The sequence below is a fragment of the Vanellus vanellus genome (assembly GCF_965231255.1).
Source record: "Vanellus vanellus genome assembly, chromosome: 27".
NCBI lineage: Eukaryota > Metazoa > Chordata > Aves > Charadriiformes > Charadriidae > Vanellus > Vanellus vanellus.
In genome coordinates, this window is record NC_138932.1 from 398,257 (window position 1) to 534,827 (window position 136,571).

At 55.2% G+C, this 136,571-nt stretch overlaps 10 protein-coding genes across 13 annotated transcripts; 6 read left to right on the forward strand and 4 right to left on the reverse strand.

The window, feature by feature from the left end:
• Positions 1–10,078: 10,078 nt before the first annotated feature.
• Positions 10,079–15,167, forward strand: LOC309682057 (natural killer cell receptor 2B4-like; the record flags this gene model as incomplete). Its single annotated transcript, XM_082496075.1, has 9 exons — positions 10,079–10,163; positions 12,455–12,775; positions 12,848–13,126; positions 13,399–13,515; positions 14,037–14,101; positions 14,213–14,281; positions 14,437–14,502; positions 14,632–14,691; positions 14,794–15,167. The coding sequence occupies 9 exons, from the start codon at positions 10,079–10,081 to the stop codon at positions 14,869–14,871; spliced, it is 1,140 nt and encodes a 379-aa protein (XP_082352201.1). The 3' UTR covers positions 14,872–15,167.
• A 3,455-nt stretch (positions 15,168–18,622) lies between these two features.
• LOC309682024 (CD48 antigen-like) lies at positions 18,623–20,963 on the forward strand. Its single transcript, XM_082496038.1, has 4 exons — positions 18,623–18,873; positions 19,417–19,731; positions 19,813–20,076; positions 20,363–20,963. The coding sequence occupies exons 1-4, from the start codon at positions 18,828–18,830 to the stop codon at positions 20,455–20,457; spliced, it is 720 nt and encodes a 239-aa protein (XP_082352164.1). The 5' UTR covers positions 18,623–18,827; the 3' UTR covers positions 20,458–20,963.
• Positions 20,670–30,721, forward strand: LOC309682025 (signaling lymphocytic activation molecule-like). Its single transcript, XM_082496039.1, has 8 exons — positions 20,670–20,749; positions 23,302–23,569; positions 26,500–26,826; positions 27,184–27,465; positions 28,555–28,665; positions 29,333–29,412; positions 30,358–30,519; positions 30,642–30,721. The coding sequence occupies exons 2-8, from the start codon at positions 23,518–23,520 to the stop codon at positions 30,696–30,698; spliced, it is 1,071 nt and encodes a 356-aa protein (XP_082352165.1). The 5' UTR covers positions 20,670–20,749; positions 23,302–23,517; the 3' UTR covers positions 30,699–30,721.
• Positions 30,722–33,446: 2,725 nt separating this feature from the next.
• On the forward strand, positions 33,447–39,871 carry LOC309682047 (SLAM family member 7-like). Its single transcript, XM_082496065.1, has 7 exons — positions 33,447–33,533; positions 36,166–36,456; positions 36,552–36,815; positions 37,960–37,986; positions 38,685–38,789; positions 38,964–39,008; positions 39,252–39,871. Exons 1-7 carry the CDS (start codon positions 33,455–33,457, stop codon positions 39,308–39,310), a joined length of 870 nt encoding a protein of 289 aa, XP_082352191.1. The 5' UTR covers positions 33,447–33,454; the 3' UTR covers positions 39,311–39,871.
• A 3,396-nt stretch (positions 39,872–43,267) lies between these two features.
• On the forward strand, positions 43,268–46,643 carry LOC309682115 (uncharacterized protein). Of its 2 annotated transcripts, XM_082496137.1 has the most exons (7): positions 43,268–43,305; positions 44,203–44,376; positions 44,987–45,088; positions 45,637–45,675; positions 45,782–45,843; positions 46,018–46,113; positions 46,249–46,643. In XM_082496137.1, exons 1-7 carry the CDS (start codon positions 43,287–43,289, stop codon positions 46,306–46,308), a joined length of 552 nt encoding a protein of 183 aa, XP_082352263.1. In that variant the 5' UTR covers positions 43,268–43,286; the 3' UTR covers positions 46,309–46,643. The 2 variants fall into 2 exon arrangements, with proteins under 2 accessions (XP_082352263.1, XP_082352262.1); XM_082496136.1 differs by having other exon boundaries at positions 46,018–46,643.
• A 4,209-nt stretch (positions 46,644–50,852) lies between these two features.
• Positions 50,853–56,699, reverse strand: VANGL2 (VANGL planar cell polarity protein 2; the record flags this gene model as incomplete). The annotated part of the gene is made up of 7 exons (XM_082495949.1): positions 50,853–51,113; positions 51,437–51,668; positions 52,339–52,474; positions 52,668–52,804; positions 54,222–54,829; positions 56,409–56,529; positions 56,629–56,699. The coding sequence occupies 7 exons, from the start codon at positions 56,697–56,699 to the stop codon at positions 50,853–50,855; spliced, it is 1,566 nt and encodes a 521-aa protein (XP_082352075.1).
• An 18,174-nt stretch (positions 56,700–74,873) lies between these two features.
• Positions 74,874–75,278, reverse strand: NHLH1 (nescient helix-loop-helix 1; the record flags this gene model as incomplete). Its single annotated transcript, XM_082496031.1, has 1 exon — positions 74,874–75,278. One exon carries the CDS (start codon positions 75,276–75,278, stop codon positions 74,874–74,876), a length of 405 nt encoding a protein of 134 aa, XP_082352157.1.
• Positions 75,279–92,391: 17,113 nt separating this feature from the next.
• On the reverse strand, positions 92,392–106,033 carry NCSTN (nicastrin; the record flags this gene model as incomplete). Its single annotated transcript, XM_082496076.1, has 17 exons — positions 92,392–93,341; positions 94,828–95,040; positions 95,367–95,518; positions 95,656–95,743; positions 96,257–96,352; positions 96,630–96,732; positions 97,949–98,118; positions 98,264–98,341; positions 98,518–98,622; positions 100,051–100,203; positions 101,307–101,416; positions 101,881–102,031; positions 102,207–102,352; positions 103,426–103,544; positions 104,069–104,192; positions 105,561–105,665; positions 105,901–106,033. The coding sequence occupies 17 exons, from the start codon at positions 106,031–106,033 to the stop codon at positions 93,219–93,221; spliced, it is 2,169 nt and encodes a 722-aa protein (XP_082352202.1). The 3' UTR covers positions 92,392–93,218.
• A 145-nt stretch (positions 106,034–106,178) lies between these two features.
• COPA (COPI coat complex subunit alpha) lies at positions 106,179–127,776 on the forward strand. Of its 3 annotated transcripts, XM_082496145.1 has the most exons (33): positions 106,179–106,263; positions 106,430–106,543; positions 107,050–107,123; positions 107,434–107,514; positions 107,813–107,889; positions 108,355–108,464; positions 112,428–112,537; positions 112,975–113,074; positions 113,586–113,721; positions 114,465–114,547; positions 114,870–115,020; positions 115,640–115,706; positions 115,813–115,888; positions 117,969–118,051; positions 119,029–119,168; positions 120,087–120,172; positions 120,584–120,722; positions 121,091–121,253; positions 121,365–121,511; positions 121,801–121,990; positions 122,125–122,220; positions 122,592–122,680; positions 122,922–123,045; positions 123,325–123,414; positions 123,506–123,615; positions 123,814–123,891; positions 124,104–124,172; positions 124,398–124,534; positions 125,166–125,352; positions 125,438–125,548; positions 125,757–125,918; positions 126,019–126,213; positions 127,047–127,776. In XM_082496145.1, the coding sequence occupies exons 1-33, from the start codon at positions 106,224–106,226 to the stop codon at positions 127,104–127,106; spliced, it is 3,675 nt and encodes a 1,224-aa protein (XP_082352271.1). In that variant the 5' UTR covers positions 106,179–106,223; the 3' UTR covers positions 127,107–127,776. The 3 variants fall into 3 exon arrangements, with proteins under 3 accessions (XP_082352271.1, XP_082352272.1, XP_082352273.1); XM_082496146.1 differs by lacking the exons at positions 106,179–106,263; positions 106,430–106,543; positions 107,050–107,123; positions 107,813–107,889 and having other exon boundaries at positions 107,491–107,514; XM_082496147.1 differs by lacking the exons at positions 106,179–106,263; positions 106,430–106,543; positions 107,050–107,123; positions 107,434–107,514; positions 107,813–107,889 and having other exon boundaries at positions 108,084–108,464; positions 112,292–112,537.
• Positions 127,777–128,274: 498 nt separating this feature from the next.
• On the reverse strand, positions 128,275–130,238 carry S100A11 (S100 calcium binding protein A11). The gene is made up of 3 exons (XM_082496040.1): positions 130,085–130,238; positions 128,775–128,912; positions 128,275–128,564 (listed from the first exon to the last, which is right to left on the reverse strand). The coding sequence occupies exons 1-3, from the start codon at positions 130,085–130,087 to the stop codon at positions 128,412–128,414; spliced, it is 294 nt and encodes a 97-aa protein (XP_082352166.1). The 5' UTR covers positions 130,088–130,238; the 3' UTR covers positions 128,275–128,411.
• Positions 130,239–136,571: the final 6,333 nt, after the last annotated feature.

Consider the following 136,571-nt stretch of genomic DNA (forward strand, 5'->3'; position numbering starts at 1 on the left):
TCCCCAGGTGCTGTCTAACCGGGGATTTGACCGAAATGCCGCCTGCCAGCATCACCACCTCCACCCCGGCTCCGAGCATCTGCCTCCGTCCACCCCACCTGCCACGAGCAGCCATCGCAGCGCTGCTGTCGCCCTTTTAATATTTATTTATTCCCCCCCTCCACCCCCATCACACTAATTTCTGGCGCGTGCTTACATCTTCTAACGAGAGGGTTTTTTTATTTGTCGTGTTTGTTTGTTTGCCTCCCGGGCTCGGCTCTCGGACAGAGGTGCTAATAAAGCAGACATCTGTCACCGGGGATTAGATTGCGTTCTTGTTAACACGCTGTTTCCTTTAAATAAATAATTGTCCCCCAAACCAGCATTCAATTATTAAAGCAAACTCCGGCATAGGCCTGGCATGCCGGTGATGGGCGAGTGGGGCTCCCACAGGGATGTGCCAGGGTGGCCTTTGCGGTGATGCTGGAGCGTCCCCAGGGGAACACATCCCCATCCCATCGCTATCCCATCCCATCCCATCCCATCCCATCCCATCCCATCCCATCCCATCCCATCCCATCCCATCCCCATTCCCATTCCCATCCCCATCCCATCCCCATCCCCATCCCCATCCCCATCCCCTCCATGGGGACAAATCCAGTTCTCCCAGCATGTATAACCCTGCAGCATCCCAGTCTCCCATTAACCCCCCGGCTCTCGCATGGGAATTTTCCTTCACCCCCCCCAAATTCACCATCCTCCAGGAGCAATTTAGTTGCCTCCGTCAGAGGGAGGCACTTCCCCATCCCACCGCCCCACCAGGTCGAGCTGTGCTTAACCTATTTTAATCATCTCCGCTCCCTGGAATAAGAAGCAGAGCAAAGCGATTCCTCGAAAGCAGCCGCGATTCCTGGTGGAGGGGGGAGAGGGATGGCTAAACCGGAGCAGTCCCCCTCCCTGGGCTCCTCACTTGGTGCTTCGCCTCTGCATCGGAGTTGCGGCTGTCCCATGCTGTGGGACCCCGGGATCGCCGGGGGATCCCGGGACTGCCACGGGACCTTGGGATCACCGAGGACCCCGGGATTGCTGCCTGACCATGGAATTGCTGTCTGACCCCAGGATTGCTGCGGGACCCCGGGATTCTTGCCTGACCTTGGGATCGCTGTGGAACCCTGGGATCACTGCCCAACCCTGGGATCGTTGCGGGACCCTGGGATCACTGCTTGACCCCGGGGTCACTGCCGGACCCTGGTATTGCTGTTGGACCCTAGGATCCCTGGAGGACCTAGGTTTGCTGCAGGACCCTGGGATCTCTGCCTGACCCCGGAATTGCTGCTGGACCCCAAGACCCTGCGGGACCCCAGGATTGCTGCAGGACCCTAGGACTCGTGCCCGAACCCGGGATCCCTGCTTGACCTGGGGATCACTGCTTGATCCCGGGATCTCTGCCCGACCCCGGGATCACTGCTAGACCCCAGGATCGCTGCTGGACCTGGGATCTCTGCTTGACCCTGGGATATCTGCTTGACCCCAGGATCTCTGCTTGACCCTGGGGTCACTCTTTGACCCTGGGATCACTGTGGGAACCCAGGATCGATGCCCAACCCTGGGATCACTCCTAGACCCCAGGATCTCTGTCTGACCCCAGGATTGCTGTGGGACCCCGGTATCGCCAAGGGACCCCAGGATTGCTGCGGGACCCTGGGATCGCTGCTGGACGCGGGATCCCTGCTTGACCCTTGGATCACTGCGGGACCCCAGGATCAACGCCCAACCCTGGGATCTCTGCGGGATGCGGGATCCCTGCTTGACCCTGGGATCACTGCCAGATGGTGCCTGGGCTGGAAGGAGGGTGCTGAGCACCCCAAAGTGGGGACAGTCCAGCGCATCAGGCAGCCCAGGATCGGTCCCACCCGGTACCCAGCAGCTGTCGGATGGGGCAGCACCAGGGATACGCTCAGGATGAAACGTCATGGCGGAGCGAAACCCTCGGGTGTCCTGGCAGGGCTCTCCTTCCTAATCGTCCTTATTTGCCCAGGCCTAATTCATAAATCAGCAGGCGCGAGTAATTTCCCCAGGAGAGCGTTTAGACGGGAGAGCGAATGAGTAATTTACTGGGAACATTAAGACGGCACCAGATAACTTATTTATGAGAACTTTTTGACAGATCTGCCACTCAATAATTTATGCCGTGCAGCATTTAGTCAGGGTCACCAGTAAATAATTCACTTATTATAAACTATAGAAGGTTTTATGAGATGCTGAATTATTATCTTGCACCGGATTTGGGGCCATAAATACAAAACCGATGATGTCCCGGTCACGGAGGTGTCCCTGGATCGGGTGTGCCGAGACCCGATGCAGCAGCACGCTCAGTGCAGGGGCTGTGCCGGGATGTGTTTTGGTCCTACCAAGTGCTGGGGGGCTGCTGCCCCCCCCCCCCCTCCCCCGGGCTGCAGTGGCCTCTGGAAGGAAGAGGCGTTGCCACTTTCATTGTGCAACAGATGAGGAAATCGGGTTTCACTTCGCAACCTTGAGGGGCTTTTATTACGGCAATCTGGGCTCTCCCCAGCTGGGGAAACTGAGGCAGGAGAGCCACTGCTGCCAGAGCCCCGAACACGGGCTCATCACTGCCACAGGGACGGTCCCTGTGGAACGGCGATGGTGGAGGGGCTCACACCCCACTCTGCCCCACTGTGACCTCATTCCCCGCCTGGGTGGCTTTGTCCCTGGTCACGACATGGACGGCGGCCACCAGCATCAGCAGTGGCCCGAAGACAGCAACCACGAGATACCCCTTCACCGCGCAGTAGCGGTCCTGCACCCCGCATGTCTCTGGCCCCCCATCGCCCCTGGGGGGCTGCCCCCCACCTTTGCCCTCCGTCACAGCATCTCCAGCACAGTGCTTGGTCATTCCCCAGGGTCCCACGGTCGCTTCCCAGTGTCCTCCCATGTCACCGGTCCCATCCACCGTCTCGGGTGAGCCACCTGTGGGCACAGGGCATGTCATGAACCACAGGGCTGGCAGCTATTTTGGGGACAGGAGACCGGCCCCCACCTTGGGGGGGGAGGATCTGGGGACCACCGAGGCTGGGGGCAGCTGGTGCAGCGGGTGAGTGCAGGCACCGAAAGAGGAAGGGGAATTTTGCCACCCACCACATGCCCATCCTGGGCTCCTCCTCACGGTTAAGGGGGGGGATGCCGTGGGAATGGGCGGGCTCAGGACCGGGGGAGCTCACGCAGTGACGACCCACCCCCATGGGGACATGCCTGGGGTGGACCGAACCCAAGCCAGGTCCCCGCGACCTTCCTCCCTCCGTCCTTTGGACTCACCGCGAACAAGCAAGAAGTAGGAAAAGGTCTTTGGGTTGATGGGGTCAGACAGGGTGTCCACGACCACCTTGTACCTCCCGCTGTCCTCCAGCTTCAGTGGTCTGATCTCCAGCGACAGGTTGGTGGGGTGGATGAGCAGCCGGCCGTGGAAGTCGGGCAGGTAATCGACAGCAAACAGCTTCTCCCTGGGCTTGGCCTCGGCGATGTGGGTCCCTCGGGACCTCCAGGTGACACGCGCGATGTCCCCAGATGTGGCATACGGGGCCGGGAAGGACAGGGACTGTCCCTTCAGCCCCTTCAGCACCTCCACACCGCAGCAGAGATGCAGACCTGCAAAGCACCGGGTGCTACGAGTTGGTTGTGCGGGGGAACCACAGCGGTGGTGATCATGAGGGTGGTCTCCATCTCCCCCCCCCCCCCCCCAAAAAAAAAGCACCCCGAAGCATCCCTAGGGATGGATGCTGGTGCAGCCAGGATGCTCCAGCCCTGCCCGTGGCAAACTGCCCATCCCAGCCCCACGAGCATCCGTACCCCCAGCTGCAGCTGCCAGCATACAGCAGAGAAACTTGGCCCCGGCTCTGGCCATGTCTCCTCCTCGTGTGGGGCTGGCTGTGGGGCGCTGAGCGGACACTGTGGTCTCCAGCCCGTGGGGCTAAGCCTCACGGGGGCGGAAAAATCCCCGGGGCTGGCGGCAGCGCTGTCAGAGAGGGATTGCAAAAGGCTTACCACCAGGAAGGACACGGGTGCGCATGGGACGAGGGAAGCGGTGACTTGGCGGGTGGGACGGGTTTCACAGAGGAAGCGGTGGCAGCTGGTGTGTGCCAGGATGTGCCAGGGCCAGATTCGGCACCGGGATGAGCAGGAGAGGAAGAGGCATCTCCCACTTTACCGGTATCTTGTGGGGACCATGACTAACCCGGCAGAGGCAATGGGACTGGTGGCAGAAGGGAGACAGAGGTTTCAGACACTCCTCGCGGCGTGTGACTGGCCAGGGGACATGGGCAGAGCTGGGGCTGGGGTCCTTCCCCTGTGCATCCCGGGTTTTATTCCATTGGAGATATCCCACTGGGAGCTGGGACATGGCCCCCAGCCCAGGGGGATTTTAACTGGGGCTGGGGGGAGGCTCAGGTGCTGCGTACAATGCTCTTGGTGACAACCCCCTTTCCCCCAGATGCCATCCCTGCACGACCCATCCACCATCCCCGTCCCACTCAAAAGCGATGGTTTCCATCCAGTTACCGCTTCCCCCGAGGGATTTGGGAGTCAGGGCTCAGCTCCTGCGGGATGGGTGCTGGGGGGGGCATCAGGGACCCCAGCCAAGGCCAGGCCTGAGCCCCCCCCAAGGGACAAACCCAGCCCGGCTGCCACCGACCGCGGTCGCATGCTGCCACCTCTCGGGCAGAGCAGCTCTCCAGCCTGGGAGAGCATTTGGGTTAAAAAACATGTGGATTTTCCTCCCTCCGTGGTTCAGAAGGCGAGCACAAGCGGGATGCTGCGGGGATGGGCTGCCGCCCCCTTAAAACAGAAAAGCATCAAAAAAGCTGCCTGAGAAGGGACACACACACTGTGGGGGTCCCCATGGGGACCCCGAAGGCAGCATCCGTGTGAAAGCCTCGTTGCGGGATGGCTGCCTGCATCCCGCTCCCGTCCTGCAGCATCCCTTGACCCCACGCAGCCGGCCACGTTCCCTGACACCGGAGCAATACTGGAGCTGGGAAAGCAGCCATGTGTCCCCCGAGCCATCGCACTGCCAGGCGCGTGGCTCTGCCTGCACAGAAACATCCCCCCCCCTTTCCTTCCCCAAGCCCTCCATCGCCCTCCTCGCCTGTGCATCTCATGGGCCAAATTTAGCTGGAAGGGGAATGAGAAACCGCGGATGATGCGCTGAATAAAAACACCCTCTGCAATGCGGTGCTTCAAGCATGCAGCATCTTCCCTTCCTCCTCAATGTGGTCCGGGAAACGTGGTAAATGTTTCCCTTTTGTTCCCTTCCTTTTCCCCCCCTCCCCTTTCTCGCGCTCCCTGGGCAAAGCTCCTCCAGCCCAGGGAAGGTCCCCGTGATGTAAATTGTTCCCTACATGTCGAACGGAGCCACAGACAAAAGCTCTAATTAATCGGCTCAGCCCCGGCTCTGGAGTGGAGGTTTTCAACCTTGCAAAATGCTGCTTTTCCCTTTGTAGCCTTAATTAGTTTTTTTTTTTCGCTCCTCTGCCTTTGAGGGGGAGGAAAGGGGCCATGAGAGCCGGCATGTCCCACGTCACTGCTGGGGCACCGCAAGGGGAGGGAAAACAGCCGGAGCTCCTCCAGCCAGCCCTGTCTGGGCTTGTGGGGTCAGGCCATGCCTCAGTTTCCCCCACTGGTGGGGTTGAAGCTGTTGCACCCTGGTCACCGCCGGGAGATGGAGCAGGAACCCATCAGCTTGTGCATCCTTGGGCGCGCACACCCAGACACGCCGGCAGTTTTCGGGCTTGCAGGAAACCCGATCCGGCTGGTGGAGAGGCTGAGCTGATCCCATCCCTCTCAGCTCCCCGTTCTGCAGACTTTTTCCAAGACTTTTGCTGGGAATCTGCCCCTTTCCCACCCCTTTGCCTGGTTCCCAGCAGAACCAGCCAATGGCCCGTGCTCGGAGGGGGGGGGGGCTGTATCGCAGCAGGGACCCTGGGTTCCCAACTCATCCTGTGCATCACCCAGTTCCCAGCCACGGTTTGTTTCTCTGCTGGTGGCAGTGGGGCCGGGGAATGGCTCGGGGCCACCACGGAGGCAATGAGCTTACCATAAGGTGATTAGCGGCGCGGATCGGAGGGCAGAAGCAGACGGTAGGGCGATCGGATTAGGGGCCGCCAGCCCCGGATCCTCTTGCTCTCTTCCAGCGGCACCGGGGCTGCCTGCGACCCACCGGATGATGCCACCAGGAAGGGGATGGTGCGGGCACAGGGGACCCATGGCCTCAGTGTGGCTGTGCCGGGCTCCGGCATCCCTGATATGGCAGGAAAAGCCAAGAGTGGTGCTGGATGGTGGTAAAACCACTCTCAGGCTGAGCTCGTTAATACCTACGAGCGATTTAACGAGGTGGTACCTGTCGGTCGGGGCTAGATAAGGGACTGACAAACCACTGCTGCACCCAGATAACGTGGAGCTCCTTCCATGCAGCACCACATCCTCGGCTTATCTAAACACGGCAGATCTGGAGTGAAGATATTTAGAAGAGGGAATAAACCTCCAGCACGGCGAGCTGCTTCGTTGAGGAAAGGGTTAAGGCAAGGCTGGGGTGATGCTCTGCAGCCCCCCGCATCCCGATCCCCTTGTGAGGGCTCCATTCTGATCCCACTGGGATGGCTCCATCCTGGAGCGAGGGGTCTGGCAGGACTCTGGGCAGGGGACCATGTCCCCTCTTTGCTCAAAATCCAAGGGAGGATCCCCTTTCCCTCCGGGGGTCTGTTCTGGGGCAGGGGGAAGCTTTGCCCTGGGTTGTTGGAGGGGACCTTCATCTTTTGGGGTAAAAAAACAGTACGGCCCATTTGATCACCTCCACAGAAGAGCCCAGAACTTGTTCAAGAACCTGAAATACAGAACACTTGGTGGGGGGTAAAGTAGATTTTTCTTTAATCCATGCTCAGGCGGGTTAACAACTCACCACAGCTAAAATCATCTCGTTTGTGGGGCATTTTGAGGCCTGAAATGATGCAAAAATGGAACGGGAGCTGGTGGCTGCTTTGCAGGCTCCCCCCTTGGGGGGGGTCCTACCCGGTGCCCGAAGAGCTGGGACCGCTGTGGGAAGGGGGTCGCTGCTGCCGGACGAGGACTTGCGTGACTGCCGTGGCTGTGACCAGGCTGCGCAGCACCAGCAGGCAGAGCATCCCCTTCACGCTGCAGTAGGACCATGGGACACCTGCAAATAGAGATAGAAGCTGGGGATGGGGTGAGGGGACACATCCCCTGTCCCCCCTCCCAGGAGGTCACCGAGACTGGGTTACCAGTTACCAGGCTCAGAGCACGTGTGGGACTGATCCTGCCACGTCCCCACCGCTGCTGGCACCGCTGCGCAGCCGCGCAGCACCTTGCACGCTGCCTGTGCGCTGCTCTGCTCCCCCCCAAACCACGCAGACACATCTCCCGCTTATGGCTTTAAGTCCTGAACCCCATTATGGAGCTGGAGGGGGCAGAAAATCCCCCACCCCAGCAAAAACTGTTCGTCCCACAAACCTGCGGCCGCAGTGCGACAGGCTGCTGCGACGTCGGTGCTGGCCGCGGCCCAGCTCGCCAGGTTGCTAGCGTTGCAGTGGCAGACGGTGGGGTCGGTGTCCTCGCACACATGCAGCTGCAGCCGGGGACGGTGCTCCAGGGCTCCCGCGGGACCCCCGGTGCAGGACCAGTCGTAGGAGACGGCACCAGCGCCGGGCACGGTGCAGAGCAGTGAGAGGTTGCACCGTCCCTGCTCCTGGTGCAGGACGCGTGTCTCCAGGAGCGGCTGGCGGACAGGCTCTGCGGGGACGGAGCCGGTGAGAAGGGACGGGGGGGACAGGGTGACAGGGCGATGGGGACCCGGCTACTCACCCCACACCGACACGCGGAAGCACAGGGTGGTAACAGTCCCTGATGGGTCCTCAAACTCTGCCCTGTAGACCCCACTGTCTGTCGGGTGAACCGGGCTGATCGACAGGGAGAGGGTGTCCCACTGGAAAAAGGCTCTCCCAGAAAAAGGACCCTTGGCGAGTGGGTCAGATTCATTCTTCCCGGCCGTCAGGATGCGCTGAACATATCCTGCATCCAGACTCACTCTCCAGTCGATCTTTATCCACTCCTTCGGGGGTCTCTCCAGCAGCAGCTGCAGCTCTCCGTTGGCAGACACAGCTTGTTCCCGGCACGCCAGCGATTCTAAAGCAGAGAAGGGTGAGCGAGGGACCGTGGCCTCAGGAGATGCTCCATGGCCAGGGAGGAGGCATGGCTGCTGGAGCCCCCCCCTGCCCCAGACTCGCAGCTCCCAGCATGGTCCCCCCCGCAGACAAGCTCAGCCCGGTTCCTCACCGCCACCCCCTCCCTGGGTCTTTGCACCATCCCGGGGTGGACGCGTGTCTGTCCGCACTCGTTTATCTGACCGCACGTTGACGATGCTCACGCAATACCCTCTGCCCTGCCGCGAGTCGGGGTGGTTGCAGACCCTCTTGTCATCCCATCTGGTTGCTCATTTCTGCCCCCACTCCCTCCTTGCCTGCACATCCTGGGGAACAGCAGGAATTTTGCTTGCAGGAGATGGCTCCATGGCGAGGAAGGGACACGGTCACCGCCACCGCAGTAGGGGTCCTGTACCCAGCACGGTCCCCGCTCCGTCCATCCTGGGGGACCTGAAGCTTGAAGCCTCCAGCATCGCGCGCCTTCAGCCCTCCCCCAGGTGTCCCCCCCGGGGCCGCCGGTTTGGGAAACCGTTTTCAGTTCCTCCTTCTCTCCCATCCTCCACTTAACCTCAGCTGGGGAGGAAGAGATACTCCCAACTATGCACTGGGTGGGTTATTTTTTTCCCAATATATGTATTTGTTATCTCAGGGTAATATAAAGGGTATCTCAACTTCCAAAGACGAGGAAGCTCCCATGAAGCTCTTGCTCACCGCCCTCCCCTGTGCCTCCTACAGCAAGTCGAATCCTCACAAGCAAAGAACTCTTTTTCTAGATACGCTGCCTTTTCTTTAAAAAATTGACAATTTTTCACAATAATTCCTTCTAAATGGCCCAGTTTAAGTGACACGCATAACACTGAGGCTTTCTGACCCTCAAAAAGAGCCTTTTGCTTTCAGCTTTGGTTTGTGGGGGTTGGTTTGTTTTTTTTTTTTCTCACCTGACAACCCCAGAGACTGCTCTGTTCCTGCGACGAGCCGTTTTCTTGCTAGTTCGCACGAGAAGAAGAAAAACAAAACCCAACCCACAGCCAAGCGACAAGCCAAGGTGTGCTTTTTAAAAGCAGTTTCCCAAGGAACCTGCCAGCCCCACGCGACTGCCCTGCGCAGAGGCTGGACACAACTCATTGCAGCTCCCACGGCAGAGCCGGCTGCCGCCCCCTCCCCGCGCTTACCTTGGGCTCAGCAGAGGAAGAAGAGGGAGATAAGGAGAAGACGGGCGACGTGCTCCATGGCTGTCCCAAGGAAAGGCGGGAATTGGGGTGGGAGATCAGCTCTGGCTCTGCATCCGCTGCCCCCCGCATTCCCTGGGTGCCCCCCCGGCTGGGCTGCACCACTCCCCAGCTCCCTCACCCTGAGGCACGGTCTTTGGGCTGGGCAGTTCTCCCCAGTGGGCCAAATCCTGCTGCTGGGGGCCGTCCCCAGCCTGCGGTCGGGGCGCTGGACATGTCTGCACGTCACAAACCGCTGCCGTGCAGCACCTGGCATGCTTGTCTTCCTGCAGAGAGCGCAAAAGGAAAGCAAAACCCCCCAAAAAACTGCCCCCCCACCCCCACCCTGAGTAATTAAAATTAGTTTCCTTTGCGGTTTGCAGCCACTCAGCCCCACAGCCGAGCTCACCGGGGGCAGCTGGCAGCGTGTCCATCCCCACCGGGCTCTGCCCCACGGGGGACCCCGGTGGCCATGCACCCCGGCGCAGGCTTGGGCTGGGGGGGGGGCAGCGGGGGCGAAAGCGGCAGTGCCGAGGAGAACACACAGGGGCGGAGGGTGCGAAGGAACCGCAGGCGGGAGAGGAAGTTGCTGCTGGACACAATTGCCGGCTTTGAGGGGTTTCGCACCTCTTCGGCTGCAGGGAGCTCGCTCGAGTGCTGCCGCAGATGCACCAGCATGGGGGAGCCCAGTACCCGCTGGCGCTGCTGGCACCGCCGTTCCTGGTGCTGCTGGCCACGGCCAGTGGCCAAGGTGAGGAGGGGACGCGGTGCCAGGATGGGGTCTCGCTTGGCCTCACGGTACAGAGCAGGGGTTGGCGGTGGGGGAGCACTGCAGGCAGCATTCGCGGGCAGGGCGGGAGGGATGCGGGGACAGGGGAAGGTTGGCACGAAGGAATCCGCAGCGCTTGGTCCGGAGAAGCTGCGGGGTCATACCCCTGCATTTAGGTTGGAATGGACCTTAAAGCCCATCTCGTTCCACCCCCCTGCCCTGGGCAGGGACATCTCCCACTAGACCAGGTCGCTCCAAGGCCCGTCCAACCCAGTCGCGGGCAGGGAGCTGGGCTGGGGGTCCTTGGGGCAATGGAGTGGGGCTGCGTGAGGTTTTTTTTGGCTTTTCTGCAATATTCTGTGTCCACTCCTGCCCAGAGCAGGTAGAACCAGAGCGGCTCTCACGCAGCGCCAATTCCCCTCTGCGGGCAGTGTTGCTGCCTGCAGCACACCAGGGCATGTCCAAAAGAAATCAGTTCCCTGCCGGAGCAGTGCCCGTGCCTCATGGTCAGCCCTGACCTTTCCTGCATCCAGAAATGCAGCATTTTAAGGTCGGGTCTCTCCAGTGAACAAACACAGCACCTTTCCCTGACTATTTCAATGGAGCTGGTGGTGGCTGAGGGTCTTCTTCCTAAAAACAGCTACTTCTGCATGAGGGGAGCAGAGAAATGTCTGCATTTGGGGTCCAGCTTGGTGCCTGGAGCGTCTCCCGGCTGCATCGCTGTATCCCCCCTGGTTCCACCCTTCCCTGCTCTTGGGAAGGCGAGCATCACCTCCACCTTCCCTCTCTCGCCACCCTAAGATGTGTCTCCCGGCTCCGTTGCCCACCCTGATGGTGCGGGACTGGGGGGTAGGGACACCCTCACTGCTCAGGGGGTGTCGCTCGCTCGAAGCAGCGGAGCCTGCAGCAACCCACGGGGCTCAGCTGAGCTGCAAAAACCTCCCTGCAGGCAGCGGCACGGTGAACCTGCGGCGCGCTGCGCTGGCCTGGTCCCAGCGCTGGGGGCCGGCTGCAGGCAGCCAGCGGGTTACGCTCGCACCTCCCGGCTTGCGGGATGCATTTTTTCTTTGCATGGTTTTCGCCTTGACTCTGCACACCCTCCCTCCAGGGCAGCGCCTGGAGCCCACAATGAGAGCATTATGGTGCTGTCACATCTTCCTTGCAGCACTAGGCGTCCACTAAGCAGCACTGAGCGATAATCCCTATTTCTTGCAGGCTGTTTGGTACCCGGGGGTGGGGTGGGAAAGGGGCATTTTGAAGTGAGCTGCAGGTCCCAGGTGGGAGCCAGCAGGGCTGGGAACCTAAATAGTGCCTGCTCCCAAGCCAGCTCCTTTGATTCCCCGATGGGAGGATGCTGCCGCCTTCGCTTGTGCCGCTTTCTCCCATTCCTAGATCCGCTAGGTGGTGGGATGTCCCCTCTGCACCCCAGGGTCGGGCCAGGGCATCCTCGCAAAGACGAAATTTAAGCTGGAGCTGCAAATCTGGTGGCTCCACAGGTGTCCTCTGAGCGCAGCTTGGTGTTCCCACTGGCTGTGCAGAGCCAAAATCCTGCCGGGAGTGTTGCGGGATGGGTGGGTGGGCTAAGCCGAGCTCCCGGAGACCAACGCTTGCCTTGACGGCACGCGGGCTTGACTCACCTTGATGCGCAAGCCAGGCTTTGCAAGATGAGGGATGCATGGGGCTGTGCAGAATCCACCCCCGGCGCTGCCACGACCACACGCAGCGCTGTGAGGAAACCATGAGCTTGTGTGCACGCTCGGCCCCAGCGGCCGCGGTTGTTTGTTTTTTTAAGGGGCTTTTTTTTTTATCTTGCTTCTGCCAGAGCTCTTGACATCCGGGGCTGCGCTGAAATAGAGGGAGGCAAGTGCAGAAAGTCACACACATACACAAAAAAAAGGGTCCAGTGAGCAAAATTCCTGCTGTTCCCCAGGATGTGCAGGCAAGGAGGGAGTGGGGGCAGAAATGAGCAACCAGATGGGATGACAAGAGGGTCTGCAACCACCCCGACTCGCGGCAGGGCAGAGGGTATTGCGTGAGCATCGTCAACGTGCGGTCAGATAAACGAGTGCGGACAGACACGCGTCCACCCCGGGATGGTGCAAAGACCCAGGGAGGGGGTGGCGGTGAGGAACCGGGCTGAGCTTGTCTGCGGGGGGGACCATGCTGGGAGCTGCGAGTCTGGGGCAGGGGGGGGCTCCAGCAGCCATGCCTCCTCCCTGGCCATGGAGCATCTCCTGAGGCCACGGTCCCTCGCTCACCCTTCTCTGCTTTAGAATCGCTGGCGTGCCGGGAACAAGCTGTGTCTGCCAACGGAGAGCTGCAGCTGCTGCTGGAGAGACCCCCGAAGGGGTGGATAAAGATCGACTGGAGAGTGAGTCTGGATGCAGGATATGTTCAGCGCATCCTGACGGCTGGGAAGAATGAATCTGACCCACTCGCCAAGGGTCCTTTTTCTGGGAGAGCCTTTTTCCAGTGGGACACCCTCTCCCTGTCGATCAGCCCGGTTCACCCGACAGACAGTGGGGTCTACAGGGCAGAGTTTGAGGACCCATCAGGGACTGTTACCACCCTGTGCTTCCGCGTGTCGGTGTGGGGTGAGTAGCCGGGTCCCCATCGCCCTGTCACCCTGTCCCCCCCGTCCCTTCTCACCGGCTCCGTCCCCGCAGAGCCTGTCCGCCAGCCGCTCCTGGAGACACGCGTCCTGCACCAGGAGCAGGGACGGTGCAACCTCTCACTGCTCTGCACCGTGCCCGGCGCTGGTGCCGTCTCCTACGACTGGTCCTGCACCGGGGGTCCCGCGGGAGCCCTGGAGCACCATCCCCGGCTGCAGCTGCAGGTGCGCAGGGACTCTGACCCCACTGTCTGCCACTGCAACGCCAGCAACCTGGCGAGCTGGGCCGCGGCCAGCACCGACGTCGCAGCAGCCTGTCGCGCTGCGGCCGCAGGTAATTTGCCCTCTGCTCCGTAAAAGCAGGATTTAGGGGGTGCACAAGCCGCACCGCTTCCAGTCCTCTCTCAGGGCCCTTCTTGGGCCAGCAATACTGCAGAGGATGTCATGCTGACGCCAACATGTGTCCAGCTTCCCCTGCTGGGAATGGAAGCGTTATAGCCGAGCGCGGGTGATGTAACTGCGGGTGGTGATGGAGACGGTGTTAGAAATGGCCGACGCCTCTGCCCTTTGCTGAAGGTCTCCCATTTTCCTCTCCTTACTCCCCAGGACTTTTCGGCACCGTTCCATTGTGGGCAGTGGCCATGGGGCTGGCACTGGTCGTCTTCGCAGCCCTGGTGGCCGCCTGCTACTGGTGTTGGAAGCGAAGGAAGGACCCCCTGGGAGGTTTGTCCCCGGGGCTGGCGCGGTGGCTTGCGGGACGGGCAGCAGTGGGGTTTTTGGCTGTGCAACACTGCCCTCCTCTTGATCGCTGTCGTGCTCCTAACGCTCTCCCTGCTGCCCATAGGCTTCTCCCTCCTCCTGGGGCTGATGCGGGAGAAGCCACCGGGCACTGTCACCCCCCGGCCAGGCGCTGCACAGGGCGCAAAGTCTTTGGCTGTCCCTGCTCATGCAGGGTGGTCCCTGTGGATGAGCTAGATGAAGCATCCCAGCAGCCCGAGCAGGAGTGCCCAAACAGGGAGGACTCGTCCCATGGGGTTTAGAGGGCTGTTTGGGTTTGGATATTGATTTTATTCGGAGCTGAAGCATCCCTCCCCTGCCCCTGCCAGGTGCCAACGAAGCCAAACCTCCTGATTGCCAGGGGACCTCTTTCTCCCTCTGCTTTGCTTTGTTCAAGGGCTGAAACCCCGCAGTCTGGGGGCTCTAACACATCAACCATCTTACACTGACCCCTCAAACTCCCCCAGCAAACATCGAGCAGATGCTGACCGTCTACGAGGAGGTGGGCAAAGCCCAAACTGGCCAAGACCCTGTGAGTGCTGGGGTTGTCCCTGGTTGTGTCCCCTTCCTGTGCTGCCTGGAAGGACAGGACCTCTGGAAATGTCTGGGTTGCATCCTTTAACCAGCCTGGGGTTGCTTTCAGCCCCAGAATGGGACCAGTGAGGCCACTGTGGGAGGAAACACCATCTACACCGTCATCACCAAAACGCAGGTAAGCTCAGTCCTGTGCCAGTGGAGACTGGAGCTGCCCCATGGGCTTTGCTGTGCAGCCCCTGGGCTGAATGCATCCATGGCAGCTTCCAAGACCACCCCTTTTGCCCAAAATTTGGGTTTTTTTTGTGCACCTCAACTTTTTGGCCCTGGCAGGGACCCAGCTGCCCTCAGGAACCTGAAAGCTGCACCATCTACTCCACGATCCAGCCCAGCAGGAAGGTGAAGTCACCCTGCCGTGGTGCCGCAGCGGCACAGAGACCCCGGTCCCCTCGGTTGGTCAACCAGGTGCCGGGTTCACCTTCCTAGCTCGCGCGTTGCCTAATGGCAGGTTCTCGCTCTGCTCCACAGGCGTCTTCTCTCAAGAAGAAGAGGCTGGACCCAGCTTTGGTTTCCACTGCCTATGTAGAGGTAATGGGCACCGGACTGGTGGGGAGATGAGCCCTGGGTATCTCCAAAGCTCATCAGCATTTTGGGACCATGGTGTGCTAAACCTCACCTATCTCCTCTCAGGCTACGGGAGGTTCTAGATGCTGGTGCCCCCCGTCACAGGACTCGCCCCAGGCTCCTGCTGGCCACCACCTCTCCTAGTGCCCTGGCTGCCTCAGCAAGACCTTCCCTTCCCTATGGGCCTGTCCTGGTTTGGGCTGGGATGGAGTTAATTTTCTTTCTAGTGGGCTGCTGCATTTCAGAATTGGTGCGAAAGGAATGTTGATAATGCATATTGTCTTAGTTGTTGCTGGGTGGTGGTTATATTAGTCAAGGACTTTTTTTTCAGCTTCCCACAGAAACTGGGAAAGAGCACAGACAGAACAAGTTGGCCAAGGGCATGTTCCATGCCATAGACATCATGGTCACTATAGACATGAGGGTTGGACAGGGATCCATGGTCACTGCTTGGGACAGACTGGGCAGCCAATCTCTGGGTGAGGAAAGCAACTTGTGTTGTATTACTTCGTTTTGTATATTCTTTTACCATTATAATAATTATTATTGCTATTTCCCTTTCCTGTTGTTGTTCTATTAAACTGTCTTTATCTGAACCCATGAGTTTGGTGGGTTTTTTTTTCCCTTTCTCCTCCTTTTCTCCCCACCCTTCTGGGGCAGAGCGGGAGAAGTGAGTGAGCTGCTGTGTGGTCCCAGTTGCCGGCTGGGGTTAAACCACAACTCTCAAAGTTCTCCCGGACCACCCAGAGACCTCCAGCACCCACCAGATCCCCCACCCGGCGAAGCCAGGGACTCGCTCGGGATGGCAATGGTCAGACATGGGTTTTTGCAAAGATGCAAAACCCAGCTGCGCCTTTGGAAGCTTCCCTGTGAGGGAAGGAGGAGAGATTTGGTGATGGAAACCTGTGGAGAAACCAGATGGTGATGGAAACCAGAGGAGATGGATGTGAAATTGGACAGGCAGGATCGTCAGGGGAGAGGATATGTGTGTGGGGTGTGTGCATTTTAGTGCCAATGTGTGATCATGTGGGTTTTTTTTTTTAGGTCTTGGCAGGTTCAATACACCTCAGGAATTTATTTTTAGGTGCGAATATAAGCTGAACCGCGTGAGGCAATTGTGGTGCTTGTTTAATTAGCCTAATTGGCTATATATATACCTTGGGCACAGGGAGGGAGCAGGAATTACCTTGTTTGTGGCACCTCTGAAGAAAACGGGGTCTCAAGCAGAGATGCATTTTGCAAAGTTTCGGTGGCGTGTGTCGGGTTGGGGGAAAGGCGTCTGTGGGCATTGCTTTCAAGCAGGACAGTCCCTGCCCTGGCTGCCCCATGACGAGTGGAGACCAGGGACGCCACCAAGTCCCTTCCCACCTAAGTGATCCCACGTGCCTACAGCACGAGTGGCCATGGGAGAAGGAGGTGGAGCAAAAGGGTCTCCGGCTTCAAAGATCTTCCCAAAGGCAAGATCAAGGTGGTGTTTTTTTTTTTTCTTTTCTTTGGGATTAAAATGAAAAGTGGCACTTTGATGGCAGCATGGGGAGCGGCAGCGGCTCCGCAACCCTCCCGTCCCGCCCAAGTCCCCGGATCAAAATAGCTTTGTAGCTTCTCCCCATGAAAGGAGCATTAATTGGGATCATTAAGTGGGAGCTGAGGTGGGAGGCTGGCGTGGGGAGGGAGGGAGTGTCTGGCTGCCACCGTGAGGGAATTTAGGGGGTTGGGCTGGCGCGGGTGGGGGCTCAGGCACAATGTGCTGGCGCTGCTGCTGGAGCCGGACTGGTTTATGCCATCCTGAGCCCCATCCTCTGCTTTTCCCAATGCACAGGTGTGAGTGGACTGTTTCTTGTGCTGCAACAGCATCCCCCTCCGCATGGGGCAGTTGGTATTGATCACAGAATAGAATTGTAGAACCTTTCTGGTTGGAAGAGACCTTTAACATCAATGTCCAACCGTTAACCCAGCACTGCCATGTTCCCACTAACCCGTGTCCCTCAGCACCATGTCTACACGTCTTTTAGATCCCTCCAGGGATGGGGACTCCACCACGTCCCTGGGCAGCCTGGTCCAATGCTAAATAACCCTTTTGGTGAAGAAATTTGTCCTAATCTCCATCCTAAACATCCCCTGGTGCAACCTGAGGCTGTTTCCCCTTGTCCTATCGCCTGTTACTTGGGAGAAGAGCTGGACCCCCCCGGCTACACCCTCTTTTCAGGTGATGATGGAGAGGCAGCAGCCTGTGGCCGGCTGAATTCAGTGGGAAAACTTCAGGTAGGATGGAGGGGATGGGAATGCTGTGGCGCAGGTACTGGGGACGCGGTGGTAGTCCCTGCTGGGCTGTGGCCTCTGCCCGGGAGCGGGGGCTAAAGCAGGAGCCACATCTCAGCCCCTCTGCAGCCTGAAATGCTGGGTCCCCGTGTTCCCAATGCGCAGAAACATCTGAAGACAACAGCGCGGAGCCTGGAGGCTGCCGCATCCATCAGCACGTTGGCTCCTGCCAAAGACTTGCTCCATCACGGCATTGTAATTTATGCTAATGACCTGCTTTTGCATATCAGAGATAATTTGCAGTGCTGGCTGCAAGTGCTGAGGCAGCACTTTGCTCCCTGCCGGGGAAGTTTTCTTTCCCATCTCCACCAGATTGTATCAGCACGGTGGAATCAGGCACGGGGAGAAGCCGGCGGGTGCTCGGCACCGCGGTGCCACCGGATCAGTGCCAGCGATCCGGCCACAGCGTCATTGCATGGCTGTGGGCATGCTCGGACCATCATCTCTCTGAGTGGACATGGGATCTCCTCCCCGATGGATGGGAACCTCTCGGGGATGAAATTAAACTGGGTCAGGGCTCAGCAGGCGCCGCTGTTGCCCTTTGTTCCCGGCTGGGGTCGGCCCCGGCACTCCTCGCTCATGGCCGGGGCGGCGCGTGGGAAGACGCTGGCGGCCGTTTGCCCCCGACGTGGGGGCTGCGCCGGCTTCGCTCCCCCGTGCATCCTGAACAAAGGTCCTGAAATGTCATCTTTCAGGAAGGAATCCTTCGTTTTAAGCATCTGCCCTGGTTGGTGGCTGGCATGGTTGGGGCCGCAGCACGTGCTTTAGCATCAGCAAGTCATCCTGAGCATGTCCCTCCTGTGAAGCAGGGTCACAGGGACACCCCAAAAGCCGGTGCCAGTGGTCTCTGCTCAAGTTGAGGCTGCGGATGGGGATGGATGGCGATGCTCAGGGACAGGAGCGTCTCTCTGCCGGGGACAAGCGGGGAGAGCCGGGGCGGTTCAGCCCAGAGAGGAGAGGGCTGAGAGGGGATCTCATCAACGCTGAGTGATGGCGAGAGGGCGGGTGGCGAGAGGACGGGGCTGGGCTCTTCCCAGCAGTGCCCAGTGACAGGACGAGGGGTGATGGGTGCAAACTGGGACACGGGAGGGTCCGTCTGAACACGGGGAGGAACATCTTTATCATGAGGGTGGCAGAGCACTGGCACAGGCTGCCCAGAGAGGCGGTGGAGTCTCCTTCTCCGGAGATCTTCAGACCCCGCCTGGATGCTGTCCTGTGCCTCCTGCTCTGGGTGCCCCCACTCTGGCTGGGAGGTGGAGGAGATGAGCTCCAGAGGTCCCCGCTGGTCTGTGATGGCACGTTGTTGAGGACACAGACCTGGCCGTGCAGGCAGAGAAATGGGAACCCTGTGGGTTGGTTACAGCAGCTGTAAAGGAGACATATGATCCCTGGAATTTGCGTTTCATTTACCATCGGAATGGTGATGGGGTGACTCTGATGGGGGGGCTGGTGGCCCACGGGGTGCTGTGCGCGGTGTCCCCAGGGAAACTCGGGGCTGCCACCTGGTCTCGCCGGCCGCCCATGGGCCAACGTCACAAATGCTGGGCTGGTGATTCTTTCTTGAGTGCAGAAGCAGAACAGGAACTGTGGTGGGTTCGTGCCATCTTCCGGCTGCATGGTCGCCCCGTCACCCCGTCAGCCCCTTTCCTGCAGAGCTCCCCCAGCTCCGGGTTTAGGGACGGTGGCGGGGGGCTGCAGGCTCGGGGAGGGGGTCCTTGAAGAGCAGCTGTCCGGCGAGGGAGACTTCCACCCTGGGGTTTGGGTGCGGATGCGGAGAGAAGATGGCGGCTGTGATTACTCTGCTCTTCCTCCTCTTCATCAAGCAAGGTACGGCGGTGGGTTCCCCCAGGGGGAGGGTGCTGGGTTGGGGGGACGACGGCTTTGGGAATGGTGGGGGGACCTTGGGGAGGTGCACATGGGTAAAGCCTCCCCATCCCCGCGCTCTTGCCTGGCTTCTCCCATCCGGCTGCTGTCCCCGAGGTGTTACCCACCATCTCCCTTCCCGCAGGAGCCCCCAGCATCGCTGCCACCGAGCTGGGGGTGAGGGGCTGCTCTGGGTGAGCCTGGACGGGGGGGTGGGAGAAGACCCCAAAAATGAAAGCAAAAGGGGAAAAAAGAAAAAAAAACTTCACCAAGTCATGTGCGTGGGGTGGGGAGGCAGAAATCCGGCCGGTAGCTGTAGGGTTTGTCCCTGCAACACGCCTCCAAGGCCAACGGAGCGCAAAGGCGTTAGGAATTAGTGAGCAAATGGGTGATTTGCATTTTCCATGTGTCTGCGAGGAATGGAGGTCCCCAAGCAAGGACGAGTCCTGGGGAGGGGTGCGCTCTGGCTGGCTGGTCAAGCAGCACCAGTCTCTGTTTTCTCGGCAGCCTGGGCACAACATGGGCCATCGGAGGTGGTCGGGGCTGTTCATGGGGTGGCGTATCTCAGCCCCAGCCCACAAAATAACATCTCCTACCACCAATTCCACTGGCGGCGCAACAACTCTGTGAAAATTGCCAGCTGGGAGAACGGGATGATGGTCCAGTCCCCCAACAGCAACTACAAGGGACGCCTGGAGCTCTTCCCCAATGCCACCTTAAAAATCAGCCGCCTGCAGAAAAACGACAGCAGCATGTACCAGGTGTACCTGGAGGACGAGATGGGCAAGGAGCGCATTGAAAGCGTCCTCCTGAAGGTTTACGGTGAGCTGGGAGGATGGGAGGGGTTGTCCCAGCGCCCCGCGGTGGGACAGGGAGGCTCTGACACCCCGCTGCCTCTTGCAGATCTGGTCCCGAAACCCATTGTGAGCGCCAAAGTGATCAGGGATGACCCGGAGTTGTGCAAAGCCACCCTGCACTGCTTGGTGGGGCTCGAAGGGGTGACCTACGAGTGGTTTCACCCCAGCAAGCTCCCGCTGGAGGGTGTGGGTACCTCTGAGCAGCTTGTCTCCTTCAACCCCTCGTTAGAAACCTACGTCTGCAAAGTCAGCAACCCTGTGTCTTCAAACACCGCCTCGCTGACCTACAGGCACCCCTGCTCCTGGACAGGTACTGCCCGCGGTGTGCACTGGAGATGGCAAAAACTCGAGTGGGATGGGCCGCGAGGTGGTGGTGGCTTTGGAGGGTCCCCGGAGCAGTGGTGGTGACCCTGAGGACAGTGGGTCCCTGCAAGGCTGGAGGTGGCCCATGGGTCAGGAGTGGTGGGTTCCATATACCCCCTGCGCCGCGGGCTGATGGGTGGCAGGAACCCACCTGGGGAGGGGGGAGGGGGTCCCCTGCCAGGGCTGGGCAGTCCACAGCATCCCCCACACCCCAGGTCTCCCTCTGCCTCCAGGTGAGTCCTCTGCTGCTGCACCCTGCACCACCATCAGCGTGCTGATAGCCCTGGGACACCTCCTCCTCCTCCTCTTCCTCCTCACTGTGGCTTGAAGACGCTCTGTGGTTGACATCTCTACTCATCTCATTACCCCCCTGCCGGCAGGACCAGTCCCTGGATGAGACCCCCAAACTGGCTGATCACAAAAAGATGCCGTTGGGCTCTACCCTCTGTAAAACCCAAGAGGCACCACTTTCCAGAGCCATCACTTTCCAGAGCCATCTTTAAGCAAAGACTCCTAAGGCCGGATGCATCAAAGGGTCAACAGGGACCTCACCAGCTCATTTGAAAAACCAGTAATGAGCAGGAGTCGTTCCAGCTCCCGGCTCTAATGAGCATCTCGGGGTAATTCCTGCTGGGTGGGCTGATGGGTTTAACACCAATGTTGTTTTGTTTTGTTTTTTTTTTACAGAAAATTCCCCCACTTGAAAATATTTGCATGGGTTTTGGTCCATTCCCATGTGGAGGTTTGGGGCTCTTCTGGCCCAAATTCAGGGTGACTGCTGAGCACCATCAGCATCATAAACCCTCCTGCGATGAATAAATACAGAGCCCAGTACCGTGTCTCAGTCATCTTTCCAGCCAGGAGACTTCAGTCTGAGCTGGTGGGGAAAGTTAAAGGCATTTAGGATCATTATTTTCTGTTAAAGAAGGTTTTTCTCTATGTTTTTTTGCCCCCCTGGTGCTTCCTGGAAGGATTTTTTTTCTTGATGGTTTTGCTTGTTAAATAACTTTTCCCATTCCTCCTGGTCAGTGCCAGCCTAGCCCAGCCTGGGGCACCCTGCTGTGGTAGGGCCCCATGGCTGATATTGGGGTTTTATGGTTTTCCTGGACCAGATTGTGGTCAATGGCCTTCTCCGTGCCAGCACAGCCTGTGCACAAGAGCGGGACATCTCTCTATGGCAAAGGGAGGTTTGGGGACCATCCTACCGCCCTCCCTGGGGGAGCTGAGCCGGTGGAGCCCATCCAGTGGAGACCTCTCACCAGCTCTTCAGGTGGGATTTGTGCCAGGGCATCTCACTCCTCTGCAAAATACTCCAAGGCGATGTCTTCACACCTCCATCATCTGGCCAAGTGCTTGGTCCAGCTGCATCTGGTAGGAACCACCACCACGTTTCAGCTGAGCCGAAGATCCTTGTGTGTGTGTGCGATGAGAAAAGCAGCAGTGTCCCCTCATGCTGCTCTTACTCATCCTTTCTTTTTTATGCCTCTGCTGAGCTCTTCCCTTCTGTGAATTGCTGGTTATTGGGAAATGGCTTCTTTGGGTTTTTGTTCTTGGTTTTTTTTTTTTTTTTTCCCTCAGCCAGAAGCTTTCCGAGAAGGAAGGAGCAGCCTAGCAGGACACTGAGGTGGTTTAGTGTGCTTTTAGGCATTTATCATTAGAAATAATTTATTGGCAATGAAACTCATGGAGGTCTTGGAGCTTGGCTCCACTGAAAAGCGGTAGGGTGCAAGTTCACCTTTTATTTCCTTGCGGAAATACTAGAATTTCCTAGTGGTAATCCACTCACGTTTGGTTTAAAACAGAGGAGGAATTCCTGCTTCACGCTGTCACCTCGGCTCTCCTCTGAATCACAGAATTGCAGAATGCTGGGGGTTGGAAGGCCCCTCTGGAGCTCCCCCAGCCCCACCCCCTGCCAGAGCAGGGGCACCTCCAGCAGTGGCACAGGACACGTCCAGGCGGGTTTGGAATGGCTCCAGAGGGGGAGACTCCCCCACCTCTCTGGGCAGCCTGTGCCAGTGCTCTGCCACCCGCACAGGAGAGAAGTCCCTCCTCAGGTTGAGATGGAACTTCCTATGTTCAAGTTTGTGCCCATTCCCTCTTGTCCTGTCACTGGGCACCACTGAACCAAGACTGTTCCCATCCCCCTGGCACCCTCCCATTGAGTATTTATAAGCATTGATAAGATCCCCCCTCAGTCTTCTCTTTTCCAGACTAAAAAGCCCCAAATCCCTCAGCCTTTCCTCGTAAGAAAGATGCTCCAGTCCCCTCATCATCTCCATAGCCCTTTGCTGGACCGTCTTGAGCATTTCCCTGTCCTTCTTGAACCGGGGAGCCCAGAAACCAGAACCAGAACCCAGAAAAAGCAACAAAAACTTGAAGAAAGCAATAGGAAAAAATCCCCACCACTTCTCCCATTTTAAAGCTGCGCGGGCTGAGCACTGGAGGAGGTGAATAATTCATTAGACTAAAAACACAAAAACAACTGAGCTTTTCTCACCCCCTTTCCAGCAGCGGAACAAGTGAGTGGTGTTTTCCCCACGCTCCCCATCCCCAGCTCTCCACTGAGTGCGGGAAGCTGCAGTCCCCGCTCCATCCCCATCTGGGGGGACCATCCAAATCCCCATCTGGGGGGACCATCCCCATCCCTGAGCATGCTGTGGGGATGGCATTGAACAGGAGCAAATCCAAGTACAGATCACTTCCCTGAGCGCTCAGCCCAAGAACAAGGATTGGGCTTTCCCTGGGTGGGTTTTTAAAGACCACCCACACTCCTCTTCCCTGTAGATCCCACACAGCCCAAAGTAGGGCTATAGGTTAATTCCAGAATATTTGGGTGTTTCCCGCACCTGCTCGGCATCATGGCTGTGGCTGTGAGCACCGCTACACTCCGGGCAGGCTTTGTGCTGGTTCCCGGCCCCATGGTGCTGGGATGGAGCGGTGGCGGTTGGGATGATGCCGCATCAGGGGAGCAGCCGCCCACCTCTGCCCACTCTGCGGTAGCAGGGTTGGCCAGCTCTGTACAGCCCCGGGAAGCTCTTACTGTAAGTGAAATGATTATTTTTTTTTTTTTCACTGGTCGTTTCCTCTTCTTTCAGGGTCGGGTTAAGGACCCGTGGCGGGATGATGCAGTTCTGGTACAAACTCGGAACTGATGCTCTGGTTCCTTCTGCAGGTCTCTTGGGCTGTCTCCGGCGAAGCATTCAGCAGCAAGGCTCAGTGCTTTGAATACTCTCCACTCAAGAAAAAAAAAAAAAAAAGAATCATTCAGCCAAAAAAACAGGAAACACATGGCCCAGGGCAGAGCCTCTGATTTGAGTACACCTGTTCTTATAATGAGCCTGGCGGCAGATACTGATTCCACTGCAACAGAGGCTCCGTGAACCGAGGTATGGGCTGCAGCACATCTCTCTGGCTGCTGATCTCTCTCAGCTGTGTTTGGGGTATGTATGTTTTCCTCTCCGCGAAATGCTCGGTTTGGCTCGTTTGGGGATTTTTGTCAGCTATTAAGACCTTTAGAAACCACGAGTTGCGTGCTGGGCGGACGGGCAGATTGAGTATAAATATTCATAGAGAAGATAAATGGTTCGCAACTCCGAGCTGGATGCGCGGTGCATCCCTAATACTCTCTGACTAGTCAGGCTGAGGGAAGGAGAGAATAAAAGATGATGAATGAACAAAGATGGTGACGGGTAAAGTGTAGCTGCAATAGTGAAGCACTCTACCATGTGTTTTAATGGGGTATTAATAGCACTGAGCAAATAATTTAGTACCAGACAGGAATTGGGGGACTTGACATGAAGGTCCTTGGCAGATGGTCTCACTATCTGTGATACCAAGTGCCTCAGACCAGGAGGTGCCGGCGGGCTGGGGGACGGTGCCCAAGCACTGAAATGAGTGTAAGGTGGGTGGAAAGGGACCGGCAGCGGGATGATGCCTGTGCTCTGGGTGCCCGGAGAGCCCTGGCCAGCGCCAGATGGTGTCCTGGGGATGATGGTGTCCTGGACAAGTCGCAATCCTCCCCAGACCAGGGAGTGAGGGCCATCCGGACTACCCCCAGGGCTGCTGGGTCCTGTCGTCCCAACCCATCAGCAGTTACGGGAGGATGTTGCAAAATCGGGTTTGGTGATGTTGAGCCTGCGCTGAAGCGCCCAGGGAGTCATGGGCCCCGAGCAGAGCTGTGACTAATCCTGACCCTCTCCTCGGTGCTGGCCTGACGTTCATACCCCTTCCCTTGGGGATGCTCCGTGTCCCTGCAGCCCCATGAACCCTCTGCCACTGTGTCTGTGTAATTACTGGGTGTAAAACGAAGGGTTCGGCCAGGAAATCAGAGACCTTGACAGAGCTGGGGTTTCTCGTTGGCTCTGCTGGCTCCCTGTTACTAGAATACCTGCTTTTAAAATCCCCCCGGTGTTTTCTGCCTGGCCAGCGCACCAAAAGTCCCACGAGCCCAAAAGCTGATGTTTAGGGCTGCTTTCAGACCCAACGTTGGGCCAGCATGGCTCATTTGCCTTCCTCCAACCCCTCTGCCTGGGAATCGTGTGGTTCCAGACACCTTTACATCCCTCCTCCTGCAGCCTCGCTCCACCCGAGTCCTCCCCACGGAAGGAGATGCCCCTCACTGGGGCAGAGGGTTTTTCTAACGTGATGTAAAAAGGGCTTTCCCATTTGGTAATTAACGAGGAGCCTGACCACTGCGCGTTCAAAAATACACGTTGCTGAGAAAACACGGCAACCGCCTGCGTGCTGGGCTTTACAGTAAACGTCTCAGCAAAAAATGTAGGAGGCTCCGGGTTGGAAGGACAGTGGGGTTTCTGTGGGATGATGGCCATGTCCGCACAGCTCCTTCGACTTTAGGGAGATGTAGTCCACAGGGACAGCTCAGAAATGGCTATGTTTTGTGCCACAGAAGGGGAAAAAAAATAAGCAATGGCACTCACTTGGGATGGCGGCGGGGAGAACATTCGCCCTGTGGTTTTTACTGGAACTGTATGCGCCACAGAAGAGGTGGGTACTGGGCCTATCTGGGCCTCCCTGGACCTGTTCTTCCGGGGTAGCTCCCCCTCTTTTTGTTTTTTTTTTTTTTTTTTTTCCCCTCTGGGACAAAGCTTCGCCCCGGTGGAAAGAAGTTGGTAGGAAACACGGGGGTGAAACGGTGGGGTTCCTACCGCGCTCCCACTGCCAGCAATTGGCAGCAGCAGTGAGCTGGTGCCTTTTCCCCACACTGTTTTTTCCTACAAAAACAAACTTCTTTGCCCAAGGGTTGCAGGCAAATATGAATCACTGCCTTGTAACCGAAAACAGGAAAAGGTTTTGGGGGAGAAGATCCTCCTGCAGGCTCTCCAGGAACTCCAGGTGTTTGAGATGCTTTGGGATGCGTGGGAGATGATTTCTTAAGAGCACTTTTCCGTGGCCACCAAGAAACGCACCTGGGACCACCTCGACCAGGAGAAGGACAACCTGGGATTTACAGCTGAGCTCACCTCCAGGATGCTGCACTTCCTGCAATTTCTACAAGAAAAGCCCCACTGAAGGTTTCTGGAGCTGTGGCACTCAAGGGGGGTGGGTGCCATGACATGCACCCAACTGCAGGCTTTGGCCAAGAGCCACCGAGCATTGGCTTCCCTCTGGACTGCCCTGATGTCACTCCAGGCTGGTCCAACCACTGCCAGGACCCTTCTCCCAGGACCAGGATCTCCACCAGACTGGGGCTGTGGGAACCTTCCCCTGCTTGAGGCAGCTCTGCTCCATGGGGCGATGTTCCACCACTCCGGCTGGCTGTCCTTGTGCCAATGGAAAGCCCTTAAATCAGGATTTGGGCATCGCACACAGCAGTGCCCAATGCGGGAGAACGTTGAGGCTGATGCAAATGAAGACTTTCTCGCCTTGTTCCGGGAAGGCGAGAGTGGGGAGAAAGAGCAGAGGAAGATGTTTCTCCTCCGGCTCCTGGGCTGAGCCCTCAACACGCATCCTTTGGGGTGGAGGATGTGGGGTCGAGGGCTGGGGGTCACTCCTTCGGTTCTGGGGATGGTGCTGTGGGGCGGGTGTGGGGCAGAGCTCGCACTGAATTACAGCTCACCAAAGTACAGAATGAATCTTCTTCCCACCTGCCAGCAATCGTTGGTGCAGGATGTGGTGGATAACCCAGAGCTTGAAAACGCGGTTAGATAATCTGTTCAATTTTTGACCGATTTGACTTGCGCAGCCCAAGCTGTCCCCAATCTGCGGATCACCGGGGTGGGTCCAATAATGTCACCGGCTACCGCAGCTCCACGGGCATCTGCAGAGCCGGGATGGGAGGGGGATGACAGTGGCTCAAAGCCCCCCCGTGCCCCTCTGCTTTCCTCAGCCTTTCTCTCCACTCTCCCACCAGGCATGGGCCGCGGAGCGAGGGAGACGGTGCTGGGCACCATGGGGAAGGCGACAATATTGCGGATCCCCCCCGAACTCCAGAACCTCACCCTGCGCTTCAGGGAGGCCGTCTGGAAGCGGGACACGGAGGACCCCCAGAGGAAGCTCGTCCTGCTCAAGTACTTGGACGGCAACTACACCAACTACATGCAGGAACGAACACGCTTCCGCAAGTTGGACTTCTCCCTGGAGATCCTGAACACAAGCCGGGAGGACAGGCAACTCCACGAGTACATAGTCAGCAAAGGGTCAGAAGAGAAAGTCTGGCAGATACAGCTGGAGGTGTATGGTGAGACACGCTGCTTTGGGAGGACCCTGCTGGATGCTCCCAGCCTCTTGCAGTGCTGGGAGCAGGCCTGGGAGGTGGGTGGTGGACGAGGAGGGTGGGAGATGCCCACCTTCATGTCAAGGTGGCTGCAGTGAGTCCAGGACGCTCCTGCAGCCCCATCTGGGTACCCCTTTGGGGTTCATGCAGACCATGTCCCCCTCTAATGTGTTTGTGGTGAGTCTGGGGCCAGACTGGCTCCTCTCCATCTCCTGGGGAATTTGGAGAGGCCAGGAGGATTTCGCAGGTGGGGGCCAAGGCGGCGTTTGCATCTTCTCCTGGACACAAACCTTTGCCCCTTCCCTCCCTCCCTTTCTCCAGAGCCGGTGTCTGATCCCAGTGTCCAGATCCTCAGCTGGGCACTGGCCAACGGCAGCTGCACCATCACCCTCAACTGCACAGCGGAGCGAGGGGACAACGTCTCCTACAGCTGGGGCAGCTGGGACACCCGCACCTCGGGGCTCTGCTCCCGCAATGGCAGCCTCCTGCACCTCTCCTACCCCCTGCAGAACACCAGCATCACCTGCGCCTGTACAGCCAGCAACCCCGTCAGCAGCCGGGTCATCCCCTTCAACTCCTCTGAGTGCAGCTACAAGCAAGAGGGTAAGTCCCTCATTGCTGACCCGGCTCTCTCCAGCCTCCCGCTCTTGCTTTGCAGGGGACTTTTTCACGCTGCTTTAGGCAACATCGAAAGGAACTTTTTTGCAAGAAAAGTGGCCACTGCGTCACTTTTTGCCCGGTCCTTCCTGTAAACGCCGTCCACGGAGCCACGGGTCTCACCTGCCTCCCCGACCACCCCAGCCACTGCGCACTGGTATCACAGAATGGTCATGGTACCCTGAGCTCATTTTAAATGTGTGCAACTTGTACACCGAGTGGTTCGGGGAGGATAAAAACCTTGGTGACAACTTCCCCTTCGGAGTCTCTTGGGGCAAAAGTCACGCTCTCTTTCACCGGGGTTTTCTAACACTCCCTCGTGACGTGGGGGACTTTCGCCCGGGCTGGGCGGTGTGGTGGCCGCCCCTTTCCCCGGGGACCCGGCGGTGAAGTCACATCACCTCCGGGGCTCTCGAAGTGACCTGTGCTGGGAAAATATCCCTATGGAAAAAAAAGGTCAGGATTCTCGCTTAAGAAAGGGAGATGCTGAAACAAGATGCTCAAGGGAGGGCGTTTTGGCCTTGTTTCTCCCCCCCTTGCCCCAAAGCCCCTTGCACCGTGGGACACCACCGCCTGGTGTCCCAGGGAGTGGTTCAGGGCCACCCCGGGTGCCTCCTCATGGTGGGAGCCCAGCTGGAGGCTGGAGCTTCATGCAGAGCTCTGTCCCAGGGCCATTTTCTCACACACCTGCGATGCGAGGGCGTTGTACAAAGGGGCTGCAAGGGGCTTCCTCTCCCCCCGCCCCCCCAGGCCTCCATAAAGCCACCAGAGAAGTTTTGAGGGCTTTATCTGGCCCCGATCTGGCCCCCAGCAGGGTTTTTTTTTGCAGACTGTTGCAGTCTGGAGGCGATTAGAGAGCTCTGCTGAAGAGAAGCGTTTCCTGCCTCTGGTTTCCTGTTCTGCCGACATTATCAGCCCAAAATTAGGCGATGAGATGAAGAAAGATTTCAGCAACCTGTTCTGCTCAGCTCTGGGTGACTCTGGGCCCCCAGGCCTGGTGGCTGACCCCCTCTCCTCTCTGCCCCCCCATCCCAGGCAGCAGCGGGCTGAGGACGGAGCATCTTGTGCTGATGGTGGTGGTACCCACCACCGCAGTGATGATTCTCGCCGGCGTCTTCGTGGCTGCCCATTTGCCCATGTCCAGCGGTGAGTGCCGTGAGGGAAGGGTGTTTGGTGGTCTGAGGGTAGGGTGAACCTTGCAGGGAGACAGAAGCTGCCCCCAAGTCAGCCCAAATGAATGGGGCTGATTCCTGTGAGCACTTTGTCTTGGGAGTACCCTCCTGGCCCTTGGGAAGGAGCAAAATTTGTTTCCCTTGAAGCACAAAGTAAAAAGCAGGAAGGAAACCAGCTTAAAAAAAAAAAAAAAAAAAAAAGAGAGGAAAAAAAAAAAGAGAAATGTACCTGCATGTGATCTCCAGTGCTTTACCCGTATGACATATGACGGGCTTCTGAGATCACATTGCATTGTCTCAAAGGGAGCTGAATGATCCCAGCCCAAATCAGAGAGAGCATCATCTCTCCGAGTGCCTCACCCAGGCTGGGCCCCTCCTCCTCCTTCACCTTCCCTGTGTGTGGTAACAAATTTGCAAAGCTGACCTGTGGCGGCCAGAAATCCTCCGACCACATCTGGGCAGCTGCCGTGATAGGGTTGCAGCCGGGTCCAGCCAGCGGGAGCCATGCCGGGGACGGATCCAGCATGGGCTCACCCTTGCCATGCCTTGGGGTACAGGAGCATAATGCAGATTGCAAAGTGCTGGGGTCGCCAGCCTGGTCCCTGCTCCCCTCGCAGGTGACTTTTCTTATCCCCCTGCAGCCAGCCAGGAGCAGGAGCGCCCGCCGCTCGCCGAGGACAGCGAGGTGCACACCATCTACTCCCAAGTGCAGCGGGTGGAGGTGAGTCATGACTGGCGCGACCTCAGCCGGACTCGGTGCGTTGGGGGAAAAAATGCTCCTTTAAGGATGGAAAGGCTCCAGGGAGACCTTAGAGTACCTTCCAGTCCCTAAAGGGGACCTACAGGAGAGCTGAAGAAGGACTTTTTACAAGGGCATGGAGTGATAGTACGAGGGGGAATGTCTTCAAACTGGAAAATGGTAGATTTAGATCAGATATTAGGCAGAAATTTTTTCCCTGTGAGGGCGGTGAGCCCCTGGCGCAGGTTGCCCCGAGAAGCTGCGGCTGCCCCATCCCTGGAGTTGTTCAAGGCCAGGTTGGACTGGGCTCGGAGCAACCTGGGCTGGTGGGAGGTTTCCCTGCCCAGGGCAGGGGGTGGAACGAGATGAGCTTTAAGGTCCCTTCCAACCCAAACCCTTCTGTGATTCTACGAGTGCTCCTGTAGTGATGGGACCTCAAAGCGCTGGGGAGCGCAGGCATGACCCTGCTGGGTTTTCTTGTTTGGGAATGTCAGATGGCGACAACCTGGCTTCGGGCAGCAGCACCCAAAGCCCTGGGGCATTGCTGGGTGCCTCCTGGCTGGTCTGCGGCACCCTCTGTGATGGGCTTTGGCCACTGGGTGTCAACACAGCCCCGCGGCTGGCGAGGGAGAGGGTGAAATTGTGGCTGGGGAGGGGAATGGGGCTCCCCAGAGTCATTCATCCCTGCCATTCCAGAAGTCAGCCTGACCACCATTCATTTGGGAATTGCTGGGAATAAGGTCGAGCGCTGCAGCTTCCCGAGCCCCCGGCATCCCTCAGTGGCTTTGGGGACAGACTGTGGGGTTCCCCCCCCCCTCCCCAAGTCCTGCTCAGCACAAACTGGGGGTGGAAACGGTGGATCCATGTAGGGTAGAGGGAGGGAAAGCCCTCCCTCCTGCCGCTGCTCATCCTTCCCTCTCCATGCAGAAGCAAAAAGGGACCCCCCCTGCCGAAAACTCTTCCTGCACCATCATCTACGCTGCAGCCACCGGCCTGCCCCCGGACACAGTCCCTGGCAGAGCCCCCCGGCCCCCACGCAGCCCCCCGACAGAGCCGCCTGCCCTGCAGGGCCACCCATCCCTCCCACAGGTAAGGCGGGCTGGCCCCCTCCCTAGGCATGACCCCAGCTAGGCATTGCTGTGAGGCAACCCATGGATGCCCCCCTGGCTCAGCCACCTCACCAACCCCTTCACTCCCATTTTTTGCTGCAGAGCCCCGAAAAGGAGCCCACGACGGTTTATGCCAGCGTGATGATGCCCATGGCCTGAGCATCTCCCAGCGGCAGCTCAGCCCAGTCTCCGCCTCTGCTCGCCAGGCACTGACATCCGCGTTCCCAGCTGGAAGAAACCCCGCTAATCCCTGGGGAATCGGGGCAAAACCCTCCGGCATGCACTGATCCCCGCTGCAGCCGAGCTGGGGCTGCAACAAAGGCTGCGGAGGTGAGGGAGCAAAGAGCGGGGCTGAAGCAAGGCAAGGAATCTCCCCAGACTGTGGCTAAGGGCAACCAGGAAGATGCTGAAGCACCAGGAGAGGATGGAGGGGGCTCTGGGTACCACCCCACAAGCCAGGCATGGGTGAGCAAAAGAGAATTGGTGCCTCGGTGGGGAAGGGCTCAGCCCGTTAGCACCATGGTGCAGCACCGGGAAGAGTGGCCAGAGTAAATTTGCACCCCAACATCATCCCTGAACTGTGGGTTTTCACCCCACGGCCTCATCTGGCAGCCCCGGATTCACTAGAGGGAGCACCTGGCTCATGGCAGCCGGTGACACCAGTGGCGGAAAAATCAGAAGAGAGAGGTTTTTTTTCTTTTCTGACCTCTGCCTCCGTGACCGGTTACGAAACACACGCTGGGTTTGGCAGAAGCGATGAAGAAGGTTTTGCAAAACCCATCGGGGCTGAGCCCTGCCTGGCACCCACCCAGCCCCGGCCGCACATGCCCACGTCGGGGGAAGCAGCCGTGTCCCACCGCACTTTTCCATGCCCATCTTTTTCCACCGATGACTACAGGAACAGGCGAGGATCTCCCCGGTGGACTATTTAAAGCTGAATTTCTGGCTGAGAGGGGGAGGCAGCCCCTGCCTGTGGGCCGGCCACCCTCTGCCCGCAGCAGCTCTCGACTTCCCCGCAGGGATACACAGCGCGGGGATGCTGGAGGTGGCCTGGAAGAGTGACCAGGGCTGTAAAAATCTTTCCAACACCCACACCCCACCCCAACACTTAATTCAAACTATTTTATAATCCCAACATAACTCAGCCCATACAGCAGATCTGATCTCGTGTGCTGCTGCGAAGGGAAAGGAAAATAAATTTATAGTGAAGCCTTTTGGGAAGGTTTGCTGGGGAAGCGTGTCAGAGGCTGGATCAGGCTTTGTGGGGGGGACACACGGGGGAGAGGGGGAGAGAAATCACTGTTTTTTCACGTCTGTAGGTTCCTTCTTTCATTACTACAGAATATCAGCTGAGCTGCTTCCTTGGAAAAGTCTGCCCACAAAAGCAACCACTTCCCCCAGGAGCAAGGGCAGGTCCAGGGAAGGGCAAGGTCATGCTTGCCCCTCGTGTCTCTAAAATGGTGTAAAATCCCCAAATTCTGTGCCAGGCGCTGGGTGCAAGATGGAGCCCAGTGCTACCTGTGCTGGTCCTTGCTGAACGATGGGACACGCTGTGATGTGCCGCCCTGGCGTGCACCCAACCATCGCAGCCCACCCCGTGGCTGTGAGGGGAAATCAGATGGGGAGAAATAGTAAAATATGGGGGAAAAGTAAAAATGCTGATATTGACATTGTGGAGGAGCATTGAGCTGTGATGCCACAGCTGTCCCCTGCTCCCAGGGGATGGTCAGCGGAGGCAAAGGGGGTTCCGGGCTGACTCATCCCCTGGTGTTTCCTGTGCCTCTCATCCTGCCCATCCTACAATGGTTTTGCAGAAGAGATGGGCTGTTTTTACCAGTTCAGTGATGATGTTATTGCTTTGTTATTGAGCAACGATGCCAGTCATAAAAGCAGAGAATCACAGGCTGATTTGGGTTGGAAGGGACTTTGAAGACCATCTCATCCCACCCCTTGCCCCAGGCAGGGACACCTCCCCCCAGCCCAGGTTACCCCAAGCCCCGTCCAACCCGGCCTTGAACACCTCCAGGGATGGGGCAGCCACAGCTTCTCGGGGCAACCTGCACCAGGGGCTCACAACCCTCACAGCCAACAATTTCTTCCCAATAACTCATCTCAATGTCCCCTCTGTCAGTGTCAAACTGTTCCCCCTCATCCCATGGCTCCCCTCCCTGATCCAGAGTCCCTCCCCGATCCAGAGTCCCTCCCCAGCTCTCCTGGAGCCCCTTTAGGCACTGGAAGGCTGCTGTCCCAGTCCTAATGTGTCCCATTGAGGGCAGTGCTGGATGGTGACAGCAGCCCCCGCTCCCTCGGTGGGGCAGAGGAACCAGGGCTATTTTAAGGGTTGACAAGCTCAGCTGGTCCAGAGTGCTTCCTCTGCCTGAATTTCAGTATGACACTGGTGTCATGCTATTTCCCAGAACAATCTGAATTAGGGAAGTGGCTGCTTTCCCTGCAGTTCTCGTTCAACTGTCCCGTCTGGGGGAAATGGAGGGCTTGGAGCTCAGCATCTTTTGCAAAGGATGCCCCAGTGACATTGGTCCATGGGCATCAATGTGCTCCTGGGCGCCGACCCACGATGGTCTCCTCGATACCCCCCTCTAAGTGCTGGTTCCCATAGTGGAGCTGGGACAAGTGTCACACATGGCCACGATGATGCTTTTTGTCCCAGCTGCCACATGCATCTTTGCTTGAATATGGGGTTTTTCAGCACACGTTTTCGTTACTCACCTGGGATTTTTTCTTCCTCGTCACGCCCCTTCTGGAGCCAACTCCAGTGTCATTGCTTGATGTCACGGTGATGGTACTGGCCATTGGATGAAGCACAGTTATCTCCACCCATCCGACTGTGGGAGGAAAAGATATGTGTCTGGAGGCACTTGTCCCTTGCTTTCGTCACCATGACCTGCAGTGACAAGATGCTCCTCTCTGTGCGCCGTGGGTTGATGGATGTGTTTTGGCACCTGCTGCTCACCCTCCTCCTCCTCCACCAAGCGAGTAAGTGCAAGGTGCTCATTGGTGGTGGAAGGGAAGGAGCTCTCGGTGGGGTCGGGGTGGTTTTGGGGACACCCAGGAGAGCTGGGACAGGGTTGGCATGTGCGGGACCAGTGGTGCAGGTGCAGCACTGCGGGGATGGACTTTGTCCCAGGGATGTTGGGCAAAAAAGGGTGAAAAACATCCAGCACGACTCAGTGCTGCTCTCTCGCATGATCCCCCTCTGCTAAGAAGTGAACGCATCAGGTCTCAGCCCCAGCCGGGTTTCTGTCCAGCTGCTGCCAGATGTGCGCTGGCTACTGAGTTTGCCGCTCTGTGCCAGGTTCAGAGTCTGCTCCCCCAGTGTTTTCTCTGAGTTTTCCATGCTCCAGCTGTTTTGTCGCAGGGTATTTAGGGCTGTTTGGAACCGGAGATGTTTTCTGCCTCTTTTCAGGCAAGAGGAAATGAGCAGAGACGCTGCCTCTGCCCCGACCTCTTTCCCCACAGCCTCCAGGAGGGTTTCACTGCCGGATGAGCCCTCCAGCGTCCTTATCTGCTGTTTTAGCAGAACTGCCTTCTTTGAATTTATCTCCCCAACCAGTTCTTCCTTCCATGTGGTTGGAGATGCCCCAGAGGCATCTCAGACAGTGGGGACCAGAAATGCAGAGCTCTGTCCGGGGTGAGGTGGCAATCTCCGGGTCTCCGGGTTGCCCAGCTGAGCCAGGGTCAATTCCCTTTCAAGAAACTGGGGAGAAAACCTCTGTCCCCAACCCAGACTGGACAGCAGTAATTTTTAAAATGGGAGTAGATGGAATAAGAGGGGAACTGCCTTCCTCGTTCTCAGAGGAGGGGAGAAGCAAGCAGCTGCACATTTTGGGGAAGAAGCCTCCTTCTTCAGCGGTTTCTCGCCCGCTGGTCTGGTGATGGAAGGAAAGCTGCTGGACCTTTCTGAGTCATTGCAAACTTCTTGCATTTTCATTTTGCGCCTCGAAGCTCTGTTCCTTTTGCACATTTTTTCCCCTTTTCCCTTCCCCTTTGAAGGTGGGAAGCAGTGTGGGTGTCCTGTAGCTGCGGGGGCACCTGGTGCCCTCCCGCTTCATGAGTCCTTGGGGGATGTGAAAGCATGTGTCCTCCTGAGGGACCTCAGCCCAGCGCCTCAGAGACAATTTGTTTATTTAAAATATAAAAGGAACCTCTAATTCCTGCAACCACCCTGCGATGGAGCGGTTCCTCAGTGCTCTCCGCATCTAGCATCGGTGATCTGGTGTGCATCCTTGTCCCCAGGGATGCCCCAGAGGGTTTAAATGAGCCGGCAATGTGCACCGGCAGCCCAGTGAGCCCCCAGCATCCCGGGCTGCATCCCCAGCAGCATGGCCAGCAGGGCGAGGGGGGGATTGTGCCCCTCTGCTGCGCTCTGCTCTGCTCTGGGGAGACCTCCCTGCAGTGCTGCCTCCAGCTCGGGGGGTCCCAACAGCAGAAGGCCACGGAACTGTTGGAGCGGGGCCAGAGGAGGCCCCGGAGATGCTGCGAGGGCTGGAGCCCCTCTGCTGGGAGGACAGGCTGGGAGAGGTGGGGGGGTTCAGCCTGGAGAACAGAAGGCTCTGCGGAGACCTCAGAGCCCCTTCCAGTGCCTAAAGGAGGCTTATAAGAAAGATGGGGACAAAATTTTTAGCAGGGCCTGTTGTGACATGACAATGGGGAATGGTTTTAAACTAAAAGAGGGAAGATGTAGACTAGATATAAGGAAGAAATTTGTTATGTTGAGGGTGGTGAGACCCTGGTCCACATTGCCCAGAGATCTGGGAGATGCCCCATCCATGGAGACATTCCAGGTTGGGTAGGACAGGGCTCTGAGCAACCTGATCTAGTTGAAGATGTCTCTTTCCATGGCACGAGGGTGGACTAGATGGTCTTTAAAGGTCCCTTCCAACCCAAACCAGTCTATGATTCTATGACTTGTGTTCAGTTTTGGGCCCCTCACTACAAGAAGGACATTGAGGTGTTGGAGCGTGTCCAGAGAAGGGCTACAAAGCTGGTGAAGGGTCTGGAGGACAAACCTTATGAGGAACGACTGAGGGATCTGGGGTTGTTTAGCCTGGAGAAGAGGAGGCTGAGGGGAGACCTTATCACCCTCTACAACTACCTGAAAGGAGGTTTTAGAGAGATGGGAGCTGACCTCTTCTCCCTGGCGACAACTGATAGGACAAGAGGAAACGGGTTCAAGTTATGTCAGGGCAGGTTTACATTGGATATTAGGAAGCATTTTTTCACTGAAAGGGTTATTAAACAGTGGAATAAGCTGCCCAGAGAGGTGGTGGATTCACCATCCCTGGAGGTGTTTAAGAAAAGGGTAGATGAGGTGCTTAGGGACATGGTTTAGAAGTGGTGGTGTTTTTATCAGGGTAGGTTAATGGTTGGACTTGATGATCTTAAAGGTCCCTTCCAACCTCACTGATTCTATGATTCTATGATTCTATGACTTTACCTGTGCATGATCGCATGGGGGGCTCTGGCCCCTATAGATCAGCCTCTCTGTGGCATCACACAGTGTGATCACAGTGGGGCAAGGCTCTTCCCTGAGCCCTCCCACCTTCTGTGAAGCTCGCTGTGCATCCTCTACCCAGGGCGCTGCCTTCAGCCTAGCTTCTCTCCCCAGCATGTACCTGCAACAAGGCAGAGATGACCGGGGCTGTGGGCAGGTCCATCACCTTCTGCCTCCAGAACATGAATGCGGTCACAGCCTGGAGCTTTCACAACGAACTCATCGTGACCGTGAGATTTGGCAATCCTCCTGAAGTCACATTTTTTGATGACAACTACAAGTCGCGCTTGGCCTTCCCCAAGAATGGCAGTGCGTTCAGCATCTCCCAGCTGAGGATGGACGACGCCGGTACCTACACCGCAAAGACTGCCGGGGCAAAAACCACCTTCACCCTACATGTGTACAGTGAGTGCCTTTTAGTATTGGCATTTTTTTTTTCTATGCTTTGTGATAAATGGGGGGTCGGGGATTTCCTGACAGCCCCTCACTTCCCACCACAGGGGAGCTGGCAGAGCCGATGGTGACCTGCGCGGCACAGAACTGCTCGGCCGATGGCTGCCGCTACACCCTGCACTGCACCACGTCAGTCCCTGGCTCCGGCAACGTCTCCTACGGCTGGAGCATGGGGGACCGGCTGCTGGGTGAGGGGCCCATGGTGCTGGTGGAGGAGTCACCCCCGGACGAGCCACCGCTCATGTGCATGGCACAAAACCCTGTCAGCAGCCGCAATGCCACTGTCATCTCACCTGCTGCCCTCTGTACAGGTAACCGCCATGGAAAGTCATAGAATCACAGGATGGTTTGGGTTGGAAAGGACCTTAAAGACCATCCTGTTCCACCTCCCTGCCCTGGGCAGGGACACCTCCCACCAGCCCAGGTTGCTCCGAGCCCCGTCCAACCTGGCCTTGAACAACTCCAGGGATGGAGCAGCCACAGCTTCTCGGGGCAACCTGCACGAGGGGCTCACCGCCCTCACAGGGAAAAAATTTCTTCCCAATATCTCATCTAAATCTCCCCTCTTCCAGTTTGAAGCCATTCCCCCTCGTCCAATCACTCCATGCCCTTGTAAAAAGTCCTTCTTCAGCTCTCCTGGAGCCCCTTTAGGCACTGGAAGGGGCTCGGAGGTCGCTGCGGAGCCTTCTCTTCTCCAGACTGAGCACCACAAACTCTCCCAGCCTGTCCTCCCAGCAGAGGGGCTCCAGCCCTCGCAGCATCTTCGTGTTGTGGTTTAACCCCAGCCAACAACTAGGACCACTCACCACCCCCCTTTCCTCCTCCAGAAGGGTAGGGAGAAGAGAAAGAAAAGGAGGGGAAAGGGAAAAAAACCTCATGGGTTGAGATAAAGACAGTTAATTATAACAATAATGGAAAAGGAAAATAACAATAGTAATAATAATAATGGTAAAAGTATATACAAGGCACAAGTCACTCTCATTGCCCAGTGAATTGGTTGCCCAGCCTGACCCAAGCAGCGATTGGGGTTTCCTTCTCCCCCGGCCAACCCCTATTTATATACCGAGTATGACATCTATAGTATGGAATATTCCACTGGCCATTCTATTGTTCCATCTATGCTCCTTCCCGGCTTCTATAGGAAGCTGGAAAAAGTCCTTGACTAGCATAAACATCGCTTAGCAACAACTAAAACAATATGCATTATCGACATTCCTCTGGTACCAATTCTGAAAACACAGTAACCACTAGAAAGCAAATTAACTCTATCTCAGCCAAAACCAGGACAGAAAGATGTGCGGGAGGGTGGTGGGAATGGGCCGTATCCTGCTCCCGGTGGGTCCAGCTTCCCCCCGAGCTGTGCCTTGGAGTGCAAAAAAGAACCGAGGACCCCCGGCAGAGGCACTTACCTCTCTCCCTGTTCTCTCCCACCCACCGTGCCGCCCGTGCCACCAGAAAACACAACCCACCCTCCCACCACCGGTGAGCTGCCGAACAGCCCGTCTGTGTCCGGTGTCTGTCTGAGTATGCCCAAGCTAGCTAACAGCATCCGGCCGCCCCGGACCCCTGAGCCTGGGGAGGTGGGAGATGGGGAAACTGAGGCCAGAGCAGTCCGTCTCCTTCCAAAACACCTCGCAGGGGATATCCAGGCTTTCTGGGTAGTGCTCGTAGCGTCTGTTTTTTGTCTTTGTCACCTGGGGAATTGGGGAGGTGGGGGGTGTCCAGGTTTCTAGCTTGCCCCCCCAAAAAGCCCCAGCTTGGGACAGGAGCATCGAATCAAGAAGTGTGATGGAGAGGCAGAGCCAAGGAGGGGCTGGAGGTGGGAGCGTGGCTCTGTGTCCATCTGCCCACCGCCCACGGGGGGGTTTCCTCCCCCAAAAGCCACCCGTGAGGTCCTTGGAGTTCAAAGGGGACACCAGCTGGGGGGTGGTCGCAGCCGTGGAGGGGCTGGGGCGGGAGTCTCCCAGCCGCTGCTCTGTCTGCAAAGCCACTTGTCCTCGTGCAGCGTGTCGCCTCCGTTCTGTGTTGGACCATGCTAGTGTGAAATGAGGGTCCCTGCAAAGCAGGGAAGGGCTCAGCAGTGGGTGGAAGCAGAGATGTGTCCGTTTCCCCCCTACTCTGATGTGGGAAGAGACAGACGTGTTTTGGGATATTGTTACCAGACCTTCTTCTCTGTCAAGGCACCTACTCGAGCAGCTGGACTGGAATCATGATTGTGTCAGTGATTGGAGTCGGAGGGCTTTTAGTAATGCTCAGCTGTTTGATCTACTGCTGTATATCCAAAGGTGAGGGGCTTCCCCGCAGGTAACCCCCCCTGCGGACCTGTTTGGGACCAGGAAGGGCAGGGCACAGCCAGCCCAGGCACACAGGCGGGCTGCGGCAGCCAGAGCTGAGGGTGCTGCATGGCATTCACATTGGTCATCGCTGCTGACGGGACCCCCATGTCACTTCTCCCCCAGGTTGGAGTGTTCTCTGTTTGTCTGCGGCGTGGTCTACCAACACAGGTAGGACTTTGGGGTTCTCCCAAGCAATTCCCTCCCTCCCTCCCTCCCTCCCTCCTCTTTTATCCTGATGGGAATAGCCTGGTTGCATTTAAGATCAGGAGGGAAATCATCCACTGCTGGGGCTTGGTACTGGCTCGCGGGACCCCGACGCCTCCGTGCAACCCAAGCCTGCACACATGGTGGCGAGGGACAGGGGATGGTCCCAGGTGATGGCATGGTGGCTGAAGCCTTGCTCTCCCCCAGTCCTTTGCTGGAAACCTTCATGCCAGCTCGCCAAGAAGGAGCTGGCAGCGCAGCCGTGAGAGCACCGGAGCAAGAGGGATTTGGGTGGGGAAAAGATAAATGGTGGCAAGAGACAACTTGGGGTGGGGGAGCAGAGACCAGAGCAACGAGGGGTGATGTGCCCTATGGCCAGAAACAACCCCCCCTGCACCACCGTGCGCAACTCGAGCAACCACTGCCAGCAATCACTGCATGAAAGAGCCGCTGCCCCGTTTCATCGGCTCTTGGGGTGAAGACAGAGACCAGAGGGTCCCGGGAGAGGTGGAGCAGCAGGATGGTGGGTGCCGGGACCAAAAGCATCACTTCGGGCTCAGCTCCGCAAAACCCAGGGATTCAGCGGGGCGAGTCCAGGCGAGAAACTGGGTGGAAGAAGAGACCACCAGACCAGTTCCCATCTCCTCTACCCGCCGTTCAGGGCCCTTTTGTGTTGGGGCATGTTGTGCCTGTCACCCCTGTGACTGAGCCAGTGCCCAGTGGACATCCTGCTGGCTTTTTTTTTTCTTTTTTTTTTTTGGTTGTTTTTTATGTACATGTTTTGTTTGTTTCCGTAAGATGAAATAAAGCTGACGCCAATGGGGGAATTCCTGCACTGTGTTTTGCATTTGCGTGTGCCTGAGCGGGGTGTTGGGGCACAGCCACCACCAGGACCACCGCCTCCTCCCGGCCAATAATTCGGTTCCAGCTGTCCTATCAGGAACCACAGGCAAAACTCTCTCCCTGCAGCGTTCCTCTCTGTACGGGCTGAAGCCTGCATGGCTATTCCTCTGTGGGGTTGGTGGCAGCGCTTCAAACAAGAGGCACTGAAATTTCGACCCAAAAAATGGGATTATGACGGGTTTGAATCCTCTCTTCCCCTCTTCCGTTCGACAAGCCAAAGAACGAGCTGACACTAACGCTTGCTGCAATGGTGGCAACACATGAAGGAGAGACAAATGTGTATCGCCTTCCAAAAGCAGCCGGCGATCTTGTATTTAAATAAATAAATAAATAAAAGCTGATTTTCACTAGCAAGTCCCTTCAACTGCAGTCCTTTGAGATGGAACCAAGCACCCCGCTCCCGCAGCGGCCGGGACAGGAGGGACAGTGGGATGAGAAGTGATGCTCACCTCGACCCAGACCCACAGCAAAAACACCTCCAGCGGCTCCGTGGGGCTGCCATGGCTCCGGCACAGCTGGGTTCTCGCCCAAACCCAGCACGCTTTAAACCGGGATTCCCTCCATCCCTCAGCAAGGAGCATCCCAGCAGCACTGCGGGTCACGCAGGGGGATCTACCGCAGCCCCTTCCCGGCAGCAGCAGCCTATTCCCTCGCTGACCTTCCACTTTTTTCTCCTTGCAGAAGCCGGAGCAGAGTACACGACGGTGTACGCCCAAGTCGGCACTTACCAGCAGGTGAGTTTGTGCAGGTTCATCCCTGTCCTCCCAGTACATGGCCAAACCGGGCTGTGCAGCCGGGGAGTCTCTACACAGGACGGGGACGGCCTGGGGGGCCTCATGGTGCAGACGGGGAGGAAGGACAGCAGCTGGACAACCCCTGGCTTTGTCAGTTAGTTCCTCCTGGAAGCTTGAAGGGGGACATGCCAGTGCTGGTGCTTGCCCAAGGGGAGATGGCATGGCCACAGCCACCTGCCTGCACTTCCCGGTGCATCACTGGGGTCTGTCCCCAGTCCCACCAGTTGGCTCCTTTGGCTCATCCACTCTTTGGGGTCCCTTTGCCAGCTCTGAGCCCTGGCAACACTTAAAAAATATCTTTTCTCCAGGTGCACCTGCAAAGTTTCTCCAATGCACAGCAAGATGACCCAAAGAAGACACCTTCCACTGATGGGGAGACCTCCAAAACCATCTATTTCACCATCCAGGCTATGGGCCAGGTGAGTTGGCGCTCATGGCCATCACCCCCAGAGGGGCTCCAGCGCCAAGCAAGGAGAAGGGCAAGACCCCAGGGTGAGAGACCTCACCCCGGAGCAAAGGGTACGGACAGATGGGCCTTCACTGGGGCTTTCTTGGGGTCTGGTGCTTCAAGCCAAGCCTGTGGGTCCCCTCTTTCTCACTCCCACAATCCTAAACAAAGCTTTTGTCTCTTTGCCATTGCAGACAGATGACGAGAAGATGGGAAACGGTGTGCCGGGGTGCCGGCAGCAGGATGAGAAATGTCACTACACACCGGTCAGCTAGACGGAACCCCTGGCACAGCCCCGGCACGGCTCTGGTGAGCCCGTGAACCTGCTCCAAGCGTGGTCCTCCTCTCCACTGGGCCCTGGCTGCAGCATCCCCTTTTCCCTCCCCATCGCTGCTGCCTCTGATTCTCCGGGTGGCAGTGGTCCCCAGCCACCGACGGGAGGACGTGAGTGCCCTGTAAGCGCAGGCTCGTCTGGCACAGGACCTCTGCCCGTGTTTTGGCAATCCATGTGGGGTCTGGGCTCCTTTTTCTGCCCTCTCTGATCAGTCTGAGGAGCGTGGACCAAACACTCTGCAGTGTATCGCAGTGCGGAGCCTCAGGATGAGATGATGGGAAAACATGAGGACACTCTTGAATCTTTTCCTTCTTGCTCTGCTTTCAAACCTGGCAAATACTTCGCCTGCTAAACCAAGAGAAAGCAAAAATAACATTGGGTGGTAGAAAGCTGAATACGGAAACACACGTGCCTTTGCCCAAGCGCACACACGCAGGCTGTTGTGGTTTCAGTGCAAGCTGCTTCCCCAGCACCTGCTGCTCCTGGGCCTGCTGGGGACCTTCTGAACCTTGCAGTGCCCTGGCACCATGCTCAGCACCGCTTTGTGCCGTGAACAAGCCGCTTGAGGTCCCCTGAGATGCTACAGAGCCGTGCCGGGGTGCAGGGGCAGGAGGTGGTCCGGGAGGTGGTCCGGGTGTGGGGGAAAATAGGACGAGGAACATGGCTGGTGCCGTTCTGCTCTGCTCCTTTGATGTGTTTGTATATGTGGTTTTCATTCTTAAATTAAATATTTGCACGTGAAGTGCTGTGTCTGCGGAGTTTGGCGGCTTCCCAGCAGTGCTTTAGGGAGGAGAGCAGCTCCCCCGAGCCCCGAGCGATGCAGGGATGCTGCACGGCGCGGTGGCGCCTGCATCCCGCCGGGATGCATGTCCTGCAGCGGGGTCTGCGTAGCTTCACCCTGAGCCAGGACTTAGAGGGACCCTAGTGCCCAGTGAGCGGGACACAGGGCACATCCCCACCCTCTCTGTTCCCCAAACCCGCCCAGAGCCGGCAACTGAGCAAAATACACGCATTAGCATCAATTTTTCCGGTGCCACCAGACACACAGACACCGCCCGTGTTGGGAAGACTTCCCGTGAGTGACGCTTCCCCCTGCTCTTTGTCTTGTCTGTGCGGATAGTAAATTATTCAGGGATGAAACCGGAGGTTTCTTTGAAGTGCCTGGCACAGGAGAGCCCTCTAGGAGCTACTGGAATAAAAATGCAAGACACATATGTGCTCAATTTCTGCCTGTGTATTATTTTGGGGTGAAAACAGGCCGTTGTTGATGAGCCCGTGGAGTAATTTGTTTGTTCTCTGCTTTTTCACACTATGGGACAAGGCTTGTTTTTGGGTTCCTCAAATTCATGCTGATCAATTAGAAATATATACCCCAGTGGGTCATGCATTTTACTAAGGGATTTGTCCATGTGGCACTCAAATCTGTCCTCATAACTCCAACCTCCGGCCTCGACAGGGCTTAAACCAGCAGTGATGGCACTGGGGAACGGTCCGAAGGGAGTGCTGGAGCATCGCCTCTTCCTTCGCCCACGCTGAGGGCTGACAGTGCTCCATCTCTCACCCCAGAATGACCACCCCAGGGATGATTTCTGGCCATTAATCACCCTATTTCAGTGCCAACACCTTTGAGCTCACAGGAAGCCGTTGGTGGGGACAGAAAGGGGAAGGAAGACATTGCAAGAGGGGGAGCAGCGGTGAAGGGCTCGGTGGGGCAGAGAGGGATGGAGCTGCGAGGTGTCGGGACGGGCTGGTTCTGCATCGTCATGCTCTGCTCTGGAGCCGGTGAGTGGGGCTCAAGGGGGGGGGATAGTGTGGGGTCTGGGGGCTCCCCCCATCTCTGGGGCCGGGGGGAGGAGGAGGAAAGGGCAGTGTGAAGGCTGTGGGTGCCATGACGTGTTGGGGCAGGGTAGGATGCTCCCCCAGCTGTTTTGAGGGGGGGACAAGGTTGAGAGTTCCCGCTTTATTGCTTGCTTTGGGTCTGGCTCGTGTTCTGGGGGGAGGATTGGGGTTTTCTAGGCTCTCCCAGTACCCACCCGTGCCCCAAAACTACCCCCTGGGCTACCCAGCCCAGGCGGGGATGCTCGCTGGCCCACCCGGCCCCTTCTATGGGGCTGTGGGCTAGTTTGCTTTGGGGACCCCATTTTGCCACTGCGGAGCACCCCCTCCCTGCTGCCACCGCTGCTGCTTGCCCAACCTCCATCCCCTCGGCGGCGGGGCAACTGCGCCAGCGTGACGCTGCCCCGGTGGCGTATGACCCTGTGTTACTCCCAACACACCCTTGGCACCGTCTCCCCGGCATCCACTGCGGCACTGCCACCGTTAGCGCTTTCTTCGTTAGCAGGGATGGCGGTTGCGGGGGGGAGGGTTGTCATGCAGGAGAGAGGTGTGGACCCATCTGCTCACCGCCCCCACAGGATGTGGGACAGCAGCTCTGCTGTATATGATGTTCCCCCCCTGCCAGCCCCACACCACCGTCCCAAGTCACTTGAGGCCGGAGGGACACAGGTTCACCATTTCTCGCTCCTGCCTTGCATATCCCCAAGCCGCGGTGCAGGTTGAGTGAGGGCTGCGGTGCAGGACCCACAGTAGGGTGGGTGCAGACCCCATCTCCCCAGCCCCTGGGGGGGGCAGTTGGGCTTTGGGGAGGCACCGACACAAATAAATGCCCCTCGTTGCCAGCTCTCGTCCTCAAAGAAGAGAAGCCAGGGCAGCAAAGCACCACATGGCGCGATGATGGCCTGGAGCCAACGGGAGATCCCACCGCCAGCACGGTCACCCCAACCCCTCCTTGGATCGGGGACCCCGTCACCACCCCCATGTTGACACAAGAAGGCACTGCGGGGAACACAACCCGTGAGTGACACAGAGAAAGGAAGAGATGTTGGAGTGTGGGCCAGAGGAGGCCATGAAGATGATCAGAGAGAGGTTGAGAGAGTTGGGGTTGTTCAACCTGGAGAATAGAAGGCTCTGCGGAGACCTCCGAGCCCCTTCCAGTGCCTAAAGGAGCTCCAGGAGAGCTGGGGGGGGACTCTGGATCAGGGAGGGGAGCCATGGGATGAGGGGGAGAGGTTTGACACTGACAGAGGGGACATTGAGATGAGATCTGAGGAAGACATTGTTGGCTGTGACGGCGGTGAGCCCCTGGTGCAGGTTGCCCTGAGAAGCTGTGGCTACCCCATCCCTGGAGGTGTTCAAGGCCAGGTTGGACGGGGCTTGGAGCAACCTGGGCTGGTGGGAGGTGTCCCTGCCCAGGGCTGGGGGGTGGGACAAGATGGCCTTTGAGGTCCCTTCCCACTCAAACCCTTCTATGATTCTATGAGATGTGGCTTGGGGAGATGCCACCATCCTGGAGGGGTCCTACATCCCCCCGCAGAGACCCTCCAGTGCCTCCCACCCCACGCAACCCCCTGTACCCATCCACCCTTGCGGGCAGCATACCCACATCTCCTATCTCTTCCTGTAGAAAATGCATCGGGTGTTCCTGTCAGGTACTGGTCCCCTGTCATTTTTGTGGTGGTTGCTCTGCTCGTGCTCTTCTTCACCTACCGGCGGACCAAGGGGGAAGGTGAGCTTCCCCCACCGGCGCACCAGCAACCTTCTCCCTTCCTTCAGTTGGGCGTTGGGTTGGCAGGAAAGGGTGACAGCTGTCTCACTGCCCACATCCTCAAAGTTTCGTTAAGTGCTGCAAAAAGTCAGTTATTCCGGTGCGGCTCAACGAAGGACGGGGGGAGCTTGGCTTCATGCTGGGGAGGGGAAGGGCAGGAGCAGACCCTGTCTCCAGAAACCCCTTTGGCCACGACTTAGCCCCGTGGAAGGGGTTCCCCCCTTGCTCAACTCTTGCTTTAAAAGTCCAGAAGTTTAACCCAGAACTCCCTTTTCTGCTCAGTTTTGCATCTCTCGCTGCCGGCTCTGCCCTTTCCCCCGCCCTGGGGTTTTTCCTCCTCTGCTTTAACACAAATCTTGAGGATTTTGTCGCCCTCCTGCAAAGCAAACCCTAAAGTTCACCAGCTCGTGCCCCCACCGCCGCCCCCTTCCCAGGAGGGTCTTGCTGGGTTTTTCCCAAATCCCGGTGGGCTCCGCCATTGTAACGCCTGTCTCCCCCCTGTCCCGCAGGGAGCCAGGACCGCGCTGCCTCCGCCAGCGACTCTTCAGGTGAGACGTGGTCATCCCAAGCCCCGCAAAGCCGAGTCCTCTCGGTACACCTCCGTTGAGCCGCTCTGGGTGCCGTGAGTCACATCCCACCTCCGTTGCATTGCAGATTTGGGAGCCCTGGACCACCTCCCTAGCCACGACACCACCCCGATAATTCCCATTCCCCAGGTGAGCCCTCCTCTGAGCTGGGAGGGCAGAGAGCCGCGTTCCAACGCCCGGGTGGCTTTGGGGGCCAAACCCCAGACCGTGCCTCAGTTTCCCCATCCACCACAAGCCGCGGGATGCAGTGGGTGATGAGGATGCTCCACGCAGCTCCTCCAGCAGCCGCTGTGTCTCTTGCAGGAGAGTAAGGGGACAGGGACTCCCCCAGCCCCCAAGCACACCGAAACCACCTTCTGCCAGCCGGACCCCCCCCCGCCCCAGCCGCTGCTGCCCCAGGTATCTCACCCCAATGCACCGAGCCCTGGTGCTGGGTTTTTTTTGGGGGGGGGGCTGCCAGCTGAGCCCCAGCCCGTGTGGGTCCCTGGGGAGGGTTTGTAGCCCCCCCCGGCACCTAATTTTGCTTCTCCCCAGCCTGACACCCCCACAACCCCCAGTGGTCCCTGCTGCTCCAGGGAGCCTGGTGCCGACTGAGGGCTCCTGGGGGAACCCAGTGGCTTCTGGACACCCCCAGGGAGCACAAAGCCCAGCCCCGAGGGACAGCGTGGGGACCAAGCCGGGACAATGCTCCTGGCCTGGGGGGGCCACACGGTGGCTAGGGGGGCCGCAAGCATCATGTGCCACCTCGGCCCTTCCTACGGATGGTGGAGCGTGTGCCCAAATCCCAGCAGGAATGGGGACCTGCGTGGGATGGGGGACCCGCATGGGACGTGGCCACGCATGTGCCGTTACTGCTGTGCCCCATGCGCGAGGACGGGGGGCTCGGGGCACCCTACGCTGGCTGTGGATGAGCCAATAAAGCAGGATTTCACCCCAGAACCTCAACTTTCTCTGCGGGGACAGGCAGCCCCCCACACACATCTTGGCCACCCCCACCATCACTTTCCCCCACCCCGCCGTGTCTCAGAAAGGAGCAGAGGTGGCCGGTGGCCATCTCATGGCCAGGGGGAAGGAACTTCTTGCCTGCACGGTTCCTCACCAAGGTGAAAAAACACCCACACAGGGCTGAAATATCCTCTCCCCCCCGCAAAGCAGCTCATCAGAGGACTGTCGAACTCATCACAGGGCAAAAGATGGGGCAAAGGATGGAACTAAATGCCCCGGGGAGGCCCAGTGCCCCCGTGGGGAATGTGGGAGAAGCAAGAATGTCCCTTGGGGAAATGAGGAGCCTGAGCGGGGGGACGAGAGCGTGGCAGGGGGGGCAGGAAGCCCCCCAGCTCCCTCCGTGCATGCAACGCAGGCAGTCTGCGCTGGTCACCGCTGCCTCAGTTACCCCTTGCTCCCTTCCCCCCACCCACACCTATGAGGTGCACGGAAAGAGGAAGGGGTTGTATGTGGGGGGGTGTTGGGGGGGTGGGGTGAGATGGGGAGGGGAGAAAAGGTGCCAAAGCCAAAGGAAACGCCAACGCTGTGTCCCAGTGAGTCAGCGCTGTGGGGCCCCCCCACAAGGTGGGGTGTGGGGGCGCTGGGGCGGGTGTCTGCTGGGGGGTGTGTGTGCCACATCCGTCACCTCAGCCGAGGCAGTGAGGGGACCGCAGGCGGCAGCTCAGGGGCCGGGGGGGGGCGGTGTTTCAGGCTGGGAGCAGCTCCACAGTCTCCCCCCACCCCCCCCGGCAGCCGTACTTGGGGGGCACTCGCTCCCCCAGCCAAAGGGCTTGGGGTTGCCCCCCCCGCACGGGGGGTTGGCAGAGCAGCCCCCGCCGCCCTCGCTCATCCCAAGGCTGTCGCCCCATAAAACCCCCATCCCCTTGGGCCTCCAAACTCTTGGTCCCCATAAACCCCCACTCCTTGGCCCTATATATAAACCCCAAAGCCTTGGCCTCACAGATCCAAACTCTTGGCCCCACAGACCCCAAAACCCTGGCCCCTCAACTCCCAAACCCTTGGCCACCATAAACCTCAACTCAATAGACTCGATAAACCCCAAGCCCTTGGTCTCACAGATCCAAAACCTTCAGCCCCATAAAGTCCAAACGCTTGGCCTTACTGACCCCAAACCCTTGGACCCCTGAACCCCAAACCCTTGTTCTCACAGATCCAAACCCCTTGGCCCCATAAAAGCCAAACCCCAAGTCCTTGGTCCCATAGACTGCAAGCCCTTTGTATCATAGACCCCAAATCCTTGGCCCCATTAGCCACAAACCATTGACCCTCAACCCCCAAATCCTTGGCCCCTCAAACCCCAACCAAGCTCTTGGCTCCCATAAACTCCAAATCCTTGGCCCCCATAAACCCCCACTCCTTGGCCCTATAAACCCCAAAACCTTGGCCTTACAGATCCAAGCCCCTTGGCCCCACAGACCCCAAATCCTTGGTCCCATAGACTCCGAGTCTTTTGTCCCATAGACCCCAAACCGTTGCCTCCTTAACCCCCAAATCCTTGGCCCCTCAAACCCCAAGCTCTTGACTCCCATAAACTCCAAACCTTTGGCCCCTCAACCCCCAAACCCTTGGCCTCACAGATCCAAACTCCTTGGCCCCATAAAGTTCAAACTCTTGGCCCCATGGACCCCAAATCCGTGGTCCCATAGACTCCAAGCCCTTCGTCCCGTAGACCCCAAACCCTTGGCTCCTCAACACCCAAATCCTTGGCCCCTCAAACCCCAAGATCTTGCTTCCCATCAACTCCAAACCCTTAGCCTATAAACCCCAAACCCCTTGGCCCCATAAAGCTCAAACCCTTGGCCCCGCGGACCCCAAATCCTTGGTCCCATGGACTCCAAGCCCTTTGTCCTGTACACCCCAAATCCTTGGCTCCTCAAACCTCAAATCCTTGCCCCCCCTAAAGCACAAATCCTTGACCCCTCAACCCCCAAACCCTTGGCCCCAGAGACCCTAAATCCATGGCTCCCACCAACCCCAAGCCCAGCACCCTCCAAGGGCAGGAGAGGTTTCTCTCCGAGTGCTCCCTCGAGGCCGCATCCTGTCACTGCAGCATCTCCGCTGAGCTACCAGGAGCTGGGACCAAAAACTGCTGCTCCACCCCAAACAAAGCACCGGGTGCGGGAAGACGAAGTGAAAATAATAATAAAATAAAAAAAGTCAAAATGGGTTTATTTTATAAAAAAAAAAAAAAATTGTACAATTTTAGTTCCTCTATGAAAAAAAACAAAAACAAAAAACAAAACCAACCAACCAACCAACAAAACTTCCTACCACTCCTGTAACGCTCTGATCCACTGCAAACTGTAAAAACGAGCTTTTTATATATTAAAAAACAATTTTACATTTTACAATTTTCTACACGCATGCACAAGGTCTCGGCTCTGTGGGGGAAAAAAAAAAACAAAAACAAAACAACAACAAAAAAACCCAAAACAAAACCAGAAACAAACAAAAAAAGGGTTTATTCTTCTTAAATTCCAAGTGGAAAATTCCCCCCTCCCTGGCCGACCTGTCCACTCGCACTCACTGAAGTCTTTTTTTTTTTGCAGTAAAACACCCCAAAACGGGTTCCCAGCAGCAGCAGCAGTGATGGAGCTGGGGGCGTACCGGGGGGTGATGATGGGAGCCCAGGCAGGGGTTAGAAACTCCCCCCAAAAATGTTTTCCTGGAAATCAGGACCCCCAGGACCCCTCCCAGCATCTTACCATTGCTACTGGTACTTACTGGGGAAGCCCCCACCCCTCTGGGGTGGCTTAGGTGGCCAGCGTGCCACGGCCCAAGCGGCATCGTTGCCCACCCCCCTCCCTCCCGCAACTCCAAACTCACCCCCTTTTAGTGTTTAGGACAAAACAAACCAAAAAAAATCAAATCCAACTGCACACCTCCCCGGGGTGAAATTTGGCAGCTACCACGATCAAACCAACCCCACCGTGCCCAGTAACAACCCACCACCCCCACTCCCCCACACACCCCTGCACTGGGACCCCACGAGACCCCCAACCCGACCCCAGTGTGGCCGGAACAAAGGGAAAAAAAAATTAAAATAAATCCATGAGGTATTTGTGACCTGAACAAAACCAAGGGAAGGCAAAAAGCTTTTGCGTCCCCAACGGAGAAGCAGGGACCACCGCGGGCCACCTGCCGCCGCGGGACGTTAATTAAGGACCTCATTTGAGCCACGAGCCCTTGTCACCCTCGTCAGGAACCCCTTGTTTCATTCCCCCCCCCCCACTGGCTCCAGGTCTGGGAGCGGACCCCCAAGAGATGTTTGAAGCTGCTCTGCCTGCAACCCAGCTGCGGCTCCAACCGGCGTGGGGAAGATGTCCCCATGGAGATGCTGCTGGGACGAGAAACACAGGTCACCGCGGGAGCGGGGAAACCGCTTGAAAAATAAAACAAACCCCAAAACCCTTCTGCTTCTCTTAAAAACCAGATTTTCACTTGCTTTTGTTAAGAGCTGAGCACGGAAACCATCAGCAGAGAGGCAAGGAGGACGTTCCTACAGTCAGGAGGACGTTCCTACAGCCAGGAGCATCACCGTTCCGGCGTCTTGGATGCCGGGGGAGGTTTTCATAGCAGCCACGGATCGCGGAGGTGTTTGCAAAATACTCCCCAAAATAATAATAATAATAAAAAAAAAAAATCTCTAGGATTAAAAACCAGCCCCAGATGGCGAGCAGTGGTTTAAGGCCAGAGCCAGGACAGTTGCCAGGTAGAAAACGGGCAAGAGCAGAAGGTCCTCGGGACCTGACGGTGCTTGAAGACGCTGGTGAAGAACGTGTTGAGTTAGCCCTTGAGTTATGGCACCGCCATGCCGTCTCCTTCCCGGCCGTGCCACTGTCCTCCGCCGGCTGCGCCTTCTGGGGGGATGCTACACGGACCTGGGTTTCAGGGAGGAAGAGGAGGAGGAGGAGGAGGAGGAGGAAGGGGCTCAGCCCACCCCACCGGTGGCCGAGCCGAGGCGGCGGGCGAGTGGTCACAGGTAGGTGTGATGGAGCTGGGCGTGGGTGCTGCTTCCCGGCGCCCACCGCAGTTCTGCCCTCGAACCGTGGCCTCCCTGAGCCCCAGAGGATGAGCTGGAGGGGTCCGGAGAGGGTCTCCCCCACCCCAACCCCTCTCCATCCCTCTTCAGCTCACACGGATGTCTCCGACTGGAGCCTCATGACGAACTTGTGTGACTTGGGGTCCACGAACTCCTCCGAAAGCTTGAAGAAAGGGATCTTCTTGGTGCTCACCACGAGGCTGAAGTCCTGGCGCTTCAGCACGAAGACCACCCCATCTTTCAGGCCGTTCGTCACCGGCTCCTCACTGACCAGCGTCCACTGCTTGGCCAGCCAACGGTCCTTATGGTACTGGATGGTGGGTCCGGCTGTCAGGTATCGCTCAAGGAACGCCTTGGAGGAGGGAAAGACCACGTGAACATCACCTTCCTATGGCTCAACCTATTATTTTTTTTTTGCAGCCTCAAGCTGCTCAGCAGGTCCTGCAGGATGAACATCCCTGCGCCGCTGGTTCCCATCGCTGTGCATTGCTCCGTTGGGGTTGCACCCGCTTTTCTGGTTCTATCCATGGAATCCCATCAACCCCTTGTCCTCCTCGGGAGGATGTTCTCACGTGGTGGGGAAAAAATCCCACCCAAGTCCTCACCCGCTGGCCCAAGCCCTTGGGTGGACCTGTGGCCCCGTCCCACCTTGCCGTTTCCCCCCACCCGGCGCACCTTGGGCGTCATGTCGTGGGTGATGCAGAACTCAAGGTGCTGCAGGATGCTCTCCATGGTGTGGTAGGGCTGCTGCTTGGTGGTGCGCAGGTACTTCTGCATGGCCCGGGCCATGGAGGCAAAGATGGCCTGAGCCGCCTCCCGCGGGTCCATGATCTCCCGCGGGTTCTTCTGGTCCTCCTCCTGCAGCCGCTTGATGTGGGTGAAGGCTTCTTCCACCGCCACCACCAGCCTGCCAGGAGGAAAGCCAAGGAGGTGGCTGCAGCGGGGCAGAGTCTGGCCACGGGCAGGAGATCCCCTGGGGTTGGGGGGGTGAACCGCTTGCTGCCTGCACGCCTACGGATGGCAGGAACCCAGCTGCCACCCCAAAACAGTTTCGGGGGAGAGATCTGGCTGTGCCACACAACAGCTAGGGAGAAGAGAAGGCTCCGAGGAGACCTCCGAGCTCCTTCCAGTGCCTAAAGGGGCTCCAGGACAGCTGGGGGGGGACTCTGGATCAGGGAGGGGAGCCGTGGGACGAGGGGGAACGGTTTGACACTGACAGAGGGGACTGAGATGAGATATTGGGAAGAAATTGTTGGCTGTGCGGGCGGTGAGCCCCTGGCGCAGGGTGCCCCGAGAAGCTGTGGCTGCCCCATCCCTGGAGGTGTTCAAGGCCAGGTTGGACAGGGCTGGGAGCAACCTGGGCTGGGGGGAGGTGTCCCTGCCCAGGGCAGGGGGTGGAACGAGATGATCTTCAAGTTCCCTTCCAACCCAAACCCTTCCATGACTCTCCAAGAGCAGGGACACCTCGTCTTGGAAGGTGACCCCCGGAGTTTCCCCCTCCCTCCCATCCTCACGGTGGGTCATGGGACGGACACCCGGTGCCGCACGCAGCCCGGTCCCCGCCACTGGCCCCATACCTGGCGCGGCGTTTGCGCACCCTGCGCTCATGCTCTGCCTCCTCATAGTAATACTCATTGTGGCTGTTGTCGCGCCGCCGGGCAGCCGCCGCGATGACGGCCCGGGACTGACCCGTGGAGTTGTTGGTGGTGTTTTCTGCAGGGAATAAAGGATGAGGTTAAAAGAGGGGTTGAGGGGGCTGCGGGGCGCCCGGTGCTCCCCCTGCCCCGTGGCGATCCTGCTCCGGGCTCTGTGGAGCCGAGAGGACCCTCCGGAGAGGAAAACACAGGGGTGGGGGAAAGAAGGAGGAATGAGAACGAGAGGAAAATCCAAGGGAAGGGGAGCTCACCCTCGCCGAGGGAATAGACCTTAAACCCGGACATTTTCTTGGACAGGACGGATTTTGGCAGGTTGAGGAGGGCAGGGTTGTAGACCGGGAAATCGTGGTAATAGTTCTCCAGGATCCACACAGCCGCTCGCTGGATGCTGCAGGGAGACACCGCCGGGCACGGGGAGGGGGACACACACACACACACAGAGGTGGTTAGCACCGCGCTGCGGTGAGACAGGGCTGGGGGGAACGCGGACGGCGCGTGGCACTGCGGGGACACGTTTTCCCACGGGGGGAAGCTCCTCCGGTCCCACTGTGCAGCGTAGGGCAGCGGCGTGGGGCACAAGCGCTGGTGAACACAGGTGTGCACGTGCACACGGCTGAACACACGTGCACGTACGTACACACACACAGATGGATTTTACGGTTGGACTCAGCGATTTTAAAGGTATTTTCCAACCTAAATGACACTATGAATATACACGCATCGATGCATGTGCACATATGTGCTTGCACGCGCATGAATTTCATGGTCGGACTTGACAACTTTAAAGGTCCTTTCCAACCTGAATGACACTATGATTCTATGAACGCACCCGCATCAACGTCTGTGCACATATGCACGTGCGCACACACGAATGCCCATGCACATACGCATGTGCACACCTGTGAATGCATGCGCATGTATGTATGTTCACATGTGCACGTCCACATCCGTCAATGCATGTGCGCACGTGCATGTGCACACACATGAATTTCACGGTTGGACTTGTCCATCTTAAAGGTCCTTTCCAACCGAAATGACTCTGTGGTTCTACGAATGCACACGCATCAACGGCCGTGCACACACCTGAATGCCGGTGCATATGGGCACATATGCATGTGCACAGACACACACGAACGCCCGCACACATGTGCACGTGCACACACATGAATTTCACGGTCGGACTTGAAAACCGAAAATGATTCTGTGGTTCTATGAATGCACACACATCAATGCCCATGCACACATGGCCATGCACATGTCTGAATGCCGGTGCAAGTATGTACGGGCACATATGCACGTGTGCAGCCATCAATGCATGTGCACACACAAATGCACACCACATCAACACCTGTGCACATATCTATGTGCACACATTATGCACGTGCACACGCCCAAATGCCCGTGCGTATATGTATGGGCACATATGCACGTGCACACGCATCAATGCATGCACATACATACGAATGCTCGTGTATATATACACGTACACACACACGAATGCCCATACACATATGCACGTGCACACACACGAATTTCACAGTCGGACTTGACAATCTTAAAGGTCCTTTCCCACCTAAATGACTCTATGACTCTATAAACGCACCCGCATCTACGGCCGTGCACATATGAACGTACACACACACGAATGCCCGTACACGTGTGCACACGCACACACATGAGTTTCATGGCCAGACTTGAGGATCTTAAAGGTCCTTTCCCCCCTAAATAACTCGAGGAACGCACCTGCCTTGCTGCCCGTGCACAGCCACAAAGAGGGGACCCCCACCCCCGTGGCACCCCCGTACCTGAGATGGCCGACGTTGTAGAAGCGGCTGGCCCCGTCAGCGGAGCGCACGGCCTTGAGGGTGAACTGGGGCTGGAGCTGCCGCAGCTCCAGCAGCACCACAGCCATGTAGTGCACGAAGAGCAGTGCGTCCACCAGCGAGACGGCGTACTGAACCACCCCCTGGTAGTTGCGGTCCCGCGAATCCAGGATCCGCACGCCATAGAAAAGCCAGTAGGAGACAACGAGGAGGAAGACAAGCACCATGAGCAACGCTCGGAAGACAAAGACACGGGGGAAGAAGGCTTTGGGGCGCCGGAAGAAGAGAGCCCAGCTGCCCAGCAGGAGGATGAGGAGTTTGAAGGCCACGGAGATGAAGAGCCCCTCGCAGGGTGTCCCGCAGGGCTCCAGCTCCTCCCGCCACAGCAGCTGGGGCAGGAGCATGAAGGCGAGGGGGGTGAGGAAGGCCAGCAGCGCCAGCGCCCCGGCCAGCGCGATGCCCAAGTGCCGGGAGCAGTCCAGGTGGGCACTGTCCTCCATGTCCTTGGTGATGCGGGTGATGTCATCATGCGAGATGCTGTGCTCCGATGTCCCTGTCACCACCGTGGTGGTCTCGCCCCAGTTGTCATCCTGGGGAGGGTGAACAGGAGGGTTATGCGGGGGGGGGGGGTGGCTCTGAGTCATCATCCACCACCACCACCACCCCGTGCCCAGCATCCCGGGGGGGGCCGCCGGACACGCCGGACACCCACCCCACCCCAACTCCACCACTTCCCATCCACCGAACCTCCAAGCCCGGCGCGCTGCCTGGTGCCATCACCCCCATTTTGACAGCAGAAACCTCAGCCTGGGCTGAGGCGGAGGCGGGGGGACGCAGCGATTTGGCTGGGACCCTCTAAATCCTCACCCCCACCCCCCTCCTCATCGGTGGCTCCGTGCCGCTGCGCTCTGCCTCTCCGGCACCGGCGCGAGAGGTTTTGGAAGTGGGAAGGATCCTGCTTCCAGGCAAACCCCCTCATTAGTGGGGCCAGAAGGAACATGCCCAACCACCGTCCCAACACACCCTCACCGCCGCCGCTGGGCACTGCCTCCTCCAGCACAAAGTAGCCGCTGAGCCGGTAGCTCAGAGCACTGGATGGGTCTCCCACCGTACCCCCCGAAATCCCCCCTCCCTCAAAGCCAGAGGGGTGCGGAAATGACCCGGGCGCCGTTTGATTCCTTCCCAGTTAAAAACATGGGGTTTCAGCGGATGGAGAAGTCGTCGTGCCACGGGCGCTGGAAACACCGCTCCAGCACAGTCCATCTGTCCGTCCCCTCCCTCAGACTTTCACGTTCTGTTTTACAGCACTTTGCCATCCCCGAAACTTGGGGTTTTATCGTACTGTATATCCCCCCCCCCCACCTCCCGCTCTGAATTTCTGCAGGAAAGCCAGAATTTCATTCCGAACAGCAAAATTAAACCCCAGCGTGGGGTTTTCCTAAGAGATGGGGAGTGGAGGAGGGACTGGGAGGACCGGTCCGTACCACAACCCATCCCCGGGCGAACCCACGCTGCCATCGGCTTGCTCCGGCCATGGCTGGACCGGGCAGGCTCAGCCGCCAGCAGCCCGCTTGCCGAAAACCCCGCCGGCGCCGACTTCTTGGTGGGGGAAGATGAAAAGAGACGGAGCCGCCCGCGTGGGTGGCTGGGAGATGATTAAAGCCGGGGACCGGGCTCCACGGTGGCCGGAGGAGTGTTGGCACCTCAGCACGGGAGGCCACGGCAGGACCCCCGCGGGACTGGGGCAGGCGGTAGAGAGACGCGGCACCATCCCGTTCACCAGTGTGATCCTGCCCGGAGCCGGGCCAGGGTTATGACACCACAGCACGGCCGAGCCGGCTTCACAGCAGGAGCTGGAGCTAATCCCTCAGGAGTGGATCCCCAGGGTGGAAAACACCCATGCCCACCCTGGCTCCTTCCCCAGGGTGCTGCGACAGCCGGTCCCCTTTCATTTGCCCCCGCGTCGCCCACCCGCCCGCCCTCCCCGCCGGCACCGCTGGCAGGAGCCCATCCGCCAGCTGAGGGCCAACCCAACCGGCTCGACCGCTCCGCCAGGGAGCACCAGGCATGCCGGGAGCCCCCGCGCCCCGCCGGCGGCTCCCACCCTCGGCAGCATCCCCATGGCGGGGCAGAGACACCGACCCCATCCCTCCCCTCTGCCCAACTCACCCTCTCATCCCCCCGGGTCGACTCGTTGTCCAACAAGGGTTCGCCCGGCGCTTGGATGGTCACTGACTTGTCCCCGCGGCTCCCCTCCCGGCTTTTCGAGCGATGCCGGTCCCGCCGGTCCCTGGAAAGCAAAAGATGGGAGCGGGGTGGGTGCAACTGGGGTGGCAGCACCCATCAGGGTCAGAAGACCCCGCCGTGGGGCACGCACTGACCCCCTCACCTGTGCTTGCGGGAGCTGCGGGAATGCCCGGACTTGTAGGAATATCCCGAGTACTGCGACTCATTGTCCATGGTGTCGCAGCGCCGGGGCTTGTGCCGCTCCACGCCGAGGGGCTTGGGTCTGCCTGGCCCCGGGACGGCGGCCAGGGCCTCCTTCAGAGGGGGCTTCTTCAGGCCCAGGGGCACCTTCAAGAAGTCAACCGTCACCTTGAGGGACTCTATTTTGATCACCTGGTCGGGCTTGTCTCAGGAGAAAACGGCTCGCCCACCTGCGGAGGCGATGGGAAGGGTCAGCAGTGGCGTGGTGGCGATCACTGCCACCGGTGATCATCCCCTCGCCCACCATCCCCGCACCACCACAGCTCCAGCCCCGGTGGCAAATGGGGATGGGAATTCAGCAGGGAAAGGGAATTTGGGTCACTTTGGGGCGTTTTCCATTTTATCCTATGCCCGTGCCAGCCTGGGGGTGGCCACCGTTATTAACGACGCCGCCCGATCCGCTTCTGGTTTTGGGTGAGTTAGGCTTTAATTAATATCGCGATCATCATTTTAACTGCCGAGAGAGTGCCTAGGGTGGGGGGCCAAAAAAAAAAAAAAAAGAATAATCGGGCGCAGGCAACGTTTCAGGCCCATCTGGCAGCGTGGGGCTCTGCCCAGACACGTTTCACCAGCACGGAGCCGGGAATGCCGCAGCTGGCAGTCCCGGTTTCTCGAGGGGCGGCATCGCTTCACTGCCGGGAGATCACCACGGTGGCTCTGAGGATGGGACCCCTGATTTGGGCCACCCCAGCGCCACGCGGGGAACTGCGTCCGCCGTCAGCAAGGCCAGCTCGGAGCACATACCGTCACCCCGCGCGCTGACCCACGGCTGCCACGTCATTATTAGCCAACCCCAAACCCCCACTACAGCCATTTGTAGGCACCGACGGATATGAATATACACACGCGCGCACACGAGGGCCACCAACGCCAACCGACGGTGTCACATCTCTGCTGGGTTGGGAAAATAACGCCTTAATTACACCCCGGGCGGGCAGCGCCAGGCGCCGGCAACTTGGGCAAAGGCTCGAGGGACGCGGGCGGGAGTTGGGTGTCTGCGTCAGTGGTCCACCAGGGTCCCAGTCCGGGTCACCCACTGGTTTTGGGGACTGCTTACAGCCCCGGCGCTGGGTCTGTGATGCCACCAGGGAGGGGACCCGGACGCAGACGTGAGCCACGGGGGATGTCACGCTGCCCAATCCACGCCAGGGGATGCCAGTCCCCATCGGAGGGGTCCCGCCAAATCCTCCTGCCCTCGTCCTAAGGGTTTTGGGGGGCTGCGGGCATTAGGCACCCCCCAGAGCCCTAAATTCCCCTTCCCAGCCAGTACTGCGCGCCAGGGTTGGGGGTAGACACGACACTGGCTGTGTTTGGGGGTGGGCCCGTGCCGGGTTACCGGGGAAATGCCATTTCACCCAAATAAAACCCAAATGTCTTTTTTGGCCTCTTTTTCCAAGGCCTCGAGGAGGGGGAGACGGGGGCCGAGGAGGCAAAAAGGGAGGGCAGGCGGGAGGGGGATCCTTTTGTCCCAGATGCTGGATGCTCACACGTTTATCACTATGGAAACAAAAGCCCCCCCCTCCCCGCCCCCCCCCCCCATAGCGGTTGTCTAGGAGATGGCGACAGGTCCAAGAGCTCGTCCCAGCATCCCCAGCGAGCGATGGGGGAAGGGGCCGGCAGAGAAAGGACCCCCCTGTGCCCCCCCCCAACCTCCTCTCCTGCCAGCCCCCCCCCCCCCCCCCCCTTTTCTGGGCTTTGTTTGCAGGCAGGGACTGGTTTCTGCTGGGAACAATGCCTCTGCCTCCATCAGCGGGGCCAAGGACTGCCTTGGCCCCAGTATGGCCCATTAAAACCAGTAGGGGGTTGATACTGGGGCAGGGGATGGACCGGGGGGGCGACTCACCGGCGGGGGGGTGCGGGATGTTGGGGCGATGCGGCTGCAGACGGGCACTGTCCCCTGTCCCGGCGGTCACCGAGGCACTTGGGGCATCCTGAGCCTCCGGCGGCGATGACATCCAGCTGACGGGTACCAGAGGGGGGCTGAGCATGGAGGGGGGGTGTGGGGTCCGCTCACGGCACGGGCGGCAGCGCCGAGGGTCCGCGGTCGAGCTGGGGGAAGCAAGAGAGAAGGAAATCAGGAACCGAGCATCCCTGCCGCCCCCGGATGCTTCGTGGCGTCCCCTCCCTGGGAAGTGGGACCACGCGCATGCCGTGACGGCCACCCAACTGCGTGTTTCTGGGGGAGAGCCTGGACTGGATGTCCCCACTGACGCCACTACAGCCCCAAACCTGTCCCGGCATCACCTCCATGCTATATCGGCACCCTGCCCCGTACACCGGCACTGCGTGGCCACCGGATACGACCCTCCCCGCGGTGCCCAGAGCCAGGCTCAGCACTGCTCCGGCACACACTCCCCCCCCGGCTCCTGCCAGAGCCCGGCACGCCTGGAGAGGCGAAGCTGCTTTATCAGCCAAAATCAAGATGGGGTTTTCCAAAATGTCTCAGTGACTCAAGGCACCAGCCCCGTGGGTTTAATGCTCCTGGGCCACCACAGTGCCATGGCCAGCAGCCATGCTTCCAAGCCTGTCCCTGGGTCTGGGGACAGCTTCACCAGTGGCATGGCAACGCCAGGGCCATCTAGCTCCCAAGGCAAAGCCAGAGCCGGGGGATGAAGGCTGATGTGTTTGGAGGGAGAACAACGCATTTCCAAGGGGAGCGAGCAATGAGCCATGGGAACGCTGGAGAGGGCTGCGGTGAGCCCGGTCCTTCAATCCCAATCTGGTGATGGGGCAGAGCTTACAGGCAGAGGTGTTAGAGAATCCTGGAAGGGTTTGGGTTGGAAGGGACCTTGAAGACGGTCTAGTTCCAACCCCCCTGCCCTGGGCAGGGACACCTCCCACCAGCCCAGGTTGCTCCAAGCCTTGAACACCTCCAGGGATGGGGCAGCAACAGCTTCTCGGGGCAACCTGCACCAGGGGCTCACCGCCCTCACAGCCAACAATTTCTTCACAATATCTCATCTCAATCTCCCCTCTTCCAGTCTGAAGCCATTCCCACTCATCCTATCACTCCATGCCCTTGTAAAAAGTCCTTCTTCAGCTCTCCTGGAGCCCCTTTAGGCACTGGAAGGGGCTCGGAGGTCTCCGCGGAGCCTTCTCTTCTCCAGGCTGAGCACCACCAACTCTCCCAGCCTGTCCTCCCCGCAGAGGGTCTCCAGCCCTCCCAGCATCTCCGTAAAGATCTTTGGAGCCCGTTCCCAGGGCAGACCAGCGGTGTGGGATGGTTTGCTCCAGGGCGATCCATGGATGAACCACAGGTGATCTCCGCCCCCGAACCAGGGCTCTGCTCCAGCTGACGAGGACCCTCCAGGAGGTCTCACCCATACCAAAATGGCCAAACTTTCTCCCCAGCAAAGGCTGTTGCGGGGAAAAAACCCCAAACCCAGCAGTTTTTCAAGGTTAATTTGGAAATCAAGCAGCCATCCCGCAGGTCGCTGGAACCAGGAGCTCCTCATCCTCCCGTCCCATGCCGCTCCAGTGCCAGTGGAGCAACTCGGCCGCTCCGGTGGGGAAAAAAGGGATTTTTATTTCTTTTGGGGGGGGGGGGGGGGATGGTTTGCCCGGCAGAGTGGGGAAAGCCGATTCAGCAGCACACAGTGCTCAGGTGGAGATGCTGGAAATGGATAACTCAGCTCCAGGAGGAGAAGCTGCTTCGCCTTACTGAGCCCGTGGAGATGCCGAGCAGCCGCCGAGCGCCAGGAGCGAGAGCCAGATGCATGCAAACGAGAGGGAAAAATCACATTTTTAATAACGAGGTGATTAACCATCAGAACAAACTCTCCAGGGCGGCGGGACAGGGGGTGGGGGGAGGTGATTTGCCATCTCTTGACATCTTCAAGTCCGGACTGGATGGCTTCTCGGGATGATGCCAGAGCACATTGCAGGGTTCAAAGCGGCGAGAGCTCAGTCGGGGCTTCGGGGCAGTCAGAAAAGCTGCTGCCGCCGTCTCTCCTGCCTTTGAGTCCATGAACCTCATACACGAACCACCTTTTGCACTCAAATGTTCAAAAAAATAGATCCAAGCGCTTCTGGATGAGAAAGCTTTCTTCTTTCAAACGGCTCCAGGGCAAAGCCCCAGAGGGAAATCCTCTCCTCCCATCCCTTCGGACCGGGTGGCACAACCCCACGCCACGTGGTTCTCTCCCCGCTTTATTCAGCGCCAAGTCCTCGTGCGAGCCGGGCACGCCGTTTGCCGGAGAGGAAAAAAAAAAACAACAAACCAACCCTGCTTTGGGCAAAGGGGGCAGAGGGAAAATCCAGTGGCTGAACAACTTCTATCCCGGCCGAGAGGGTCGGGATCGAGCCGGCTGCCTTCGCGCCAGAGCGGATCGGCAAGCGCCCACCCACTCCCACACCAGAACCCGCCAGTTTCCGCTGCGGGTGCCCTTTTTCCAGCATCCTCCCGTCCTGATCAATTAGATAAACACCAGCGTTACGTCCGGATGCTGTAACATGGCTGAGAGAGGGGTGCGAAGCCCTTCGCACGGCGGCGATAGCCGACTTCCCATCGCCAATGCCAAGCAGGAGCAGAAGGCAACATCAGCGTGGCCACATCTGGGCAGGTGTTTTCCCGCTTGACCCAACAAGCATCGTGGCAACTTGGGAAACTGAGTCACGGAGAGGGTCAGGAGGACCCGGCGGTCCTGGATTCCCGGTACATGACTCCACCGCTGTTTATCCTCCTAACAAGCCTGGGAGGGCTGGAAGCACCACTCTGCCCACAGCAGAGATGGGGAAACTGAGGCACAGCGCACACTGGCACCCATAGCTGCTTACTGACGGGCAGAAAACCTAACATGAGCCTCAGCCCTGCCTCACGCCACAAATTTTGGGCCGTATGGGGAGGTTGGCCCGGGGACCCCTGAGCCACGATGCCCACAGTGGGGATGTTGCCCGGAAACGCCTCCAAAACTGGCGTGGGAACGGGAGGCACCTCCTGGCCGCGGCACACGGCTCCGCCGAGCCGAACGCCCGGCACATTTGCTTGCTCGGCTACACAAACACGCCTTGCTGCCTCTGCACAATAGGCGCCTTCCCCGGCCGGCTACCAACCGCGCTCCCCCGCCGGCCACCACCCCCCCAGAGCCCCGCGCTGCTGGGGAAGCGAGAGGTGGTGGCGGGGAACGGAGGAGGGGGACCGGACGACGGAGCAATGACCGTATTTCAAATATGCCACCGAATGCCGGGGAGACCAAAGAGGCTGCCAATACCACCGGGTGCCCCGCAAAGGTGGGGAATGGTGCGTGGTGGGGAAAAAACCCATGGGTGCTCCTGCTGGGATGGAGGGGGGGAGATGGGGTGCCCAGGCAGGACCTGGGGGGGTCAAAGCAGACCTACACCCCCCCACCTCCCCCCAAGTCTATTCAAGCACCGTGAAAACAGCCATCCCGGCTCCCCCCTCCATCGCTCCGGGCCTGGAAGATGCCACCGCTGTGAGGAATCCACAAACTTCCAGCTTTTATCGGTCCGTTGGCACGACCAGGCGCTTTCGGCGGGACGCAGGAAAGGCCCATGGGAAGCCCCAGTGGCTTAATCCAACTCCCCCATGGGGGCTCATTCCGCTCTCAAATTGCCCGGCGTCAGCTTGGATGCAGAAGGTTTAATATCCCTTCCAAACTGCCAGCTTTAATTACAATCACTCGGGATTGTTACAATATCCACGGGAATGTCCAGTCCCTCCAGCGCGCGGTCCCCACTGAGGTTCCTCCGGCGGGGAAATCCCACCGTGGGCAGTTACGGCACAAAGCTGCCAGCCTTTCTCCCGGCATTTCAATCCCGTTGTGTGTCCGGCAGTGACGGAGCCGCATCGGGCGGCAGGGATGCGACTGGCTGCCTCCGTGCGGGTAAAAATGACCGCACCGAGATCTAGAACCAGAGGGAGAAAAAAAAAACAACCAAAAAAAAAAAACCCCAAAAACCAACGAAACAACCAACCAACCAAAAATAAAATATAAAAAAAAAAAAAAAAAAAAAAAAGAAGGATTTGCATGAGAACGGGGCTGGATGCAAAGAGAAAAGGATTTGCATTGCTAAACGTGCCAGCACCGAGGGATCCTAACCGCGGCTACCATGTGCCCACCTGCTCCATCAACCCATTGAGGGGCTCAGCCCGCACCTCGCATCCCCACAGCCCTCCATCGCCCTCGGCCCGAGCTCGGGGTGAGAGGACGAGCGGCTGTTTGGCCCGCATGGTCTCTCGGTGCCGGGTGCCGGTGGGATGATGGCACCACAGTACTCAGCACATCGCCGCCAAGGTGCTGCAGCTGCCCGAATCCCATCTGCCCCATCCCTTCCTGCGCCCACTGCCACCGCCAGCCACACTAGTGGCACTCCAGCGCGAGGTGACAAACCTACGGTCACCCTGCGGCATGGGAGGATGCAAATGCCACGCTCCCGGTGGGTGACGAGCATCCGAGTGGTGCCGTGGGATGCCTGGATGGGGTGAGCTGAGGAGGCGCCAGGGGTCCGACACTTGTTATTTTGATATCAGCGCCTTCTCCAAGAGCATCGTCGGCAGGTCGGTCCCCCAAAGTGCTGCAGCCACACCCCAAAAAGCCAGTTCCTACCCCAAAAAGCCAGTTCCTACCCCAAAAGGAGCATAAGCCACTGCGCTTTTAGATCGATTATAGCTCTGCTCCATCAACTCCAGGTGTCTAATACTAAACCCTACTAAATCCTGCCGGGCTGCGGCAGGCGGGCAGACAGCGTTATCCGTTGTCTCAGAGCCTGGAAAAGCAGCGTGGAGACGGGATCCGTTTGGGTCCAGGCAAGGAGCAAAGCCTTCACCCACCAATTGCAGTGCTTGAGGTGGGGCCGCGCTCAGCCCGAGGCACCAAACGCTTTTGGGAGGGCACGAGGGGGAAAACAAAAAATCCCAAATGCCTCGCGTGGGGTCTGGTTTTTGGCGGCTGGTCCGGCCGCCCCGCTGCCCCCGGGGCTGAGCTCTGGCTGCTGCATTGCTGCCACTCGCACTGGCGGGGGCAGCCCCAGGGAAAGCGGTTGGTTTTCTCCAAAGCTGCCCGCCAAGCATCCTGGCTGGACAATAAAGCCATAAAGCATCCGCCGCCCGCCCCGACCCTCAGAAAACAGAACCGAAATGGAAAATTAACTTGGATTGAAGACACAGGGCTGATCAAGCTGTGTGAGGGGAGTCCCTGCCATCCCCCAAACCCCCTTCGGCCCCATTGTCTGCGAGTTGAGGAAAAAAAACAAGAAACCACATTTGAGCAGTCGAATGGCTGAAGGGAGCCCAGAAGGGGGACAGGGATGGTGCCCTCCATCCTCAGGGCTGTGCCCACGCGACCCAGCGAACCCACTACCCTATACCAACCCACCCCAGTGGTCCCACAGCCTGGCGAGGGGCCACCACCGGCTCAAACGAAGACGGCCGCTAATTAAATCAGCCACTCTCACCCTGAGCTCGTCGACCCCCCCCACCCCAGCACAAAGCCGGTGTAAATTCACGGGAGAAGCCCGACCACGCGAGAGATTGAGTCTGACTCAGGCTGCCTTGGAGCCCGGCTCACTCCCAACGCAATCCCGAATCGCTGTGATTAAGCAACAGCCATCCCCAGAGGCTCTGGGAAGATAATATTTAATTCTTCTTTTTTTTTTTTTGTTTTAAAACCTCCGCCTCGGTTATTATACCAGGGCCTGGAGGTGGTAATGGTGGTGGTGGGGAAAAAAACAGTCTCTACGCCCTCTCCCAAGGAAATAAAGCCTCTCGCCCCAGACAGAGCAGCGGGGCCGGTGTCTGCACCCGACGTAGAGGGGAGGGAACTCCCTGTTGGCTCAGGGCGTCGCGCCAGGACGGGACCGAGATAAACCGGATCAGAATCCGGCTGGGTTTCTCCCAGAAGCAGGTGAGTGTGTTGGCGAGGAGGACCAGACCTTGCTTTGAGGGTCCGGCAGATCTGGCAGGAGCATCAGGATGGTCTTCGTCACTCCATCCTCAGAGGAGCCACTGGGCCGGTACCGGGGTGGACACCCCGTGGGTGCCCACCCTCATCCCCCAACTGCTTTATTGCCACCTTACCCCTGTGCTGGGCACAAAGTGCTCGGAGGCCAAGGGCTGCTTGACCGCAGCGGGACAGCTTGCCCAGTCAATCCCAGTATAAGCGTGTCCACCGCGGAGTGGGAAAGCCACAGGCAGCGGTGCCGGGCTGGATGCAACTTGGAGGGGGATGACGATGAGGATGACCTGTCCCCCCCTGCATCCCCCCACCAGGGGTGTCCACCAGGGCCAGTGCAGCCCTGAGGAAAAGGCACAAACCGCCACCCCGGCTGCATCCTCAGCACCCACTACTCCCCCAAAAAGGACCAAACCCCCCCATAATTCCGGTTTGGGGGGAAGAGAAGGGGGGGGGGGGGGGGCTGGGGAGGAGGGGATGGGGGGGAGGGAGATGGGGAGGATGGGGGGACCCCCCTTCCTGGCAGCACCCCTCCCCGCCCCATCTCCCTCCCCGCTGCCCCCGACCCCCCGGGGGCTGACCGAGCCGCCGCTCCCCACCCGCCCGTGGGCCGTGAGCGCAGGAAAGTCCGCGGCTTCCCAGGCCCGACCGTGCGGGGACACGCCGAGCTCCGGCCCCGCTCCCGCTCCCGGTGCCCGCGGCGCGGTGGCTCCGCTGTGTCCCGTCTCCGCCGTCGTAGTACCCCCCTTCTCCATCCCCAGTCCCCCCCATTCCATCCCCGGTACTCACCATCTCCACCGCACCTTTGTGCCCGTCCTCCCCACCCCCCGCCCCCGACACCAAATCCCGGCGCTGCTGCCGCGGCGGCGGCGGCGAGGAGGAGGAGGGAAAAGGAGGAGGAGGAGGAGGAGGAGGAGGAGGAGGAGGAGGCGGAGGCGGAGGAAACCCCGAATCCCAGCGGAGCACCCCCCCCCCCCCTTACTCCAGCCCCGCCGCCCGGTCCCGGTCGTCCCCCCCGCGCCGCTCTTCCCGGCCGCTCCCCCGCGCCCGCCCATTGTCTCCGCTCCGCGCTCCCGCCGCCCCTCCGGGGCCATTGTCTGATGGGGCGGGGGGGGACGGGACACGGAGGGGACCCACGGCAGCCTGCCCCCATACCTGCAGGTGGGGAGGGGGTCCCGCCCCGGGGTGGGGGGACACCCCGGGGGGGGTGGGGGTGGTCTCGCCTGTGGGGGGGGTCTCACCCGTGGAGGGGGTGGTGTCGCCCGTGGGAGGGGGTCTCGCCAGTGAGGAGGGGTGTCTCGCCTGGAGGGGGTGTTCCTTGTCCGTGGGGGGGGGGGTCCCGCCTGTGGGAGTGGGATCTCGCCCGTGGGGGGGCGTCTCGCCCGTGTGTGGGGGTGGTCTCGCCCGTGGGGGTGTGCCTCGTCCGTGTGTGGGGGGATCTCGCCCGTGGGGAGTGGGCGTGGGGGTGTTCAGGGTTAAGCCCCCCAGGTGTCAGCAGTCGGTGGGGTGATGCAGAGCCCACGAGGGGTTCACTGCGCCCCCCAAAGTGCCCCTCTGCACCCGGGGGTCACCGTGCCCCCCCCAAATGCCCCTCTGCACCCAGACATGAGCACGGCCATGCCCGCGAGGGTCGAAGGGGGGAGGGAGGAAGGACGAGCCTCGGCCCTGGCAGAGGTACCCCCAGAGGGGCAACAGCCCATTGGGGTCCCGTTCCTGCCCCCCCTTCGTGCTGGGCCGGGCTGTTTTGGGGTGGGGGTGAGGATGTGGCTGTGTACAAGCGGTTCCCTGTGGCCTTTGGGTGCCCTCACCCATGAAAACTGATTCCGTGGCCCCCCCTCTGTCCCCCGCTGCGTCTGGGTGGAGAATCCACCCGGGACCCCCGTGGTAAAGGCGTCCCAGTTTGGCCCAGGTACAGGTCACGGCACATGGGAGCCCCGACCCCCTGCTCCACCCAGGCCCCCGTCGCATTGGGCTGGGTGGGAGCCCCCAGAAGACCCTCACCCCACCTCCCACCCCCGGGACCCCCAGGGATGGGGGAGGACACGGGGGACAGCAGCTCAGCACACACCTGCAGACCCTCCAGGGAGCCGGGGGGGGGGGGGGTGGGGGAGCTGGAAAGGATGCAGCCATGCATGGGGTCCCTTATGGGGGTCTCAGACCCCACTGCTTTGGAGCAGCAACCCCCAAAATGGGGTCCGTGGGCTTCCACTCGCATCCCTGGTAGTGTGTGTGTGCGTGGGGGGCACTGGTCATAAAGGGGTGGCCCAGCACCCCCACCTGCTCCAGAGGGAGGGACCCCCTGAACCCCACCCTCTGGGGTCCAGGGACCCCCCCGTAAAGCTAGTCCCTCCACTGGGTGAGGCGTGGGAACCCCCAAACCACGCGTGGGACACACCGCGACAGAAACACCACATGACCGGAACAACCGCGCCACACCGCCGCCGGGGCGCTTTATATCAATGAGCGAAGCTGGGAAAGGACAGGGCCCCGCCCCCTGGCCCGCGGGCTGCCCAATGACGTGCGGCCGCTCTCCTCCCGGCGCACGCCATTGGCTGGATTTAAATGGCTTGTTTTCCCTTAATGGCAAGGAGGGGTTGGGACGGGGGCGGGGGCGGGGGCGGGGGCGGGGGCGGGGGCGGGGGCGGGGGCAGGGGCAGGGGCAGGGGCAGGGGCAGGGGCAGGGGCAGGGGCAGGGGCAGGGGCAGGGGCAGGGGCAGGGGCAGGTTAATCCTTGGCTTGTCCCAGGCCAGTTTTGGGGGGTGACCTGCCCCATCTGAGCCCCAGCACAGCTCAACCCATATGTTTTGGGTCCCTCTGGGTCACCTCCCCACAAACGTGCGCCCCATAAGGCGAAGCACTATGTGGGTGGTGTCCCCAACAGTCTCTCCGCAGCATCCAGAGGTCCAGGCTGAGCTCGGTGAGGGCTGTCGGGTCGGAGAGAAGGGAGGAAAAAGCCAGAGCCGTAAGATGGGAGGATGGAGGTAGGGTCGCCTCGGGAGGGACCCCCCGAGTCTGGCCAGTTTGTGCCTTTTTTTTTATGGAGGGTCTCGGCTGTCATGGAGGAGACCATCTAGGAACCATCGTTGTGGCTCCTGCCATGGGGTGCCCCACACAGCTCAGCCAGTGACACCCCACTGTGGATTTTCCTGCCCCTCAGTGGGGCTCCGTGGGGAAGTCCAGCTCCAGCCTGTTCTCTGGGGGCTGCTCCAGGTCCTTCTCCACCTACGCCATGGCACGGAGACCCCACACTGCGTCCTGCACCCACCACAGAGACTTGAAGGAGGTGGATCCTGCGCTGGGTCCTCCGGCTCCTGGCACGGAACTAGGGGGGTTGGTGTCCCCCCCCTTTTCACATGGCTCAATGGGCTGTGGGAGTCACTGGAGTCAACTTAGGGGTGCGGGAGCTGCGGCCAAGTTTGGGTCCTCGTGACCCAGCAGATCTTGGGGATCACTGCCGAATGTGGGTCCCCTCTGTTCTCCCTTCCCCCTGCAGCCAGCTGCCCCATGCTGTCCCCTTGCTCCCGCTCCAGGAGTGATTAATGGGTCCTCAGAGCTCGTTCCTGGCCAGCTGGGGTTGCTGGAGCCTCCCTGCCATCTGGGAAGGGCCGCATTGTTCCACCGCATGATTTACAGGGACTGTCCCCTCCCTCTGCATCTTGCTCTCAGGAATCATAGAAGGGTTTGGGTTGGAAGGGACCTTGAAGATCATCTCTTTCCAACCCCCCTGCCCTGAGCAGGGACACCTCCCACCAGCCCAGGTTGCTCCAAGCCCCGTCCAACCCGGCCTTGAACACCTCCAGGAATGGGGCAGCCACAGCTTCTTGGGGCACCCTGCGCCAGGGGCTCACCACCCTCACAGCCAACAATTCCTTCCTCAGATCTCATCTAAATCTCCCCTCATCCAGTCTGAAGCCATTCCACCTCATCCTATCACTACATGCCTTTGTAAAAAGCCCCCCCCCCCCCCCCCCCCCAGCTCTCCTGGAGCCCCCTTAGGCACTGGAAGAGGCTCGGAGGTCTCCACGGAGCCTTCTCTTCTCCAGGCTGAACCCCCCCCAACTCTCCCAGCCTGTCCTCCCAGCAGAGGGGCTCCAGCCCTCGCAGCATCTCCGGGGCCTCCTCTGGCCCCGCTTCACCAGGTCCATGTCTTTCCTATGTTGGGGTCTCCAGAGCTGGACGTAGTGCTCCAGGTGGGCTCTCACCAGAGTAGAGGGGAAGATCACCTCCAGAAGAGCCTGCTTGGCTCTGCGAGGTGCTCAGCCCTGTCCCATGTGGAGCACCCGGGATCAGCAGCGCACAGGGTGTTGGGCGCTTCCCATCCATCTCCCGGGGATGAAGGGGTCCCCAGAACCCTCCCTGTCTTGCCTTGTTCTTGGAAACGACCTTCTGCAGAGCAGAGAAGAGCCAGGGACCCTTCTGAAGTCTTCATACACCTCCTTGAGCAGAGCTGGGGGGCAGTTGTATCCCCTTCACGCCCTCCAGAGCCGCCCCACCACCCTACACACTAACAGCCGGGTCCAACGCCCATCGGCCAGGCTTCCTGCTCTGCAGGGATGGGGGGGCAGAGGCTCCAGGCAGACAACTCCAGAGACCAGGAGTCGTAGAAAGCAGCGTGGCCAACCTCTCCCTGCCCTGGGGAAGGATCAGCAGCATCTAACCCATCCCCACAGAGGTTTGGTGCGAGCCGGAGATCATGCCAGACCCTCCTCGGCGCGCTGGCCGTCCTCTCCCAGCACCACGCGCTGTGGACCCTGCCTGGGGACACACACACACGGGTCCCAAACTGACCCCGCTATGTGCCATCTCTGGTCTCTGTCCAGGTGGGCTCGTTATCTCTGCGATGTGATCACCGGCATGAGGTAGCCAATGGCTCGTGTGCTCCTGCTCTGTGTCTCCAAGGAAGGGATCGGATACAGTGCCTTATCGAGTGAGACCATCGGCCCTTTTGGGCTGAGGCCCGTCTCTCTCAGCCACCCATCTCTCATCGCCATCGCCGCCTCAGGGGACCCCTGGGCTCTAAACCAAGCATGAAACGGGCATGGAAAATGATGGGTCACGGCAGATGCTTTTGGGAAGGTCCCACGTGGGCGCATGGGTGCCCTTTGCACCCTTTGTCCCTTGCACCGGTCCTGGTCCCAGCGGGGTTTGCGGAAGGTCCCTTCTCAGGGGACGGGGATGCTCCAGGGCCCGGCTAGCAGGGAGGGGGATCCCCAGCCTTGGTGGGGGCGGGGGGGGGGGTGACAGGGGGTCTGGTGGGATCGTGCAGGGCTCCGTCCTGGGGACCCAGCAGATGGCACTGCCGCCTCGCGCAGCCAAGCTGGGGACACAGCTGCTGCCCACCGTGACATCCCTCGGGGGACCCGGGCACACACAGGGGTGTCCTTCACCCTTCCCAACCTGGGGTGTCACCTCCTGCCCTGTTTACTCCTTTTTGGGAGAGGAAGGGACGTGGAAGGGGGGCAAGAGCCACCCCCACATCATTGTCCCTGGGGCAGGGACACGGAAACGCCGCCGGGCAGAAACATCTGAGCAGCTCCGTACCTCTCCATTTGTATCTGCACCTTCAGGACTTGGTTTTGTTGTTTTTTTTCTCTTTTTTTCTGTGGGTATTTTTCAAATGAAAAGCGGTTGTGAAACATTCCTCGTGCGCGCACCTCCCCGCGCACCGGCCCCAGCGTCCTCCAGAGGCTGGGGAAGGGATGGAGAGATGGAGAGGTGTACGGGGAAGGGATGGAGAGATGGAGAGGTGTATGGGGAAGGAGAGAGAGATACGGAAATAGCCGTGGGAATAGAGAAAGGGTCAGGAATTGTCTGGGAAAATGCTTGAGGAGGTGGAGGAGAAGCTGAGCTGCCTGTTACCCTGCCTGCCCGCGAGCACAAAGAGCAGGCAAGGGACCCAATCTGTCGGAGATGACAGCAAGGCCAGAACCAGCATCTAAATTAGCATGAAGTGTTTCCATTGTGCAAGGCACAATGAGGACCATATGTCAGGGCCGGGGCTGGCAGCCGGCAACAACGGGCCCGCAGAGGTTTGGGAGCCGGCGCTGCGGCGGAGCTCGGGCTGCCCTAACCCCATTACTGCCTCCCGGAGTGTGTGGGGTGGGGGGTGGGATGGGGACGGCCGTCCTGCACCAACTTGCGTGGGATGGACACAGCTGGCCCGCACCGACCTCCATGGGATGGGGACGGCCATCCCACACCAACCTCTGTGGGATGGGGATGGCCATCCTGCACTGACCTCTATGGGATGGAGACAGCTGTCCCACACCAACCTCCATGGGATAGAGATGGCCATCCCACAGCAACCTCTGTGGGATGCACATGACCATCCCGCATCAACCTTCGTGGGATGGGGACGGCCATCCCACACCAACCACTCGGGGATGGAGATGGCCATCCCACACCACCCTCCATGGGATGGGGACCGCTGTCCTGCACCAATCTCCATGGGATGGGGACAGCCATCCTGCACCAGCCTCTGTGGGATGTAGATGACCATCCCGCACTGACCTCTGTGGGATGAGGACAGTTATCCCGCACTGACCTCTGTGGGATGGGGACAGCTGTCCCATACCAACCTCCATGGGATAGGGATGGCCATCTCACACCAACCACTTTGGGATGGAGATGGCTATCCCGCACCAACCTCTGTGGGATGGGGACGGCTGGAGGGGTTGGGAGCAGAGCTGAGTCCGGATGCAGGTGGCAGAGACACAGTGCATCCCAAGGGATGAACACTGTGGAGAAATCCCTGAGCTGGGACAAAAAGGACGCCAAGGTCCCCCAAGGTCCCGTCCTGTGCCCTACCAGCCGCTATCCGATCTGGTGCGGAGTCTCCCCATTTGCTTCCCCCGCTCCCTCCCCCATGTTTATTATTTCCCCTTTGACGCATCTCGGCTGAGCCGAGCTGCAGCCGAGGCCAATTGATTATATGAAGAAATTTGGAGCAAGTCGGCGAACAGCTGCAACCCGCCCCCAGGGACACACGGGATCGGCGCAGACAAAGGAGACGAACTGCAAACTTGCTTCCCCCCCTGTTGCTCAGGGTAGGCCAGGGATGTGGGGACAGCACTGGGGGGGGTCACAGGGGAGAGGGCTGGGGGACACGGAAGGGGACAGAAGTAGGCAGAAGCGCGCGGTCAAGTGATGGGTGACTTCGGAGCCGGAGCTGCGCTGATTTCCCTGGGGTTCGCAGGAAAGAGAAGGTGGTTTATTGGGTGCGTTTGGAGATGCTGATGGCTGGACCAGATGTCCTCATCCCTCTGGTGACAGCAGATTGGGCCATTTGGGGTCTGCTTCTCCCAGCAAACCCAAACTGGGCTCAAAGGGTGACTGCACACCTGGGGAAAGCCCAAGTCATGGAGTCCACCCTGGCTCTGAGCGAGCCCAAGCCCAGTGGTGCTGGTAGGACTCTTGGAGCGCCAAGGGGACACGTTCTTGTCCCTTGGCCGCAGCGGTGGGTGACAGCCTCCCTCCCACCACCTCTTTTCGCAGGCACAGCCGCAGCGTGGGGAACCCACTGCCACCACCGAACAGCTCAAGGAAGAGACGGTTAAAAACAAGATAGTTAAAAAAAATAAAAAAAAAAAAAGAAAGACAGACAAAGGGAAGAGGGGCACTCCAAGTTCAAGATCTCTCTTTTGCTGGCAGTTTAATTCATTTCCCCCTCCCCGACTTCCTTGTGAACTCATAAATAATAAATCCTTGCACAGTCTGAACAGCCAAGACAAACACACGCTGGGGCACACCACGTACGAGGGTGGGTGGGTGGCTTTTCCACCGTGGTCATTCTTTTTTTTTTTCCTTCTTTTTTTTTTTGTTTGTTTTCTGGTTTTTCTTTCCCCAAAAGTGCACGACACAGCAAATAAATAATAACATTTATCAATAAATTAATTCAATAAATATCCTCGTGGCACAGAGACGTGGCTGGGGAGTGGAGGGGAAGGGTGGGCTGCCCTGCTCTGTTTTGCTCTGCCGCTGCCCCCCTCCCTCCCTGGTGATGGAGGAACCGGCTGCGGGTCCACTGTTCCAGCCCTTGGGGATCCCACATTGAGTCCTTGCGAGACAGAGGTAGTGATCATTCTCCCTGTTTTTTTTTGGGGGGGGGGAGGGGAAAAATGAGGTACGGAGCGAGGTGTCGCTGGGAGCTGGTGGCAGAGATGGGGACCGGGATGGAACTGGGAGATCTGTGGGGTCCTGGGAAGGCTGACTGGGGCTCGCGGGGCTCGGACAGCCGGCATGGGCAGCGGCCAACACCTTAGGAGGACAAAAACCGGACGGTGGGATGCTGGAGGGTGGGATGCTGGGATGCCCTACTCCGGCTCCGGGGGTTTGCCACCGTTTTGCCTCTGGCATGTCAAAGTCTGTCTCCCCCAGCCTGCGGGCCAGACCGCTGCCCGTCTCATGGTGATGCTCAATGAGGAGCAGCCCTGACCTGTTCCCTGCCGGCCAGGCTGGGGCTCTGCTCCCGGCCCGGAGCGTCGGCTCTGAGCACATCCAGTAGTTTCTGCAGGGTCCTGGTCCCCAGCCTGGGCTCTGCTTGCACTCATGCCACTGCCAGTGCAAAATTAACTCTTAAAACGAACAAACACCCATAAACCAAGGCAAAACATTCACTCTTGCAATGAGCTTCCCCCCAGCCTCAGCCTTGCTGGAGAAGAGGCTGCTCGGCTCTGCTTTTCCTTCCCGCTGCCCTCCCTCTCCCAAAGCGCTGATCCGTGGAAGAGGGGGGGGGGGTGGGGGGGTGGGGAGACCCCCAACTGCTGGAAGGGGGCAAAGGGGCCGTGCCTGCTTCCTCCTCTCCCCAACCTCGCTGCCCCACGAGCCGCAGGTAAAGTGCAGTTTACCCCAGCAGAGCCCGTGCTGGGAAATGTCACGCTGCACCAGTGCTGTACTGGTGTAAATGAGGTGAGGGGGGCCCGCGGCATCCCGGGGCGAAGCCACTTTGAGCCCCAGCAGCACCCGCTGCGCTGCGGAGGAGGGACACGGCGCTGGGGGAGCTGAGAATCGGTGTGTCCCCCACCCTGTGCTGGGGTATGTGCAATGCTTGTGACCCCACTCAAGCCTTTTTTCACCAGGAGAACCGAACTGGGGAAGATGGAGGAAGAGTGGGGAGGGATGAAGTGCTGCCAGTTGGGTGCCCCAGGGTGGTCGTGGCTGTGGGTGCCAAGGGGGGGCTTCACGCTCCTTGTGCACTCGTGCAAAGGAGGGTCGGGCAGCAAAGCCAGGGATGCGCGGGTGTGGGGAGCAGAGCGCTGAGGTTCGGGGAGACAGAGGGGCTTGGGGACCCCTAGGGGTGCTGCTCCAGCCCTGGCATGGGAGTGGGGCCAGCGCTGCTCTGGGCACCTCACGGGCAGCACAACAAGTGAGCACACCTCTCGGGCTCCGTCTCGAGGGGAACCTGCTGCTGTCATCCATGGAAAGGGTGGGCAGGTCCCGCAAGGTCTGCACCCCACTTTGGGGGAGTGGAAAGCCGGGGCAAACACCGAGGAGCCACTCTGTGGCCAAGGATGCTCCTGGGCTGCGCTCCCTCTGTGGAGAGGACAGTGCTGACGTGGGCCGTTAAGCGCCCAGCACGACGCCAGGGGCAGAGCAGCAGCAAACAGACAAAACGCCCAGACTGGCCGTGCTGGTGGGGTGGCCGGCGACACAGACAGACAGACGGACAAGACCCCAGGGTTGCTTGACTCATATAAAAGCCAGGTCTCACAGGTCCATTTTTTTGTGGCTCATATAAAAGAGGTGATGCACAGGCAGAACTTGGGCACAGCGGCTCCTGCTGTGGGTCAGGGAGCGGATGGGGCGGACAGACTGACGGGTGTGGGGCTCAGGATCCTGTAGGATCGGCATCAGGATCAGTGGGATGCACAGCAGAAGGACGGAGAGAAGTTGGGAGCGTACACGGCCAGCACGGGCTTTGGGCAGCAGATCCAGCAGGACAGACAGACGGCTGATGGACCAAACATCCAGCCTGACTCAGGCAGGATGGAAAGACAGACGGATGTGGGCTTGGTGGTGGGGAGATAGAGAACATAGTTCAGACAGGGGGTAGGGCAGACAGCTGGGGACTCAGTCCATTTGAACAGACGGATGAACACAGGCACAGTGTTTTGGATACCCAACAGGTGGTTCAAATTGTAGACGGACAGACGGACTCGAGCTCTTGGTCAGATGCCCAGCACACGTTCAGGTAGGAAATGTGGCAGACAGACAGAAAGACGGACGCTGCCTGGGCAGCTCAGACATCCAGCACGTGGTTCAGGTAGGAGATGTAGCAGATGGCCAAGCGGAGGATCTCAATCTTGGAGAGCTTCTTGTCCGGCGGCAGGGTGGGCAGCAGCTTCCGCAGCTCGGCGAAGGCCATGTTGAAGGCTTCGACGCGGATGCGCTCTCGCGTGGCGTGGGCTGTCCGGTATTTGGCTGTGGCACGGCGCCGGCGCCGACGTTCCTCCCGACTCAGGTGCTGCAGGTCTTTCTTCACGGCTTCGCTTTGTTCGGCTATCCGGGACTGAGCGCACAAGCCAACGCCACCGGCGTCCTCCGTACTGCCCGCACGGCTGCCGCCGCAGTCGCTGAAGACGGACTCAGACTCAGAGTGCGTCGGGGGCAGGTCAATTTCCGTTTGGTCCGAATTGAGCATCATCTTCGCAAAACAGGGGTGGACAGAGGGACGGATGCTTCAGAGATGCGGTACGTCAGGAAGACAGACTGACCCAGGTACGACGTCAAAGCAAAACTGCTCTAATTTAAAGAGAAGGTCTCCGTCTCACAGCAAGCCCCTGGTTATTCTCCTCCTCCTCCTCCTCATCACACACGGTCTCCGCAAGGGAATTTCAAAATTTTCCCTATTCCCCGGAGAACTCGTTGGGTGGGCAACAGATTTCACGATAAATAATGGAAGAACGATGGCAGGATGCATATAAATAAAAGAAATACATAAATATCCTCCACGCGTGCCTGTGCGCAGAGACCCGCGGGCTCTTCCGTGCAGCCGTGGCAGGACCCAGTTTCGGAGCCGTCAGGTGTCAGAGCTGAACTCCTTCTGCATGCTCTAGAAAACAGAAGCACAGGGGCTCTCAGTACCGCCCGGCTCCCGGCGGACGCGAGAGATGTAGCTTGAGAGCACAGCTCTTTGCTCCAGCCACAGCAGGGGACAGCCCGTCCCCACTGGGCTGGAACGGGGCTCTGGGTCCCCGCTCATGGGCGGCAGAGCTGGAGCTGGTGGGGTGGCTGTGGGAGAAGGTAGAAGCCATTTCTCCTGGCTCTCCGGAGGGATGACAGGTGGTGGATGAGCGAAGGGGAAAAACAGACTGCGGGGGCGAGAGGAAGGCAGGGGGGGCGCTCATTGTATACTAAATGAGCCCGTATGTCATGGATCCTGGCACCCCCGACATATGGAACCCAACACAGCTGCTTTGCTTGATGTGTCCAAATAGACACTGGCTCTCCATTCCCTCCGGGACGCTGTGCTGCCGGCCGGGAAAGCTGCCTCTCCTCTCCCTTCTCCTCCCCTCCCCTCACTGCCTTCCCTGCATGGCTCCGGCACAGCGGGGAGGGGGCCAGGATGGCACAGATGCCTCCGGCACCCCGAGAGCAGGTCTGCGAAAGGCAGATCTTGCCGCAAGCGCATCTTTCCCCCTCCGCTGTCTCCCCCCGGGGCAGGGGAAGGGCTGGGGTGGAGTAGGGGAAGGGGAACAAACTTCAGATGGGGAAACGCTGCTGTTGGGAGAGACGGTGGCACGGCCGGGAAGCCAGCCAGGCAGGGATGTACAACATATCGCCTCTCTCAGGCCTGACAGGCTTGTAATGAGCCGTACCACCGAGAAATGGAAATGAAAATGAATAAGGGCAGGGGATGACCAGGGGGAGAAATAGTCCGTATCCCGTTTTAAAAGACTGGGCGGGGGGGGAGGCAGAGCCCTCGATGCGCGTTTGTGGAAGCACTGCCCAAGAAATGCAAGGAACCCTGTAAGCGTGTATAGAAACCTCTGCACGTCTGAGCCCCCCAAATGCATGTGGCTGTTACTTTGCACGCTTACGCAAACACACATGTACACACACATGTACATGCAGACGCACAGACACGTCTCCCAACACATAGGTGCAAATGTTCCCAGTCAAAAACTCCTCTGCGAGAATCCCACATCAATTTATGCACAATAATTTACACCCATGCTCATAAATCTACCCCAAGTCAGACATCTCTGCGTGCACACACACACTCACCCTCACACGGTGATATTCAGATTTCCCTGAAAAAATTAACCGAGACTTTTTTTTTTCTATAACACAACACCTTTCAGCTATGCCTGAGAGTACAAGTAAACCACCCAAATCCTAAACACAAAGTTACTCTTGTGATGCCCTTAGCCGGGAGATGATGGAAGGGCTGAAGGAAATGGGGCTGAATCCACGGAGATGGATCCACAGAGATGCCCTCTCAAAGCTCTGAGCCCACAATTAACTGCCCTGTCCTCAGAGCAGGGCTGAGTCTGGGGTTGTGTTTAACTTGCTCTCCCTGCGATCAGCTTCGGAGACAAACCAGCCACGGACCAAGAACCACGACCAACGCAGCAGCGTCTCTCTCAAGTTCCTGAATTAGCTGCATCTGCTGTAGCCGTCCACTACAGCCGTGACTCCTGCACCTTCTTTAACCTTCTCTACTCCCCTCCCGCTATAATTTCTTTTCTCCTTCTGCTCTTGCCCCCTTCCTGCAGTCCTAGGACCTCCTCTCTGATGCTCAGCGGTGGAGGGAGCGGTCCTGCCCTGCAGCTGCTCTGCCCTCAGGAGCAGCGTGTCCGTGGACGACCACCACCCAAAGCAGGGCTGTCCCTGATCGGTGAGCCGGGCAAGCTCGAGGTTTGTCACCACGGCTGTATTTCCCGGTGGTGCCACCCCTCTCCCGCTCACAATAGCCATCCCTGGAGCATCATTCCCAGGGCACTCCCAGCTCCAGCCACGAGCACAAGCTCCAGAGAGGCTGCGGCTGGGCCGGGAGAAGGAGGGAATGTTGGCTCTGGGGTTGGACACGTGCCACGGCGGCTCTGCACTTTCAGATCCCAGGGCTGCAGCGAGGAGTTGGCGTGTGGAGGTCCGGGATCCGCGCTCACGTGCGCAGCTCCGCACCTGTGTGCGCATCTTCTCTTTAAATACTCTCCTCCCTGCTCTTAGGGATGGGGAACTGCACTCGACTTCTTGCACCAGCTTCCCCACTCTTCTGTCTCTCTTATCCCGGTGCTGCTGCTCTGCAACCAACAGGCTTGTTCTCCTTCTGCCCTGCAAACTCAGGTGCTGCCTCATCCTACCGTGCTGGAGCTGAAGTCTATGTGCGGGTGAGCCACTCCAGCAACAAAGAGTGGAGCGGCTCCGCTGTCTCCTGGCCCCATCGCTTCGGCACAGGGCAGGGAAGGAGACATACAATCACCTCCTGTCCCCTCCTGGGACACCAGCGCCAAGGTACGAGCGTGTCACTTTATCCTGGAGTAGGGGAGGCTGCGAAAGCTCCTTCTCCTCGGGCAGACAGGGATGGCGACCTGGCCCAGGAACAGCCCCAGAACCACTCAACGGTCCGCTGCGGTCCACAGAGGGCATAGGCTGTGGGACAGGATGCTGTCCCTGTCTCAGTGTCCTTGCGAGTGAATTTAAGGTGTCTCAAACACAGGAGGCAGGAGTCCTGCTCTGGGGTCTCTGCTCTCAGTTGCAGAAGGATGTCGGCAGGAGATGCTGGACCATTTGCATGAAGACAAGTTTCAGTACTGGACCCAAATGAACTCCTTATCCCACTCCTCCTTCGCTGGGTTAGTCCAGTCCACAAAAAGCATTTCCTTCATGTGGGTGACTTGTGCTCTGGGCGGCTCTTTTTCACTCTCTCCTTCAGATGAACCATAAACTGCCATCTCCCTAAATTCACCTCTTGCAAGAACCTCTTTTAAACCTACACTTGCTCCAGTCCTGCCGTCAGCAAAACCCCAGTAATGCTTAAACCCCCGATGGGAAGCAATGCTTCCCACCTCCTCACTTGCCCTTTCCCTCGCACTCCAGACCGGCGGTGTGACAATTCTTGAAGACTCCCTGGCCACGGAAAGTGTGTCTGGGACTCACTTTCAGGCCATGCGAACAGAGGTTCCTATTCTTTTTCCTGATCGGAACTCTCCTGTGCCACCGCCGAGCCCAAGGCAAAGGACGCGCAGGCGGATTTGTGCATTAAACCTCGCGCCGGGGTCGAGCCCCCTTTCCCAAAAGAGCCAGAAGCTTCGCGCAGAGGGGCTACCGTCCTACACAGACCACGCTGCTTATCTTGCTACCACCTCACAGCAGCGTCACAACTCACAGCACTGCTCACCCATCCCCAGGACAACTGCCTTACCCCCAGGCCGATGACCATTTCCAGGCTCCGGCTTTTCTCTTCCAGCAGGATGAAGCTCAAAGTAATCCAGGGAGGGAGGAACCGCTTGGCTCATCCGTCCATTGAGGAGGCGGAAAGTTTCTCCGGCGTCCTGCTCCACGGGATGGACGTGGCGGGGGTCAGGGGGAACCCCGGCAGCTTTGGGGCCCAGGCATGCTCCTCCTTGGGCAGGAGTGCGAGCGGGCCACCGTGCGTTGAGATGGACACCCCAAGGAGGCATGTGCCCCATACGCTATATATATACCCCAGCCTCGCACGCCGGGTCCGACCCCAGCTGCCTCATTGGCCGCTCCGGTGCTCCCCCCCTCATAAATATTAAAGTCAAGAGAGGGGATGCCATTGGCTGTGCAGGAGGTTGGAGCCCCCGGGAGAAGAGGGAGGTGGAGGTTGGATGTGGTCCTGGAGGGTGGATGGAGGTGGTGGGCTGGGAGGGAGGGAGGAGGGTGGGGGTGCTCTGGGAGAAGGCGACATCTGTTCTCCATGCATATTTCATAAAGGAGAAATAGAGAGATGGGAGCGAGCGTGGAAAGGGGAGAGAGAGAGACAGACAGGCAGGCAAGTCCCTGCGCCGGGCTGGGATGAGGAGCAGCCGTCTGCAGAAGAAGCGGGACCGACGGCACAGCTTTCCCCATGGCTCCCACCCCACAGCATGGGTGCATGTGTGAGCCAGGCTGTGTATCCGTGCTGTGCTGGCACGCACGTGTGTCCGTGTGCCGCACCAGTCTGTGGGTGCACATATGGGGCGGGTGAGCACCGGTGGGTGCCTGAACCATGGACAGCCTCTCCCAGACCAGCTCTACCAGCGGCAACAACTGTCCCATAGGTCCTGCCTGTGAGCTGCTGTAAAATCCACCTGTAGTAAAGTTTGGTGAGGAAAGGGAGAGAAAGTGAAAGAAAGAGGTACCCAGAATACACAGGTATTGCTTTGAAACGCCGATCCTCTATTTAACCACGAAACAATGATCTCTTTTGTGGCTTCGACCTGGTCTCTGCCTCTCACCCTTCTCTGATTTCAAATTCTCCCATTAAACTCCGTCTTGAGAAAATCTGCTCTACTTTGTCCTCATTAACAGCAAACTCCCTGCTCTGAAATCCCTGCGTCCCCCATCCTGTGCGTGCATATGCCCCTGCAGTTTGCTTGCTGGAGTCTCCCACCTTCGTCCTCTCCCTCCTCCGAGTGTTGGAGGTTATGTGTCCCCCCCATTTGCATCCCTCCCAGGCCCTGGGGGCTGGTTCCCCCTCCCCTGCACGGCAGGCAAAGCCCAGGTGATGGGCATCCGCACCTGGGCGGGCTCCAGCCCGTGGCACGGATCAGCAGATGGTCTCGGAGTTTTGCAGGGCGAGCGGCGGACGAGGCAGAGGGATCAGGTGGCGGGGAGAAGCCTGCCTCACCATTGCTATGGCACCGATTATAAAACAATATTCGCCTAATGAGCTCATGGCAATAGCCACATCCGCCCCGAGACTAAGGCGTGCGCGATGCACAACACGCCTGAATAATGCACTGGATGCAACGCGTGTCATGCATCTATCACACACACGCACGCTCCACGCACACTTCTCGCATGCACAAATCACTCCTCTCTCCCATGTGGGCACATACCCCTCTGCAGAGGTGTGCACACCCTTCACCAACCCCTTCCACACCCCCATTATCCCCCTGCCCCGGCACACACGTCCCCCCTCCTCCCTCGCCGTAGCGCTCTGCGTGCGCCCCCCCCCCATCTCCCCCGAGAGCCTGATGGGCTGTTTGTATTTATTTCTCATTTCTGCTCTCCCTGTCCCTCTTCTGTTCCCGTCTCGCCTGCCCACCCCCAGGGCCAGCTCCTCTCTCCCTGCCAGGACGCCAGCAGGGCCCCACCTCTCTCCGCAGCTGATGCTGGGCTGCTCCGGGCATCCTGCCGGGCTGGGCTCGGGGAGAAGGGGAGGGAAGGAGTGGAGCTGGCTGCCGGAGCATCCCCAGCGGGGCTGCCAAGCCCGAGCTGTGCTGGCCCCGCAGCCATCGCAAGTGGGCAGCATCCAGGCGAGCGGGCAGGTTTCGGCTCCCGCTCAAGTTCTTCTCACAAGTTGAGGCATCGGCAAATCCATCCTCCCAGCCCCGGATCCTTGTAGCTCCACCGGGGAGCGATGCAACAGGGCTCTGCGGGGGACACAGGACTGCCTGGCTCACCCCCAAAAGTGGTTGAGTCCCCATCCCTGGAGGTATTTAAAAGACATGTAGACGTGGTGCTGAGGGACATGGTTTAGCGGGAACTTGGCAGTGCTAGGTTAACGGTTGGACTCGATGATCTTAAAGGTCTCTTCCAACCAAAACAATTCTGTGATTCTATGACACTAACCAGGGACAGTTCTCTTGGCCTGTCCACAGTGACACAAACACAGCGCCTGCTCCCAGCAGCCAAGGTCCCTTCCCATAAAGCCATCACCTTAACTCTGCCCTGGGACCATGCAGACTCTCAGCTTTCCTCCTCCCACAGGGAAGAGCTGAGATTGCAAAGGCCCCTTAATCTCACAGCATCCAAATTTTGCACTGACAAGGAGGGAGGATTTCAGCTGGGGATATCCCTCATCTTGGAAAATGGGTGCTCTTTGTAGCTGAGAAGTGTCACCAGGCAGGATGCAGCCCTGATGCTGAGTGCTGCAGGGTGTGCACGCAGCCTGCAAAGCCTTGCAGAGCTGACCGGCTCGTGGAGGGTGAGACGAACACTGGCAGCGCTGTGCCGGGGAGTGGGGGAAGATGAAACCACAGCCACAGGTCTTGTGAGAGGGAGACGGCAGAGCGAGAAACTCAAGACCTTTCTCCTGCAACCCAAGCCAATATCCCTCCCGTGGCTGAAATCCTCCCCGGTTCCTGCTCAGAACCCGTGGGAGCTCCCGTGGTCCCTGGGCTTTTGGCTGCTGCCTCATCCTCTACCTCCTCAGCAAGAACTTGTGAGCTTCAAATATGCTACAGCTGCTTAGTACCTGATGAGATTTGGGGGGGAGCGAAGGGAGAACAAGAGACCCTCTGGCTTTGTTCTTCACTTTGGAGTTGCCCAACTTCCCAGCTGGAAGAAACTAGTATTCCTTGTCAAAACCATGCAGGTTTCTTAATCGCAGGAGCCCACAAGCCAGAGCCTGCAGAAAACCCTCGTTTCCCCTGAATTCCTGCGCCTCCTTTTCAACACAGCACTCAAGAAGAAAAAGGACGGTGTACACCGGTGGGAGCACAGCCAGCTTTTAAAAATTTCTCGATACCTTCGGCTTCACCTGTGAGGGCTGACAGACCCAGGTAGGTCCATCATGGTGTTTCCATCCAAGGGGATGAAGCCCTCCAGGATTTGCTGAACTCAACCCACAAGGTTCAGGGATCAGCTGCGGAGAGAGGAGCCGTAGCACGGGGCCGGGGGGAACTAAGCTGGGCTTGCCGCTCCAGGCCTCCTGCATGCGTGGCAGGGAGGGCACGGCGAGGTATGAAAAGAGACTAGAAGAGGCAGCATTTGGCAGGAGATGAGGCGACATATTGTACAAAACCACTGGGGACCCCACTGGCCTGGGCTTGCCGGGGAAAACAGGCAGCTTTAACCCTTGTGCTGCTGGAGTGGATCCAGCTGGAGTTTTGTAACTTGTACAGAGTGGGGGGCTGCACGTCCAAACAGCAGGTGGGAGATCTGGAAGGAGATCCCTGCCACAATTCATGCACACTGGAAAGACAGAATCCATGGGGTAGGGGCGTTACTACTCCTGCCGACCAACCGGTACCTTCGCGCACATGGTGGGACTGTACCCCATCTCTCCAGCAAGGACCCTCTGCAGAACAAAAGGCGCTGGGCTCTGCTGTGCTCCTGTGACCACTCAGCTGCTCATTCATGGCAAAGTTTTCTCTGGCAGACCTGCTTTTTTCGAGCGTTCCCTGCAGCCAAGCCACCAGAGATCCTGTAGCATCCACAGCGTCGCGTTTGGTGCCGTCATACTTTGTCCAGACATGCACAAGTGCAGTTTGTGGAGGGGGCAGCTGCCAGTTCCATCATGTCTGGTTTGCAGCACGCTCTTGCAACCAGCGGCTGCAGCCTGGGCCGGCTGCGAAGGTTCAGAGGCTCCATGCAGATGGGCATGAGGCCTCGCTGACCACACTGCCGCGCTCAGCCGGGTGATGCTCCGGCGACCAGCCTCTTCGCAGGCAGCGAGTGGGAAGCAGAGCAGTTTGGATCGATGCTGGAGAAGCACCTGGGCAGCCTGTTCATCCTCACCCAGGGTGACAATGCCCTGCGAAGCCCAGGATCAAGGCCTTTTTGGGCAAGAACGTTAGAGCACGCAAAGGCGTGCACACGCGCAAGGTCATCTGCACAAGCCGCGTGTGCACAAGTGTGCGTGCATGGGTGAACTTGGGCCGCAGAGTACATGTGCGTGTGGGTAGGTGGCGGAGCAAGGTCCAGCACCCCTCAGCACGTGTGTTTGCCTGTACACCTATGTTTACTCGTGCATGTGCCTAGCTAACAACAGAAGGTCCCTGATCTGTACAGCTCTCCCCATGCCCTGGGCACGCTTGCCTGGGTAGTGACAGAAGCTTTCGGCTCCGATAGCCCCTCTCCTCTCCTCTCCTCTCCTTTGTCTCCCTGGCTTTTATTGAGTGCAGGTTTTGTGAGCGGTCGGTGACAGACGGCCCCGGTGCTCGATAACTAGACAATCTGTCACCACCACCACTGACAGCTTTCACAAGGAGCCCCTTTCCTTTCATCCATCCCGGTTCCCTTTGCCTCTGCTTGTCCCCCTTCCACACGTGCTCTCTGGCTTTGTTCCCCCCTAAAAGCCAAATAGCGACAGAAGCTCCTGATCATAATATTGCTCTAATCGAGTCTGTCATAATCGGATCCAATCTAATTACGTTCAGATCCCTCTCTTCTCCTGACTCTCTCTATTGCCTGTCCATCTGTCCCTCTCTTCCCTTCCAGTCTTTGTGTCCATCCATCTGTTATCTGCAGGCCTTTCTCCCTTCCCATCATCTCCCTGGGCCCCTGCCCCATTCGCAGCGTGGCCGCCCCAGCCCTTTCCTCCGGCGGCTCCCTCTCCAATCTATCTCCCTTAAAGGCCTCTCCATCAATCCATTTAGCAGCAGCTCCCTGCCTCCTCTAGCCCATCTGCTTCTCCCTTTTTGCTGGCTGCGAGATGCAGAGATGCTGTTTTGTTTGTATGTCGATCTTGATTAGCCCCAGAAACCTCACTGTTAAAGCTCTGCTGGCACTGGGGAAAGATCACCTGGGTAGCAGAGAGCTGTAGGTCCTAAGCAGCATCCTCCATCCCTGCCTCACCCTCTACCTCCTCCCAGCACACAAGCGCCCAGGCTGGACATGAGGGTGAAAGAGGCTGGAGATCAAAGGATGGGGCCCCAGGAGCACAGGGCTGCACGAGGCAGGCTGGGGAAGAGCAAGCTTGAACAGTTATCTCCCCAAACTACCTTCCTTTTTCCCTAGCCCTGGTATTTTTCTCCAGGAATATGCGTAACTGGCTGGATGATGGACATACGGATGGACAGATGTGGTGGTGAGGTCTGACCTTGCTGCACACAGGGAGAGGACAATATCGAGCAGGGCTGGGGCAGACGGTGGCGGTGGTACCCAGTGTGGGAACGATGTGCTCAGGTACCATCAGGGTGTTGTGGATTTGGGGCACAAGGTCACTCTGGGGTCTTCTGTGACTTTCCCAGCAGCAGCCGGTGCTGGTCTCCATCTGAGACAAGGGCAGCAGCAGAGATGGACCCTGGGCGTCATCCAGTCTGGCAGTTCCTACACTCCTATTTGTAGTAGTCAGACCCTGATTTTAAACACATGTTGGACTCAGATGCCTGCTGGGTGCCAGCCAGCGGCCCTTGCTTGCTGCGACAGTTATACTGAGCTAAGCTGCCTTCACTCCTTCAGCTTGACCTCGTTGCTGCTCATGGGTAGGACACAGAAAGCAGTTGTCAATGCTCATGGCAGCAGGACTATTGGAGAGTGACCACAGGCTACTGGACAGAGCACTGGACTGGGACACAGGACTCAATGTATCCTTTAGACAGCTGCATCACACAAAGGCTCCATTACATCTGTATCCGCTTTTACTGGTCCACAGACCAAAGACTCACCAGTCTCCAAAGGCAAAGGATAGGCTCAGGCCCACTTCACAGAGACACGAGGCACAGGGCACACAAAGCTCAGAGGTCTTGAAAGTATCCAGCACAGACAGACGTAAAGCAGTTTCAAAGGCGTGCAGAGGAGTAGCAGGTTTTCTCCACATATTTATTTGGGAGTTAAAGCTAAACACTCTCCCTAGAAAATCCACATTGAAGGAATTGTCACCTGTGAAAACAGGGTCTGGTTGTCTGAACGTGCCTTAAAGCGGTATGTAGAGCAACACCTCAGTTTCTCTAGCTCCTGAGCTACGTATCAGGCAGGCAATAGCCCAGCTGGGAGCCGGACCCAGGCCACACCACGATGCTGACTGTCAGGGAGAAGCAGCAGGGGTGAATAACAGTCCTAGCCACAGGGCCATCTGCGGGACAGCTCGACTCCGGCCAGCTACAGCCACTGCCACCCAAAGCACAGACTCTGGGCACCAGTGCTGGGAAGAGGAGAGGCAGCAGAAGCTGGGCAGACCAGAGCGGAAGGATGCTACGCAGGAAGCAGAAGTGTCACCTCAAGTAAGAGAAATAGCAACTTCTTAGAGAAGTGACAGAGAGCACGGGACTATGAACGCCACTCTGCCACGTCCCAGGCTCAGTTCCCAGCTTAATAAGGCAATGGTGGCTGTTCCTATAGCTCAACCAACAGACTCTCCTGCCCCTTGTGAGAAATCCTCTTTGGTCTCCAAAAATCAACCCCTTCACCTCCCCCAGTGGGCTTCATCTCTATTTTAGCTACTGATAAAACGTAGAAAACAAATTATTTAAGACAACACCGATTTTTTCTTCCTGTCTCCACTGCTTCCTTCTCCCAGAAGCCAAACAGCCCTGGCTTTGTTCTGGATATTAATTAACTTTCCTGCCTCTTAATATTCCAGAGCCATAAAGTTCCCAGGAGCTGGGAGGCCGGGCACTAAGAAAACACACATTTCCTCTCCTTTCCCCTTGTCTCATTGACTGTCACCCCCATATGTCTCCCCCCTCAGGGCACAAGGGCAGCTGCAAACCCTCCTCTCTGGGCTCAGCCCCAGCCCTCTGCCTCCTGGGAGGCAGCTGAGTTCGGAGGTCAAGAGAGTCAGTGGCATCTTCTTTTTGTGCAGAAATCCCTGGTAGGGTTGCACAGGGGAGAGAGGAGAGGAAATTGATGCTTGCAAATTATGTGTGCGCATGAAGAGGGGGGAGAGGGGGAGCGTGTGCATCTCAGCAAGATGCCTGGGGGCTCTCCAGCGGAGACAGCATGTGCCAGCTGCCCTCCTCGGCATGAGGAGTCAGGGGGCTGCCCAAAAATCCTAGTCTGGGCTTTGATGTAGCTGGAGGTGGTTTGGGGTAATCCAAGCACTATTGCGGTACCAGAGGCAGAGGTGGGAGTTCCGTGGAGAGGCTGTGGGGTTATCGGGAAGGACATCATCTCTCTGCCGGGGAAAGGCAGGAGACCCGGGGCTGTTCAGCCCGGAGAGGAGAAGGCTGAGAGGGGATCTCATCAATGCTGAGCAATAGCGAAAGGGTGGGTGGTGAGAGGATGGGGCCAGGCTTTTTCCAGTGGTGCCCAGCGACAGGATGAGGGGCGATGGGCACAAACTTGAACATAGGAAGTTCCATCTAAACACCACTTTGGTGGTGCCGGAGCACTGGCACAGGCTGCCCAGAGAGGCAGTGGAGTCTCCTTCTCTGGAGAGATTCAAACCCCGCCTGGACACCGTCCTGTGCGACCTGCTCTGGGTGCCCCTGCTCTGGTAGGGGGGTGGAGGAGATGAGCTTCAGAGGGCCCTGCCAACCCCCGCTGGTCTGTGATAGGACTTCTCATGGATCTTCGCAGGGCAAGTTATGGGGATGAGGCCGATTTTGGAGGACAGTGAGGAGAAAAGCGAGGCAGAGATCCCTGGATTTCTACTCCTGGCTTGGCACCTTGTAGCCAAAAGAGCAGGTAGTGAATTACTTCCAGTACAACAGGAAAGGTGGTTCCAGTGTCGGGTCAGTCTTCTCCAGGGCTGTCCTGCCAGCATCAGGCTCACTGGAGGCTGGCGCGGGGAGATGGGAATAGGCTCAGAGCCTTTACCTTTGGGAGCAAAACACAGCACAAGGTGCAGACAGGCAACTGCCCCTGGGAGCAGCTGCCCCAGCCCTCGCTGGCGTCAATGGCCTGTTTATTTTGAGGAGCAGTTCAGCAAGACTTGCTGGAAGTTGCATCACTTCTTTTTCCCCTGGCAGAGGGCTGCAGAACCTGCTTCTTCCAGGCACCATCACCTGAGGGTGAATTTGCTCTTCCCTGCTCAGCTGCCTTCTCCTTTCTTCCCCATTTCTTTGGTCAAGCATTGAATAGGGGGGAGAGCTTGCAGAACCCCCGTCCCACTAAACCAGAAGAAAAACTGACCTGCTGAACTCAGTGCCTAAAAGACGCCAAGGATGCCAAGTGCTTGGACAGAACTCAAAGCTGTCCACCATCTGTAAGTGTCAGGAAGAACTAGTTAGACCAGGAATGATGCAAACCAACCTCAAAATGTAGTAGTTCTGGAAAAAAATCAAGTACTCATGCATTGGAGCAGCCAGCCAAAGTCTTAAGAGTCAGAAGAGAGCATTTTCCCAGTACCTGAACTTGATTGCAATGCTGAACTAAAATGGAGTGGGCTTTTGTCTCCTCTGCTGTCTGTGCTGGAGAGACAATAACCTTAGTCAGCTGGGAGGGTATCTTAAATGACTGCAGCAAGGTTTGCCAGAAGTGTGTCAAAGCCAGAAAACAGCTAGGTATCTCTAAAACAGCTAGGTATCTCTAAAACAGCTAGGTATCTCTAAAACAGCTAGGTATCTCTAAAACAGCTAGGTATCTCTAAAACAGCTAGGTATCTCTAAAACAGCTAGGTATCTCTAAAACAGCTAGGTATCTCTAAAACAGCTAGGTATCTCTAAAACAGCTAGGTATCTCTAAAACAGCTAGGTATCTCTAAAACAGCTAGGTATCTCTAAAACAGCTAGGTATCTCTAAAACAGCTAGGTATCTCTAAAACAGCTAGGTATCTCTAAAACAGCTAGGTATCTCTAAAACAGCTAGGTATCTCTAGATGTGAATTGTTTCCCAGCTGGACTATGTCCTCCCGGACCAGCTATGCCAGACGCGAGTAGTGCTTTTCTGCATCCCTTCCCTAGACCAAGAGGCAACCAGGGGTATTCTGCTGTGAGCCACTGCTTCAAAGACAACCAGACACAAAGCAGGAAAGTTGTTTGCTTTCCATATGTTTTGCATAATTTCCCATGCAAACTTTTCTAATTATCAAAGCAAATGGGCTTTGAACAGGGGGAATTCTCTCGGTTCACATCAGCCTGCCTCAAAGAAAGCCATACCATCAGCTTTGAACTGTCACCCAGCGCAACTTAGACTCTACCTTATTTAGCCAGAACACAACAAAAATACATACAGCTGCTCCTCAGAACTCAACAATTTTGTTTCTATCTCAAAGATAAAAATAAATCTACACATAAACCAATATTCAAGCTACTTTCCACATTAATTTGCCAAGAAGGCACTTATTCCCCATTGCTTATTAGCATTAGGGATGCTCTAATTAATGCACATAATCTCAGGAGTGATGGAGAAAAGTGTATCAGGGGAGTTATCAACTTTAAGGTTCGCGCAGCTGAGGACAGCTGCTGTTACAGCAGGATGGGCAGGAGGAACCAGAAACACAACTCAACCCCAAAGCAAGGGCTTTGTACCTTACAAAGGAAGACACCCAAGAGGTGAAACCCATTTCATTTTTAAACTGGGGGACACGTATCTGCTGCAGATAACTGTAGTCAGACTGAAGGCATGGAAAGGATGGCTTAAGAGTGAGCTTTTCCAGGGCTACAACACTAACTCTGGGCTTAAAGCAGCAGACAGCAACTCCCTAGGGGGCAGCGATTTAGCAGGCGTACACAAAAGCAGCAAAGGCTTTCCTGGTCCCAGTGGAGGGGAATGAGCACTCCCAAATCTGCTGTCAGCTCTTTGTTGGAAGATCAGGAGTGAGACTAAACGACTGAATAGGTCACAGAGATCCAGATTCCTCCCAACTTGCCCCATTTATGATCTTGGGAGAGGGATGCAGGTGAACACAAGACCTTTTCGCACAGTCTTGTTTTCACATAAAATGGGATTTCATTCTCTACGGTGCAAAAAGCAGCTCCTTTCACCAACATTAGCTTTACTTTAACAAAACGCCTTTGTATTTCAAGCACAGGTCACCTCAAGGTCTCAAAAGCGTCCCCTCACCCCTTGGAAACAGGGCGGTCGCAGGGTCCGTGTCACCGGTGAGAGAAGGGCACTGCGAGGGGATGGGCAGTGGCCACAGCCAGTCTGAGGAAGGACGGGGAGGGAAACCTCAGGACCAGGACTCACTCTCGTAGCTTATTTACCTCCCAGGAGAATCCTGCAATCCTGGCTGTTTCTCCCCCACCCCCTTCCATCCAACGCTCAGGCCCGATTTCCCGGAGGAGAGGGGAGGCACAGATCCACACAGCGCAAGCCTCATCATCCACAGCCAGCTGAGCAAAACGAATTTACTGACCATGGCAAAATGCAACGAGGAGGGCTGGAAACACCGATGGCTACTGCCTTTCCTTTTACTCCTCTGTGCAGCCGCACTGCTGGTACCAAGAGAGTTTGAGGGATGTGCAAAGCCTCAGCTCAGGGTAAATTTTGGGCTGACAGTCAAGCGAAGACTTGCGGTGTTCTCCAGTGTTGGCAGCAGGAGGGAAAATGTGTCTCTGCCACAGCGCCTGCCAGCCTAACCCCCTTGCTTCTCCCCTCCTTTTGTCAGCCACTGATAGGAGGGTTGCTCATTGCAAAGTCCACAGGGGAGACCTGTTGGCCATCCAAGGAGCGGCAGAGGCACAGACAACGGAAACAGCTGTTTGTTAACCTCGCCAGAGAGCAGCTCTGAACAAAAAGCTGGGAGTGGAAAAAGGGTTTATTTCTGTTTGTATGGGGGAAAATAAGGAGGAAAAAAAAATAAATAATTCCAACTGGAAGCCTTCAGGGAAAAAAAGAAAAAAGGTCCAAACCCAAGCACAGAGTCTAGATTTGAAAGATGGAAGAGAGCGCAGCGTGGGAAGGACACATTTTTAATTTGAAAATTACCAAGAATCATAGAATAATTTGAGTTGGAGGGACCTTATAGACCACCTAGTTCCAAACCCCCTGCCATGGGCGGGGACACCTCCCACTAGACCAGGCTGCTCAGAGCCCCGTCCAACCTGACCTGGAGTGTTTCCAGGGATGGGGTATCGACCACCTCTCTGGGCAATGTGGACCAGTCTCTCACCACCCTCAACATAATAAATTTCTTCCTTATATCTAATCTACATCTTCCCTCTTTTAGTTTAAAACCATTCCCCGTTGTCATATCACAACAGGCCCTGCTAAAAAGTTTGTCCCCATCTTTCTTATAAGCCTCCTTTAGGCACTGGAAGGGGCTCTGAGGTCTCCGCGGAGCCTTCCCTCCTCCAGGCTGAACCCCCGCAACTCTCCCAGCCTGTCCTCCCAGCAGAGGGGCTCCAGCCCTCGCAGCATCTCCAGGGCCTCCTCTGGCCCTGCTCCACCAGGTCCATGTCTCTCCTGTGCTGAGGCCCCCGAGCTGGAGGCAGCGCTGCAGGGAGGTCTCCCCAGAGCAGAGCAGAGCGCAGCAGAGGGGCACAATCCCCCCTCGCCCTGCTGGCCACACTGCTGGGGATGCAGCCCGGGATGCTGGGGGCTCGCTGGGCTTCAGCACATGGTGCCAGCTCATGGATGGCTTTCCCACCCCAGCACCCCCAAGTCCCTCTCAGCAGCGCTTCTCTCCATCCCTCCATCCCCAGCCTGTGCTGGGATCGGGGGCTGCCCCCACCCAGGTGCAGGGCCCCGCGCTTGGCCTTGTTGAACCTCATGAGGATCACACGGGTCCACTTCTCCAGCCTGTCCAGGTCCCTCTGGATGGCATCCTGTCCCTCAGGTGTGTCACCGCCCCACTCAGCTTGGTGTCATTAACAAACTTGCTGTGGGTGCCCTCCATCCCTCTGCGCACGTCACTGATGAAGATCTCAAACAGTGCAGGTCCCAATACAGACCCCTGAGGGACACCACTTGTCACCAATCTCCATCTGGACATTGAGCCGTTGACCACTACCTTCTGGATGCGACCACCCAACCAATTCCTCATCCACTGAACTGTCCACCCATTTAAATCCACATCCCTCCAATTTAGAGAGAAGGATATTGTGGGGCACCGTGTCAAAGGTCTTACAGAAGTCCAGATAGATGACATCTGTAGCTCCTCCCTTGTCCACTGATGTAGTCACTCCATCATAAAAGGGCACTAGGTTAAACCCTGTGTATATTGACCCAATTTGCTGATTATCCATCACCAATCCAACCATCTCTCCACACAGCACTGCTCCACCATGAATTAAGCATTTGCATTTTGATATGTAAAAAAAATAAAATAATAAACTTACCTTAGGGAAGGAAAAACACATTCTACAAAATTCTCTGCCAGACCACAGGCTGTCCTGAGGTGCTCTGTCTCACCCATAACACTTTCATGCACAGGAATAGTCTACTAGGATAATTCTGGGGAACCGACAAAGTTGGAATTAGTCCAAAGATTAGGTGTTAGAGACTACAAAAATCCTTACTGTAAAGACAAGATATCTCCACGCAAATTGAGATACGAGTTTCTTTAGCATTGCTGGGAGAAACAAAAAGAAATCAGGCACAGAAACATTCCACCAAGTATCAGGAGCAGTTTCCTGATAGCAGGACACATTAGCAATCTGGGTACCACTGAAAGTACAAGGTCTGAATTACTTTAAAACTCCAGAGTGTATACCTAGTTGAGAAAAGACTTGAACACAATAAGCCCACACTATCCTCTAGGGAAGAGCGAGCGATGCCTGCTTTAGTGCTCGTCAGCTCTGATTTCTGGAATTAATCCTCTCTACCTAGTTTTGAGGTCCTCGCTTTGGACAACAGCACTATTGCACCTTTAAATCACGATTGCTGAAGAACAAGGGAATTTTCATACAAAAGAAATAACGAGGAATAGCCAAGTGCCCGGGCAGTCACAACCGCTAGCCCCGAGAGCCCAGTCTTGCTGGGCGCTAAGGAATAGCATTGAAGGAAACAAAGTGTGTGAGCACGCTCATTAAAAACCGTGTTTATTATACCAGTGCCTAGGGAATGACTGAGATCAGGGTACCATCGTACAGAGCACCGTGTGGAGCTATCAGCCACCCCTGCCTCGGAGAGCTTACAGTCTAAACAAGAGCGAGTTAATTCCCTGTCCTGTCTGAGGGCACAATGTCTTTCTTTTGTCCAGCTGTAGAAAGAAGTCAAAGTGTTAATGTGAGTCAAAGAAACAAATCAAGACAAACTCCGTTTCTCCTGAGACCAAAAATATTGCAACACCCAGTGGTTTCGGCCCTTTTAGCAGCAACTAAGACAAAACAGGCAACGGGTTAATTTGTAAGCGGAGATTTTTTTTTAATTAAACAGAACTATTTATATATATACAAACCCCAGAAAATATTGCACCATTAAAAAAAGGACATTTTACATCTAATCATCTGTTAAACACACCTTGCCCTCCCTGCATTGTAGTATACACACATTCACAGCAACTGTTGGACATAAACAGGCAACCTGTGCTGTCAGACACCATGGAAATCTGCTGGTCCGCATCCATCCCAGAGAAAATCCCTTTACCCTTTCCACCCTTGCCTTCATTTAGGGAACACATCCATCACACTGTCGTCTCAGTGGCATTCAAGACCAATCCTCTCAAATTGCTCAGAAGTAAGGACAAATTAAAAAGAAAGGCTTTAGGAACTTCTCAGTCACAATTTCTTTAGGGCTTGGTCGGCACGGTTTTCTGGGAAAGTCTCTTACATTTTAGGGCTCAGTCCCCAGAACCCAAGTACAGAAGCTCTGGAGAGAACCATTTGCGTCCCTATCCAGAGAGAGGGGCATTCCAGTGTAGTTTTATCTTTGACAATTGTAATCCAAGGGCTAAGACTTCTCAAGCCCGAGAGTGTCTTCAGTAAGCCACAGCCCCAGGGTCCCGCGGGATGCTAAAAAGTACATCCGCTTTGGCGTTGATAAAATACGTGGCGAGGAGAGAGAAGATCAGAATGGCAACGCCCACAACCAAAGTGATTATCTGGGAAGGGATGAGAAACACTTAGCATTGTTGTTACAAACACAAACCTGTAGCACTTCATAGAATTTGCATCGAAGCTACAGAGACAAGCTCACTACTGAGGCACTGCATACATTGAAATAAAAAGATACTCTGACGACCTTAAAGACTTCGAGAAAAGCGACTGCCAGACAGGATCAGGTCAGCTTTCATTGTAGTTACCAACAGCGCACACAAACCGATGTAAAGGTAAGAAAGTCATATCTCAGATAAAGAACGCATCACATTTTGGAGTTGCACGTGCTTTGTAAAGATTTTTAGCAAGCATTTAATGCAACACATTGGTTACTCCTGCATGAACTGTCATCTCCTCCAGCAAAGAACTAAATATGCCTTCAACAAGCACAGTTGCTGGCAGAATCAACATCTGTCAATAGCCTTTGCATAACTGAGATTACCTCCTGCTCAGCACCTTTTCTGAAGCCTAAGTGCCAGACCAGCCTAAGACCTCGCTAGATTCCTTCCTCTTAACCCCTCTACTTGGTAGGACTGTCGCTCCCACTGCCTCCTGGATATCTCAGAACAGCCCCCACGCAGCGGCCAGACACTCATGCACCGCTACAACTCTATCGGGTCAACACTTCAGGGCTGGCTGGGCTCAAACTGTGCATCTCCAGGGCTGTAACGTGCCAAGAGACACGGGCAGGGCACTGTGCTTGCCCGAGAGTGTTAAAACACAAATAAATTGCTCAGATTTCAAATAAGCATCCAAGAGATGCAAGGATTGCCTGGGCTTGCATGGCCCTTGGGTGGCTTAGTGCTAGCACATGATGACGACAGCACTGTGCACTCCTGAGTCTGTCCTGACCTGATGGGGGTATGACATCATTAACAGCCAACCAGAGGGCATCGAGACAGGCAGGGAATCCCAAAGCAACTGTACGCTTTAACCCTTACTCTGCTGGCACTTAAGCCACATCACACCCAGCTAAGGGCTGCTTAGAATCTGAGATACCAAAAGAAGAGCAGCTTTTGTTTGCTAAGGTTTGTGCAAAAGTTATTTCTGCACTGCTGAGAGGGGGATTAAAACTGCAGGAAGGGAAGATTTGGGTTGCAACATCAGGTGAAACGCCTTCACAGCCAGATTCACTGGCTTCGGCTTCCTGTGCTTGGGGAAGGGGTTAAGACTCCTGTCACTTCTATCTTTTATTCACAGAGCTCAGCCTGCTCGTGGGACTCGATTATTCTGCACTGTCTCAACCTCAGCCACTACATTATTAACCCACAAATGGCTGGAGGTGGAAGGGTTATCACCAGTGATGCATCACCCTTGGTTACCTCATTTTCAAGGGTCAAAACCTGGCTGTTCCTACAGGGGAGCTCACACAGGATGATGGCACAAGATCTTGTAAACTTTGAACTGTTCCTCCAGCTCTCAGGAGACGTAATTCAAAGCTAGCCACACAATTTTTTCTCTACTTTCTTTTTCAGACATGTACAAACTCACCTCTAGCTCCCTGCTGGCTACCAGAAATATTCGGGCACGAATCTCTTTCCACCGACTCTCCGTCCACGTGGAATACTCCGTAGATCCCCATTGCCTCAGCTCAAAGGCAGGAGAGAGCGCTTTGGTGAGGTGAACAGTTGACCGTACACAGTAGGGGACTCGTGATGTTGAGTTTGGGTCCAGAGAACCCTGCACCCAGGCATATTCATACATCTGCAAAGAAAAAGGGAGAGTAAGAGACAGCAAACAGCTGTTAGCAAATAACCAGACTATCCTCTTGTTCTGGAACCTCACCTGTGTACCTGGGGAGAGAGAAGGGGGCTTTACTGCCTGTTCTCCCCATAAGGGGGTCCTTTTGCCCACTGCTCCCCTGCCCTCGGACATTAAGATGCCTCCTTGTTGGAGGAGTTTCCCAGTTCTCCCATGTGTTATTACAAGCAATAGGAAGCATTCCTAACCAGCTTTCCTCAAAAGTGGAAAACAGCAAATTGGACAGCAGATCTGTCCTCACCTATCATCCCACCCCAAGGGCTACTCACTTCTTTCTCACTGCTGGGTGTTTTTTCAGGGTTCAGGCACTCTTCCTTGGTGAGATTAACAACAGTGCCCGTGAGGTTGGCCAGGACATACTGTACAAGGTAGGTAGTGTTCACAGGGCTGGAAACGGCGACGTAATGTTGGGGAACATCACCTGGAACAGTCAGAGAAATGGGATTGGCGGGGAGACAGCCAGAAGCAGACAATGTTAGTATGGTGCCGTAGAAAGCTGCCAGGTAACATACAGGGTCAAACCCATCCCTGTGTACTTCTTCCCTGTGTTGCTCTTACCCAGAATTCCTTTTATGTCTGGTTTAATGATGGACTGAAACCAGGAATTGTTCATTTTAATCAGAAACCCATACAGCATTCGAGCGACCTGGAAAGAGATGGGCATTGGTTTATACAAAGAGGAAAGAAAACAGCATCTCAACAGCTATACCTCTCAAGATTGTTTGGCTGACAGATACACTACAAGGGCCAAAAGCACAGCAAAAGAGAGACTATATGTCACAACTGTACATAATTCAGGACTGAGCTGTGAAAATTGGGTTTGATTCCAGCTCCCCCGACTCCTTAGCTGATCCCTGTGTCACACGTTGCCATTTCACCTCAGTTTCCTCTTCTGCTTTGTGGAACGAGGATAAAAGGAGCTCTGTTTCATAGAGGGCTCCCGAAGCTTAATGTCTGCCCTGAGATCGAGAGGCAAGGAACTAGAGAAGGGTGAAAGGTTTTTCATTCAGCTGTGGTGGGGAAAGGGAGAAGGGGGAAGCAAAGCCCTCATGGAGACAGACAGGACAGCATGCTGTGTAAACACATATAAACAGAGACAGAAGGAAAGTACGTGAGGGCTCATCAGAGATGCCAAGGACTCAATTCCATCTGCTCGTACCGTTTTTGGATCTGCCTGAATAGCAGAGGTGTTGTTGGCTCCCCCTGCAAGCCGGTAGAGAGCACGGGCGACCACTGTGGCAACTTCTGCCAGGGACTGCAAAGGAAGAGCGCTCTGTGTTAATCAAGATAGGCAGATCCAGCAAAACAAGCAAGGAGAGCAAGCCAGAATCTATCCATCCATCAAAACGCTTCCATCGTTGCTAGCATTTCAGCACCTATCACCTTTGTCACTGTACAAAGTGCTCCCACCTTCTTTCTGCCCTTTTTGGAAACAGCTTTCCCCCTCTCTCCATGACCCTGCTTCTATCTGTCCCTACCCAAAGCCCCATCCACCCCAGATACAGCAGCTAAAGAAAATGCAGAGTAGGAACCTTGGCCGTGTCTGTGACATATTCCAACATCTCCTCAGGGCTAAGGCCCTCGGGGTATTGCATCCGGATGTTCTCTGGATTGTCATACAGGCTCTGGTAGTATCTGAAAAGAAGGAGGCAAACAGAGGTTGGGGAGGGGCAGAAAGAAACCACAGGGCATGGAATTCAATTCAGATTGTGCCCAAAGCAAACAGTGGGAGCAGTCTCCTGGGAGCAGAGATACAGCCCTGCCAAAGCACTGCCCTGCCACACGCTCCTTAAACCATTTAATGAGGCTTTATAATTAACTTGGCCCTTCCACAGCTTCTCCCATCTGAGGATCTCCAAGCAATTTACAAGCTGTGATTAGCTTTCAGGTGGGCGACAGCCCAATCTATTAAATGGGTAGAGAAACTGAGGCAAAAACAACCCACGCAGAAGGTCTCCTGGGAAGAAGGCTTTTGATGCAAGCCGTGCCAGTGGATTTTATTAACGCCTTATCTTGAAGGCGGTGACGAATTCTGAGTAGAGCCTGTGAGAGATTTATACCAAGGCATCTGCAGCTGAAGCGGGCTGAAAGCCCACTGCACAGTCTATGCGCCTGATGTTCCCACTCAACCTGGGACTGAACCCCCCCAAGTCTAAAGATGGGTCACACAGCAGCGAGCTGCGCTTTCTTCCACCCCAGCTCTTCCTACCCCTTTAGAGCAGTGCAGATTTAAGGGTGAAAGGGAAGCTACTTCCCCTTGATTGCCACAGAGGTTCTCAGAAACAGCAGAGGAGGATAGAAGGTGAAGGGAAAGAGACAATTTGAAAAGTTTAGGGAAGAGGGGAGAGGCATATGTCTGTCCTCTACCCCACATTTCCACTTCCAAAGTTGAAGAGGAGCAGGAGATCCCCAAGCAACACACTATAGTAGGGTCATGTGGGGTGAAAGAAAGTGCCCTTTCCAATGCCTGGGGCTTTCTGCCATCACAAATAGAAACCTACATTAAAAAAAAAAAAGGCAAAAAAAAAAAAAGGCAGCTAGCTTCTGGAAGAACAGATGAGGCTTAGGCACGCTCAGTTGCCATTTGCTCACCTCTGGCTTCTAGCCAGCTGTGGGGAACATTTTCTGTACAAAACTGGATTTCTTTCGGTTGTCAGAATAATTATGTTGCGCTTGTTCAATTACATGGCACATGCTTGCTTCCCCCGCTCCCCCTGGACTGCCGCTCTACATGTATGTTAGGCAGAACCCCCCTGGCAGAGGCGTTGCAGGAGCTCAGATGCCCTCTGCCGGCTCTGCTACCTTCAGCCATGGTCCAGCCTCTGCCCGTCGACGCCGGAGAATTAAGTACCTGTTCTGGAAGGCAGTCTTGTGGTCAGTTAGGACCACTCCAGGGATGTGCCGGGCCCGAAGAAAGCGCTGGAAAGAAGACGGGGGAAGAGGCTGCGAATATCCAGCTTCCTGCAAAGTCACGTTTGCTCCCAGGCTGCTACTACTCAGAATATTTAGCAAGTTTCTAACCTGAAAGAAGAGAAAACGGCACTTTTCCGCTGTTCTTTCAGATGTGTAATTTCTCTGGAAAGGTTAACAGCCTGATCATCTGCAGTGTGCTAAAGATCCCACAGCATTTTGGTAAGATGAATGACTACAGATTGCTTTCTATTACCTGCACTTCAACAGATTCATTCATCCGAGAGATGGGGTCTGTATGCATCCATAGAATTGAGTCATTCCTCAGAGCCACCTTCAAGAAAAAAAACCCACCACCATAAGCACATGATTGGACATCACTGAGTCTTGCAGAACAGTGAAGTCCAGTCTGGGGAATAATCAAAACCAGAGAAAGGCTGGCTGGGAAAACCACAGCTAAATTATCAGAGAGAAACAGGGAATAACAAGGTCCCCTAACTTATCCCACACCTGATTCAACTCCACAAATGAATGAATGTTGTCCAAGCGGAGAGGAAACTTGTCTTTTTCCATATCATACACCATTCGTGAGCTGCCAATGTAATCAAAGGTCTCCTGCAACAGGGAAAAAAAAAAAAAAAAAAAAAAAAAAGAAAAATCATACATGAATCACGTAGGGATAGCTGCCTGGCACAACTAACAGCGATATTTGAGAGGCTGAGGTACACCAAACTCAAGAGTTCGAGGGCCAACTACTGCACCAAGCTTTTCTGAAGGTGGGCATAGCCTGGCACACACCAAAAGACCAAAGTAAACATTGCATTGTGCCTGGTTCCAAAAACAAAGGTATTGTAGGAAGGGGTGGAGCAAAGGACAAAAAGGAAGGCAAAGAGCAAAAAAAAACAGGGGACAGCTATCGAATTCCACAAGCAAGAAAGGCACAGAGGCAAAGTAAGACTTCAGTGAGCACCGAGATCTAGCAGGATACTGTCACTGTGAGTAACAGCAGAGAGGTGCCAATACAGCCTTTAGGCTGGCATAAGTCATGCTCCTTGTTTTTTCGTAAGGAGGACAGCAAGTCAGGGAAAAGGGCAATTCTCCATTCCAGGAATAAAACACGTGAAGCTTTCCTGAAAGGAGGGATGTCTGTTTCCCTGGAAAAAAGGGAGGGAAGGTTACATGAAAGCAATGAGTTTTTCAAGGGAGCTGCAAGAAGCTGAGTGTCACCTGGGGAAGAAGAGGTGCCCCTAAGAAGAGAATCCCCACCACAAAGAAGGGCAGTGAAGTCAGCCAGCCACCAGACTTCCCCCCTTGACTAATTTACAGCCAAGTCTTATCATTCCTCCTCCATCCTGGGAGCATGATAGAGCATGTCCACTCCATAGTCCTGTACCCCTGTCTCCCCCAGGGAAATTCTGACTAGGGATGTAAGTGCTGAGGAGGGTGAACGAAGGGAATCACATGGCCACAGCATGGGGCTGTGGGAGCCAGTTTCACAAAACAGCACAAAAGAAGCCATCATCGTAGATGCCTTGAGGGGAACATCAGCTGTTGGCCATCAGTCCCTCCTCCACACGCTTGTTCTGCTTTTCCACAGCTGCCAACTCCAGCACTGGGCTCTCAGAAATGAGCTACATTTTGCTGCTGTCAACACATATATTTTTAATCTAGCCTTTTCTGGGCTTCATTTCAGAATTTAAAGCCTGGCTATTGCAGTTCATCCCAAACGGGGGTGAGGCAAAGAACAGACATACAGACAAGCACACTGGGAGGAGACAGGAGGGAAAGCAAAGTTTGAGTCATTCATCCTGAATGAACTGTGGGACAGAATATGGGTTGCCCCAGTGGAAGCTCCATCTGCTGTTGTCATTCCAGTGCAATTAAGATCCTGTTCTCACTGGGGAAGCAGAGAGAACCACAGTGTGGGGATGCAGACAAACAACTCTCCACAAAGAGTAGGGGAAAAGTTCATTTGCAGGGAGCCAAGGGCTGATTTGCTATCTGCGAACAAGCCAAATGGTGGAGTGACGCCACTATTCTTACCCCTTGGAAGAAGGTGAACATGACATTCCTTTGCAGCAAATGAATATCTGATGCTTTATGGAGGGCTTCAGCAGCGGCCAAGTGGGTCACAAAAGAAGAGACAGCACTCTCTGCCCCAGGTGCAATGTTCCAAAAGAAGGAATGGCTGTCAATCTGTAAGCATGAACAGGAGGTGTAAGAAATGTGCATATAGACAGAGGAATATTGTAACAGGAAAGCAAGTCTATCACCTCCCCTGCTATCCCACTCATCCTACTGCGAAGAACTAAAGCACCCCACCTAATAAAACTTAAAATGCCATCTGCGTTGCTGTGGCAGTCCTGAGGCCTCAGAGCGCTGCCACCACCCCTCAACCCTGACCTGAAAATGGAGATTATCAAGTATGCCACAGGAGGATGGAGCCAGGCTCTTTTCATTGGTTCCAAGTGACAGGACGAGGGGCAATGGGCACAAGTTAGAACACAGGAAGTTCCGTTCAAATACACGGAAACAGTTCTTTACGGTTCGGGTGACAGAGCACTGGAACAGGCTGCCCAGGGAGGTCGTGGAGTCCCCTTCCCTGGAGATTTTCAAGACCCGCCTGGATGCAGTCCTGAGTAATGTGCTCTAGGCAATCCTGCTTTAGCAGGAGAGTTGGACTAGATGATCTCTAGAGGTCCCTTCCAACTCTGATAATTCTGTGATTCTGTGAATTTTGCTAGCATCACTGTTCAGCACAAGGCTCTGAGATGGTGGGAAAACAGTTTTGAACTTGAATCCCTGGAGGGTGTAACGCGACTGTAAACCAGACTGCTAGAAGGGGAAGGGAACTTCTTTCTCAGCTCTGACACTGACTCACTGCTTGACACACAACAAAATCTCCATGTGATTCAGCCTCTTCCTCCCAAAAAGTACAGATGAGCCAACTACGCTGTCTCCCTCCCTAATGCATTTTAAGGATGTGAAATATCTTAGGAAAACATAACAGACACACTAACTGTTCCTATTTGTCCAGTTCCATCAGTGAAGAAAATGCTGAAAAAAGTCCCACATAACATGACAGAAAGAAGCAAAATGCAGATATCCTTATACTGAAACAATAGGTAAACCCACCAACTAAAAGGCTCACACTTGCACGAACACAATAGCCAGTCTGATCTAAAAGGTTTGGAACATGGAAAGAAATGAAAATATCTAAGAGAAGTATATTCCCAAGAGACTCAAAGCCCACATCTTTCTAGAATCCTTCCAGTCCATTAAGATTAAGAGGTACCTACTCGTGTAGCGACAATAATAACTTCTTTCTCAGGATCGACTTTTCCAGAGGAATTGATGGGTTGCAAGGTGCTCCACACATTGTAATCAAGAAGAGGATCACATACAACCTCTATGAAGTAGAAAAAACATTGCTTGAGTTGAGACTACAGCAGTGAGAAATGAGCTGTTTGGTCAGCTGTAGCTCATCAGTGGCTCTAGCAGAGAAGCAAACTTCTGCTCAGCAGAGATGAAGTCCTGGCCCCAAGAAAGTCCCTGGCAAAACATTCACTGGGACCAGGACTTCAGTTCTTGTACACACAGTCTAATGGAGCAGTAATCTTGGAGCAGGTTACGTAGCAGATATTAGGTACCTTTCTCAGCCAGCATCTCTTCTACATATTATTTTCTAAACCGATGACAAACATAGCCCAAAATTCCTTACCACTTGAATGGTTTGTTTTGAAAAGGCTCAGCTGACAAGCAAGACTTTAGGGAAACTCTAAAATTTTCTTTCTTTTGCACAACTCTATTCCACTGGGATTTTTACCACCAGCCTTATACCATGCCATGACAAGGAAAGAGGAATCTGCTCACCTGGATTAATGCTGAAGGTGCTTTGGAGGGAGCTGCGTCTCATGCAGGTAACCGTGCTGGTGACAGCGTGCATGTGGGAAAAAAGCTGCATGGCACAGAGAGGGTACTCAGGGACAGATCCATCACGAGGGACATTATGGTCTTGGTAACACTGGTTGGAAATAGAAATCATTACAAAACTTAGCCTTTCAGTAATAGCACTTTGTACTGCAGATAAAACTGTACCACACATTTTTACCGTAGATTTCAACATCCGAGCTGATAGAAAACAAAACTTTTGCCCCCTTTCCTGAACCCCTCTCCCACTCATTGGGAAAGTGCAGTACCTGCTTTATAACTTGAGTCTCATTGGCATCTTCAAGGAGAAAAATAGGGAAGTCAAAATCCTCATATGAAAGCCCACTCCCCACAGGATTCCACACAGTCTTATTGCAGTGTGCAAACTGAGGGCCATAATCTTTGGAATAGACACCTGGAAACAGAAAAAAAATGGGCAAATCTGAGCCTGCAAGAGAATAACAGATTGCAGGAGTGGTAGGGCCTGCTGAGAAAATAGCAGCAAATGCAGAATGAGCACCATTATGGGCTGAGGAACCAGCTGACAAAAGCTTGGAGGGATGGAGTTGGTCACTGCATGCGGCAGAGTGGCAGAAGCAGAGCAGTGTGCCACGCAGAGAGAACGAGAAACATGAATTCTCAAAGCCATCCCATGCCAGGAGGCTGGCACGAGCATGCAGTGAGCATTTATCACATGCTGAGAGAGTGGAGGAAGCACACAGAGAAACATTATACTTCAAAAGGAGGAACATACAAGCCCGCATTTTCTGAGCTCATCATGTGCTGGAAGTACCCCTAAGGCATCCGTAATGTGCCAATCATTTTAACACCTAGATACTGTGCAAACAGCACGAAGGCAGAAACACGACAATGACAGCACACCAAACTCCTCTCAGGAGCACGCATGGCATCCTTCACAGCTTAAAGCTTTGTGCAAACTACAGAAGGTGTAGTAATTTCTGCCCTCAAAACGCACTACAGTAAATTTGCTCCATGAAAAAATAGTGAAATGAAAACATAAGCGAAACCACCGGGGGAATTCAGAGAGGCAGAACGTCATTTTAAACCGTAGCGACTGGCCCAGACAGAGAGGCTAACACACACTCCACTCAATCTATGCAAACACAGGACACTTTAACGATCATGTATGGACAAAGTACAAGTTTCACGCATTAAAAAAAAAAAAAAAAAAGTTACAACGACTCTTGGTCAGGTTTAACACTTTAATGACTTAATGCTGGTTTAGCCAGTTTATCTAACAGCCTTCCTCCAAGCACCTGGCCCAGCCCTTGTCGGGAAATGATGAGATTCCAGCTCAGATCAACTACTTTGAAAGAACATTTTGAGCCTGTTATCTTAAACACCATTTTGGCATTAAAAGCGTAGCTGCAATTTCAGCTACCCTTTGCATTTCTTGCTTGGATTGAACAATGTAAAGGCATCATTTCTCTTCCTTCTAACAAGGGTAAAGACTGAACATTTCCTTACCAAACCCATCATTGGGGCACTTCAAACCAGGAGAGAATCCCTGGGGAGGGCTAGGTTTGGCAATGGCCACAGCAAGGCCTGACACTCGTGAGGTTCCCTTCAGCTGCAGCATCACCCTCCTGGAAGAGAAAAAATACAAGTGAAATTTTGAATTCATTAATGAAGAGTTACAATCCAAGACATGCTAATGCTGATGTATTACAGTCGAGCATGTGACGACGCTTTTGATGAAAATAACCAACATGTCCCTTTTTCTTCTCAGAACTGTGTAAGATTATGCATACAGCAACAAGCAGAAAGTTTCAGCCACTTCCTTCCTGCTCTTCTCAGAAAGAGATGTGACCAATCTTAATGGTGTTGCTTAATGAACGTTAGTAACTGCTACAGTAGTGAACATGGCATGAGAATTTACACAGAGCAGAGCTCTTCTAACAGCAAAACAGCCCACTTGAGAAGAAATAAAATCGAGCACTAAACCACAGTAAACCCACAAATATTTCAACCTCACTATACTTCAGTGCAGCCAGGGCTGATTCTGCCACCTGTCACTTGAAAAATGACATTTTCATCACCAGATTAGGGACTCATATTGGGCTTCTGGGCTCCAGTCACACTGAGAAGACAAAAACTGATGATGCCTGACCTGTTGAAGAGGTTTCCATCCAACAGAATCATGTAGGGTGGGTGTGGGCCATCAGCAAGCACCCAGTTCAGGTCCTCCTCCTTCTCAACCACGTGGATCACCCCCGTGTCTCCGCTGATGGAAGCTGTGGGAAGAGAGCATGCCCTTCATGTTTCACAGTGATCTACTTTGTTCTTGCTCCCAAACCACCGCGGAACAGCAGGGCGGTATGTTACTGAGGGCTTTAGGGAAGAACAGCTCAGGGGATTAGAGGGCTGGAGGAAGCAACTTGGTGAAGTGGCACCACTTAGCTAAGAGGAGGACAGAAAACGGAACTGTGGCTTTTAGGAGGTAAAGAAAAAAGCTGAACAGCATAGATTAGAAAATAAGCACTTACGCTTTGAAAGCATCTTTTGTTTAAGCACATCAAACCACTTAAGGACCTTCAGCTAACTAAGCGCTATGAGTCTGTGACTGAAGAGAATAAGGAAGGACAGCAGGAAATAGGCCCTGAGACAGAACTGCACTCAGAGGAGCCATGACCTGCCTCAAGGACCACAGTCGGAGAAGCAGTTCAGTGCTTTAAGAGTGAAGGTTACAAATTCAGAAACTAGGAGCTCAAAGACAGCTCAGCACGAGGCCTGCTCCTTCAGGAGCAAAAGATTGTGACAACAAAGGGGATTAGCAATAAAGCGGGTTGGCTGCTTGGCATTTCACCTCGTCCCAAAGAAAGTGGGCAACAGACAAAGCACTTTCATAAGAAGCTACTGATAAAAACAAGCACAACCCCCACAGTTAGTAACTGGTGTCATTGTTGGAAACTGCCTGTGACTGGGAAGGCAGGACTGCATGCGGCTGTCTGCCTGAGGGCTAGGCTCACACAGAGGGTGGAAGAGGAGTCAGAGAACCTTGTACCCTCAGTTATCTAACAGACCAAGCACATCTGTGCTGCCATGTAGTGGCAGCTGACAACCTCCGCTGCAGGGCGTGGCTCACTGCAGAAGCAAAACTGAATTGGAAACGAGCAAAACACTGACTTCAGCCTGGAATACTGCTTGAGTGGGGTTCCCTTACCTATCTTTTAATTTAAACACTCATACAGTCCTGCCTCTCTCATTTCAATATGGCAAAAAGCTTTACAAAATTAACAAGCGCTGCACAAGCAGCTCAACCAAACCCTCTACTCCCTTCCGATGTCACCTGCCCACTTCTTCGCTCTCCACTACTTCTCTCTCTCATACCTCGTTAACCTCAACGCATTTTGCGACACTCACAGCTTTGCCCTGTACCAAGCTGTGGCTTGAATTTGTCCTGTGTGTGCACTGACCGCACAAGCTCAAAAAGCTGCTCTCTGCCATGGCAGGGATTTTTGAGGTCTGCAGAAACAGTCTCTCTAAGGTCTCCACCCCTCAATTTAGCAGAAACAGGTCAGCATATTGAGCATTACTGGCACAAGATTGGAGACAGCACTGAAAACAAGAGCAATACTAATGTAGGCAACAGCTGTACTCACACTGGCAGCCGATCTGGTGGGTGGCATTCAGGAGGCGAACGCACGGCGCCGTTTTGTTCAGGGGGATGTAGATCTTCCTCTCAACAGAGTTCCCCTGGCAGCAGCCTGGGGAGAAAACACAGCCCCACCTCAGAGGGGGGACAAACCAGGGGCTTCCCGCATCTCAAAAGGCATCTCCCACACTCAGGGGGGAAAGACGAGCCCCTCCGCAACTCAGAGGGGGCCAGGCGAGGCCCTCCCTACCTCCGCCTCAGTCGCGGAGCGGCCCCAAGCCCGGGGGGGGGAGGGGGGGTGTCTGCCGTGTCCCGCCCCGCCCAGTCCCTCTCCCAGCCAGCCTCACCCGCTGCCAGCACGGCAAGAAGCAGTCCCCGGAGCAGCCCCCACCAGGCTGGGAGCGGGGCCCAGCAGCTCCCCACAGCGGCCTCCATCCCGCGGCTGCCCCAGACTCTCCCCACCACCGCCGCCGCCGCCATCTTTCCAACCCTTCCGCTTCCTCTGTCGCTGCCACACATAGGCGCCGCCGGAAGCCGCTCTGCGCCGGCGGGAGGACTGAGACTCTATGGTCGGGGAGGTGGCGGAAGCGGAAGTCAGCGGGGGGCACTTCCGGGGCGCCGACGTGGAGGATCGGGGCGGTGGCGGTGCCGAGGGCCGGGGCGGAGGGCGATGTTGACCAAGTTCGAGACTAAGTCGGCCCGAGTGAAAGGTAACGGCGGGACCGGGCTTGGGATGTGCTGGGGGACCCGAGGGGCCGTGCTGGGAGTTCTTGCCCGCCCCTGGGGTCCCTGACCGGGGGGTGGAGGGCTCCCCTGGGCGTCCGGGCTTCCAAGTGCGCGGAGGCCTCCCTGTCACGTCTCTCTGTGCCTCGACAGGCCTCAGCTTTCACCCCAAGCGGCCGTGGATCCTCACCAGCCTGCACAATGGCGTCATCCAGCTGTGGGATTATCGGATGTGCACCCTTATCGACAAATTCGACGAGCACGATGGTCAGTGTGTGGGCGGGGGAGGGGGCAGTTGGGGAGGGCTGGGGAAGGGGAGGGTGGGTGTTGGGACCTGTTAGGGAGAAAGACTGGGGTGAGAGAAGAGGAAGGGATGCTCTGCTGACGTGTTGCTCTGGCTTCTGCCTGTTTGACTTCAGATTCTCTCTGTTTTAGCCTGTGTTTGCGACCTGTTTGCTGGCTCTGAACGTTGCTTGTGCGTGTATAAAATGTGATAATAGTTTTGTGTCTGATGTGAAAATGAACCTATAAATAGAGATCTGAAGGGCCTGGGTGGTTTGGGATGAGACGCTGCAGGCGTCTTGATGGAAAGGAACGGGTTTGAGAATGGGATCTCAGGCTGTTATGTGACTTTTTATTGTTGCTTTAAAGGACTTAATTTATTAATAGCAACAAGAGTGAGAGGAATGCAAATTGTAGTCTTTAAGTGGTACAAAGGACTGCTCCAGCTGTTGGCCATCTTGCTGTGTCCAACCTGCTCTTTCTATTTGTAGGACCTGTTCGAGGTATTGATTTCCACAAACAGCAGCCTCTGTTTGTCTCTGGAGGCGATGATTACAAAATAAAGGTAAAATGTTACCCTTTTAGCTCTTGTTCTCTAAAAGCCATCATCCAGGGAAAGGAGTGTGCAAATAAACTGGTTAAAAGATGAGAAAGAGCGTGGATGGGTGGGAAATGGTGTGTGGGAATTGTAATTCTCCTGTTTCAGAGACATTGGAGTTAACTGCAGCAAGTTGAAGTCTCTTTGTAGCTTGCATGAGAAAAGTATTTTAAAATGGAAGAGAGAGGCTTGTAGGTGAACTGATATGCAAGAAAGCACAAAAAAATCTGGCAGGTAGTGGCATGTAGTGTCATTGTTCTGCTTCTGTGTTGTGCAGGTCTGGAATTACAAATTGCGCCGTTGTCTCTTCACTCTGCTCGGGCACTTGGATTATATTCGCACTACCTTCTTCCACCACGTAAGCTCCTCTCCTGCTAACCCCAGTGATGGGTGCCTGTTCCCTTTGTGTGTGGAAGGAAATCTGTCTTATGCTTCCCTGGATGGGAATCTTCGCTAAATAAATTGTGCTGTACTTGCATAAAGGCACCCCAGATACAATGGCCATCTGTAGAGGTGTAAGAGGCGTAAATTCTGCCTACATGATCTTAAATAAGACTTTAAAAGGGTCATTCCTGGGGACAGCTGGAAAATACTGTGTGGGGAGGGAATGACTGGGGTGTGTGTTATTTCATATTCAGAATACTTTGTTTTCTTAGGAATATCCCTGGATCTTGAGTGCTTCTGATGACCAGACCATTCGGGTTTGGAACTGGCAGTCCAGAACTTGTGTTTGGTAAAATCAAAGAGTGCTTGAAAAAAATAACTGAGTGGTTTGGGGGCAAGCTGTTTTCATTTGTTGTTTTCAGCAGAAACTGTGTTTGGTTGAAGGAATAGAGCTGACAAAGAGAACTGATCAGTTGTGGATCTTTCCATTAGTCCTGTCTTTTGCTTGTTTATTCTGACGCCAATAGACGTGTGTTCATATATTCACGTATTGTTTGTTGGAAACTGATTTGATGTTAAAATAATGCGTGTCAGTGCTGAAGCCCGTGAAGTTATTGATATCAGAAAGTCAGCCCTTGAAGGCTTTCTGTAAGAACCAATGTGTTCAGTCATGCTAACTCTTGAAGAGTCCCATTTAGCGTCCTGTATTCCTCATCATCCTTCCCAAGACTGAGCTCATTGCTGTTGCTGCAAGTTGGAATGTCTATTAATGTATCTTATGCTTAAATGGTATTTTCTGTCCTTTTTGTTGTAGTGTGCTGACAGGACACAACCACTACGTGATGTGTGCCCAATTTCACCCCTCTGAGGACCTGGTAGTGTCAGCCAGCTTGGATCAGACTGTGCGCGTTTGGGATATTTCTGGTGAGCTGCCCAGGTCAAGGGGGTACCTAGTGGCAAAGCCCTCTTCAAAACTGCAATTGCTGAAAGCCAAGTGAGGCAGGAAGGAGGGGTTCACCTCCGAGAGCAGGAAGAGTAGCCTGTTGAGTGCAGGAACCTCAGGCAGAAAATTAAAAATTATTTATTGACGGGGATCTATTCCCCTCACTTTCCATGAAGTCTTAGGATGTTGGCTGGAAGGGACCTCTGGGTGTCATCTGGTCCACCCTTTTGCTTGAAGCAAGTGTTCTGTGACAACAGATGAGGTGAGCTGTATATTTGTGCAGCCAAAAAACCCTCTAAAGACAGAGATTCTGCAGCCTGATCTCCCGGTCTGATTTTATAGCCAATATAGGCAAGGAGTATTGCTGTCAGAAAGGACAGCACAGAAAGATAGCGCTGTCAACAGATCAGCTTTGCAGATGTGCCAGAGGATTTTTGAAATTGCTGGATCAGCTTTATCCCCTTGCAAAACTCTTGGAGACAGCAATAAGTCTTTTGTTCTGAGACAAAGATAAAAAAAAGGCCTCTGTCTGGATTGCAAAAAGGGTAGGGTTTTGGGCTTTTTTTTTGGTAGCCTAGCTTTGGATGGTGACAGGAAGATAATATTATCAGGGATTCTTTCAACTTTTTCAGTCTACTTGTCCGTGTTATAAAATGAAGCGTGGCCTAAAGTTCAAAGCAGGAGTTGCAAGTCAAAACTCCAAAGTGCTTTGCTGATATCTTAGCTATTTTGAGTTACACCTAGCCCACAGGGTGACTTAATGGAATTAAATATGATCCCTAAATGAAAAGCTAGAAACGAAGAAAATACTAGGTAGAGTTAAGAGCCTGGCGGGAGGCAGACAGGGCCAGTACTGGTGGTGTTATAACATAAACTGTTCTAGAGATGGACTTCATCTGACCTGCCGCTCTCACCATTGCAGTTTTGGTTGGGCACGCTGCGTTATTTGTAGTACGCGCTCAGACATGGCCAGCTGTGTCAACAGCAGGGGCTGGGGACAGGATATCCTGGTTCATTAAAACCTGTCCTCCTCTCTGTACTGCCAGCATGGGGAATTTAACAACTATTCTGCTAGGAAGCTTTGGTGCTGCATTCTCCCACAAACACTCTCTCTCAGCAGAGTTTCAGCTGCCAAATTGGTTTGGAGATGGTACAGACTTTTTTTTTTTTTTTTCTCAGCTGATATGTGATGAGGGGTTTTAGAGACATGCTGAATTATTGACTCAGCTGTCGCTCCAGTCAGACACGACATTGTGAGAATATTGGCGTGTGGAAAAAAAACTAGAGAGAGATGAGAAACGGATTCAAACTACAATTCCACTCCCCAATTTTCCCCCAAAATGATTTATGCCCTTAGCAGGATTCTGTTCTGGCTCTAGCAGTCTCCTGGGAAGGGTTATTTCCCCATTTTCTCTGGTGTCTGTTGTGCTCATAATCCTGGTCATAGAGAGCATTATTTGGTGTTGAACTTTAACTCCATTTCTGAGCACTGCTGTTAACTTGCAGCTCCTGCTGACATCAGGGGGAATTTTTTTCAGCAGGTTTTGGGATTATGAGCACTGGTTCTTTGATGCCCTCAGTTAAATGAGTTTAAAGGTCGCATTCCAAAATTCTCCTCCCAAAACTGTCAGCTCTGTTGGCAGCCTCAGCAGAGAGTGTGAGGGATGAGGAGTGACCCGGACTGGGTGCCGGAATGTGAAGGTGGCCCTGTTATTTTGAATTCCTATATAGTTAGTGCTCCTTGGTTTGAAACCTTCTGGTAAAGGATCTTCAATGTAAAACAAGTACGCTCAGGGTTAAAGGCTCTGTTTCCTGCTGGTCTCCTGAGAGAGACTGTGTGAATGCAGTCAGAATAAGCTTGTTAATATATATAAAAATGCATGAACGTTTGTGTTATATTATTCACCTGTGCTGTGGAATGAAGTCTTTGCTCATGATGCTGATACTATAACCTGCAGAAACTATGAAATAATCTTCTGTTTTTCTCTGTTTCTTTATAAGTATTAACCCACAAAGAGGGCGTTAGTGGTCTTACCCTGAGCAGAGTGCTTTTGTGTGAGCTCTAACATCACACACCATCTCTTATTTAACCTTACTTACTGATTGGCAAATGTCAACGTCTGATGCTTGGCAGGAAACTTCCTTACTCTGTCAGGGCTCTGTTTAGTCCATCTGGATGACCAGCTTAGGTGAGGATCACCTGTAGCTTTGGGCTGGTGATGCTGGAAGCCCTGGGACTGGGAGGACCTGAGCCAAGAGTTCCCAGATCGTGGCTGTAGACCTAGACCGCTTCTCCCTGAGCACCTTCAGTGGATGTATGTTGATGGCTGGCAAAACCTTTGGTACAACTTCAGCCTCTGCTGCACTTCTCTAATTGCCCACTGAATGTGGATGGATTACAGGGACAGCAAAGAACCTGAGCCCAGCAACAAAAGAGTCTGTACCCAAGAGGCCTCTTTAGTTGCCACTGAAGAAGAGAATAGAGCAAAAGAATTTGCAAAGGACTGTCTGTCGTCTTCCTTCTTTCCTAACTTGCAACTTTTTCGCAATTAGCATGTTGCCCCTTTGCTCCAGTTGTTTTAATACCTGTTCTCCTGAGTGCTTGTGTGCACGTTGAGCTGATTCTCCTTTTCAGGTGTGTTTTAACAGCTGTCTTCAGAATGCCTAATATCAGCCTTTCTGCTCCCAGTCCCTTTTCTGTCCCCGCTTCCTCCCCAGAGCGACACAGGAGGCTGGTGTGTTCTGTGAGTGTCCTGCCTTTCCTCTCGATTTGTGCAGTTACGCCAGAAATTTTCCACTTGTGTCCCAGTCCTGTTTCACTGGTTTGTCAAAGGCTCAAGTATTTTCTCTTCTAAAAGTCTTGTGTTCCTTCACTCATCTTTCTTGGTTTATGTATGTTTTATTCCTCCTTTCTGGGGTACTTTGTGTCACCTTTGTAGAAGTATCTACTCAGCCATTCAAGTCCTTCACCATTACTGGACCATCTTTATGTGCACCTCACTCTGCGCTGAGCATTTGTGCTTTGCTGTGAGATGCTGCTTAACACGTTGGTTTCATTAGACTAACTTCACCAGAGAGGTTGTTGAGATGTTGAGCTGGTAATCCTTGAGGGGTTTGGGAATCAGAATTGCAACAAGAAAATAGTAATTTTTGTCTTCGGTATTGTTTGTTTTCTTCTTATGCTTCCCTCTCTGTTGGCATCCACACCAGTGCAATTCTGCTCTTATCCTAGACAGTTTTTTCTTATCCTTGATAAATAGCATCCTTGGGCCAAGTACTTTAAAATGGAAAAGCATGTTTTCTAAGTTTTATTTTAGAGTGTTGGATGTGTCTTTTCCCTGTGCACTGTTGGAGGAGAACTTTTTTTTTTTTTCAGTTCTCAGTTTCCCTGTTGTGTTCCATGGGGTTTTAAGGAAGGATAGCAGATATATGTCTGTTTTAACTTGGATGACTTAGTTTTCTTCAGAATCGGGAACAGGCTTTATTTCATATAGTTTTATCTCCTGAAAATGCTTTGTGTCTAATCAGGTTGTCCAAATCCATAACCAAGAGGTCCTCAAAGGCCCATGGGTGAAAGTCCCCTGAAAGGTGCCACCTCAGATTAGCAAAGGGGTGAGAGGGGGAGAAATTGGAATGTGTCAGTCCCTCGTGGAGGTACCGCTGTCTGTGTCCCTGTGAACTGAGGTGATCCTTCGTACGGTTTGCTGCATTCCATGCTTTCCTTTTGGTGTGCCTAATCTGAGCTTGCACTTTTGGAGGAAGTGGAAGGGGGTCCTGGGTGTTTCTCACCCTCTTCCACTCTTTCAAGTTCCCAGTTTCCACCTGAAGATGCGTGTAAACAGCACAGGAGAGTGTTCGACTTGTTGGTAAATTAGAAGTGTTGTCCCGATAATATAATTTTTGCTTCCTCCACCCCTGCTTCTCCTTCCTCTTTGTTCCACAAGGCCTAAGGAAGAAGAACCTGTCCCCTGGAGCTGTGGAATCGGATGTCAGGGGAATAACAGGGGTGGATTTGTTTGGGACAACAGATGCGGTTGTGAAGCACGTTCTCGAGGTACAGTGGATTACTTTTTCTGAGTTTAAAATCTGAAAATCTGGAGATGTTTGCACTGTAACCGAACAGATATGGCTTTCTCTGTACAGCCAAAAGCTCAGTTAAACAGCAGATGTTATTACCTTGTGTTACTGGAGTAACAGCGGAGATTATGGTAGCGACAGCCTTCTGTAAGGGCTTGTTAAAGCTAGGAAGTGGCGCTGCTCTGCTGCCAAGCTTTGCTCTACTGGTGAAGAATGGTATCTGCAAAGCTTATTATTGCAGGCATCTATAATCTTACTATCTGTAAGCATTTGGGATGAGCAGCATGGCACATAAAAACAGCGAGAGCTGTGTCTTGGCAAGCCTGTCTGCAGTCTTTGTTGCTTCGTCCTTCCTTTGCTCATTCCATTCAGTCACCGAATTGCTTCAAGTGACTGTTTTCTTTTTGCCTGTAGGGCCACGATCGTGGGGTGAACTGGGCTGCTTTCCACCCCACGATGCCACTTATTGTGTCGGGAGCTGATGATCGGCAAGTGAAGATCTGGCGGATGAACGGTAAGAGGATTCTCCAGGGGGAGCCCACAGGGAGAAGGGGGTTAAGAGTTGAAACTTAGGTTTGAACATAAGCTGAACCTGGAGGTAATTTACGCTTTGAAAACATGTCTGTATGACAGAGTGGTAAATAATCCCAAGCAGCATTGGCTTTTGCAGTTTGAGGAGAGCTCAGTTCTCTAGCAAACACTTCTAGCTTCTTATGATTTGCACACACTGCTGAGCAGATGCTTGCATGAGTAGAAAAACTTGACTCTGAAGTTTTTTCAGTATGATGGAAAAAGAAAGGGAGATGGTTCCAGAGCCAGAAGCCCTCCGTCAGGAATGGTTGTGCTTTTGTCAGCTCAGTCCAGCTGAACTCTATACAGTTCTTAGCACCTCTTTAGTAATCTGCCTTGTCTGTTTCTCTGAGGTGAGCTGCGCTAGTGGTTAGAGAGAGATTATGATGTGCTTGCTATGCTTCTGCTATGACAGTGCTTAACCTGTTTAAGCATTCTTTTCCACTTCTGGTTAGAATCGAAGGCCTGGGAGGTTGACACTTGCCGGGGACATTACAACAACGTCTCGTGTGCTGTCTTTCACCCGCGACAGGAATTAATCCTCAGCAATTCGGAAGACAAGAGCATCCGTGTCTGGGATATGTCTAAACGGTTAGTGCTTGTTAAGCATCTGACTCAATCACACGATGAAAGTTTTTACGTGTGTGAAAGACCTACCGTTATTCTTGGAGAAACTGAACACTAGCAATTCTTCAAACATCAGTGCTAGTGTTTGGTAATTCATGAGTGAGAAGTCACGTTTTTCACCTTTTCTGGTCTTTGAGACACATGTTAAGAGCAAGGTTTGTAATTGTCTGAAAGCAAGTGGAAGAGGGCTGACTCGTCTAGTAATACTGCTGCTCAAAATGTGTTAAATGAATATATTATTTGACAGAAGGCTTTGAATGCTGTGTTTTGAACTCTCACGGAATCACAGAATTTTCAGAGTTGGAAGGGACCTCTAGAGATCATCTAGTCCAACTCCCCTGCTAAAGCAGGATTGCCCAGAGCACATTACTCAGGAATGCATCCAGGCGGGTCTTGAAAATCTCCAGAGAAGGGGACTCCACAACCCCCCTGGGCAGCCTGTTCCAGTGCTCTGTCACCCTCACCGTAAAGAAGTTTTTCCGTGTATTTGAATGGAACTTCCTGTGTTCTAACTTGTGCCCATTTTTTTTTTTTTTTTTTTGGTGACAGGACGAGGGGTAATGGGCACAAACTCTCAGTGGACTCCTCGTGCTGAATGCTAGAGGTGGTCTGTATGGCAAAGCTTGGGACCTTCATTTTGGGTACTGAAGTTTACATCAAGGTTTCCATTTTGTTTATATTCCTTATTCCTTCTGTTGCACGTTTAGCACGGGTGTCCAGACCTTTCGGCGTGATCATGATCGCTTTTGGGTATTGGCTGCTCATCCCAACCTCAACCTCTTTGCTGCAGGTAAAAAAAAAAAAAAGCTCCTACTCGGTATCTGACAGGTTGCTGTGAAGAGAAAATGTATTCCATATAGGAAATCCACATAGGATTTGCTTTTCTTTAGCACGCTTTGCAGAACACACAGACTTGCAAATGCTTTTATTAAATTTGTCATAGGGAAAAGATCCTTATTTAGTGGAACACAATCTCATTGTGTCAGCTGCAGTTCCAAGCTAGAACAAGATAGCCTCTGCATTAACAGACTGAGTGCTCTGAGGCTTAATAACGAGAAAAAAACTACAGGATTTAATTCACACGTGTGAGTTCTCCCATGCCTTTTTCTCAGGCCATGATGGTGGCATGATTGTGTTCAAACTGGAGCGCGAGCGGCCTGCGTATGCTGTGCATGGCAACATGCTGTATTACGTGAAGGACCGTTTCCTCCGCCAGCTTGACTTCAACAGTTCAAAAGATGTTGCTGTCATGCAGCTGCGAAGGTAGGAGATGAGTGCTCATCGTGTTCCGAGAGGGGCTGCCGGTATCTTGAATCCCGTGTTAGCTTCTTGCTTACAGATACGTCTGATTGTTCTATTCACATACCTCAGTGTCAACTGACTCTTCTGTCAGATTATAGAATGGTTTAGGTGGGAAGGGACCTTGAATATCATCCCATTCCACGCCTCTGCCCTGGGCAGGGACGCCTCCCCCCAGCCCAGGTTGCTCCAAGCCCCGTCCAGCCTGGCCTTGAACACCTCCAGGGATGGGGCAGCCACAGCTTCTCTGGGCTATTTGTTCCAGTGCTTCACCACCCTCAGAGTGAAAAATGAACTTCCAAAGCCTACAAGAAGTTTTTTAGGTCCAATTTTATCTGTGCATAGATACAGATTTTCTTTAAGTAGTTTTAAGTTTCAAACTAAAGTGCCAGCTCTTTCATTTATAAAACGTTGATGTTCTTACAGTGTTTCCAAGTGGTTTTTGATTCATTTCCTTAATCAAAACTGAGCATTTTTGGTACTTGGTTTATTTCAGAAAAAGAAGAGCATTTATCAGAATGTCATTTGGTAAAAATAATCTTGCTCTGCTCTAACTTTCTCTTTTTTTCTCACTCTTCTTCAGCGGTTCCAAGTTCCCTGTGTTCAACATGTCATACAACCCAGCTGAGAATGCTGTCCTTCTCTGCACAGTAAGTCATTTCTGCCTTGTAAAGCACTAATGACCCTTCCGTGAGGCTGTGGATGTCAGTTCTGTGAAATCCTATCTTAAAATGGCATTTTCCCCCCTCTCTGCAGAGAGCCAGCAACTTAGAGAACAGTACTTACGACCTATACACAATTCCCAAGGATGCAGACTCCCAGAATCCGGATGGTAGGCATTTCTTATTTCACCTTAATCCTTCTGAGAGTTTATTGCTGTGTAGCTGTGCCCTACTCTGCTCTCCAACTCTGTGTGTGTGTGGTATATATAAAAAAAGGCTTCATTTCTCTAAGCCTCTCTTGTTGGACTCTTTCTCCGTGTTTCCCAGTGCCCCTGCAGCACACATCATTTGGCAGGTTTCCTGCTCACTATATCACATGACACTGACTTGAAAAATTCATGTTCATCCCAAACTTTTACTGCTACAAATATATATTTTATAATTTTGTTATTAGGAACTTTCCGTTTTCCCTTTTGACGCAGCAGGCAGCCTTCCTGGCTTGTCAACAAAGATGGATTTTCACCAGATATGTTTTGTTCTGAGAGGTTTTATACTCTGAAAAGTGGCTGTAAAAGTGACAGTGCCAGAGTGCCAGTAGTCATTCTTCCTCTCAGCAAATTCCAGATCAGTTTTGTGCAATTTACAAGTCAAAGCATGATTTAGGGAAAAAAAATAAAAATCATTCTTTCTCCTAACTATGAATTCCATTTGGGATCTGAAACTCCAGCTGGTTCCTCCTGCCTCTGTCGTCAGTATGGCAGTAAAGAATTTGAAATGAGTGGGAGTGATGAATGAGTTAGACTGGAATCCAGCTCACTTGTTCATAGATTTATTGATTTCTGCGGGTCTAATGAAGGGAAGATTTCTTTGCTGAGCACGGTCAGCAGGTGCATTTGGAGAGAGAAAGGCAGCTTTTAAGTACCTTTGTATAGATTAAATGTTACTGAATATATTTCAAATATTTAGTTTGGTTGAGATGTTCAAAGCTGACTTGTCTGGGGACGCCCAGCTTGTCACCCTTTACATGAGGAAAGGGCTTATTCTTCTAGAGGAAGAAATGTCTAGACCTCATAAAAACCATGCGATTTTAATGCATTTTCAAGAATAGCATAAAATTCTACTGGTTGGTATGTATCTTCTCCAAGAATCTTCTATATATGCAACCTTCTGATGATCTCCAGGACAATAATGTAGGTATTTAACATGTACCTTGGAGTTGTCATCCTCATGTCCTTCAGCTTATTTACCTGACCTACAAGGGAAGCTAAGCTTTAACTCTTTAACAGACTCATGGGCAATATATTTCAGTGATTTTTCTGCCTGATCTACAGTCAGTGTTAAAGACTCAAAGCCCTTAAAAATGCTGAGTGGTGGAGATTCAGAGAAACGGGTGAAGCTGTCATCAGAAAACCCCAAGTGGAGCTGCGAATTGAATTCAGACGAGTCTTTCTTGTGTTGGGTAGTAAATGAGGGCTGAGGGGTGAGGCAGTCAGGTTTAAATCATCGTTTGTCAGGATGTAGATCTGCTCTGAATGGCACCGTGCGTGGTGAAATAGAACTTGGTTAGTGGGTGAGCCTCCAAAACCACTCGTGTTGAGCAGCAGGACTGGTGAGAAAAGAGGCTGAGAACTAAAAGAAAAATTTATTTTACTGAAACAGCAGTGGCTCTTTCCCTTCACTTCTCTCTTCCCTTCCTCTGCTGCGAAAAGCCTTCTCCACATCTGAAGCGTGTCCTGCGGTACCGTGCTTTCTGTGCTGTCTGACATGCAGAGTGCTGTGTTTGTATTAGCATTTTAAAACTGGGAGAACAGCTGCGTGCTGGGGAGAGTGCAGCCTTTCTCTTCTGTCTCGTTAGATCGGTTTGCAGGGGGGAGAGAGAGATGGGAGGGAGCTTACATTGAAGCCGGGACCCTCGCTGCTCCATTCGTTTGGCCGGCAAGGCTCTGCTCGTTAGCTTGACAGACGGCGCTGTCGCCCAGGATGGCCTGCTCAGCGCCAAGCCGTGGCATTGGCGGTACAACCAGCCACTTGTCTTGTGCCTTGGCTGGAGAGAAGGGCTGGCGCTGGCCACGTGGAGATCCGAAAGGACATTCGGGGGGGGAAATGAGTCTTGTGAATAGCCTCAGGTTAAATATGAATTAGTAGGAAGCAGCTACAACAGCCAAGATGGGATCAAACAAGACTGACTAATGTGTTGCTGTAAGAGCCTGCCAGAGGTTTTATTCACTGCCTGCGTTTTGCTCTCCCTAGCCCCCGAAGGGAAACGTTCCTCCGGGCTAACAGCTGTGTGGGTAGCTCGTAACCGCTTTGCAGTCCTGGATCGCATGCATTCGGTAAGGGGACAAGCTTAATAGGGTCATCTTTTTAACGGGGTATGTTGTCATTTGGAAGCATGCAGATGGAAAGCGGGGAGATTGGGTTAACGGAATTATTGGAGATCCAAGTAGACTGGCAAAGCATTGTCAGTAGAGAGTGGGCTGCAGACGTACATGAAGAAATATAATGCAGTGGAAATGTAATAAGTTGAAATATTATTTAACTTCTCTGACACTAAATCTTAGCTCACTTGCTGGAAGGCTGAGTGAGTTCAGGAATGAGAGCTGACCTGAACAGGACTGGGGGGCCACCCAGGTCACTTTCATAGCATGAAAATAATGGGGAAATGGTGAAAATACAGGTGAGACTTTTAATAAAGCTCTTTTTTCTCACTTGTGGAGTGCAAGAGGAGAAGAAAGGGGGAAAGACATCACGGAAGGTTTTCCCTGCTTGAATTAACTTGCTGTGATGGGGAAGGAAGGTCTTGCTCTTTGCCCCATGCAGGATATTGTATTTTTTCTTCTTTTTTTTTTTACCTTTGATTTTTTTTAAAATTCATTTTTACTCAATAAATTCAAGGTTTTTTCATACCTGTTTGTTATTCCTCCCTGCCTTCCCTTTCTCCACTTGCTGTTCTCCCCTCTCAACTTCCTTCTTCTATCTACGCTGTGTTCTCTCTCACTTTTCCCTAATATTTACTTTGTTCATATAGTCATTATAGAGGGGGCCTGCCAATGGTATCAGCCAGCTAGTAATGACAGCATTGGGGCTGAAAAGAAAGGATAAGCTGTGTCTCCACCCTGGTAAACTTGTGGTTGGGTTTTCTAGCAGGATAAAGTCTGATCCTGCTTCGAGAAAGGCTGCAGCTCTTATTTTGGGCTCTTGTCCCTGAGGTTCAGCTATACAAAAATTCTGAGTTAAAATATTCCTAAATTTCTCTGTAGAATCTACCTAACTGTCCTGATCTCTTCCATTTCCTCTCGTCGAATGGCAGATACTAATCAAAAACCTGAAGAATGAGATCACGAAGAAGGTGCAGGTGCCGAACTGCGATGAGATTTTCTATGCTGGCACAGGGAACCTGTTACTGAGAGACGCGGACTCCATCACCCTCTTTGACGTGCAGCAGAAGCGGTAAGATCCAGTCTGCCGGGAGAAGTTTTAATATTGTAATCCTGCTGGCGTACGGCCTCTGGGGACAAGTAATAGCTATTAATGCACTCCAGAATTTAGCATCAGCTGCAGGCTGCGGCAGACTGATCCAAACCACGGCTAACAACTGTTACGAAGAGCAGAGTGTAAACATAGCCAAGGTGCAATTTATGCTGCAGGCATCATGCCATCGATCACAGGGAGATGTGCCATACCCTTGTAAATCCCGTGACTGCAGAATCGGGTGCTATAAAAGTGGAGAGAAATCAAAAAAAAACCCAAACTCAATCAAGCTAAGCTTGCCTGATGTCTTGTCCCTTAGGCTTTAGATCTGCTCAGAATGCTCTTTCGGTAGCACATTTGTGCTGGTATACGTGTTGCTAGCCACAAAAAAACAGGCAAGGAGTTGGTGCTTTTTGCCATCTTTGTAGGCTTGAGAAGGTTCTGGATTATCTGCAGGTAGGTACGGTGCACGCTCATCGCTTACCTCCCAGAACTCGCCCCATTTCCTTATCTGTATGCCTTTGTCTTTCTTGTATAGTTGGGAAAGTTACAAGTGAATTAAACAATGCAAATGCTGCTTGGAAATACCTTATTTCCCTCATTCTGTTAAATCCATCCCTAAAACCTCCTCAGAAATCTAAGTTTTTAAGTCAATTGTCACTCAAATATTGCACAGGTATGGAGAGAGGTTTGTTTTGCTGTACTGGAGACTGCAGAGACACTGAGTTCTGCCACGTGATTTTATAGCTCCAGAACCGCAAAAAGGGACTTTAGAGCATCTGTAAATTGGGTTCAGGGTGTCGAGCGCTGGTAGTTATTGTACAGCTTGATCACAGAGGGGTATTGCTGTGGAGGGGTATTGTTCACCTCTCTGATGTCAGTGCTGTCCTTTCCCAGAACTCTGGCCTCAGTGAAGATCTCCAAGGTGAAATATGTCATCTGGTCGGCTGACATGTCCCACGTAGCTCTGCTGGCTAAGCATGGTAAGTGGGGGGGGACATGGTGTTCCACCTGGATCCTAGCGCCCAGTAGCTTCTCCCTTGTTTGGGGGCAGAGTCCCTGCTGGAGAATCCATCCAGTGCCATGGCTAGCAGGGAGCGTGCAGCTGAGGACATTCACAGTGTGGGCCCTTCCACTTCGTCTCTTCAGCAAAACCTTTCCACAAACTTGTAAAACAGAGGGCTGCTTGGACTCCTCAGAAAGGATCCATCTAATCCCTTTCCTAAAACAAAGGCAGATGGCGACAATTTTTTCCTGTGTTCCATCATCTCCTTAGTGTCTTTTGAATATAGTCTCTATTGCTGGGATGACGGAAGAGAGAAGCTGTAATTCAGAGCCAGGTGTTTAACAGCAGAGGGTTTCCTAGCCTTACTTCTTTTGGCTTTCCTCTGCAGCCATCATGATCTGCAACAGAAAGCTGGAGTCGCTCTGTAATATCCATGAAAACATTCGTGTCAAGAGCGGTGCCTGGGACGAAAGCGGTGTTTTCATCTATACCACCAGCAATCACATCAAATACGCTGTCACCACAGGGTGAGTCTGGGAGTCAGGCGCAGAGTCCTTGAACTTGCAGGCCTTGCGCAGGCTACAGTGGTTTTTTTTTTGTTTTGTTTTTTTTTCCTGACACCAAAGTTGGTACTTGTGAGACAGCACTTTTATTACAGTGTGGACGTACCCAAAGACAGCTAGAGCTAAATACTCATGTTTGGTTGCTTATCCTGTGCGCTGGTATTTTCTTACTGGGCTGGATGGCTGCGCTGTTTGTCTGAATGGGGTTTGCTTTTATAATCCTGGTTAAAATAACATATAGAGTGTTGAGCCTTCTTTGAGGTAGGGAATGTAGCCATATAGATGTGTTGTGTTGGCACGCATGTCATGCATGTGCTGTGTGTTGGCGATAGGGATCATGGAATTATCCGCACCCTGGACCTGCCTATCTACGTTACCCGCGTGAAGGGGAACAACGTGTACTGCCTGGACAGAGAATGCCGCCCCAGGGTCCTCACTATCGATCCCACAGAATTCAAATTCAAGCTGGCATTGATCAACAGAAAGTATGATGAGGTGAGGAGACCTGAGGCACCCTGCGCTCTTCCTTGACCTGTACCTGAGAGTAAAGGGAAGTCTGTCGCAAGATGTGTTGACAGCTTCGGTGCCTGGGCCTTTTCTTTGCAGGTGCTGCACATGGTGAGGAACGCTAAGCTGGTGGGCCAGTCCATCATCGCCTACCTGCAGAAAAAGGGTTACCCAGAGGTGGCCCTGCACTTCGTGAAGGATGAGAAGACCCGTTTCAGCCTGGCACTGGAGTGTGGCAACATTGAGGTGAGGAGGCAGGCGGTGCTGTGAGAAAGGCATGTCCTTTGGGACATCACTTGCAACCTTTACTTTTGCTGCAAGGAGGAGGAGTATTGGGAAGAAGAAGTATTAGTTGAGAGTGATAGAGTTGTGGATGACAGCAGCCTTACTAAGGTGCAGGCCCTCAGCTGGGGGAATGATTTAGGGCAGTGATCCTTGCAATCCAGTGCTTTCCATCATGGGCGTTATCAACAGAAGGCTGCAGAGAAATCTGCTTCCTGCAAAGCCTTTGTGATCCTGTCAATTCTCTTGTTAGATTGCTCTGGAAGCAGCCAAAGCTCTGGATGACAAGAATTGCTGGGAGAAACTAGGAGAAGTGGCCTTGCTGCAGGGAAATCACCAAATTGTGGAGATGTGCTACCAGCGCACCAAGAACTTCGATAGGCTCTCCTTCCTCTATCTCATCACTGGTAATCTGGAGAAGCTTCGGAAGATGATGAAGATAGGTGAGCGCCAGAGGGGTGGCAAAGAAGAATGCGATAAGAGGATCTGAGTGCCGTTCCCAGAGGGAACGAGCGGCATCGTAGTGGAGGCCAAGAACAGCAAAGCTATCATGACTTCTTTTTTTCTTTTCATTTAGCTGAGATCCGTAAAGATATGAGCGGCCACTACCAGAATGCCTTGTATCTGGGAGATGTGGCAGAGAGAGTGAGGATCCTGAAGAACTGTGGGCAAAGTGAGTAATAGCAGACTAACATCTGTCTCTGGGCTGGGGACAAGCTGGAGAGGTTGTTGAGATGAACAGCAATTTTTGGAGGCAGATCAGTGTAATCCCTTACTTGAGAAACTGAATCGGGTGAGCAGAAAGTCATCTGAGAGCTCAAATATCATCCAGGAGACCTAAATCAACTGTAGTGCATATTCAGATGGTCAGTCGCTGCCTGCATATACCAGTCCTAAATCCAGTGCTACCCCCTAAAGGTGTGATTCTACACCTTGGTATGTTGCTGATCTTTCCTTTGCGACAGTGTGACCATGTGCACTGCTATGAGAAGTTTTCTTTCTCTAGGCAGTGAAAAACAAACACTCAGTTATATCTCCTTTCAGAGTCCCTGGCCTATCTCACAGCTGCCACTCATGGTCTGGATGAGGAAGCTGAAAGCCTGAAGGAAACGTTTGATCCTGAAAAGGAAACGGTTAGCAAACTGACTATTGCTTCCTACTTCGTTACAAGAGCTCTAGAGTTTGGGAAGAAGGCGACAGTGGGATCTGGTGTTGGTGTGACTGGCTAGGCAGCTCCTTTCTGGGACGGAGGAACCACCTCTGTTCCAGTCACCTCTTCTCAGGCTTGAGACTGTCCTGCTTGGAGGCGGAGAGGTCAAAGAATGGGATTTTCCTTACGTGGCCTTTAACTGGTTTCTGCTTCTCTCTGCTCAGATTCCAGACATTGATCCCAATGCAAAGCTGCTGCAGCCTCCTGCTCCCGTCATGCCTCTGGATACCAACTGGCCGTTGCTGACAGTCTCCAAGGGGTTCTTCGAAGGAACAATTGCTAGCAAAGGTATTGCTTTGTACTTGGAAAGTTGTGTTAACCTGAATGGAGATACTTATCTCCGTGGCTCCCGAACTGTTGCTGTTAAGCTCAGGTTTTTTACATGTTAATACCAGAGGTTGGAATCCGGCTTGGCATTTACACCGTCTTTGGCAAATATCTCAAATCTTTGGCCTTTTAGCACAAGATGAGACTTGACAATTGGAGGGGAGGGTGCTGACGTAATTCTTCGCTTAACACCTGACCCACTCAGAGATGAGTAAATGAAGGACCCTATTCTTTTTGTAGGCAAAGGGGGGGCCTTGGCTGCTGATATTGATATCGACACTGTTGGCACCGAAGGCTGGGGAGAAGATGCAGAGTTGCAGCTGGATGAAGGTGGGTGAATCCAAGAGTTTTTCTTGCAGAAGTTTTAGGTATGTGTCTGGGTAAGAGCTCTGACTATTTCCCTCCTGCCCCCTCCATGCAGATGGCTTTGTGGATGCTGGAGAAGGCTTTGGAGAGGAAGGTCTGGGTAAAGGACAGGAAGAAGGAGGTGGATGGGAAGTTGAAGAAGATTTGGATCTTCCCCCTGAACTGGTAAGAGGCTTCCGGGAGGCTTCTTAAGTAGCCCAGTTGTAGTTACTTGGGAAGGCAATGACAGCTTGTGGTGGTGAAGGTGGGGGAAATGTGTTGTAGGTTTCTTCAGAGACTCGGTCACCACAGCTGTGGCCAGCTCTGATTTCATCTGGGGGCTGGAAACTTCCACACTAATCGCTGCTCTGTGTGTTCCCCCAGGATGTTCCTGCTGGTCCAGCAGGAGCAGCAGAGGATGGATTCTTTGTGCCGCCCACCAAGGGCACCAGCCCAGCTCAGGTAATGGCCCAAGTCTTCGCTTGTCTTTCTGAGAAACTACTTTGCACTACTTTGGTGCTTCTTTTTTTGGGTTCAGTTGTTCTTGTTAACACTCATCTGTGAGCACAGCATAGGAACTTTTTTTAGGGGAGTTAGGGGTGATAAGGGTAAGTAAGACAAATGTATGCATATACACAATACCTCTTGCATATGTTTCTCTTCTGTTCTTGTAGGTGTGGTGTAACAATTCTCAGCTTCCTGTTGACCACATTCTGGCAGGCTCCTTTGAGACAGCAATGAGAGTAAGTTTCCCCTGGAGTTCCTAGGGAAAAGATTGTGCCTTTGTCCCTGTGTATTTTCATCTCTAATCCGGTCTGAAGCTTTGTTTTCTGTCCTTTTGTGAATCATTTTGTGCCTTGTTTTCCCTGGGTATAAAACACGAGGTGCTGTGAGCCTGGGTGATGCCTGTGTGGCCTTTGTACAGCCCTGGCCAACTTTTACTCAGCGGATCAATGTGTCTCTTTCAGCTCCTCCATGACCAGGTGGGAGTAACAAATTTTGGACCCTACAAGCAGCTGTTCCTGCAGACTTATGCCCGTGGCCGTACGACCTACCAGGCTCTGCCGTGTCTCCCTACCATGTACGGATACCCACATCGCAACTGGTAAGCGATCAGGTTAACTCCTTTTCTGTGCTCTGTTCTTTGTGCCATATACCTCCCAGGGCCCTTGACAGTTGTAGCCAGAAATGTCTCCTTCCTGTTTGCTGGATATAAACAGGGAGCATTCTGTCTTCAGTGGGATTTTTCAGCTGCCTGCTGTTAGACGTAAAGATATTAAAGAACTGTTTCGGGTTTTTTGTTGTTGTTTTTGGGTTTTTTGTTTGGTTTTTTGTTTTTTGTTTTTTTTTTTTTTTTTTTTTTTTTAGAGATTTAAACCAGGGTGAGGCATTGGGGTGCTGTGTTTTCAGGCAGTAATGCTCTGCCTCTGACACAGCTGGTCTGAGGCGTCTAGAGAACCACAGGTGTGTTTTTTACAGTGGTGCCTGGAAGCTGCTGTAGCAAAATGAGCCAGGCTTCCCAGCCTGCGCTAATGCAGAGAGAGCTGGGCGTCGTGGGTAGCAGTATTACAGAAGCACAGATGTCTTTTGTGCTAAGCTAATGGCAAAGAAAACCAGTGCAGCCCTAGGTCAAACCATTTCTGACGAGTTGCAGTTCAGCTGATTGATGTGTGTGTTCTTGCTGGCCTCTGTGGTGGTCCTGTTTGTACCCTCAACCCCTCTTTGGTGCCCCCCAGGAAAGAAGCTGGCTTGAAGAACGCCCTCCCTGCCGTTGGCCTGAAACTCAACGACCTGATCCAGCGTCTGCAGCTCTGCTACCAGCTCACTACAGCTGGCAAGTTTGAGGAGGCTGTGGAGAAGTTCCGCTCCATCTTGCTCAGTGTGCCTTTGCTGGTGGTGGACAACAAGCAGGAGATTGCCGAGGTGAGAGGCGGACTCCTTCTGCCTGTTGACTGTGTGCCTGTGGGGTGGGAGGCCAGAGGCCTGATTCTGTCTCCCTCTCTGGAAGGCCCAGCAGCTGATAGCCATTTGCCGGGAGTATATTGTAGGACTCTCGATGGAGATTGAGCGGAAGAAGCTGCCCAAAGAGACCCTGGAGCAGCAGAAGCGAATCTGTGAGGTACAGAAACTGAATTTTTTCACTAAGAGGGAGATGAGGGGGATACTTTAAACCCTTTGGGTTTAAAAAGGCATTGGGAATCCTGAATTCTGTCATTTCCTCCTTTAAAGCAGACTTGGGAGGGGTTTCTTGCAGCATTTTCAGGGAATCCAGTTATTTGCTTGGCTGGTAGTGATTGTATCCCAATTTTCCCTCCTCCTTAATGCAGATGGCTGCCTATTTCACCCACTCCAACCTGCAGCCCGTCCACATGATCTTGGTGCTGCGTACTGCTCTTAACCTCTTTTTCAAACTCAAAAACTTCAAGACAGCTGCTACTTTTGCCCGTCGGCTGCTGGAGCTGGGTCCGAAGCCCGAAGTGGCCCAACAGGTATGTCTGTGAGGTGCACGGGCATAAATATCTGCTGCGGCAGATCCTATTTGGACTGCCGCCTTGCTGCCCCTCGGGTCAAAGTGGTGGCTTTTTGCAGACTCGCAAGATCTTGTCAGCGTGTGAGAAGAATCCCACTGACACCTACCAGCTCAACTATGACATGCACAACCCCTTTGACATCTGTGCCGCCTCTTACCGACCCATCTATCGTGGCAAACCCGTGGAGAAGTGTCCGCTCAGCGGAGCCTGCTACTGCCCCGAGTTCCATGGCCACATCTGCCGCGTCACTACAGTGAGGGCGTCTTGACTTCTGTTACCCGTGATGTTTCCCTTGAGAATCCCTTCCCCTGTGCTCCCTAAACTGGGTTTTGGCTCAAGTTGAACGTCAGAGGGCATGTGGGGAATTGTGAAACACTCTGTAGTTAAGTGCTACCTTCAGGGACCGGCACTGCAGTGATCGGCAGCAGACGTTCTTGAGAACCATCTAGGGTCTCAATGCCACGTGTGGGGTTGGGCTGTTGAGTTGCTTTTTAGCATTAAGGGAGGTGATTCTTCCCCTCTACTCTGCTCTGGTGAGACCCCACCTGGAGTACCCCATCCAGCTCTGGAGTCTCCAGCATAGGAGAGACATGGACCTGTTGGAGCAGGGCCTGAGGAGGCCCTGGAGATGCTGCGAGGGCTGGAGCCCCTCTGCTGGGAGGTCAGGCTGGGAGAGTTGGGGGGGGTTCAGCCTGGAGAAGAGAAGGCTCTGTGGACACCTCCGAGCCCCTTCCAGTGCCTAAAGGGGCTCCAGGAGAGCTGGGGAGGAACTCTGGGTCAGGGAGGGGAGCCGTGGGACGAGGGGGAATTGTTTGACACTGAGAGAGGGGAGATTGAGATGAGATATTGGGAAGAAATTGTTGGCTGTGGGGGCGGTGAGCCCCTGGTGCAGGTTGCCCCGAGAAGCTGTGGCTGCCCCATCCCTGGAGGTGTTCAAGGCCGGGTTGGACGGGGCTTGGGGCAACCTGGGCTGGGGGGAGGTGTCCCTGCCCAGGACAGGGGGTGGCACTGGCTGATCTTCAAGTTTCCTTCCAACCTGAACCATTCTATGATTCTATGATTAATCATGTCCCTTTTATTCCTCAGGTGACGGAGATCGGCAAAGATGTCATTGGGCTGCGGATCAGCCCGCTCCAGTTCCGCTAGGGCATGCCTGTCCTGGGGAGGTGTGAGAGCGGAGGGAAATGGTCCCATTTCACAGTACAGCGTGGAAACTTTCACCTCCCACCAGTCCAGCTTTTAGTTTAGTCTCTTCACCGGAGCCGTGCCTGTGCGGTGTCTTACCTGCTCTTCCCCACCTGTAGCGAGACTCTTTGCTGCTTCCAAGTAGTAGCAACTTGTGCTTCTGTTTCCAGATCCAGCTGATGCGAAGTTTCTATGTCTCCAGGCAAATTGTGACGGTTTTTGAAGGCAAATTGAATTGAAAGGTGAATTTACTCCAGAAGGTAAAGGGTGGCTCTTGCCGAGCTCCGAGCTCCGGTTGCCACATAGTGCATTCTATAGAAGCTGCTTGAGAGGCAGCAGCTGCCTCTTAATGTGTTTCACTCTTGGGCTCCTGAAAAAGGCACCCAAATACCCTGCTGCAGCCTGGAGAGTAGGAAGAGCTGAGCCCTGCTCTCGCAGGAGTGTGGCACTGTCTGGAACCAGGGCCAGCGCAGAGCCTGGCCCTGCTCGGGGGGCTGGCTCTGCTCCCCTTGGAAGTGGCAGCGGAGCAGCTCAGCGTTCAAGTGCTAGTGTTGACTTTGTGTTTTGTTGTCCTGGCAACAGTTCCTCAAATAGTCTGCTTCTCTCATGAATAAAGTAAATTGACCCTGTTGATCTTCCTGTTTTGTAGCTCAGTTGGTCTTACTGAGATAAAAGAGAGATGAGGTTTAATTCCCTATTTTCACCTTCCCTCCTTCCCACTCTTCAGCTACCTGACCTGGGGGGGTTGAATTTTCCAGAAAATGGAGGCTGTAGTCCTGAAATAATTTATTACGCCACCAGGGGTTGCTTCTGCTAATTATTATTGTGTAATTGCCGTTGGCAGTGCTCGAATTACCCTTATTGGTAATGCTCCTGTCTGCATTTACCTTGCGCAGTTGTACCCTTTACTATTGCTGTACCTTTCCCCGTGGTGCTGAAGGGGCAGGAGGATCTCCGAAGCCAGACCGGTCGTGGGTTCTGGCAGCGTCAAGGACGAGAACACGCGTGTTCTCGCATCGGTGGAGAAGCAAAGGGGGTAACCCTTGAGGTCCTGCTCCCTCTGGGGCTGGACTGCTTTCCTCCCGCTCCCTCCTCCCTCACGATGCTGAAATAAACCCAGGCCATACGCTAGGATTTGCAACCTTTTATTTTCTACATAAAAACAAGGAATAGGGATGGCCCTGCCTTCAGGGCACGGCTTCCAGCTTTGCGTCGCTCTTGTTCGAGGAATGTTCACAGTGGTGAGGGGAGACCCGGCAGCTGGGTCTAGGGGTGAGGGGGCTTAACAACCAGACTGTCGTGACAGGCCACCGCAATCCCCCCGATGAGGTTCAGGAACTCGGGGAAGTCTAGCTGCCCGTCGCTATTCAAATCCAGTTTCTTCATCATCCTGTCCAGGACTGCTGGGTCCTTCTGGTTCTGCAAAAGACCAAAAGAGAGGGTTTTGTGGGGGGAGGCAGAATTTGGGCAGGTCAGCTTTGGTCTGGCCACATTCTGACTCCTGGTGGGAGCAGGTTCTTCCCTTTGCCCACCCCACGGCGCTCATGGGGGAAGGGGCTTTAACCGCTGTCCTGGTGGCCAAAGCACGTGCGCCCTGTGAGAGACTCTTCTGACCCAGACTTTGTTCACCTTCGTGAAGGCGGCCAGCTCCGTGTTCATGAAAGCCAGGAACTCCCTCTTGGAGAGCGTGCAGTTGTCCCCTTCGCGTCCTGCATACCGCTGGAAGACAGCCAGCAGGGACTCGATGCAGCGCTCCGTCTCGGTGGGCTGCGGGAGGAAGAGCGCGTTCAGGCCAGCGTTGTGGGGAGCCGCGGGCTCGCGGAGAGGAACCTCACTCTATTTCTGGAGAAAGGTTGGGCTGGAGGGTTGGGGGGGCCCTTACAATTGCTTTTCTTCTCCTATGCCCAACCTGTCCAGCTGCATTTTTCTTTGCTATTAATTTCTCCGATTGCCTTGGCGCGGGAAGGACCCGGAAGATTGGGGAGTGGTTCATGGAAAAACCCCTGGGGAGAAGTCAGCTCCCATCAGAGGAGTGTCCTGGACCGGGAAGAGCTTACACTTGCTGCAACCGCAGAGACGTGCTCGTTTTTTCCATGCTCTCCAGCCCGGCTTGGCTGGAAAGATAAAGCCCTTCTCCCCCTTTCCCTCCCCCTGCCCTGCCTGCACAGAGGAGAAACTCTGAGTCACGAGAGAAAAATGCGAGCAGAGTTGGCTCGCCAAACTCCTGCCTCCGGGCAGGGATGGAGCTGGGCTGGCCTGGGGGCTTCTGCAGTGGGGATGGACAGGGCAAGGTGGGGGGGACATGGTGGGGGGGCTGTGGGGTTTCCCCCCCCCCTCCCCCTAGCTCCAGTCTCTGGGGAAAATGGGGTGCGGGGAGAGCTGGGAGGTGTCTGCCCTTCCCTGCCCAACTTCAGCATCCTGGAGACTCCCTGCCATGTCCTGCCCCACCTGAGGCTCGATTCAGCCTTTTTTGGTTAATGTGAGAGGAACCGAGTTGCTTCCAGCCTCAGCCACAGCCCCTCGACTCCTCTGTTCCCCCCCCTCCCCCCCCCCAACCCTTCCGGTGCTGGGGGGTGGACAACGGTAGAGGCAGAGCTGCAGCCCCGAGTCTGCCAATGGCCCTCGGATGCATCAGTGGGGAAAAAGGAGGGGAAGAAAGGGGGGGAACACCCCAACTGCCACCCCCTGGTCCCCCCCATGTCCCCCTCCTGAGACCCTCTGCCCTCCCTTGCCAGCTCTGTGCCCCCTTCCCGCGCACTGGCCCCCTCCCCGGCAGAGATTTAACTCAGCCCTTGGCACAGGCTGCTCTTTCCCGTGCCAAAACCGTGTCTTGCCTTCAGCTCTGGGGCCGCTTGCGGGAAAACCACCCCTGCCACCACCGCCCTCCTGCCCCAACAGAGCCGCTCTCCCTCCCCAGCCCAGGGTCCCGGCTCACTCACCATGGCTGGGTTGCAAGGAAGGGGTCTGGGGGGTACTCGATCCTTGGCAGGATGGCGGGGAGATGTGGCAAAGCCGGAGCCAGGGCGGTTGTGAGCCTCACACTGTGGCCACCGCCCTTCCCGGCACCGCCAGCGCCCAGCCCTGACTCAGCCCCTTGGGCTGCCTTGGGCAAGCGCGGCTCTAACGGCAGATCTGGACGTGCCTGCGGTCCCCAGCTCAGGCTCGGGAATGCGCTGGGCCCCTCCTTCAGACTCTCTTTGTCCCTTTCCCCTCCCCACTTTTATTCTTTCGGTTATTTATGCTCACATTTTTCTCCCTCTTATCTGTTTTTGCCCCTTGATCCTTTGAAACATGTATCTTTACGGCTCCCTTCATTTCATCCCCAGGCTCAGGGCTAAGTGTTCTCCCCCCGCCCCGGGGATGCCTGGAGCATCCGCAGCATTTTCTCTTGCTACGGGGAGATTTGGGATTCCCCAGCCCAAAGGCAGAGCGGGCAGCGTCCCCCCTGCCCACTGTCCTGGCTTCAGGACGAATTTCTCTTCTAGTGCTTGGGAAAATGGCACTTTTACAAGACTCAAGTGTCTGAATTTGTGAAAATATTGACTTTCTAGGTAGCGATGTTGTGCGGGTTTCAAGGTCTCAGTGTTTTCTAGCTCACCAGGTGTGGGGATGAGGAGGAGTGAGAACCGGGCACTGCACCCGCACTGGGCAACAGGATTATTTCATACCATGAATGGCACATTCCATAGGAATTAGAAAGTTTGCTGAGGAGTTTTCTGTGGTGGCTGCCATCCAGAGAACTCCTTGCCCCGGTGCCAGACCCCTGAGCCCTTCCCTTCCTCCCAAAGCTGCAGCACTCGCAGGGTCCCACATTTGCTTTCCCTGCAGGGGGTGCACAGCTTCTACGGATAGAATGGGCTGAGGGTAATCCTTGTTCATTTTATATTGGGATTGGGATCAGCACTGATTTTTTTAGAGTTATTAATGTTAATTATCTAGCCTTACTCTATTAAATCTATTTATATTTCAGCCCTCAGGTTTCCTTGTTTTTTCCCGCCCAGGGATGGATTTCCCTGTCACTATGGCCCCGGGTGCTGCTGCCTTCTCCCAAAAGCTTTGAGGGGAGTCCGGAGGGGAGAATCTGGGGGGGTAACGCCGGCTGTCAGGATGTGCTATGGCATCTGAGATGGCTTCCAGGGATGGGGCTCTTCGGGAAATCCTGCTGGAGACGGTGACTCAGCACAGGGCAGGAGAAAGGGAAGCAGTAAATCATGGGGGGAAAACCGTCCCCAATCTGTTTTCCTTTCTTGCACCAATTTCCTGCCCCCAAACTGTCCTTTTTTTCCTCATGTATTGGGGGGAAAAAGTATTTTCCCCCTCCCCCTGCCCCCATTCAACCCCTCCCAAACTCGGGACAGTTTTGTCCATGTAAATCGGAAGGATTTTCCAAACCTGGGAGCTGAGGGTGGGAAACTCGCTGCTCTTCTCCTTGTATTCTGGGGGGAAGTGGGGGCCTGGCCCCCTCCTGTCCTGGCTGCAGTGGGGGATTTCAGGAGGTTTCTGTTTCTTGCTGCTGCTGTGTGTGTGTGTGTGTGTGTTTGCAGTCGAGGCTTTGGCCCCATTCACAGACAGACCATCTGCGCTGCCATATGTTTGTCACCCAGACATGCAACTCTCACGTGTGCGCAGTGGGCATCGCTGAGAGCATCGCTGAGAGCATCGTCGCCCCGTGCATCCGCCTGCCCCCGGCCAGGACAGACCCTCCCGAATCCCTCTGGCACCGGGTTGAAAACATCACAGGATGGTGGCCGTGGCTTGGTGAGCGAGAAGCATCAGGCTACGGTGGACCTGAGACATGCTTGTTCCTCCTGGCTGGCCCCGGTACCAGCCTGGTTGCATTTAAGAGCAAGACACAGATGGTGCCAGGGTTGTTCACGCTTTTTTTCTCTCTCTGTCTTCTTGCAGAACTGCAGCCCCATCTGCTGCTGAGGGAATTGGTTCTCTCTTGCGCAAGAAAAGGGAATAAAATCTGGTTTTCTCAAGGGAGGGTGATGGATGTCTCCATCTCCAGCCTTGTGGACCATGTGTGAGATCCGGTGCGTTTTCTGTGTCACGCTGCTGCCTCACTCCTGCCCAAGGACCCAGGAGCGGTCCCAGGTATGGGGCAGCCCAGGGGAAAAGGCAGATGGATGCACGTGGCCAGAAAAATAAGGGTCTGGATGGCTCTTAACCAGCAGTGGCTTTGCACTGCTGTCCCTCCCCGTAGCGCACAGGCACATCTGTGTGTCCCCACGAGGGTGTCCGATCGCAGCATGTGCTGCAGTGGGAGCCCCTGAAATCATGTAGGTCGGTGGTGAGGGCCAGTGTTTTTGAGGTATGTGGGCTCCTAGACACGTAGTCGGGGGAATATGGTGGGATTTTCAGCAGCTGCTGGCTGGATTAAGTACCTGGGATCAGGACGAATGTGTGATCTGAACTGGGACGCCCTCCCGGCAGGCTGAGGCCCTCATAGCAATTAGATGCAGGGATGAAGGATGGCAGCAGTCAGTGCAGTCATCGGTTATTTATTCTGATTTTTCATGCAATACATCAGTGTGAAGAAGAAAGAGACCCCCCACCCACCACCGTTACCCTGCAGTAACCACAGCATAACTCAACTGCTTCAAAGCCTCCGGGAGGTTGGAGCAGGGATTCTGCTCAGCTGTTAGGGGAGCGGAAAGGTGTAACCAAAAGCACTAAGTCTACAAAAGTGCCTTTCCCCGCCCCACCCGTAGCCTCAAGGATTTTCAGGCCCCAGAATGAGTATGATTGAGCTACTGGGATTCTTAATGTTTTTTTTCCGCACTGCACAGCAGAAGCTAACAGGAGAGCCAGTCTCTCTGTTAGCAGAAGCTAACAGAGATGACAGGGACATAAAGGACAGGCCCAAGGAATCCAATTAGAGCAGAAAAGGGACTACATGCTGCCTTAAGGTATATAGACAGGAAGGCAGAAGCTGCAGATCCTGGGGTAACTCTCTGCCTACCTAGCTGCTGAGGATTTTTTAGATGGAAAACCCCCAAACCCACTTGACACCCTCACAGAGCACGCCCTTAACCCTTTTTGTGTCGAACACTTCTGTGCCACCACACGGTAACATCCTAAGCTGAAAGCAGAGAGAAGAAGTGATCCTCAAAGAGACTTGGAGAAGCCCCACCAGCTCCAGGGAGAGGACTCCCCCTTAAGATGTCTTGGCTTCGTCCCCAGCAGGATGGCTCAGGGCCTCCTGCAGGACTGGGGGGCCCTGGCTCTGCTTGGTGCAAAGACATGGTTCCTCCTCCTGTTGAGGCTGAGCATCGCTCCCTTGCCAGGGGTTCCTCTTGATGTTCTCCTCTTGCCGTAGCTGGCAGCTCTTCTCCGGCGGTGGAAGCTCTGCATCCTCATGGCAGCGGCTGTCTTCATCTCTCCGGGGTGGTTGGGGACAGCTCTCTTCGGCAGCTCGCCGCCCCGGCTCACAAGCTTCCTGTGGTTCCGGAGCCTGGTGCAGAGGTGGGCAGCTCTTGGCCTCCCTATCCTCACGTTCCCTCACCTGGCAGCTGGATTCGGGATCCTGCGGAACCTGCTCTCTGGCAGCTTTTGATCTATCTTCTTCCTTCTCTTCCACATCAGGCATCTTGGAGCGATGGCTGTGCCTCCTGTCCTCCTTGGGCTTTGCCCAGGAAGGGTCACGCTTAACACTATCGGGATCCGAGGTAGGAATGTGGTGAGGACCTTCGTTCACGACTGTTTCAGGCCTCTCCTGTAGCTCATTGAGATCCCCTCTGTTTTCCTGGGAGCTACAAGCTGGTGTACTTTGTTGCCGCAGCACTTTGGGCTCCCCTGTTTCTTGCTTATCCCTTCGGGAATGTAGTTCTGGGTGGTTGCTCGCGTCACACGAAAGTGCCGGTGGCTGGGGTGACACGTAGCACTTCTTCACATGGATGGGCTGCTCCTGATCGTGGGGCTGGTGGCAGATGATCTCATAGGTGGTAGCTTCAGGATCACTCAAATTCTTGATTACGTGGACCAAGTACGCAATGGTCTGAGGATCGCAGGATTGAGAGACAACATGCACCTCTGGCCGTACATCGGGATCAGCGGGGATATAACGGACCCTCATGTCAGAGACAGAGGCCACCTCTCCTGGAGGGCATAGGTCTCCATTATCCACATCCACGGTTTCATAGGGGCTCTTCTCAGATCTTCGTCCTTCAACTTCCCTCTCTCTTCCCCGGCAGATCCTCCTCTCATCCTCTGCTGCTTCGCACTCACGGGGACGATCCCTCCTTTGCACGTCCTCACGGGCCTCCAGTTCCCGGGACACGCGGTGGACCTTCACGTCGGCTTCTGCTGCCGCTACTGTGGTCTCGCGTGTCCTTTCGTATCTCAGCGACTCACGCTGTCTCCTGCCGTCATCTTCGGGCTCGCGTTCCTGACAGTCCCGTCTCTCGCGTGTCTCTCTCTGGTCGGTGGTGGCACCTCGCTCTTCCCTTTCGCGTGTCTGGCGGCTGCGGCGCTCATAGACCTCCAGCTCCAGCTCGCGTTGGCGATCGACCCTCCTCTCGCGCACGGGCTCTTCCCTCTCTCTTCCCCGGCAGATCCTCCTCTCATCCTCTGCTGCTTCGCACTCACGGGGACGATCCCTCCTTTGCACGTCCTCACGGGCCTCCAGTTCCCGGGACACGCGATGGACCTTCACGTCGGCTTCTGCTGCCGCTACTGTGGTCTCGCGTGTCCTTTCGTATCTCAGCAACTCACGCTGTCTCCTGCCGTCATCTTCGGGCTCGCGTTCCTGACAGTCCCGTCTCTCGCGTGTCTCTCTCTGGTCGGTGGTGGCACCTCGCTCTTCCCTTTCGCGTGTCTGGCGGCTGCGGCGCTCATAGACCTCCAGCTCCAGCTCGCGTTGGCGATCGACCCTCCTCTCGCGCACGGGCTCTTCCCTCTCTCTTCCCCGGCAGATCCTCCTCTCATCCTCTGCTGCTTCGCACTCACGGGGACGATCCCTCCTTTGCACGTCCTCACGGGCCTCCAGTTCCCGGGACACGCGGTGGACCTTCACGTCGGCTTCTGCTGCCGCTACTGCGGTCTCGCGTGTCCTTTCGTATCTCAGCGACTCACGCTGTCTCCTGCCGTCATCTTCGGGCTCGCGTTCCTGACAGTCCCGTCTCCCTCGTGTCTCTCTCTGGTCGGTGGTGGCACCTCGCTCTTCCCTTTCGCGTGTCTGGCGGCTGCGGCGCTCATAGACCTCCAGCTCCAGCTCGCGTTGGCGATCGACCCTCCTCTCGCGCACGGGCTCTTCCCTCTCTCTTCCCCGGCAGATCCTCCTCTCATCCTCTGCTGCTTCGCACTCACGGGGACGATCCCTCCTTTGCACGTCCTCACGGGCCTCCAGTTCCCGGGACACGCGGTGGACCTTCACGTCGGCTTCTGCTGCCTCTACTGCGGTCTCGCGTGTCCTTTCGTATCTCAGCGACTCACGCTGTCTCCTGCCGTCATCTTCGGGCTCGCGTTCCTGACAGTCCCGTCTCTCGCGTGTCTCTCTCTGGTCGGTGGTGGCACCTCGCTCTTCCCTTTCGCGTGTCTGGCGGCTGCGGCGCTCATAGACCTCCAGCTCCAGCTCGCGTTGGCGATCGACCCTCCTCTCGCGCACGGGCTCTTCCCTCTCTCTTCCCCGGCAGATCCTCCTCTCATCCTCTGCTGCTTCGCACTCACGGGGACGATCCCTCCTTTGCACGTCCTCACGGGCCTCCAGTTCCCGGGACACGCGGTGGACCTTCACGTCGGCTTCTGCTGCCGCTACTGCGGTCTCGCGTGTCCTTTCGTATCTCAGCGACTCACGCTGTCTCCTGCCGTCATCTTCGGGCTCGCGTTCCTGACAGTCCCGTCTCCCTCGTGTCTCTCTCTGGTCGGTGGTGGCACCTCGCTCTTCCCTTTCGCGTGTCTGGCGGCTGCGGCGCTCATAGACCTCCAGCTCCAGCTCGCGTTGGCGATCGACCCTCCTCTCGCGCACGGGCTCTTCCCTCTCTCTTCCCCGGCAGATCCTCCTCTCATCCTCTGCTGCTTCGCACTCACGGGGACGATCCCTCCTTTGCACGTCCTCACGGGCCTCCAGTTCCCGGGACACGCGGTGGACCTTCACGTCGGCTTCTGCTGCCGCTACTGCGGTCTCGCGTGTCCTTTCGTATCTCAGCGACTCACGCTGTCTCCTGCCGTCATCTTCGGGCTCGCGTTCCTGACAGTCCCGTCTCTCGCGTGTCTCTCTCTGGTCGGTGGTGGCACCTCGCTCTTCCCTTTCGCGTGTCTGGCGGCTGCGGCGCTCATAGACCTCCAGCTCCAGCTCGCGTTGGCGATCGACCCTCCTCTCGCGCACGGGCTCTTCCCTCTCTCTTCCCCGGCAGATCCTCCTCTCATCCTCTGCTGCTTCGCACTCACGGGGACGATCCCTCCTTTGCACGTCCTCACGGGCCT

What these genes read in the sequence shown, in the direction of transcription:
- LOC309682024 (XM_082496038.1), top strand. Translation starts at nt 18,828, where the DNA reads ATGGCGGCTGTGATTACTCTGCTCTTCCTCCTCTTCATCAAGCAAG. An exon ending in CCTCCTCTTCATCAAGCAAG is followed by an intron (nt 18,874 to 19,416) that starts GTACGGCGGTGG and finishes TTTTCTCGGCAG; the next exon opens with CCTGGGCACAACATGGGCCA. An exon ending in CGTCCTCCTGAAGGTTTACG is followed by an intron (nt 19,732 to 19,812) that starts GTGAGCTGGGAG and finishes TGCCTCTTGCAG; the next exon opens with ATCTGGTCCCGAAACCCATT.
- LOC309682025 (XM_082496039.1), top strand. Translation starts at nt 23,518, where the DNA reads ATGGGCTGCAGCACATCTCTCTGGCTGCTGATCTCTCTCAGCTGTGTT. An exon ending in CCATTTGCCCATGTCCAGCG is followed by an intron (nt 28,666 to 29,332) that starts GTGAGTGCCGTG and finishes ATCCCCCTGCAG; the next exon opens with CCAGCCAGGAGCAGGAGCGC. An exon ending in CCCAAGTGCAGCGGGTGGAG is followed by an intron (nt 29,413 to 30,357) that starts GTGAGTCATGAC and finishes CTCTCCATGCAG; the next exon opens with AAGCAAAAAGGGACCCCCCC.
- LOC309682047 (XM_082496065.1), top strand. Translation starts at nt 33,455, where the DNA reads ATGCTCCTCTCTGTGCGCCGTGGGTTGATGGATGTGTTTTGGCACCTG. An exon ending in CTACTGCTGTATATCCAAAG is followed by an intron (nt 38,790 to 38,963) that starts GTGAGGGGCTTC and finishes CTTCTCCCCCAG; the next exon opens with GTTGGAGTGTTCTCTGTTTG. An exon ending in GGCGTGGTCTACCAACACAG is followed by an intron (nt 39,009 to 39,251) that starts GTAGGACTTTGG and finishes GCTCTCCCCCAG; the next exon opens with TCCTTTGCTGGAAACCTTCA.
- LOC309682115 (XM_082496136.1), top strand. An exon ending in CTCCGCCAGCGACTCTTCAG is followed by an intron (nt 45,676 to 45,781) that starts GTGAGACGTGGT and finishes GTTGCATTGCAG; the next exon opens with ATTTGGGAGCCCTGGACCAC. An exon ending in CGATAATTCCCATTCCCCAG is followed by an intron (nt 45,844 to 46,017) that starts GTGAGCCCTCCT and finishes TGTCTCTTGCAG; the next exon opens with GAGAGTAAGGGGACAGGGAC.
- COPA (XM_082496145.1), top strand. Translation starts at nt 106,224, where the DNA reads ATGTTGACCAAGTTCGAGACTAAGTCGGCCCGAGTGAAAG. An exon ending in GTCTGGGATATGTCTAAACG is followed by an intron (nt 113,722 to 114,464) that starts GTTAGTGCTTGT and finishes TTGCACGTTTAG; the next exon opens with CACGGGTGTCCAGACCTTTC. An exon ending in GGATACCCACATCGCAACTG is followed by an intron (nt 124,535 to 125,165) that starts GTAAGCGATCAG and finishes GGTGCCCCCCAG; the next exon opens with GAAAGAAGCTGGCTTGAAGA.
- S100A11 (XM_082496040.1), bottom strand. An exon ending in AGCTGGCCGCCTTCACGAAG is followed by an intron (nt 128,565 to 128,774) that starts GTGAACAAAGTC and finishes GGTCTTTTGCAG; the next exon opens with AACCAGAAGGACCCAGCAGT.